The following is a 144,179-nucleotide window of genomic DNA, read 5'->3' as shown; positions in this document are numbered from 1 at the left end:
CATGATTTTTTTTCAGAATACCTGTCTCATGCACTACTGTCAGGATATATTGACCGTTTTTTAATCATATTTGCTCCATTTCTACCTACTGCAGCTTGTCCTTGGTGAATGATGAGTTAAAAACAACATTTTGCACAAATATCCCTGACTGTAATAGTATAAAGTATTTAAGCTGAATATGTAAATATTTATAAGGTAAATATTTGTATCTGTAGCAGTTTTAAACACATCTTAGATGGATCTAAATTTTGTTAAGTGCCTGCTTTTCAAGGGCAAGAGTTCTGAAAACACACGAGGCTGAAAGAATCACATAACTTTAAATAAGTTCTGGAGAAAATGTACCTAATTTCTTTAACCCTTAACTGTCACTCTAGGCTAATTACTTTAGAAACCTATGTGCACCACCAAGGATCAGCAGCCTGAAGGGAAGGGAGGTTTATGATGCAAGAGGACAACTATCCATTGAGGCAGAAGTCTTCTGCGTCGTCTGGAACAAGGACACGGTAAAACTCATCACAAACATTTGGCTACAGACACAACCCTTCCTTGTAAAAATCAGCACTATAGTCCGATAAGATTTCAACAGATCAACTAATAGCTTCCTGCTCGGACTGTGGCTGACGATCGCTCGTGTGGCAGATTCTGGATATTCAGTTCAGTGTATGCAGTAAGCGTAAAGATTGAACAAATAAAGGTTTAACAAAGGAGATGTGATTCATTAGTGATGTGCTGATGGTCTGAAATGAGCGCACGGGGCCTCTTCAGACATGCCGTAGGCTGATGTGAAGAGGCAGCTGGAGGCGAGAAGGGAGCAAAGACGGTAGCAATCAGAAAACAGCCCATGACCCTTGACCCTTGCCATTTCAGTTTTTACAGTATCACATAAGCCAGAAAGATGAGATGTGACACCGTGAACCAAGGTCACGCTGAGGTCACAGAGGGCACAGAACTATGGTCTAGCCAATAGGCATGCATCAACGCTTTTACTCAACAGTAATACTTAGTGCTAATATAACTTCATTATCAGGAGGAGCAGGTCCCTTCGTGCCAAAGATAGATAATAACAATTATAATGTCTTAGTCAAATCCAGTCTATAAGTCCCAATATCACAAATCATATGACACCTTCTGTCCTTAGACCCTATCGATACAGCATATGCATTGTATGGTAGGGCTGTGTATTGCCAAGAATCTGGCAATACGATACATATCATGATACAGGGGTTCAATATATTGCGATACTGTAAGAAGGGCGGTATATTACATTTTTTAAAAATCTAATTTTAGGAAAGCTGTCATGGTATAAAGAACACACGACTATATGCATAAAATATGAGTAAAAACTTTTTTATGCAATCAGAACAGTGGGATCTGCATTCACATTTCTCACAGTCCCTGTAACCAAAAGGGAGCATCTCTTTGCAAATGAAATAAAATATATACTTAGTTAATCTTTGAATGAAAATTATTAATTAAATATCGACAGTATCACAAAAAAATATCGTGATATTTCCGATATTTTCTTACACCCGTATTGTATAGTGTATTAAAATATAAATAAATAAGATTTATAACAACTTGAAAAGCACAGAATTAAAAATTATTTAAGAGAAAGCTATTCTAAAATAATGTGTTTATAAGTGAGGTTTATTAAAAGATAAAGAGCTAGTTTGCCTGATATCCTCCAGCAGATCGTCCTAGAGTCTCGACCTGGGAACTACTAACAAAAACCTAGTAGTCTTCAAAAGTGTGAAGCAGCTGAAGCTTTGGAAGGTTGTGTTGGCAGCATTATAGAGAGCTGCAGGAATCTACATGTAATATAAAAGCATGCCATTACACTTTTGCTTTGTAGATAAAAACGATCAAATTTTTTTGAAATGCCACAAAGGCGAAAGAAACAGGATTGGACAGAAATCACATGAAGGTTGAATTCAGCTTGTCACTGAGATTTTTGCGATGGAGCTTTATGTTGGAAGACAAGGAACCTTAGCGTATGGAAATGCGACTAACTGGAGATTCTGAACCTGTGATAATAACGTCTGATTTATGTGAGTTTATCTAAAAGAAGTTTTAAATTCGGTGAGGGAGACATGTAGTTCGCTCATTTTCATGATATCAATAGAATCAAAAGACAAGTAGAACTTTCAATGAAGTCGGAAGCTGCAGCATATCAGTGATATGGTGATGCTCAGTCTTTTGAAGATTAAGTTTTATGTAAAAATCGTATCAATTCAGTCATCTTGGTGGCCAAGCTGTACAAAGCACACTGAATGTCCTGTCATGCTCCATCGTAGACTGTCAAAGACAAACAAGGACATAAACATGATCATATACTGTAAGTCTACAAATGATGCAGAAATTAGAGCCCCTTCCTCCCCGATTTATTGCCCTTCTGAGCAAATTGTCCCAAAAAAAGAATAGAGTATATCTATTGAATATCATTGTTTAAAAGAATTAGTCAAAGGTGATTTTTGGTTTTGGGTTACTTCCAGAAGTTACATGCAGAATCCAAAAGCAGCCAATCCAGTACAACCCAAACACATCAGATATGCTGTTTCAATCAAAGAATCAAGTTTTATAGTTTATCAAGTAGGACTCAGCTGTGCTCTAGGATCATGGAGGGACCCATTGTCAGTCTGCAGCATTAACAGTAATGTGTAATGATGGGTGTTCTTGTGAGAAGAAGGGGGTGGAGAGAGAAGGATGTTGTGGATAAGGAAGGATGAGGCGGAGAGAGCAGATATGAACTCATTCGGATGTTGAGAATTCATATAAACTGTAACAATTTTGTGGCAAATAGCTTGTCGTTATCCTTTTGAAGAACTTTTTCCCTGTCTCGGTATTCAGAGCATGTCCTCAGCTGCTGTCTCCAGCCTCTTTGGGCCGAAGGAGACATCGGTGGACTGGAAAGCAAAGAGTCAGGAGAGGGCTGACCATGTGATGACTGCTGCCCAGTGGATCAATGGACCTCTGAACAACATGCTGAAGGGACAAAACCCCTGTGACCAATCAGATATTGACCATACACTCAGGTAGAGTTCAAATGTCATTCAAGTTACTGTGGAGGGTTTCATCTCTGGAGGGATATTGAATTGCTCATCTGTTTCCAAATACTCCACACTCCATCTAATTGAGATTTTTGTGCTGTTTTTTGTAATAATAATTACTGTACATTTCATATTCTTCCAAACGTCTTGGGCTGACCACCACAATTGAATGTAAGGAAACTTACATTCAATTGTGGTGGTCAGCCTGCTTTCAAAAGTTACTAGTTTCAGTGGAACATGTTGGTCTGTTTGGTAATAAATGCTGCTGGAGAAGCTTTTATATTATGACAAGAATAAATTCTGGGAGAAAAAATACTTTACTATTTTTCATAAAATAGTCAAATTTCATGTTCATTGGATCTATTCGTGGAGCTGCTTCAATTCCTGAGTAGCCCAGTGTCACATGACTAACAAGTTCATTTGAAACACTTAACCATTATTTATAAATGTGCACTAGAAATGTTGGAATTACAGAATTCATGCACTTAGCAACACTAATTCACATTAATCTGAAATTCCATCATCTTAATCATTAACTACAAGGTTAACACACCAACATAATTATATTATGTATGCATGTACTATTTTATAGTACACAGTAATGAGTATGATATCTGTCTCCTGTAATGAAACGCATTGAAGGCAGACTGTAGACTTGGCTTGAGTTGGAAAAAATAATTGCCTACAATACTGTGTCATCTGCATAGAAATGGATACTATAAGTCTGTACAGGAGCAATAATATTGTTTATGTAGATTGTAAACAATAATGGGCCGAGCACAGAACCTTGTGGCATCTCCTTATTAAGTGAGGTTGGGTACTAAATATTTAGTACAAATAGTTAGTACTTACACACTTATACACATTCATTTGCTGTCTTATTGCATTCGCCCCATGAAGAACCAGTTACAGATGAGATGTAATTTTGTGTTCTGTAATTGTTGCAGCAATTTCTTCATGGCCCGCTACCTGGAGGAGAAGGACATCCGGAACAAGGAGCAGGAGGATTCACCCAGTGAGCCTGACGTGGTGCCGTCTTCTCCTGCACTGACTAAAGACAAGAAGAATGTTGATAAAGGTAGGGTAGCAACTAGTTGTCCAACAGTACTGCTCCTCAGTGTTTGGTATCAATATCACAATTTCTCTATCAGCATCCACAGCATGAACCTAAACAAGCCTGTGTGTTTGCTTGAGTTGAAGTGACGAATAGATTTTCTTCTGGAGATGTAAAGGATGGTGCTGGATTATTTTCAATAAATCCCATAAAAAGACAAAAGACAGCAGTAAATGTGTCCTGCTAACACGTATTTCCAGTATATATCCAAAGCCATATATATGTTATTCTTCTGTGTCTCAGGCCCTGTTCAGACCTGGTACTACCATGCGTCCTCAGTGAACGGATCACAAGTGGACAGCTCTAAGTACAGGTGTGAACACACTCAAGACCCATTGAGTACGCATTGAGATCGGATCTTTCAGACCACATTCAGAGGTGGTCTGGGCCACATATGGCCACATTCTTTTAGCAGTGTGTAGTGAATGTGTCCTGGGCCACATTAAGGACCGCCTACTCAACTGACGTCCTGCTGGGATCCGCCTGTCTGCCTCGCAGCATAGAAACAGCCTCTGTGCTCTACTGAATTCTGTCGGTGCAACTCTATTTTATTAAAATATACCTTATCTATAGGCTACATATCTGCAGACTATCAGACTTGGAACAGGAAGTGCATTATTATCATACTGTTGGAGATGTGTCTGTGTTTTTGTTCCGCTCCTTTGCATGGAGCTGATACCCGACTGCCCGCCCGCCCGCCCTCCCGCTCTCTCTCATCCCCCACTCTCTGAAGCGTTGTACCCTGCTATTGTCTGGCAAAGGCAGCGGTGTCCAATAACTTTATATTTTGATGTTATAAAAATGTTAATAAAATGTACCCGAATTCCCGATATTACTACTGACATTCCTGTAATATTACATCGTCTGCTGTATTAGCCATGTGTTTACTACGTGTTTATTTTGCATCTTAATACCAGGTCTGAACATGGCAGAGCTCCATTATTGAACTAAAAATAACAGATAAATTTGCCATACCATTGCATTGGATGACATGTTCCTTCACTTAGATAAAACTGGATGGTGTAGTTCCTGAGTTAGCTCTGTGGCTAATTGGCAATCTGTCCAGGGTGTAACCCGCTTCTACCCCCATGACAATACTTGTCAACCTTGAGAACTTAAGAAAAGGGAGGATTTTAAAATCAACATGGGGGGTCTTTGTTTCCTGCATTCTGGTGACTTTATAACTGCAATGCAACAGCATTTTTATGTTAAACTTTTGATTTTACCATTAACTCCCAGGAGGGGAAACTGAATAATCCCCCCCTCTGGTGTGAACTTGGCGTGTGAATCTCTGTCATAAACTCATATTCATCTGCTTTTATGTATTTCTGCTCCTGCTTGAGTATTTCTTTCTCTTAGTACTCTCCATTTCGCTGAAGGTCCTTTCAGGCACAGTGCGACAATGGCACCACTGTCCTCTGAAACCCGTTATTTCCAGGCTTGCGTCGCGCCACGACGGCTTTTCGCTGCGTCAAGCAAAGCCCAACTTTGGGCGCAGCTTAAACATGAGCTTAAACATGAGCTCAAACTGCGCTGTGTCGCGATCATAGACTGCTCTCTTCCGCCGGGAAACGACAGTTGGTGTAGCTGTATTGTCGTCCGGGTGGAAACAGTAGGGATTATACACGCTGTTCAGTTCTAGAAACAAGTTGAGATAACGAAAAGGAAAAAAAGTGTGAAAATTTGTCATAAACCGGGAGAAATACAGGAGAATTGTGACCCCGGGAGGACCCTGGACAGGGCGATGAAAAACGTGAGTCTCCCGGGAAAATCGGGAGGGTTGGCAAGTATGCCCATGAGCCTCTAAAGGATAAGCAGTTGTAGCTAATGGATGAATGGATCTATACTACACATCTGTTCTTATACTTTCTTTTGCTGCTGTGACAGTTTCCCTGCGTAGGAGATTTATCTTATTGTCTGTTGCTCATTTAAGTTGCTCTATAAAGGGCATCACCTGGAAGCCCAAAATGTGCATTCACACTCCCTCTGTCACATGAATATCTGTGTCCTAGTGTGTAACTGTCTGTCTTTTTGTTGCTTACATCGCAGGCAAAAAGAGCAGCGCTGCAGAGAAGCCTTTTCCTCCAGCAGAGCCATCGGAACCGGTTTTGCCTGGGAGCTCGGCCATCGGCTCGGTGTCTCTGGCTGTGGCCAAAACTGGGGCAAAAATACTTGGTATCCCTCTCTACAAATACATAACAGCTCTGAAGAACACAGAGGTTAGACCACGCAAGCTGCTGTGCTAGTATTGTGGTTGCTGTGCATCTCTCTTTCTCTCTCTCTCTCAACCCAACCGGTCGAGGCAGATGCCTCCGGGTTCTGCCCAAGGTTTCTACCTGTTAAAGGGGAGTTTTGCCACTGTAGCACCTAGTGCATGCTCATGGGGGAATCTCTTGTTGGGTCTCTAAAATTATAGAGTACGGTCTAGACCTGCTCTACATAAAAAGTGTGTTGAAATAAGTTCTTTTATGATTTGACGCCATATAGAAATAAATAGAATTGAACAAAGCACAAACACACATATTCACACAAACACGACACTGGGAGCTAATGATGTCTTCAACCATTTTATTATTCAGGCTCCGACACAGTTTCACATGCCGGTCTCTCTGGTAACTTTGCTGAGCTGCGGAAAGACTTCTCCTGGAAAGCTGAGTTTACTGGAGGAAGTCATCCTGATCCCCAGAGCTGGACAACGAGTCAAACAAGTACTCACCACTCACGTGTTCTATCCGTTGGTAGTTTGTATAGACCTGTTCGCTATATAAAGTTAGCGTTCTTTGTGCAAGTTCTTTTGCTTCCTTTGTTGTTGCTATGATGTGGTTTATTATTGGTAAGGCACCTCAGTTCTTACCGTATTCAATTCTCACTATAGCGGTTGTTAAACTCACCGAACTGTGAACTTCTTTTAACAGATCATCACAATGACCCTTGAGTTACAGAAGGAGATGACGAGAATAATGAACTCTTCAACAAAAGCCGGGGTGAGGGACATTGCAATTTATTCACTGTAAGAATAGGTTCACACAGGCTTTATGAGAGCACATAATGTAAAAGATGAAGGCCGGATTCAAGGCTTTTTCTGTTACAGAGCTTTCCTAAAAGTTGTATACAAAAAGGGAGATTTGTTTTCCTTTTTCATGGCTAATCTTCAAATTAACTCAGGTATGCAGACCTGGAGGCAGGTCGAAATGCTTGTTAAAGCATTCAATACTTCTACTGTTTACCTTTTCCTTCATGCAGGATTTGTACTGTATACTCTGAGTTATTTCCTGCATTGTTCAATGACCCGTAGCCTTAACATTCATAATGTGAACAGTGAAGAGAGTGGATGTACAAACTCGTCTTCTAATAATCTTGCAAGGGCAACCGTCTCATTCAAACCTATGAATGGATACTTAACAATTGTCATTCACATGTAGCTTCAGCTAAGCACAATCCATGTTGTTGACGAGGTGAACCGTGTCTTTGCTCCAAGGCCGCCCAGGCAATGCTGTGTGACAGCGGAGCGCCGGCTGTGACCTACGAGCGTCCTGAGCAGCCTCTAGATCTGATCACTGAAGCTTGCGCTAACTTTGGACTGGCGTTGGGAACAGAGATCCATTTGGCGCTGAACTGTGCTGCCCCTGAGTTAATGGACTATGTAAGTAGATGAAAGGGAGTAGCTGGCTTTATGTCAGCCAAGGTGTTTGGAGTCCTTGTGTAAATCAATTCGGTTGCACTTTCTATGACGCCCATGTCTATAATGCATTATAAACATACTTCTAATGCATTACGATCTGCTTATTACACGGCTGTGTTGAATACTCGATTCTGATTGGTCAATCACGGCGTTCTGCAGTCTGTAATTTCTTCATAACAGACCGTTGCTATGTATAGCAGACAGTTGCTATGTATAGCATACCGTTGCTGTGTATAACAGACCGTTGCCATGTATAACAGACCGTTGCTATGTATAACAGACCGTTACTATGTATAGCAGACCGTTGCTATGTATAGCAGACCGTAGCTATGTATAACAGACCGTTGCTATGTATAGCATACCGTTGCTATGTATAGCATACCGTCACTATGTATAGCAGACCGTCGCTATGTATAGCAGACCATAGCTATGTATAGCAGACCGTTGCTATGTATAACAGACTGTTGCTATGTATAAGACCGTTGCTATGTATAGCAGACCGTTGCCATGTATAACAGACCGTTGCCATGTATAACAGACCGTTACTATGTATAGCATACCGTTACTATGTATAGCAGACCGTTGCTATGTATAGCAGACCGTAGCTACGTATAGCAGACCGTTGCTATGTATAACAGACCGTTGCTATGGGCGCAGTTCTGATGTCGGACTCTGGAGGACCGTTTATGTGTCAAAATATTGATTTCTTCAGTAAGTAGCAGTGTAATAAGCGGGATAATGTACAGCTAGCCGGTCGTTGTTGTGAAAGAGAGACCCCTCCACTTCGTGTCGGCGGCATCGCCCTGTCGGGCTCGCTGTACATTATCCGTTACATATAGCTCTGTATAGTTATAGGCACTCATAAATATTCATAATGCGTTATAACAATAATCATAAGATATTATAAAACATTTTATAATGACTTATAAAGTCAAGTATCATAATAATTCATAATTGCTGCTTACTCAATGACAATTTTATATTTTATAATGCATTACAATCACTGATAATGTGATTATTATTAAGTTACTCTAAGTGGTCATTGTTTGCTTTAAGTAAAGTGAAACAAATATCATAAATTCTATGCAAGAGCAATACGCAACATGTTGTAAAGTCCGTATTTGTTTTGTATTTGTTTAACAGGTCATTACAGAAACTGAGGACTCTAATTTGACATGTTTTGATGATGATGAACATGAGCATTTCACTAATGATGACAATGCATCATAAAAAGATTATAATGTATTGCAACTATGAGAATTATGATACACTATGGGCCTCATGTAGCAACATTCTCGTAATTTTTTCTTATCTTTTCTATAGATAGATAGATAGCATTATTAAATATTTATTATTATATTGCATTATAAGTATGTTCACAATGTAGTATGGACATCATAGAAAGTGCTACCATCAGTTCTATATGCACACAGCTGACAAGGTCAGTTCACATGCAAATACAGCATAGCAGTAGGCCCACAGCTGATAGAGACAGCGAAGAGAATCTAATCAGTTTGCTTCTCCTCTCCCCCTCAGTCTAAAGGAAAGTATGAAATTGCAACCGGAGTTTTGAAGTCTCCAGATGAATTAGTTGATATGTACCAAACCCTCATCAGCAAATACCCAGCAGTGGTGGCCTTAATCGATCCATTTAGGAGAGAGGTGAGTCAAAATTATTATTATCGTTCTTTCATCAATATGTCCAATATCATGTATATAGAAATATATTGTTTATATATTGTAGACAATATTAGCAAGTTAATTTGGGGGGGTGCATGTAGAAAAGATGGGAATTGGGCTCGAACAAAGTGTTGTACTTGAAAATACAGGAAAAGGTCATGTTTAGATAGGGCACGTTTGTCTGTCAGGCTCTGAAAGCTAGAAAAAAACATCATATTCATAATCTTCTTTCCATCCCGAAAACAGTCTATTCTACTCTGACATATGACAAGTTGTCATAGTTACAGATGTGGACTTCCTTAATTTACAGTAAACAACTTTAGTTTTCGTATATAAACAGTATTCAGCCCTGTGGACCCACCGCCTGCAGGGACAGACATTGGGGTCAGGTTCGATATCAGCTGGGTGGGGACCTAGGCGTGCTGCCCCTGGCATCGCAGACTGGTTGTAGGGTCGTCACTCTCCAGCAGAGAAGTAGCCAGAGCTGTAGTGCTGAAGTTGGGCTCACCTCTACACATGGCACTGGGTCTAGAACCAAACTTCTGGAGAGGGGCTGGACTCTCTCCTTTTCTGGAGTCGCCCAGGGAGACAGGCAATGGGTGGGGGCGTGGGGGTAGTCACAAGCCCCTGACTGAGCGCCGCTGTGTTGGAGTTCTTCCCGGAGAGCAAGAGGGGCACTTTGGAGTATCCAGCCTTCTTGGAGTCTCTGGGTGGAGTCCTTCAAAAGGGGAACTTCAATGTCCACATGGGCAACGATGAAGAAAGCTGGAGGAACGGCCTGCCCTATCTGAACCTGAGTGGTGCTTTGTTATTTGACTTCTGTGCTAGTCATGGATTGGCAATAGCATAAGTGCACTTGGTACCAGAACACCGTATAGGCCAAAGATTTATGATCGACTTGTATCATCACATCTGCAGCTGTATGACTTGGACAGTTGGGTAAAGAGAGGAGCAACTGATCACCACCTGATTTACATTGTTGTTGATCTTATTTGTTATTATCTAAGTTTAACTTGATCATATTACTTGGTCAAAATTATACAATTTAGTTGTTTTTATTGATTTTTATAGTGTGCACAATGGTAGAATGTGATGATGCACAGGGTAAATGTCATGGCCAAAGGCTCCATTGTGTGCACATAGCCTCCTGTAGTGGATATCAGTAGTATTTTAGAGCCAGATTCCCTTTAAAGAGGTAGATTTGGCACACTTTGGGTATCCATCAGGTCGTGGCTGATGATCGAACCGTATGATGTGAACACATTAATCGTGAGATTTGGCTTTACACATCGCAAACAATCTACTTGTACAGTAGGAGCAGGAGTTACACAACAACATTTCTAAAATCGACAGTGTACGCCCAGCTTTATTAGTGTCACCGACAGATGTTTTTCAAGATGTGCAAACTTTTATGACAAGCAGGTGTAGAACCAAGGAAACTCCAATAGTAATATGGTTTGAGCAGTGATTTTTGTGTGTGTGTACGCTTGTTTATGTGTGTTTGGAAGGTATGGGTTTTTATACATATGTCTGATCATTTGTGCAGCATGTTCTATGCTCAAATGTGTATCCTTGTTCTTGTGCCCTGTAAGGACATAGACCAGTGGAAGAAGCTGAGCAACGTGATCGGAGATTCGTGCTCGCTGCTCTCTGACATCACGTACAAGTCAAAGGCCCCGCCCCTTCCAGGAGTCAGCGGTCACATCTTAAAACACTCTGATGAGATGACAGTCAGTGATTTGATCTGCATCACATCTGAGCACCAAGGTAACAGATCCACTGAGGTGGGGGTAGAGGAGAAGAAACTGGGTGGGGATAGATAGCAGTGCTGCTGTAAGGTGGCACAATACTGCTCAACTCAACTTCCAGAAACAGAATTCTTTGACTTTCTGGCTCTACAAGAAGCACATTTGCTTTTCAAGCTTTTCAGTTTGACTCAAATCCTCGTCAGGAGCAGGTGGAGGTAAACACTAATGATGTCTCAGGCTGAAACTGTTTGTAAAACAGAACATCAACACGTCAACACCCAGTGCTCACAGTTCATTGAGGAAATACAGAACAGTTACTAGATAAATTTGTGTAAAATAAGTTTGGAATATACTGACTGTACATCACATTGCTTCCACCACTGCTTACCAGTAATTTAAACCCCCTCCACCTCCCCAACCTCCTCCTACATTCAAAATAAAACTCATGTGCATTCAGTACCTGTTTAAATTCAATATTTGAGCTGTTGTGTACGGTGTGGCAGAGTGAGTTCAATCCAATTTATTTTTGTAAAGCGTCAAATAAGAAGAACAGAAAGTTATCTCGAGACGCTTTTCATATAGAGCAGGCGTAGAACTCAGTAATAACCCAGCCAAACTCACGAGAAGGAGCGTGGGCTGTTTTGTTGTTTTGTTCACATTAGAGTGTTTGCCTTCTACTCCACATAGGTCGGGGACACTTGTGTTAAGGAATTAACCATTTATAGCAAATGGTTGTGCGGTTAGATTCGGAAAAAAAGGCTCTGCTGTTCGAGAAAGCTCTCAGAGAATCTGAGCCGCAACGAGGATTCTGTTTGGAGAACTAATCTCTCTTTAATAAACATGCATGAACAATAAATCTTAGTTGAAGCTGCAGTGAGTAGAAATGGAGGAAATATGATCTCAAGGTGCTCCTAACGGCATCTGCAAGATTTAACAGACTGTAGGAAAACAAGCAGTCAGAGCTGATCTGGAGTCTGCCGTCCAGCTGCCGTCTATGAGAGCCACGAGTCAATCACTCACAAACTCCGACCAAACGGTCAAACTAGGCAGCGCTGATCAAAATATGAATCAATATTCTGTTACTGTAATGCCTATTTCTCTCCTCAAATGTTTTCACAATCATCTTGTAGTGTACTGTTTAGCTGTAAAATGAGAAAGTTTGTGACCCAGCAGCCATGTTGAGATCTCTTCAAGGCCTATGGAAAGGAGGCTGGGTCACGGGCGGACATGGGTTTTGGGGTATGGAGTATAACACATGAGCAGTGTAACTGAAGCTGCGGTGGTGCCTTCAATTTCGGCAAGTGCATTCTAGATTTGAATGCGCATATGTTGTAGCCCCCGGAGATATGATGCGTTGATGACGTGTGACCCAGCCTCCTTTCTATATCTTGAGGAAATACGAAGCACCGCCCACCAGCCGGAGCACAGCCAATAGGAACGCTCTCTCTCTCTGAAATGACCTGTGATTGGCCAAAGTCTTCAGTCACGGGCTGGATTTTTTAAAGCCTGAAAACAGAGCCGTGAGGAGGTGCAGAAGTCTAGTTTTCTAGGGGGCTGCAGCTGCAAACAGTGTTGACATGAAGGTAGCAGCAGAGTAACAGTGAGAAGTGTCAGGTTATGTTTGGGGCGGAGATAGTTCAGTCTGTTGGGACTTGGCTTGGGAACCGGAGGGACGCCGGTTCAAGTCCCCGCATGGGCCATGTATGGACTGTGAACGGTGCCAGTTCTCCTCTTTGAGCAAGACACCGGACCCCCCAAACTGCTCCCCTAGTGCTGTATAGTGGCTGCCCACTGCTCTTAATACTAGGATGGGTTAAATGCAGAGACTGGTGTGCTGTGCAATACAATGTGTGACGATAAAATCTGATTTACATTTACATTCTAATAGCTGAGCTGTATATCTGCATGAATATGATTGGTCATATTAGTCAGCTGGTATAGCCAAACAGCTGACGGTGACACAGAAATGAAGCAGCTGATGCATAGTGAAGCTTTATATAACTATATCAAAATCACTCTTTTATTTCATCTGTGAAATATTGCTTATGGTATTTGCTATCAGTGCTGATTATGTGCGTTTGCGTGTGTCTCCACCAGGTTCAGTGTTAATGGGAACAACGTGCAGTGAGCCCTGCAGTGACGACTGTTTGTCAGATATAGTAAGTCTGATTCCCTCTCTTTCATTTTGTGTTTCCGGCTTCATGTCGTTTTGTCTGATCAGAGAACAGTTCTGCATCTTTTCACCACATTGTGTTTGTTCACAGTTTTTCTCAATCGCTTTGGCTCATTTTTCGAAACAGACTTAACTTTCTCTGTTATTGCTGTTGTCACAACTATTTGATGGGACAACAAATGGGTCAACCCTGGAAATGTTTCAAATACACAAATCTCTGTTTTATTCTACTTTTTGTTGACACTGACAGCTGACTGTACTATACCAGAATGTAAGCTTTGTCCTGCTGAATGCTGTTGTGTATCACACGGAGCTGTTTACGTTCCCATTTCAACAATAGGTCAAATGCTCTACAATACTGTAATAGTTAAATGATATACACATTTGTATGTATACAGTACATTTACAGTATTTGTGTAGCAGTAACAGACAAACAAACAAACCAACGCCGGTGAAAACATAACCTCCTTCTTAGGCCAAATTTTATTTTTTTATTTTAGCCTTCTAGGGGCAAAAACTGGGGACCGACTGACATAGTGAACTATAGAAAGTGATAAAATAATACAAACACGATCCTTTAATTATCCCTCAGGTTAACAACTCGAATCATTGGACATTCCATTCTCCTCTTTTTAAACAACAACAGCTCTTTTCATATTTTTCCCATATTTTTTATTGTAAAGTTTTCCATTTTCTATTTATGTTTTTTTTTTTTACTTTTGCAGTACTTGTTTTATCTTTTTTCCTTTCTGTTCATTATTATGCACCAAAATACCAAGGCTGATTCTGATTGATTTTTTTTTTTTAAATTCAATGATTCCAGCTCCTCAATGTGAGTACTTGATAATGTTCTATGATAGTAAACTGTATACTGATTATAAAGGAATATGAATATGTCAACTTAGGTTCTGGGAAATTGTGATGGGTATTTTTATAGACCAAACCTATAATTGAGAACATGTATGCAGATTCATGGCCAATGACAGTAATCATTAGTTGCAGCCCTAATTACTAGCAGTGTATCCCTGCATGACAACATGGGGAGGAACTTTGTAATCCAACTTAAACCTTTAGCTGCCATGACCGACAAACACACGCCCCTATCACATCCCCTCCACTTCTTAGGTCAGCCTTCTCAACTTGGATCATTCCTCCTACCAGCCTTCACTTTCATTAAGTGTCTAAATACAACAGCAACGTCATCAGTGGAACCCCCAGAGACCTGGAATCTGTCCTGGTTTCTGTCCCCCTCTCCCCTTGCTGGTTTCTGTCTCCCAGTGTTGTTCTTCCTCTCCTCCCTTCAGGCTGTGGGTCTGGGCCTGGACTATGTCAAACTGGGAGGTCTGAGCGGTGCTGAGAGGATGACTAAATACAACCGGCTGATTTCTATAGAGGAAGAACTGGCCCAACAGGGAATCCTGGGTAGGTTTTTTTTATACTCCTCCCGTCGGACAGAGAAAAGGGAGGCCAGACAAAGCCAGAGAGAGAGAGAGAGAGGTAGTAATCCCTAGATGGATGTGAAAGGAAACTGTGTGTGAGGAATCATACAAATGTGTATTTGTGTGTGTGAGGGTGGAAGAATGACCCCCTCCCCCACCCCCCATTTGGATCTGTTAATTGGCCACCTAATTACACACAGGGACAAATACTTTCCCATCCATCATTTCCAAAAAGCAGGCAGGGACACCGGAGGGTTAATGAGGGATGAGTATATCTGTGTGTAATCAATTCCCGTCAAAAAAAAGTTGAATGAACATGTTTATTGGTATTTAATGTTAGCGTTGACACGACACGCTGAAGACCGGAGTGAAAAGGCTCCGTGTGCTTCAGCTGCACAAACATCATTTCAGTCCAGTAACCTGAGGCATCTGTGGTCCAGCTTTTGTCCGCTCACTTCGTTTCATTATGTTGTCTCGTCCACAGTCTCCGAGGAGAGGCGCCCCCCTCCGCTGTTCACTGAGAAACCACAGGAGCAGTCCGCTGCTGCAGAGAGTGTACCGTCTGACACGGCCTGCTCCCAGCTGCCGGTTTTATCCACGAAATAGGAACGATTTTAAAAAAGGTCTCAAATCTGTCTCAAGTCAGTGCTACCGCATGACAGCTCACTTCCATCATTTCATTCTGCTGTTATCCGTCACTTGCATGTCCGCATTTCACTCATAAAACATGCTGAGTTGATTATAAACAAAATGCATTAACTAGTGTTAACATTCAGATTTATTTAAAAACTGGGGTAAAAAAAAAGAAATTATTATGAAGCTATTCAGAGAGGAAGTAAACATAACCTTATGTTTATATATATATATATATATATATATATATATATATATTTTGGCGAGGAAAAACTGGCATGGTCATTTTCAATGGGGTCCCTTGACCTCTGACCTCCAGATATGTGAATGTAAATGGGTTCTATGGGTACCCACGAGTCTCCCCTTTACAGACATGCCCACTTTATGATGATCACATGCAGTTTGGAGCAAGTCATAGTCAGGTCAGCACACTGACACACTGACAGCTGTTGTTGCCTGTTGGGCTGCAGTTTGCCATGTTATGATTTGAGCATATTTTTTTATGCTAAATGCAGTATCTGTGAGGGTTTTTGAACAATATTTGTCATTGTTTTGTGTTGTTAGTTGATTTCCAATAATAAATATATACATACATTTACCACTCCCATGTTGATAAGAGTATTAAATACTTAATTAAATCTCCCTTTAAGGTACATTTTGAACAGATAAAAAATGTGTGATTAATTTGCGATTAACTATGGATAATCATGCGCTTAATCGCGATTAAATATTTGAATCGATTGACAACCCTAATATTTATATATATATATTTATATATATATATATCATTAATCATCTCCACAACAATATCCAAACATTGCAGCACTCGTGAGCCATAACAGCCTTCAGTATTCACTACTATGGAAACAGAAGAGATCCGCTGGTGAAGGTCATTATTTCATGCAACCACTATTTAGAGCATGTTTTTCATGAATAATGTATGTATTGATTAATTACGCAATTTTTTATTGAAAAAAAGAAGACTATTCAGTTTCTATTAGTTTTGAATTTGTATGTTTGTCAAGGTAGAAAAACACGGAATATATATATTCACCCACTTGTATATTTTGAACTTTTAATTTGCATTCGTGTCAACCCTTTGGCCTTCATTAGTGTTACTTAGAAAAGTCCTCTGAAGCAGCATGCAGATCAGTGATGCCACCCTTTAAAATAAAGCTTTGTCTACTTGGATCCCCTTCTCACATTTTGCACATGTGGTTGTGACCAGTTCAACCGTAAGATAATTTTTTATTATTATTATTTTATATGAATAATAGCAGATGTCAAATTCTGCTTTTCAAATCACAAGAAATTTTTAAGTTTAGCAGAAATGCCTCCTCTATTCTGTAAATCATCTCGCGTCCTCAGATGTTCCCGGCCCCCCAGGTTGGGAACTATTAATCTAGAATACCTTTAAAGGTCCCATATCGTGCTCATTTTCAGGTTCTTACTTGTATTTTGTGTTTCTACTAGAACATGTTTACACGCTGTAGTGTTAAAAAAAAACTTTATTTTCCTCATACTGTCTGCCTGAATATACCTGTACTCACCCTCTGTCTCAAATGCTCCATTTTAGTGCATTTAAATGGAATTGCAATGGAATTGCGTTGCTAAGCAACAGCTTGGGTCCATGTTTACTTCCTGTCAGCTGATGTTATTAACATACACATCAACAGGAAACAAACTGGGACACATCTAGAATGTTTACGTTTAAAACCCTGTAATGGTCTAAATAGTGTATATTTGTGACATCACAAATGGACAGAAATCCTAACGGCTTGTTTCAAACGCACAATTTCTGAATACGGACTGTGTGTATTTCTCCGTATATTGAACGTTTTGATAGTTTACCAGTATTTATATAGCACTTAAACCTGCTTTATAATATAAAAGACATGAATATCTCACTTTTTACAATATGGGACCTTTAAAAAAAAAAAAGAAATCACATATTTATAGAGGACAATACTCAAACTATACAATATGTTAACACATTGATTCAAGAGTGACAAACTGGGTCTTGATTCATTGTGTTCATTTGGCCAGTGGAAGCTCCGTGCTATAACAGAACTAGAGAAGAAAAGGCTGTAAGAAGCTGTGGGAGGATAAATGCCAGAGAACACACACACACACACTCACACACACACACACACGCACACAGAGTGGTGTCAGTGTTGTCCAACAAAGCCTGCCTCCTGTCTGTTTGGGACGTGTGGGGTAAAGACCCCTTCGTAAGCGGTCAGAACCCTCGCTGACCCCTCTCATGGCTCCTCAGTTCTGGAGGAAATAAGACAGGAGGGGAGCTGCCCGGAGGAGCATCCGGCCGGCCTGCAGCACAGACAAAATAGGCTGCTTGTATACAGTGGGAAGTGCTTTGTGTACCAGCCACATACAGCTGCATCAATGGGCCTGTCAAGTGAGTTTTCCCTGATTCACGGCTCTTTTCTGTTGAACAGACAGAATCTAGCCGACACTACAACCGTCCTGCTCAACTTGTTAAGGCTGGAAATGAAATATTAGACCGTAGATGTTGATAGTCGGTCCAGTTGAGACAAAACCGACCGGTACACATTTGTTTTATTATTTTGCGCGTCAGTTTCACTGAAGCCATCATGGTCTACAGGAAGCTTTTTTATTTTTATTTCTTTTTTTATTTCTAAGTTATGAAAATGCGTAATTTACTTTAATGTCAGGCAAAGAAATGAAATAACGAATGTGATAATTCTTCCAGTTTCAATCAATGTTGTTTCTTGGTTTGCTGGCAGCGTGCACTCAGTGTTGCTGAAACTGACAACCCCTAATCAATGAAACGTGCAGACACAAACTGAGGCCGGACACAACACAGCAGCAGCGTCTCGAACCGAGGCTCCCCGGCAGGCAATTACAATGTTTGGGAAAATAAATGAAATGACTAACAAAATAGGTCAAATTAAGTGTTTCCCATATACACTAAAAGGACCTCCCTAATTGCCGGTCCCTGAAGGGACAAGAATACAAAAACAACAAAACATTATCGGCCGATGACGGAGGAGAAGACGGAGAGCTGAGAATGGGGCCGCGGGGAGAAGAAAAGGACACAGCGTGGTTTGTGTAATTACATGTTTTGTCTCCATCGGCGGTGTGTGTCCCGTCCGTCAATCAAACATCAGCGAGTTCGGCGGGCTGGAGGCTCGAGGACGGCGGAGGAAGGAATTGAGCCGGTCATTGACTTTTGCAGCCGGCAGTTCAGTGTGCCCGCCCATTTCATCTAAAAAAATGTTGAAATAAAATAAATAAATAAACCTCACGGTGCAGCCCGGCTGTATGCGACCAATTCACATTTAAACTCGCGTCTGCCCTGCCCCGATGGTCGCATGTCCATCCTACAATCTCCCCGCCCCCCTTCTCTACCAGCTCCTCACAAGGGGGTTTCATTCACGACAAAAGCAACAGTACAAAGCGTTTTTTGTCAGATGGATGATTATGACATAATGAGGGAAAACAGCTGTTAAAAACATGTCTAAGATGTGGATTGTGGATAAAATGCAGTTAACATCGCTCCTGCTCTGAACTCAGCTGAACAACGTCATTGTAACTACGACATTCTACATGGATAGATTATCAACTACCCTCATTAGTCTGGTTATTACCAGCGGTACACACAGATGTTCAGAGCCGTCGCTGAGGCTTGATGTTTGAATTTTTAAAATTTTCACGCCCCCCTCATCGTTCCTCCAGTGCGGTCACACCATGGATGTATTGAGAGAACTGGATACAGCGTCTGAGGCTCCCGTTCATTCCTATGAGAGTCTCTCAGTGGAGCATGAAGCCAAAATGGCTCGACTGCCGAGTGATAAAGTACCCGGATCATCCGGTGATCTTCCTTATCCGTTGAGCCCATAGAGCAGGCGCAGTAGCGTTTCCTTTAACTCCTCCTCCCAGCCCTCGCTCCAGCCTCGGTCTGGGTTTCATTCACATGAACGGAGGAAGGGAAATAACTCTGGATTCAGCTATTAGTGCATTTTGCAACTTTTAGGACATAATGATTTAAATAAGGGCTATTAGAGTGTTCATACTGGGAAGTTGATTCACCACCTTCTAACAACTGGATTTAATCAAGTTTCTCCCCAAAACTACATTTTACGAGATTACATTTGAACACATCATGATGACGTTGTAATTTACTTTCAATAGTCAATAGTCAATAGTCATTTTTCCTGAGCCGACTTTGAAAGCCTCATAATAATAACTGAATGGCACCTCCGTTAACGTTCGTATCCGGTATTTAGCCAGTTAGGACTGTGCTGCTCACCGGCTGCTAACAGGTAACGTTACTAACTCTTCTCCTGCTGATTTCAACACAGATTTGTTGTTCACAGTGTCGCTTTATCAAGGAAAAATAGGGTGAACCCCCTCAGGTTTAGTAGCGTCATGCTGTTGAGTGCTTTTTTTTCTCTTCACCGTGGCTCCGGTCCAAAACAAACTGAAACAAGACACAGCGTGCGTATGCATCATTGTGCATGCGTAACTGTGCGAAAGCATCAATACAGAGGAATTAATAGTTATAGATTCCATCGCGTACCACTAGAGAGAGCACGCGTACCACCAGTGGTATGTGTACCATAGTTTGAGAACCACTGCTATAAGGGATCCATAACATTAATGAGGTAATCATTGTGCAGACGACGGAGCAGTCCCAGGTGGAAACCTGTGGCCCCGCAGCAGAAGAACGATCGGAGAGGCCAGACACTCAGCCATCCGATGTTAAAGATCAATGTAATCGCTCTACATATATTGAGCGTCATCTTGTTAAATGTCCAGTGTGATCGGTAACACTGATGTTGTCACAAGTTTATTAATCGGTGGGAAAATGTCCTCACCGTGACATCCCTGGTTGAAGCAGCGGCGGTGTGTGTTTTTCACCAATCAGCAACCCCTACGAACCCCACCCAGAAAGTTCCTGTACTTTCAGAAAGTACTACCCCCCGACCAGGGTTTTTTTGGGGGGTAAGATGTCCCCAGAACTTAATCTAGACCCTGGTCCCTGTGGTTGAAATGCAATGAGTGCCTCAAAAGGTTCCTAGTCCTGAGGGAAAGCTTTAGTCTCTGCTGAGGGAAAGAAGACAGACAACAGATCCACTCCTCCTCCTGACTCCTCAAAGACTATATATCATGTTACTATTGAGTTGTGCCAGGACGGCCTCCACTAGACGAACCTCATTAGATACGGAGGATATGAGGACGTAGGGACATAAATCAATACAGAGGCCTTCTCTTCTTATTTCATTGTACTCCTACTCAAGCAGGTCGACCACTCTGACACTCTATCCTCCGAGATGTTATCCAAGATAATTCGCACATCCTCATGCTACTTGTGTCACGAGAAAACCGAGCAGGAGTAGCCAAATATGCTCTCTGCACAACTGATTAGTTTATAGAATCTGCTCACAGAGCATTTCCTGTTTCTACCAACTCCTCTGTTGTGACTAAATGTGCTGTTAAATAAGATTAGAGTGTGACTTCCTGGAGAGAGGACTGAATGAACGTGTGGAAGATGAGAGTGGAGTCTTTGAAGCCTGCTGCTGATGAATCCGGTTAGAGAAGCGCCACAATGACATTTCCTCCACACTCTGTTCGGGGGGGATTGGGAGCTGGAAATTGCACCTCAGTGCTAAACGAAGTCTAAGCTTTAATTAACAGCAGCACACAATGGGTGACGGACATCGGCCACAGTTCACAGCTCTCGTGTTTCAATCCCTCACTCAAGACTCAAGGAAGTGTCTGGGAAATGTGGGCAGGTGTCGAGAGAAAACAAAACAACACGCGAGCAAACCCACCATTGTGGTTAAATCAGCAGCACGGTCATTGGGATTTTTCAAAGGGCACAGGCTGATCCCCCGCTCCATACCTGACTAACACCCACGTCTGACTGAGGCTTAAAGGGGAAATCCACCCTAAGACACTTTAACACTGTTACAAAACAGCCAGTAGTGAAGTGTTTTGCATTTCTGGGCTCATTGGAATACTTTTCAGTCTTGTTATTTACTGATGTGACTTCGCTGATCATGTCGTTATGATTTTCTCCATGTCATTACAACAGAATCTGATGACTAAAAATAGCAAAAATCATATTTTAGTGTCATTTACTCGTTTCTTACACAAATGTTAATCCTCTGAGACCCACAATAGACCCGTTTTTGTCTTTTTTAGGGGGGCTACAGGTGGTCTTTAGGGGGAGATAGCAGGTCAGCAGTAGATGTCACATAGAAGTGGTGTACATCATCTGAAAGCTGGGAACCTGACGATTAATTTGAGATACTGCTCAGCACTGTGTGCCAATTTCTTCTCATTATAAATCATAAATAGAAATGAATGAATGTATGAATTATTTAAAATTAATTGTAAAAGTGTATAAGGGTTTAGAACATTATGATAGAAGTATATGATGGTCATCCCCATGCTCTATTATCTCTCTCATAAGTTGTTGCAACAATTTCTGGGTTGATACCATTTGTTACACAGATTTTGTGATAAATTTAACCATTTTTTACCATTCGAGAATTGATAAAAATTATCAATAATACCTCCAGAATACCACATTAAGACAACAAGACCATGAGGAACACCATAGAAAAATCCATGCTTTGATTCGGGATCAAAAATTTTTGGACATTTGGAGATTTCTGCAAGAATTGCATTTTTCGGAGATTGAATGGCGAGCACTTCTGTTGTGTAAACTGCTCAGAAACCCCTTTATTGTCAATATAGCTAGGAAAGCCATCCATCCTCTGAACGCTCTAGGTCTCTAGTTTGTGGCTGTAAAGTTTCATGAGGCTCTGATTATCCTAGAGGTCAACACAGGTCATTTTATACAGTGAGGTCAAGTTTCCAAAAATGGTCTCACTACAATGAAATGGCTACAATGGGGACTAACATCATCACACATGAACACAGTTGGGCTCATTGGAAAGGCTGGTTTGCTAGATAGCACCAAGGTTCCAAGAATCCTGCACAGAACCGGTTCAAGAACCAGAGCTAATTTGGTGGAAAAGGGGGGTAGGCAAAACATTGGGTTGGAGGATGTCAAAGCTCCAGCAACACTTGTTGTATAAAGAACATATACTTTATACTCATTCAGTCTTATGAAGGGCTCATTGCATTTGTGGAATATGGTCTCATATTCAACCAACATATGTTGGTCATTTTAAAAAAGTATTGCCATGTAAAATAAAGGCATTTTAATTCTGTTCAAACACTACAGTGTGCCTTGGATTATTTTTGCATTTTGTACTTTTTTGAGACCATATTCCACCCATGCAATGAGCCCTTCACAAGACTGAATGAGCCCAATACACCTGAAGGATCCAAAGAGCACCTGTCTGTGATTACCACAAAGACCCATCAGTGTTTCTACGCCATTGTCGTCATATACTTTATACTTTCCCCCCTCTTTGAGCACCTTGGAAGTAGGTATAGTTGGGCCAGAAATACTCTCCTTAACACACTGTGTCGGCCAATCAAATAAATGCGAGTACACATTCCTCAAAGATGACTCCAGTCTACAGTTTACCTGCCGATCGTTGCGATGGAGGACAAAATTGCTGCTGTGATAACTTTCCAGAAGTGGAAAGTCTGTCCTCATTGTTAGAAAGCGCTGTGGGGTGATTTGATGTCTGGAAATTCTGAAATCCTCGAAACGAATGAATCTATATTCCAACTGGCCTCCTCATCGTTAACTGTACCAACACCACCTACCTACACCAGTCTATGTGGACAGAACAGGTAGTTCAAACTGCAGGGTGGATGCAGCTCAAAGGAGACAGTGCCCTACAGAAAATGGTAGCCTAAGAAGGCTGGGGTGTGTGTGTGGGGGTGTGTATAGTGTGAGCGAGTGAGGGAACAGTGGAAACAAAGTCTGCCACAATGGCCTGTAATTGCTCACTGGGAGACACAAGGTTAACACAGGTCTAGACAGGAACAATTCAGAGACACACTTTGCTTTGGCAAAAGCTCAAGGCTGCAAAACCCTCTCCACTGTTCCTCGCAGTGCAAACACAAAAATTGGGCTTTACCTTCATTATTAGAAAAAGAGCTGAATGAACCCTGAACAGGTGGTGTGGGATACACGTCTTTCATTCCACTGAAATGAAATGGCCTCAATGTAAATCACTGACACACTTGTGCTCTTAGTTCAGGTGTTACATAACCTCTGTCTTTATTCACAACCAGGATGACTGCTCAGATTTTTCCTTTTTTTTCTGATGTGGAAATCCACTTAGGACCCATCTGACTGCATTACTGACTCCTAATAATACAGTCTGAAACGATTATTTTTAAATGCATTGTGTATACACGCAGTAAACTGAAGTGCCAGACATTGATTGTGTGTCGTGTAATCTTCCGTCACCCACATCCTGTCTATATATTGCTCGTGTCAGGGCTGACCTCAGCCTGGTAGCACCCTTCACACAGCGGGGGAGAGGATGGGATGGAGACCTGCACAAAGACACAAACACTCACTGAAACAATCAGATAACAGCAGGTGAGAATGACGATACGCTGACATAAAACAGAATCACACACCCTGTGTTCAAGATCAACTTCTCTTCCATAATTTCTTTAAAATGATGACACTGGTCCTGAACCAGTGACTTTCACCATCTATAAGTCACTGTATCATTCATAACTCATAAATATAATTCATCCACCTGCCATACATTGCAGATTCTATACTGCAGTGGTTCTCAAACTTTTTACACCACGTACCACCTCAGGACATATTTGACTCCACAAGTATCACCATAATGACCAGGGGTGGGCAATTATTTTTCCTGGGGGGCCACATGAGAAACCCAGATTGTTGCCGCGTGCCAAACAAATTCTGTCAGACTCTATTTTACAGTAGATTAATTTATAGATAACATAATGTGCACTTATTTTTCAGCATTTATTATTCTGAAAATCCATTCAAACAGCAAATTATTATTAAGAAAATTACATTATATTCAGGAGTTTTTGAACCGTACAGGACTGACTATTTTGGGTAGTAATGTTTCCTTAAACAAAACTTAACAAAACAGAGAATCCCCCAGCATGCCAACATATAAAAACATGCACTGCAGGTACAAAAAGCTCTATTTTTTCGGGGCAGGGAGGGTACTCTACTGTACACAGTACTGTACTGTACTTTGTTATTGTCATCTGTAGTTGTTGTTTGCATAAAAAAACACAATTCAAATGATTATTTAATATTTGCTTTGATTTAAAAAAATGTTTTTTTGGCAACCTGCTTAGAGCTTGTGTTAGGTTAAGCAGGTCATAATTCTCTCTCTAATATCTATTTTATATTGATGGGAAAACATCCCCTTCAAACAACTGGATTTATTCAAGTTTCTCGCCAAAAACTACATTTTAGGAGATTACATTTGAGCACGTCATGATAACATTGTAATATACCTTCGCCTTTGAACGCCTCATAACAATAACTCAATGGCACCTCCATTGACGTTCGTATCTGCGGTATTCAGCCAGTCAGGACTGTGCTGCCCTCTGGCTGCTAACAGCTAACGTTACTAACTCTCCTCCTGTTGATTACAACACAGATTTGTTGTTCACAGTGTTGCATTATCAGGGAAAAATAGGGTGCACCCCCTCAGGTTTTGTAGCGCCACATTGTTAAGCACTTTTTTTTCTCTCCACCGTGGCTCCGGTCCAAAATAAACTGAAACATGATACAGCGTGCGTATGCGTCATTGTGCATGCGTAACTGTGGGAAAGCGACAGTAATCGATAGTCATAGATTCCTCCGTGTACCACTAGAGAGAGCACGCATACCGCTAGTGGTACGTGTACCATAGTTTGAGAACCACTGCTATACTGTATCCACCAGTTATATTGTTTCAATTCTTCTGAAACCCACGTTTCGTGGGTCATACTGATTCGTTGTTTACTGTTCCATTTTTCTGAAATGTGCTGATATATTATTTGTTTGCTTCTTTGTAAAACATTTTACTTATTTTAAGGTATTTATCCGATTCTATTTATTCTATTTGTTAGTTGCATTGGCACAAAAATTTCACCACACGTTGTACTGTGTATGATTGTGTGTGACACATAAAAATTATTTGATTTGACTTAGTCACTTAGGACACAGGTGTGGTCTGTTTGAAAAAAAGATACAGGGTTTTTTAGATTTGTTGCTAATGCCAGCCGCTAGCCACACAAAACTCCACAAAATCGCGTCACATCATTTTTCAACAAAGGCCAAATATTTGAGAGAAACTATGATACAAATTCTAACTGATGTTTTAAAGTTTGTGGAACTCAAAAGATCAGTTCTTATTATGTTATAGTATCTTTCTTTGGGCTAATGAGGGAGTACTGTGATCTGGATGCAGAAAGCTGTGATGAAATCAACACATAAGACCAGAAACTATTGATTCATCAGGATTAAGAGAGACCTGGTATATGCCTTCTAAAGTGAAGGAGATGAAACTTACTGGCATCGTGTTGGGACTCCACTGCGTCCCGCCGTCTCAGCAGGATCTTCTGCAGCTCCTCATCGCGGTTTGTTGTTGGGGACACTGCCTTTGGTTGGGGGGGAGTTCTACTGAAATTCTCCTTAATAAAAACACATACAGACAGTCTGATCAGTAACAACAGAGCTGTAAAGTAACCATTACAGCTCAAAATGAGTAGATCTCGAAGAAACTCCAGGAGTTTTAACTGGTACTGACTTCAGTGGATGTATCATCAACAGTGCCACAGTAAAGGTCATTTAATTCTTCATAATGTATGTTTAGTATGTAAATATTGACTGTGTCTCTTTAAATGTTGCAGAAGCACTTTCTCTTCGGTAAAATATCTGAGTATACTTTTCCAACCTTTGTTGAATTTGATTATATTGTAACATTACATTCTGGTGTGAACACATCCGTGTACGCTGACGAAAACAAAGCCTGTCCTCCTGCGTAAACACAGTGAAAGTTCAACCAGTAAAATACGGCTTGTGAGGACATTGGATTGTTTTAAAGTCCCATTACCATGATTCCTTTAAGTTCCTGAATGGCAGAATTAGAGGGCAGTCTCTCCATCTGATAAAAGGAAAATAGGAGGAAAAAGATGGGTTTGGTAAATAAACAGCAGTCTGACACATTATACTTATTTTTCCTCATTCAGCACTTAGAGGCTAAACTGCACCTCTTACCACAGAGACGAGACACTGTAGGCAAGCACGCGGACGTATGCTTTCTACAAGAAGTAAATGTGTAAACACACAATCATTTTGAGTCACGTCAATTTTCCCATCCTCATTATTTATAATTACCTCGTAGAGCAGGTCCTAATGCTATCTAATTTGGCAGAGTTGTTGTGGCGGAGGAACATGCAGACTAAAAGATGTCTTGGCCATATGTCATGTTTTATCAAAACAAGCCGTTCTTAGATAATCCCACACACTGATGGATTTAAGAGCACCGAACAATATAAGCTCAACAATGAACAATGTGGTTTCGGTTTGGTGATTTCGATGAAGATGACAACACATTTTCTGTCACATTCACAGCACAAAATCACATCTATGCACTTCCTTTAATGACGCTCCAGTTTCATGTTTTGAGACGTCTCTTCAGTTTGTACTGTGCTTTTCGACTAACTTTCTGCAGGTGTCTGTCTGACTGACAAAGTCTTCTTCTGTTTAGTCCAAACAAGCATGAATGTAATGCTTAAGTTCACACTACTCGACTTCAGCCCTGATTTTCTGCTCATCGTTTTTTTGCGCTCCTGACGAAAGCCCCAGATCAGAGGCAAAACGGTGTTGGCTCGCACTCGAGCGCCAATTAACTGTTCCCAAGAACTTAAGGAGTTCTTTCAGGTCGAGGGTTATACAGCTGGATGCTTTTTGCGGGGGGACAGGAAGGCACAGTTATACCTACTTTGACCAGTTTGTGTGTTGGCATGTTATGTTTAACGCACGGCCCCACTGGTGCGCACTGCTGTTTGTGTGCTTCAGGGATGGTGTGGCCGGTTAAGCCCTATCCAAGAAACGCCTGGCGGGATGTCTTCGTGAGTACATCTCCCAAGCCTACAGGTAGGCGGGAGGAGACCCTCCCACTGTGGTTCACGCACACTCTCCATGCAGCTTGGCAGCGTCCGCGGCCTTGTTTTAGAGGAGTGAGTGGCGAGGACATACTGTATGTACGGTGGTGTCGTGGGGGACGCCCTGTCTGTTCTTACGGTTCTATCTTTTGGACATGTCGGAATCCTGTTCAGGGTCTGTACTTGCTGGAACAACACAGGACTGGTGAAAAAAGGGGAGGTGTTTGTCAGTTGTGTTGCACCTGATCTGACCCCCCTCTGGGCATGAAACACCTACATGTTCCTGTGCTCCTTGATGACCCGGGTAATGTGGTATGCAGGATGTCTACTGCTTGTCTTTTTTATCCCTGCAGGGTTAGGCCATGGCTTTACCAAGTGCAGTCGCATACTACCTGGGTTGGCGGGGGCCCCCTACTTCTTTGCTGTTGAGGTTATAAAGAAGTAGGTGAGCTGTGGCGACTAACCTCTAGCCGGTCAGGATCAGTGTGGTTGGGTCAATGTTGTGTCGCGGCAGGGTTGTACGTACATCGGGCTCCACCCACTGTACCCATAGAGTCCAGTAGAGGGCGGAGCCTGTGTGAGTTAGAACACATATTACAATATTGTAACCCTAGTTCTATAGGCACAGACAGAGCCCTCTACAGAGGGGGCCCTGTCGCTCTTGCGCCGCTCGCTGAAGAGGGTGTAGGTGACGGTGTAGGTGTGCTGCCTTATATATTGTGGGGTTCTGCATGTATTCGGGAAGGAAGAAACGCCGGAGAGATTATATATCTCAGCTAGTCTGGGAATGCCTCGTAATCCTCCAGGAGGAGCTGGAAAATGTTGCTGAGAAGAGGGACGTCTGAAATGCCACCGCAACCCGTCCCAGGATAGGCAGAAAATGGATGGATGGATAGATGGATGGATGGATGGATGGATTGATGGATTGATGGATGGATGGATTAGCCTTCCAGTAACATCAGCTTGTCACTCAAGTGAGGCACCACAAATGAACGTAGTTTAGGACTATTCTACGTGGCTTGCGTTCAAACAAATTCAAAGAAAATTATATATTAGTTGTATCTTTTAGAGTAAGTGGATCATTCATAACACACCCACATCAAGGTCAACACACCCAGCGCACGGAGGTGTGTGCCAGAGCAAACACACGGCGCTGCAGCGTTATCGGCCATTACCGACAGTTTACCGGCACCAAACTAGAGGTTAAAAGCTTCCGTGAACTGGCTTTAAAAACACAGACGATAATGTCAGGGTAATACACCATTTAAGATGATTATTGAAGGTACCTGTCTCCTGGTTCTATTAGGTGACTGGCCGACACGTCGAAGTTGAACGCCTTTCTTGATCCGATGCATCATTTCCTCCACTGCCTGATGCCTGATATCCACCTCTGGGGAGTGACAGACACACAAGCAAGAGGGACAAAGATTTATCTTAGTTGTCTCATTTAACAGACATGCCGTATTTAGCGGCTTCACTGATACTAAACAGGACCCTGCCTCAGTGGGAAACAGTGCCAAAAACTAAAGTGAGCTTAAATGACTTTGAGAGGTATGAGGCACTGTGTAATTCACGGGCATCATTAGCGCTGCACTTGAAATAAAGCTCATTTGGATGTAAAAAACTTGAAAATGACACAAACCCCCAGGACCAATCAATGAAGTTTTTTTGTTCTCCAGTTTTTCCCTCTTAATTAAGCATAAATATTGACTGAACTGTATGACTATGAATCCGGTTTAAGGGTGGATTTGGCTGTAGTTATGGGAACAATTAATAATCATTGCTGTGGCTGCTAATTTTGTAGTATTCAAAGAACACCTGTAGAGTTTAGAGCCTTTTGTCGTGCATGAGGTTACCAGAAATTATTATGGAATTAATTTCCACTCACTGTGTAAAAACACAAACGCTATTCATCAATTTTTCATCCGAAAGTTCTGTGAGGATAAGAGGGTTTTTTCAAGTTCACAAAAGACGGGAACAAAAAATGTAATTTCACAATAATGCAGCCCATTGGCAAAGAATGTGAATATTTAATTTTCTAACGTAGAACATTCAATGGCACACACAATGGAACGATAGTCAGTAAGATTTCTTTAAAATGTCACACAAAAACTATTTTGTGTTAAAGTAATAGTGAAATATTTTTTCTCCAAAGTGCTCAGAAAGAGACTATTATTCAGGTGTCAGAGTAGAAGATCCTTGGGTGGCACCTATTCAGCCCTGTATGTAATTCCAACAAATACCCTGCGCGCAGCGCCCAATTCAGGCCTCATATATTCATTTAAAGAAATGAGGACCTGTTCAGTCAACATGGACATCCTACCTGCTCCAACAAGTCAAGGCTTCCCTTTTGTTTGCGCAAATTGAAGAATTTATCATGTTGACCTAATAGGCCAATGAAGGAGATTTGACTTTGTATTTCTCATGCTCCACTTGCTTCAACATTTGTCCTTCTACACAAAAGTGACTTCTATTTGCAAAGGGAAAGCGCGAAAAGGATAAAATCTGAAAGGCATAAATAGGATTCAAGACCGGTTGTTCCACATTGGCGTGCATGACAAATAGCAGCCCTGAGGAGAATAAAATACAAAATGAACATAGATCGCATACAGAAAGAAAAGATACACAGGATGTTTGAATCCTGAGAGTATGAGTTACAGAATATGGACATTAAAAGAGAACTTACCTCACTGACATCACTTGGAATGAAAAGATTGTTTATTGGAACAAAATTAATATTTGCATAAAAAGCAAGTCATTTATTTTGAACAATAATCAATCTAAAATCCTCCCAAGTACCCCCCACTCATGCACCACTTTTCTATACATGTAGTATATGATTATTATGAACTGTATGGTGGTGGAATACTAAAAGCTGCACATTTATTATATGTTAGGAATTTGTTATCAGGGATGTAAACTACTCGTGTCCACTTTTTCTTAACTGGTCAGGTATATATATATATACAGTATATATAACATAATATACAACATCACACCACGCTTATGACTCGAGCAAACTCTACTGTGGCCTGTGTCTTGGTTGCAGATAAAAAAAACGTTTAAAGTCCTGGTAAAGCAAACATAAATATGTGTTTGTGTTTGTCACGCTGCAGAAAATGTGTTATTAACCACTCAGCAAAAATTTTAATGATTAAGAAATTGCCATGTACATTTGAATTCATTGAAAGGATAGACCCTTGAGATGTAGCATCTCATTTTCGAGGGGGTCCTATAGACACAAATACAAAAACACATCCAGACAAAACAGCATCACATAACAAACATACACAAAATGTATATAAGAACTAGAATGGCACTCGGAGAGCGCGAACCTCCGCCAAGGTGCCTGCCTTTAAAAACAGATCACAGCTCACAGCTGGCGGTACCGTGAGGTGGTGGGCTTGTTATTAACCGTGTTATTTCCGTGTAACATATCGGCGGATGCCTCTCTCGTTCAGCAGCCTTGTTATGTCTGTTTAACGTTACACTACGTCGTCTCTCATCCCGTCATCTACCGCTTTTTCTCTTTCTCTCCGCGGACGGCCAGCAGCTCCCGCACACACATCCACACATGTATCTCTCTGCTCTCAGAAGGAGGCTTGGTCACGCGTCAACGCGTCATCAGTTACATTGCGCATGTGTTATACCCAGTGGTCTTAATGCTCTGGCTGATCGGAATCCTTAAAACAAATTCCTGAATCCGGATCATGATCCGGATCGCCACCAAAATCTAATGGATTGTTCATTGTGCCACACCCAACCCCTCCAAAAATGTCATTCAAATCCATCGCAAACTTTTGGAGTAATCTTGCTAGTAGAAGGACGGACAGACAAACCAACGCCGATGAAAACATAACCTTATGTTATTATAAGGTTTCAAAATCATGAAAAAATATGCAGTGTTCCCTGCTCTGAAACGCTGGGGGCCACTTTTATTTTGCTTCCCTGAGAAAGAAGAAAGGGACAGGTGTGTTTCCCTGTCTAGCTCTCAGAGTATCACACCAAGCCTTTTTCTTCTTTCTCCTTTGACCTCATGTTTTCTTCCATTTCTTGCTTCAAAACGTGAGTATTTGCCGAACAGGTTGAAAAGCATTGATTGTTGTTTATTTGGTTTTTCAGGAGCTTCTTTGTGTTTAGTGCCGTTGTAGAAATAGTGACTGTAACTAGTACAACACAACTCTGAAACTGCTTGTGCTGAAGCCTTAACTGCGTGTATACCGTATTAATGCAGGTGCATTATACTTAAGCACAACAAACAAAGACCGGCATCATATACAGCACATTTTGTGGATGTGTGATGTGTACCTGGTGTCTTGGCTGAGTCCTGGACCACCAGTGGGATGTCAGTATTGATGTCTCTTCTTTTTCGGATCAATGATAACAGCGAACTACAGGGGGAGACACAAATGAAGATCACCTGGTTGTTATTTAGGCGGCTGCTTTCTTAGTTACTGGTATTGATTTGGTCACTGTAATCAACCGACGTTTTGTCATGTTATCACTGCCTGTAGTCTAGGGTTTCCTTTTGTTTCCTATGTTTCCCTGTCCTTTTGTCTCTTGTGTGTTTTCCCCTGGTTTGTCTAGTTTGTCAGTGTGTTGAGGGGTGTGGCCTTCCTCCTCCTCCTCCTCCTCCTCCTCCTCTGGGCGGGCTCGGCTGGAGCAGCTGAGAACAATCTACCAATCATCACACCTGCAGTATATATACCCCGGTTTTCCTGCTACTCATCGCCAGATCGTTCCGTCACCCACAGTGGTATTTACCTAAATCAGGCTTCCTAGTATTTTTGCTCTTGTTTTTGCTGTTGCTCTCGGTTTTTTTTGGATTGTTTGGACTTACCTCGTTTTGCTCTGTGCTCAGGTCTATTCATCTGCCAGCTGTGGCTGCTACCTACCTGCCTGCTCACTCCTGCACTCTACTCCTGGATCAACCTGGAACCTTTTTGTTAAAATCAATATATTTTTGTTCACTCTTTAAAGACTCTCGTGGTGTGCTGCTTTTGAGTCCATGTTTTGGGAACTAGAACATAACACGTTTCTTGTAAAGCTTTCAGGAACCAATTAAGGTTTCAATCATAATCATACAGCAGCTTTTGTTTTTGCATTCACACCAGAAAGTCTCACTCTTACATTATAACAGCAAAAAAAGATACAGTAATAATTAGCCAGACAGACAGTGACTACTCTCAGTGTGAGGATCCCCCTAATGTTACTTAGTGGATTAATAAGGTAAATTCATGTGCTCCCTTGGAAATAGGGAGGATATGGGATCCATGGATTTCTTACAAAGAATCTACTTAACCTAACCTTTCTATGGTATTTATTTAATTACTAATTATTATTTCTATGTGCTGTTTTTTTTTTTTTTTCTTTTACAATTAAGTAATTAAGTAATTTATTATTTTGTTTAAGGTTTCTGTCTTACTACCGTTAATTATATTATTGTAGAACTTATTACCTTTAATTTTAACTAATTAATTAAATTAGTTATAAAATTATTTTTACTTTTTTTTTTTCTGTAACTTAACTTTATCTGTAACTTTACCTCTTGGGGTGGGAGGAAGGCTGGACCTGTTTCTGTGTGGGAGTGAGAAGCGACGTGTATGTGTATATATATGTATGTACATATTAAATGTTAAATGTCAGATATCATTTTTTGTATTATGGCCCCGGTGTTGTGTTTTATTACGTTTGTTATGCTATGTTTGAAAAAAAAAATTAATAAAATGAATTTTCCAATAAAGATCAGAGATGCTACAAAAACAAGAGGCCTACAGTATATTTAAGTGTTTAAAGTCTTATTTCCTACTCACTACTGCGCAAACTATTGAGTGTCTGTCATAAAGGGAGCAGTGAATGAGTCGGAGAGTTACTGGTTTTCACACATTTACTTTATCATAGACATTTCATCATACGAAAGGTGCATCAAAGTAAAAATGCTTTCCCTGACTGGTGACATACAGAGCTTATATTGTGTGTGGTCAAACCTGAGCGGGTTGGAGGCCGTAGCTGGGGGAGGAGGTGGAGGTAGCGGGGGAGGTGGAGGTGGCGGTGGAGGTGCTGGAGCTGGGTGTGGGTTGGTAGCTGCCTGCAATTTCTTCTGGAGCTCCTCAACTGGCCAGTAAAACACACATCCAGTTACAGTAGACACACAGAAAACAGCACCGAGAACAGAAACTCTGAAGGACAATTGTCTTCCATGGTCATACTTTAAATTAAATGGGCTCTGTTGGCATTGTAGGAGCCTACACGCAGCGGTCCCTCTATAGTGTTCTATTCTGCATCGTATAGCGGACAGCATGATGCCTCACAGCGTATTCCTGTCATTATATGTCTTCACCTGTGAACCGCAGATCCTTGACCTCCGTTTCAGCCCTGGAGCATTTGTCACTGTACTCCCTCTTCTCCTCCTCCAGGAGCTCCAGTTCATGCCTCAATGCCGTCAGCTCCCTCTGAGCCTCACAGCTCATCAGTCTGTCCTCCATCTGCTTTATCTGACGAGGTATGAACCACAACACATAGTTTACCACAAAGGGCCTGTAAACGCTTTTGATACTGAACTAGCTTATACTTCAACGTGAACCTATAAGGAGCTACTGACAGTCTATTATGTTGAATAAACATGGACAATCATGCACATTTTTTAATCTGTTCAAAATTTACCTTAAGGGGAGATTTGTCAAGTATTTAGTATGAATCATCAGTAGTGTCAAGTATTTCTTATCAACATGGGAGTGGGCAAATATGCTGTTTTATATAAATGTATATATTTATTATTGGAAATCAATTAACAACACAAAACAATAGCAAATATTGTCCAGAAACCCTCACAGGTACTGCATTTAGCATTAAAAAATATGCTCAAATCATAACATGGCAAACTGCAGCCCAACAGGCAACAACAGCTGTCAGTGCGTCAGTGTGCTGACTTGACTATGACTTGCCCCAAACTGCATGTGATTATCATAAAGTGGGCATGTCTGTAAAGGGGAGAAAATTTAACGTAAGTTTGGAGCCTTATTTAGCCTCTTTCGCGACAAGCTAGTATGACATGGTTGGTACCAATAGATTCGTCAGGTTGTGTAGTTTCATATGATGCCAGTATCTTCACTCTAGCTTTCAAACTGAATGTGCGTTAACGCGTTATTATTGCGTTAACTTTTACAGCCCTAATATATACTCTTATAGTGATCACGTCTGTCTGGGTCACATTGATCATTACAAGCAGATGATTATTATAACCATATTTGTATTATTGTGCATCATTTATTACATGAATACAAAGTAATGAATTCTTCTGCCTTCTCCCTCATCGAGGGCGACGCATTGCCGTTTTTGGACGGCTCTGCAGTGCGAGCGTGCATGCAGTTGAACGGCGCCCCTTTGCCGGGGCTCCTCGCTCGCTCTCCCGGTAGCGGCATGGAGGGAGATGGCCGCCGGTCTGCATGTGTGACGCAGAGCCAGGTTGAGTTGGTTGTTTCCCCGTGCGATTTGATTTTAATTCAGAGAAAATGACTTCTTTTTTTCCCGTCATGATATCAATGTGTACGCAGCATCAGCCTCACGTATCTGGTCCGCAAGGCAGAGTATCAAGGAAGTAAAGTAAAAAACACAAAAACACAAATTCAACTAACGTTAGTCTGACGTAGTTTTAAATTGTTTTTCCGTATGTTGTCATGTATGAAAATACCCCAAATGAACACTGTAAGCAGACTACTTGATTACTAAAAGTGAATTATTTAAACAGCGTTTGTATAGGAATGATTCTGTTCCAAGCTTTTTGATCCGTACAGTATAAGCGGTTGATCACTGTAACCCTGAACACTAGAAGCGGTTTCCGCCCGCAGCTTTGTATCGGCTGTGGAGGCTGCAGCACCTGCGGTGATGATTTTCTGATAAGTAGCATTGGGTAGCTGCCAGTTTACATTCAGTCATCCGCTCCCCAACCCCAGTTCCTTAACCAGTGTTTTAATTGTTCCTCAAATGAAGGGTACGGCTCACCTCCACCCCGACACCAGGAGAGATCAGTGATCCCACTCAGCTCTAATTGTTCTCCATCAGCGCCAGAGGAAGCTGGGAGGAAGCTGGGAGGAAGCTGAAGGCTACGCTGCTGCTTTTAATTATGAATCTGGCAGGTCACGGCCCCTAGGTTTTACTGTCATGGCCTGTGATAATTCACCCCGATGTAATTAACCAATGAAACAATTCTCATTTTGATGCATATGAATGACAGGCACTACATATATTAAGCAGAGGAATGGGTTATATATGTAGTCATTTTCTTCTATTTGACCTATTATTCTGTTTCTAATGAGTTAAGCATGAATGAATAAGTGCACAAATGAGTTTGGTTGCCTGTCACCATAATCTGGTGCTGAAGGTTTTCATGTCACACATCAGATCATGGGTTCTTTAACTAAGATATTCAGGCAACCACAGTAAGACTTTATCTGCTTCCAACTTCTATTATTCTGTTTTTGTTTTTGCAAATGTGTTATTTCCAGTTCAAAAGATGAAAAAGATTATTCTTTCTATGCTGTTGTCAGACATGTTTTGAACTGCTGAATGAATCAGAAATCATCAAGAGGTTGTGTGATCCAGAGTCACAGCGTGTTTTCACTAAAACTGCCTGGTGTATTTTCTCCTTTGTATTGATTCATTTAAGAACAAAAATATCCAAACTGTGTTTGTTTATAGATTTTTCTTTTTTTGAAAACAAGAGATCTACAGAAAAAAAGTATTGCAACAAACAACAACCACATAAAAAACAAACCCCAAAATAAAACATAAAAGAAGAAAGAAGAAAAAGGAAAGCTCTCAAACAAAGAGTCACAACAGCATAAAACAAACATAGTTACTTTTTACAGTGGTCTGATCCACCAGGATAGAACATATTTGGGACATGTTTTAGATGAAACACAGTGCCCACCACCCTCTATGCATACAGAGCATAGTAAACCAGTTACCCAGAGTTCCCCTCATTAGCCAGTATTTCACCCACATTACTTTGCTCAACAAAATCCAAAAATGGCCCCCAGACCTTTTTGAAAGTGTCTTGTTTATCCTTAACCGTACAGTATATCTTATCTTTTCCATGGTATGCTTTTCCAGGCAAAGTGCTATGAAGCACTTGCTTGCAGTAACACAGTAACATACATAGATCAGCCATAACATTATGACCACCTGCCTAATATTGAATAGTTCCCCCTTTTTGCCGCCAAAACAGCCCTGACCCGTCGAGGCATGGACTCCACTAGACCTCTGAAGGTCTGCTGTGGTATCTGGCACCAAGCCGTCAGTTGCAGATCATTTAAGTCCTGTAAGTTGTGAGGTGGGGCCTCCATGGATCGGACTTGTTTGTCCGGCACATCCCACAGATGCTCCATTGGATTGAGATCTGGAGAATTTGGAGGCCGAGTCGAAACCTCAAACTCGCTGCCATCCACATGATGTAAAAGAAAACTGAAAACCACCTTCTTCCATTGCTCCATGGTCCAGTCCTGATGCTCACGTTGCCCATTGTAGGCGCTTTTGGACACGGATCAGCACGGGCACCCTGACCGATCTGCGGCTACGCAGTCCCATACACAACAAACTGCGATGCACTGTGTGTTCTCACACCTTTTTATCGGAACCAGCATTAACTTTTTCACCAATTTGAGCTCCAGTAGCTCTTCTATTGGATCAGACAACACGGGCCAGCCTTCACTCCCGACGTGCATCGATGAGCCTCGGGTCTGACGCTGTCGCCGGTTCACCGGTTTTCCTTCCTTGGACCACGTTTGGTAGATCCTGACCACTGCAGACTGGGAACATCCCGCAAGAGCTGCAGATTTGGAGATGCTCTGACCTATTCGTCTAGCCAGCACTATTTGGCCCTTGTCAAAGTCACTCACATCCTTACGCTGGCCCATTTTTTCTGCTTCCAACACAAAGGTCAAAGATCAAAATGTTCACTTGCTTGGGAACTCCAAGCTATCTAAAAAGCTAGCCCGGGTATCTGTTTCAGGAAGATACTCTGATTAGTATAAATTCTCATAAAAGGATTGCTGATCCCCCTGCATCTTGAATTGGATTAATTGCTGTCTCTGCGTGCTGCTGTTTGATTTGCCAGGCCAACAGCTTCCCAGCTTCTTTCACTCTGGTCACACTATGATTGAATTAATCTCAATAAGCTTGCTGCGGCCCTACCAACAGCGATCTTGTTGTATTGAGCCCTAAGTAAGCTCGTTGTGTACACCTGTGGAATTACTGAGGACATTTTCTCTCTCCGGGGTTTTGATTTTAGTTTCAAGCAATTCCATTTTTTTATGTTTACTTGGAGCCGGTGAAATTTATAGTTCGACCCCTCATGATAGCTTTAAAGGCTTCAAGTATCAAATAGTCATTTTGCTGTCCAATGTGAACTAAACATTTTTTTTTATCTTGCAGCCATTTAGGTTGAAAGTGCCACCTAGGTGGGTCACCTTCTAATTTAGTGTAATGTAGTAATATATAAGAGATGCTGGAACATAGTCAGAGATGACAGTGCTATTGTAATAGTAATCTTCAATTTTAGAGCGTAATTACATCATCTGATTTCATTTCTCTCCAAATCTCTATTAAATTTAAATCTTTCATAAAATGCTGTATGGTTTTCCTAGATTGAGTGTGGTTCCATCTCCAGAGCCTCAGGAAACAAAGGAACGAGCGAACATCGCCTCCCTCAACGCCTTGGGGAAGATGTACCAGCCTCAAGTCGGATCACCTGCTGCGGCCCCTTAAAATCAACTACCTTAGCGGTGAGCAATGTAACGTTTTCTTCAAGAGCTGACAATGTTGTCTTCGGATATGCGTATATATATATATATATATATATAACCCTAACCCTAACCCTAACCCTTTTTTAACATTGTTCACCGCAGACAGTACACTTTAAAATTTGGTAGAGATTTCTGCATTCATGTCCTCGATGGCCTTGACGATATCTTCAGAGCTGATGACACTGCTCATGTTTGTCGCATCTGTTCCACCACGAGCATTAAGCACTTGAAACTGGCACGGCGCCCTTCATTCTCAGACTGTACACTTCCACTTTTTAAATCAGTCTTTTTGGGGTGACTCTTCTCCATCGGCATTGTGGGTTTTGGAAGCCAATAAGCAATAACTGCTTGTCCTGGTATTTTGAGCTCAAAGGTGAATTTATTTCAGAATTTATTTCAAACCTGTTGCAGAGCTAAAAAAGATGCGACTAATCAGCTCTGCGACATACCTGACTTGTTTTTTCACGTGCAGATCTGCACTTTTGACAAGTTTAAAATGAGAGACTGTTTTTACACATACTAAAAGACACTACTATTAATGTCAGCAGTAGTATTTTAGTATGCTGCTCCCAGCTGCTTTTCCATTTCAAGTTATTTGATTGTGTCTTTTAATCAGGGAAATTCATTACTTGTATTTCTTCACATAAGACTATTACAGCCTTGTTTTAGATAATAGGCCCACATTTTGGTAATAAGCAACCACCCCATAACTTCTGCTGGTTGTTATCTTTAATAACAGTATCAGAGATTGTTTCAAAAAGATTGGTTGGTCATTTTACAGTAACTGGTGAAAGAGTCAGAGACATCAAGACATCGTTTTGGCTGCGCCACTGCCTCAAATTTGTGTTTTCTCTTTTAAGAGAAATGCACTTTGAGAATGTAATTCAAACCAACAAGAAAAAAATGACAAGTGCTTATGAGTTTTTTTTATGAGGAGAGATCTCATTGTGAGGCTTGAAGAGCTTGCATCTGCACAGATGTTGTATTCACTATTTCCTCACTCTTCTAAGAACCAAAGAAGCCCGTCTCTATGTGTGATGCTACATCCATAAACTAGTCTAAGTTTGTGCATGAGTTGTGTACACAGACCTGGTTCTGGTACTCCAGCCTCTGTGTCTCCAGATCCTGGGTCAGTCTGGTGACCTGGCCGAGGGCTTCCTGTAGAGCCTGACTGGGCGACGAGCTCTGCATCAGGATCTGACTCTGTCTCTTCAGCTTTTTTTGCTCGACCAACATCTGAAGAAAGGGACCACGAGGAAAATGGATATTCCCCCATATGGAAGATAGTCAGGACACATTGTTGCAAGGAAGAAAACAGCATAATTAAAATCCTCCTACGTAGAATAAGAGAGGAACACAGAGGGCTACTGTAAAAAAAAATACTCACCGCTCTGGCAAAGCTCTCTGCCTCTGTCCTCAGGTCCCTCTCCAGGTTAAAGGTGTCCTGTAAGGCTTCATATTCCCCCACAGCAAACTGAGACACTGGACAAAGATTTCCACGTTGTGTCATTCATGCCTTTACCATAAAGAGCAACATGTAGTCTACACTATATCTATAAACAATACATTTAGCAAATAAGACCATGCCCATGATTAATATCAATGTTTTTAATGTAAGATTATCAGTGATAGTGTTTCAAAAAATGAAGACCACCCCCTACTAACCTCTGTTATATTTCCCCAGGAGCTTCTTTTGGCGCACTGTCTCAGCAATTAAACCTGTGTTATCGTGTTTCTCTTTCAGCAGCTGCGAACGTAAAGAGGGAAAGAGTAAAGAAAAGCAACAGAGGGTGTTATAAGTTCTTTTTTTATAGCAATCACTGGTTTTGTTAACACCATGACAGATGACAGAACGTTTTTGGAGCTCCCTACAGGCAGTTTGTATACCGCAGTGTTAGACTTACCTCATTTCCTGTCTAGACAGGATGTTGTTATTCAGGGAGAGATGAATGGCTGTATGTGTGCATCCCAAAGAGTTGTGGTACGTGTCCACAGGGGCGTTTTTTATCGCGAGGCGACGCAACGCTTCCCAACATTGGACGCTTGGTGGGCTGTCCCTAGAAACAAGGCACTCAGCTCCTGATTGGACGAACGTTTTCCAGCCGTTGGCTGCTGCTCCCAGCTTTCAAACCAGAACCAGTATGGAGGCTCGTTTGGAAACTTTCTTCTCTTATTTCACGTAAATAGTTCACTGAAATGTGTTTCTGAAAACATTTGAGGCGAGAAATAATCCATGCAGTTGCTGAATCTGTCTTTATTTTGGCTCGACAACGTTTAGTTTAAAAGATTATCGGGAGTTTCGAGAGGCGGCGAGTCGCGTCGGACGCCCGTGATTTGCATAAAGTAGCCAGGACCTCAACTTCATGCAAATAAGGAGTGGGCGTCGTGACGCCTAGTCTCTCGAATCGCGACGCCACGCTACCGGAATGCATTGCGCGGCTGCTTGCATAGACAATGAATGTGGAGCGTGGAAAGCACGGAGCCTGTGGACACGTACCGTTGGAGTTGTAATCTTTCTCCATCCTCTTCACATGCTTTGCAAGACGCAATGTCTGTATATTTGTTTATTAGGCATATATTATAAGAGCAGAATATTTGTTAACTATGTCAGAAAATAGTATCTTTGCTGTTTATTTACATTCTTGTTTATATGGTAATGTTAGTGCTACAACTAGTATGCTAATTTCAGCTCATTGTTAACTGGTCACGGTGAGCACCAACCGGGATTTCATCGATTCCTAGTTGAAAACTGGGTGATATTTGGTCTGAACATCTAAGATCTCTTTTCGCCCTCTTTTCAACCCGTTTAAATGTGGTTACAACATTAACGTGTCACAAAACACATTTATTTTCCGGTTGAAAAAGAGACGTCATATTGCACTGGTCGGCAAAATGTGATCTACACCAAGATGAAATTTCAATGCATTTCATGTTTCATATAAAATGTCCTAAATATGGAATTATATAGGCTGTGTGCTGCCAACTATAAGTTTCCATTACATCGTAATGGGAGCAGTTCAATACATTCGTGTAAAATAAAGAGTGTGCTTACTACTGTAACATGCACGCGCCGTACAGCTTCCACTACTTTGAAGGTAGCACCGGTCTCCAGATTCTGCACCGGGACTTGCGGAGCGACGTGAACGAGCTGACGACATAAATGCGATGCTTCACGGTAACTACATTCTTTACTTGTACTACTGTATTTCAATAAAGCAATCATGAAATTAGCACTGTTAGTTTTATTTTAGGCTGCTCACGATGCGGGCTTGGCTGCTAGCTTGTAGCGTACTGCAGTGTGGACCAACAGTACGGTGACCAGACGTCCCAGTTTTTCCAGGACTGTCCTGGTTTTAAGCTGACGTGTCCCGAGTCCCGACAAATATCTGTAAAACACTCAAATGTCCCCGGTTTTCACTACAATTAAAATAATAATACACTTACATAGACATTTATCTTGTTCCACTCATTAATTCATTTGTGTGCATGAGATAAGAGTAGTCTATAGAGTGATGTTGTGTGCTGTCAAGCCACAATTAAATACATTTAATAAATGAATTTTTTAATAAATTAATAATTAATTTAAATAAAATATCCCGTGGCTGTGGTGAGCAACGTGATGTGACGGATATGGTTCAGGATCAGAACTAATGTTGAAAAATAATTTCCATAGGCCCAGACAGCAATACGTTTCCTCTAGGGAAAACTCTCTACAGGACTCCCAAACTGTCAGTGCATCACGAGGTGGACAGCCCTGTGATTAAAGGGGGTGAAAGTAGTGAATGTGATAAGTCATGATTGTCACAGCCTCTAATCCACCCCGCTATAATAATACCTTCTTTCTGATCCCACTCCGTGCTCAAATGCGCCACAGGTGCGCCAAGTTAGCCATCCTGATGAAAACGCCTTCGGTGCGTGCATATTAGCGCGTGCATGTGGGCGCGCATGACCATGTGAGTGCACAAACGTGCGGTACACTTAAGGGTCCCGGTTTTGGGGTTTGAAAGTAACCAACAGTAACTTTAAGCATGCTGCCAGACTATTTTCACTGCATACAGTATGTGTGTGTAATGTTGGCTTGCTAATGCGACTGGCATTATGGATTGTTAATGTATCCTATAAAATGTATTGTTTTTTTAAAGCCATTTCACATCACACATCACAACATACACCACAGAGAGTGAGGGGAGCTAACCACGTTCCATACAGTTTGGATGGGGAGGGAGTGAATACTACAAAGTGTAATGTGCAAACAAGAAGAGGGACAAAAACATTGTTGTTCATCATACAGCGACATACAAAGAATACAGAGTATGATACTGTGTAGTAGAGATAGACACCAGACCAGCCAGCCAACCACGTAGCTTGAGTAAGTCTACGCTGCAAGAAGTGCCAGCGTGGGAGAGGAGTGCACTGGGGTTCAGCTGGCCCACATCCTTTCTTGGTAGTTGGCAACCATTGCCATTCAGCATACTATATGTTGTGGCCTTTTAGTAGCTGGTATAGCTGCAGGGCTTCGTGTTAATTAACTCCCCTATACCTAAGAACAAATAATTTCTCCATTACTACCTTTGCTGTGAGAAATTTAACATAAACAGTGCTAGATTCTGCCGACGAAAGTGAGGAAAACAGCACAAAAAGGGTGATTAATTCACTGTTGATGCAAAAAACCTCCCTGCATCTCAGAAAGAAATGTCACCTTGCCACTACAAACATGCACCCGCACAGAGATATTGTAGTGCCTCTGATGTTGTTACTGATGAGTCACAGTGATGCAAGGTTAAAATCATGCCCAAGTGATAGAAATGTTGCATTTACCAGCATTCATTTCAATCATCTGAATTTTGCTGCTGGCTTATTAAAAAAGGTGGATAGTGTGCATATCCAAGCTAAGTTGGGTACAGGTGCATGACTAAAAACAGCAACAAAGGAAGAGGAGAGGCCTTCTCTTTGTAACACGTTTTCAACAATTGGGTAGCCTTGCCGTTTATATAATTTATTATGAGCAAAAATCTTGTATTGTGTTTGGAATCTAAGTGCCAGAAAGACAAAAAACATCTTAAACTTACTTCTTCCCTGGTTTCCCTCAGTTGTTCTCTCACGGCCTCAAGATCAGGGACTGCTTGATGTTTCTCCAACTTATTTTGTAGCTCTAAAACAAAGGAAATCAAAGCCGTGTTAAACAGCGTTCTTTCTTAATACACATCAATGGTTGATCCTGAGTTGCTCATATTGGGTGTATTTGCATTCTACTGTAGTTCCCTTGGTAGAGGACTCTGACAGCATTCTTTGGCGTTTCACTGTGATTATTTATCTTTTTTATCATTAATTTAATTTGTTTAAGTACCCTGAATTGAAAAGTTATACACCTTTATTGATCCCCAGCGGGTAAATCCGGTTGTTGCAGCAGCACAAAGACATAATAAATACAGATAAGTATAGAACATAACAGAAATAAATAAAAGATGGTACATAAACTAAAATAAAAATAGAATAAAAATAGAAACTATTCAAGAGCATTTGAAGACAAATGACATGCTAAAGTGGTATAGTATAATATATAACAGAATATATCAGTATGGTATTATATGTTATAATATAATATATAACAGAATATATCATTATGGTATTATATGTTATAATATAATATATAACAGAATATATCAGTATGGTATTATATGTTATAATATATAACGGAATATATCAGTATGGTATTATATTTTATAATATAATATATAACAGAATATATCAGTATAGTATTATATGTTATAATAGATAACGGAATATATCAGTATGGTATTATATTTTATAATATAATATATAACAGAATATATCAGTATAGTATTATATGTTATAATATATAACGGAATATATCAGTATGGTATTATATTTTATAATATAATATATAACAGAATATATCAGTATGGTATTATATGTTATAATATATAACAGAATATATCAGTATGGTATTATATGTTATAATATATAACAGAATATATCATTATGGTATTATATGTTATAATATATAACAGAATATATCAGTATGGTATTATATGTTATAATATATAACGGAATATATCAGTATGGTATTATATTTTATAATATAATATATAACAGAATATATCAGTATGGTATTATATGTTATAATATATAACAGAATATATCAGTATGGTATTATATTTTATAATATAATATATAACAGAATATATCAGTATGGTATTATATGTTATAATATATAACAGAATATATCAGTATGGTATTATATGTTATAATATAATATATAACAGAATATATCAGTATGGTATTAAATGTTATAGTATAATATATAACAGAATATATCAGTATGGTATTAAATGTTATAGTATAATATATAACAGAATATATCAGTATGGTATTAAATGTTATAGTGTAATATATAACAGAATATATCAGTATAGTATCATATGTTATATTATAATATATAAGAAGAATATATCAGTATGGTATTATATGTTATAATATAATATATAACAGAATATATCAGTATGGTATTATATAGTACTGTATAGTATCATATATAAGAAGAATATATCAGTCTGGTATCAGATGGTATAGTATAATATATAACCGAATATATCAGTATGATATATATAGTATATATGGTTTTGCATCTTTGTCACCTTTCTGTTTTTCCCCCTGATGAATTCCCCCCCCTGTTTATAAATTAGAATAGAATAAAATAGAATAAATAATACCCTCTGCATTTAACCCCGTTCACAAACACACAACCATAAACTGGAGAGGCCCGAGGGCACTATGGCAGGAGCTTTCACCTGATCTGGACTCTGACAACCCTCTGGTTACCAGCTGTCATTTTGCCTGATTTTTGTGCCCAATGGAACCGGCAGCATTGTTATTGCTTCACGTGTTAACTGCCTCAAAATGATGTAGGAATATCTGTGCAGAGGAAATTTGAGACTTTTTGTTCTGAAATCTTTGAAATTACACAGAGATTAAATCTGTTACTACAAAGCAGCTCACAGCGGGACCAGGCTGAGACATTTATGAGGGTACTTAAGCAGAAAAAGGTCGCTGACACCTCAAATTGTTTTTGGGGAGAGGATGGAATGTCCTTTGCTGAGTAGGACAAGTATTCTGATGGATTAAATTGTCACATTAAATGGAAATGCTAAAAAAAAAAAATGTTTTTACAGTTTTGGCAAAGGCTGGACGGCACCGGTGATGTGCTCAGCTCTGAAATGACAACAGATGTTTTTTGATCAAATTCAGTTGAAACCTTCGTGTGGTAAAAGCGTATAGAGTGAAATCACCCTACATGTATGTGTTCCCCTGGCAGGAAGTGCTTTGACCAGCTGTCCATTAACATGCAATTATGTATGCTCAACAATAATAAGCCCACAATCTTTGAGCGAGTCAACTTCCTTCCGTATTCAATCATCTTCTGCATCAGAGTATATCATTTGCAAATGGAATGATTATCTCCCCCTTATAATGCCAACATGATGGGAAAAGCATCATGGAGTATGAATCCATTAACACCTGACGTATAATTACTGGTTGACCATGACATTTCCCAGAGACAGCTGGATGGGTAGAAGTAGAGTAGTAGACTAGTACTGTACTTTAGACTGTGAAAGGCTCACTGAACGTACTCTGTAGTTAGTTGCTACTTACTTAAAGCATATGCAGTTTAGCAGTTTACAAATGGCTAGTTTACACTTTTTGGCCCCCTATAATATAGATATTCTTTTAATATTTGTACTTTGGTACATTTAGTATATACTTTAATTGAAATTATTATTATTTTTATTATGAATACAGACGATGTGGAAGTATTGCACTTTAATCAACATGACCAAAGAATCCTGCACATTGATGGAGTTATTTAACAATTGTGTTTTTCCTCAGACCTTAATTAGGTCAAATTACTTAATTTCATCAAATGAAGGTCTAATGCATGCAGGACGTCCAAATGTTGTATCCTGTCACAGACCAGAGGCCTGTACTACGAAGCAGGATTTGGGGTTAGGAAGGTATAACTTCAGGTTTAACCCTTCAGGGTTTTCAGTCCTACGACGATGGATCACTTCTTATCGGGGTAGATCGTTACCATGGTAACTTGTGATGAACACATAACCTGCTCCGGAGCAGACTCGACTCGTATAACAGCACCTCCTACTGACCAATCAGAGCTCAAAGACAAAGACAAAGAAGTTTAACTCATAATCCAGGCTATAAACAACAGTTTAAAATGACAAATGCAGGAAGGACAGCTGGCTGTGTGCTGTTGGTGTTTACCGCTTTGAATTATGTTTTTATATTTATTTTTTTACTTGCTCTCGAGTCCGTTTCCCACCGCTGGAATCGGGGACGCAGCTGAAAGAAGGCTGAAATAGTCCTACACGCCACATTGTTGTTAAACAGTATGTGTATTATGTAAGTGTAATCTATTTATCTATTATATTTTGAAAGCTATTTATACATCACTGCCCCATCTAGACAAATATATATGACTTTTATATCTTATATTATAGTTCGCTCTTCCTTTGTAAAATGTGCCGCTCTGCTGACAGTAGATTAGTCCATGTTTCTGATTGGTCAGATGCTGTAAACCCCGCCCCTTTCATGTGAATGCGCTAATAGCCAGATGGAGAAACCCTGGGTTGATTTACAGAGTTGATAAGCAGCGTTGTAGGACCGCTTAGCGGGATCATGTTTGTCAGGGTTAGTTATATAACGAGAAGATACCCTGGGTATGTTGAACTCGCTTCGTAGTACAGGCCTCTGCACTTCACACAGGGTTTCTGTTATGAATGTGTAGTTTCCAAGACAAGTTAAATTCAATGCAGTGACTTTAATAAAGTATACATAGCAGAACACATTATCCAGATGTTTCCATACGATGAGTAGCTCCTGTGACATGTAAAATACCATGTCTAACATCTGTGTAGTAGTGCCTATTTGGTGCTGTACACACTACACTACCTGTTATCAATGACTGGTGACAGGTAGTGATAAACGGTAGGAATTATGCTGTCAAATTCGGACTGTTACCTTCCAAAACCGTTGCCATCAAGCTAGTTACTTGAACAATGCCACAAATATTGTTGCTATTTCTGTGCAGCTCTATCGGCTATGGTGACTTTCTGGAAAATATGTGACATATACATCTCAATTGGAGGAGTTGGAGACATGTTGTACCTGAGAAGGTGGTCTGGCTCTGGGGAGAGAGGCAGACTTTGCTGGCTGCATGTAGCTCTTCGCTCTCCTCTTCCTCCTCCTCCTCCTCCTCTTCATCAACCTCAAGGTTGATCTCAGTGATGGTCTCTGGGCTGAGGTGGGGCAGCAGCATCATGCTCTTCCTCTTCAGCGAGCGGTTCTGACGGTTCAGCTAGAGTGAGGAGGCACAGAGAGAAACATAAAAGGACATACACGTGACTGTCAATGCTCGATGTAATCAAGAATATAGTATCAATCACACTCTATGTCAAACTATTTAAAGGGGACAAATCTTTTTTTTCTCTATTTTTCTCTATTTTTCTCATCCTGTCTGTATGAATATACCTGTACTCACGCTGTGTTTTGTCTCTTTAACACCCAAAAATCTCAAGCCGTAGGCGATACATTCTAATGAGGCTGCATGTGACATAGGAAGGGGAGCCACATCCGATTGGCTTGTTGAATCACATGTTTTGAAAAACTGACTGGGTCGTCTCATTTCACAGTTTGTGGGTTGGTAGGTACTCCAGATACCCAGATGGTTGAGAACAAACCCTGAAAAAGCGACTCTTCCACCTGTCAGTGGATCACAAACTTCCTGACAGACTCCATTCTCTCTCCGGCGGCATCCTGCTGCTGTCGCCCCCCCCCGTCCAAATCCATTCCCGCCGCTAACTTAGTCATTCAGGGCTGCTACAACAAGCTAATTGTTGCGTTAGATAATATGCCACCTCAAAATTATTAATAAATATTACCCCGTCAGTCACTACATACAGAAATAAAAAAAAGACATAAAGACCTTTGCAGATTTGTCATTGATCATATTTTTAAAGACATTATTATGGGAAAATGTGTTGTTGGTTTCTTCTTAAAAAAACAACATATTTTCTTATAATAAATTTGATACGTTTTCTTTTAATCTTTTATATATAAATATCAATTTAACAATAAATATCTTATTTTGTTGAAGGACGCTGAGCAATATTGAAACCACTTTATAATTTGACTAAGAAAAAAGCTATTAAGACACTCAATACATATGTAGGTTTTAATATTTTTGTTTAGTATGATATACCCCTAGCTCTTTTGTTATTGTTATACTGAATGTGAATATTATGTTCTTTTGTTTAATAAAGAAAGAAAGTAGAGATAAGTAGCCAACTAGTGTAAAATAACACGCCGCCGTGGGTTGCTTTTCCTCCCGTCCTCCCCAATGTTTTGAGCCACCAGCCGCCGCCGCTCAGCACGTATTCCCTAAAAGATGACATGAACCCGACAGAAACTAACAGAGCCTGCATCTTTACAGCGCCTTCATTTCTCAAATCTGCATAGAGTGACAAGTGTGCTCCGTATTAAGCTAGTGGGAAAACAGGCAGAGAAATGCGGCTGCGGAGCGACAGACGGGGCAGATGAGATGTTGTTGATTTCCTCTTTTCTTTGGCCCTGCAATCAGCCATAATGGCAGGACGCATGCAAAAGGAATGATAAGGTGTGGAGAGAAGCACAAGCAGTGAATATCTCTCCTTTTAGATGTAATCACATTTTTCTGATGTATTTGCATCTTGCATTTCTCTGAAACATGTTTTTCTGTGTGATTATCACTTCTAACACATATTTTTATTCGCCGTTTGCCTTTGAAATTATTTGCAAATTGATCCAGTCCCACATGACAGATACATACAAAACCGCTACAATGGCCCAATTTCTTCCAAGTTCAATCATCAGCACGGCCATAAGGAGACCACCGCTAAGTTAAAACATGAATGGAGCCTATGGGAAGGAGATGGATGCCAATTATGCATGTTTCTTGATGTCATCTGAAGGAAGAGAAGTGTCTGGAGAGGAGACAAAGGAAGAGAGAGAGATAGAAAAAGGCGAGCCATAAAAGAAACATTTATTAATGGCTTCCCGGTGGGAGCAGATTGCAGCACTTCCATCTTTTGATGATGCCCTTCAGACGGCATCTTTTTCTGAAATGCAATCAACAAAACATAACACGGAATCACATTCTTTTGATAATAATCTACAATTCGCCAGATATATAAACATAAAATGACATATATACTCCAATAAATCAAGGCTGACATAGCATCGGGCTAGCACTTTCCTGAGGTCGACATTACAAAGTTGCCTTTTAATGCAGAATGCCGAGGAGTTAAAGAAAAAGCTCTGAGCTTCTTTCCGAGTGGGCGCAGGAATACTTGGTATGCAGAATTACCATCATTAGGTAGAAAGGAATTAATACAGAGTTCAATTTGTCTGTCCTCCTCTGGGGACACCTCCTTATGTATTTTGGGTTTGATTTAAATGTAAATGAGAAAATAAACTGATGTTAACACCGTCAGAGTGTAGGAATTGTGACTTTACAATATTGCTGAAATGCCATTGAAAGGTCAACACTGTTCAAAAAGGTAATGCCACTTATTCCAACCTTATTTTATTCACAGCACTTGGATTAATGGCGAATAAATGTGTTGCTTTTAACTAAAGTAAGTGAATAGTTGATGTATGGATATATTCTGGGATACGGCTAATCAAGGACTATCAGTCTGCCCCCCCCCCCCCCCACCACCCACAGCGAGTGCTCATCCACCCTGCATGGGGAGACTCTAGTTATGGACACTGTTTTATATCAAGGAAGAAAGAAGCAGAAGATACCAAAAGACATCAAATAAAGCTTGAAAGACAGTAGTCACTTAGACTGCCACGAGGCAAGCTTTTAGCCACTATATTCTTAAGAACAAATAGATTAATTCCTGCTGTCAAGCCCAGGAGTGGAGGGGGGGCTAGTTTATTGCTGCCTCTTAGCGGCCCCGTCCAGTGGACATCATGTCTTTTTCTGAAGTCGGTAGGAAAAAAAAATGTGACACAAAATAATCTCTCAATACATCACATTTGATTCTGTGTCATCAGTTGTTTGAATATGTAAGTCTCCTATTTGTTTGGTTTGAAAAGAAAGTCTGTGTTTGTGTTGATTGTTGGAATATTTATCTCAGAACGGTGGCCAGAAATAGATATACATCTGCTACATCTCGGCACCATTCCCCCTTTCTGTATCCATTTATTTTGATTTATTTATATTTTTTGGGCCCTTTTCTTTGTAGGACAACATTTTCTTTGTTTTCATTCTTTTTCAAATGAATAGCCACTGAAGGAAAATAAAAAGTGATAATACTAATAATAATAATCATAATCTTAGTCAAACCATATTACTTATATAAAAAGAGAAGAAAAGAATGCAAGGGCGAATAAGCTGGCCACCTTAACGACATCTAAAGAAATATACAGACAGCAACAACGACAAAAAAAACGTTTCAATAGTGGACATGGACACATATACAGTATGGAAACAGACAAATATCAACCATGACAGAAAACAACGTGCTGACAAACATAGAACAGAGACAATTTTTTTTTTAGCTGTGTAAAATGAGGTATAGGAAAGGGTTGGGATTGTAATATGAAGATGATAGTAGTGACGGGGGGGCATTTAGCTAAGAGGCAGGATCAGATATGAGACATTTTTATTGAATTCCGTGATTTGGTGCCTCTGTTTGGCAGAGACTTGCTCTAGTGATACATGTTCTGAGAGGAGATTCAACCATTGTTTTATAGAGAGTAGGTGTCTGGATTTCCAATTGAGGAGAGTAGTGGCATTTAGCATTAGTTTAGCAGTAGTTTTCTTGGCGATTGTATTAATTTATATTAAAACCACATTATTGTAGACTACGTAGGTTGGTAGGTAGACAGGTAGGTAGGCAGGTAGGTATGTAGGTAGGTAGACAGGTAGGTAGGTACGTAGGTAGGTAGGTAGGTAGACAGGTAGGTAGACAGGTAGGTAGACAGGTAGGTAGGTAGGTAGGTAGACAGGTAGGTAGACAGGTAGGTAGGTACATAGGTAGGTAGGTAGGTAGGTAGGTAGGTAGACAGGTAGGTAGACAGGTAGGTAGGTAGGTAGGTAGGTTGGTAGGTAGGTAGACAGGTAGGTAGGTAGGTAGACAGGTAGGTAGACCGGTAGGTAGGTAGGTTGATAGGTAGGTAGGTAGACAGGTAGGTAGGTAAGTAGGTAGGTAGGTAGACAGGTAGGTAGACAGGTAGGTAGGTAGGTAGGTAGACAGGTAGGTAGACAGGTAGGTAGGTAGGTAGGTAGACAGTTTGTAGGTAGGTAAGCAGGTAGGTAAACAGGTAGATGGTAAATGATGGTAAATGGACTTGCATTCATATAGCGTTTTTCTTGTCTTCCGACCACTCAAAGCACTTTACACTACACTGCACATTCATACACTGATGGCAGAGGCTGCTAAGGTGCCAACTTTGACCATCAGGATCTAATCTAAATACTCATTCACACACCGATGGGTTAATTCAATTCAATTCAATTCAATTCAATTTATTTTTGTATAGCGTCAAATCACAACAGAAGTTATCTCAAGACGCTTTAAAAAGGTTAAGTGTCTTGCTCAAGGACACATCGACATGTGAGCATGCCATGGATCGAACCACCAACCTTCTGATTGGTGGACGACCTGCTCTACCCGCTGAGCCACAGCCGCCCCAAGATAGGTAGGTAGGTAGACAGTTAGTAGGTAGGTAGACAAGTAGGTAGACAGGTTGCGCTGTAGCCTGTCATTATTAGGCGATGCTAACGGGTCAGATTCACCATCCCATGTGTCATTTACAGACTAGTGTAGCAGAGATTCAGAAACATGTAGAATATCAGCTTGCTGAATATTGAAATTGGTTTAAAAGTTTTTTTAACCTTCATAAAATACAAAATGAATTGCAATGAGCGGTAGATAATGTCAATAGATGAGTGACGGGTATTGGGAATGTCTTGAGGGTCAGTTTTTCAAAGCCAGAAATCTCAGCAGCCAGACGAGTAATCTCGGAGCCGGTAGCATCGATCAACCGAGTCAACTCACTCAGATACCTCGTGGTCATTAGAGGCGGTGAACATCTTACTTACCACCCCAGGAAGATGAGGATGAAAACAACCCAAAAGGAAAGAGGAGAACTGGAGGCCGAGGAGAGGTGAGAAAAAAAGTCGACCTTCACTATAATTCTCCCCCAGCCTCCCACTGCCGAAAATCTGGTCCAACCAGGTGGACCGTGAGGGCTTTTGTCCAGAAATTGAATGAGAAATGATTACAGTGATAAGCTCAACACCAGTGGGCTGCAAAATCACTACGTGCCAGGCTCCCCCACTCTCAATCACAACTCACATTTTAGGAAGGACTCCAAAAAAAGTGTGCTCTGAATCAAAAGAATCCAATGCAGTTTTTAGAAACTACGATATGGGGACAGCAGCAGGACTGGAGGACCACAGAGTGCTTTTGATTGCAACACACGGGTTAAACGTGTCAAAGTGACGGTTACTGGAACACACCGACCAGGGTGTCTGAAATAGCTGATTTGATGCCGTTTTATTTATTTAGTCTAAATCAACAGATCCTATTATTCTGATTACATTATTCCTCTCGTTGTAATTTAATGATAGCGTTTTCTTGATTGTGAGCATGTTTTATAGGACTTTGGCAATGTCAGTAACATAAAAATAATGCAGATGGTTGACAGTATATACGTTTACCTTGGAGGCCAGGGCTTCAGCACTTTCTCTACACGTCCTCTCGATCTCCAGGTTCTCCTGAATGGCGCTGACCTCTTCAATGACCATCTGAGAAACTAAGAGAAAAAAGAGGATTAAAGACAAAGAAAAAGATACCATAACCACATTACCTCTATATTTATAACTTGGTGAGAAGCACTGAATGACTTAAAGCTGCAGAGGGTACAAATGGAGCAAATAGGATTAAAAAAAGTTTTATATAGTTTTATAAAACGGTCACTATATCCTGACAGCAGAGCATGAGACATGTAATCTGAATGTGCCTCTGTGTCCTCCGGTGTTCCTAATGACATCTGCAGGATTTCACAGACGAAAACAAGCAGTCAGAGCTGACCTGGAGTCTGCTGTTCAGCTGTCGTCTACGAGAGCCCGCTGTCAATCACTCGCCAACTCCAATCAAACGGTCAAACTTGGCAGCGCTGATCAAATATGAATCAACATTCTATTACTGTGATGACTATTTCTCTCCTCAAATGTTGAGATCTGCGGAGGAAATACCAAGCCCCGCCCACCAGCCAGAGCATAGCCAATAGGAACGCTCTCTGTCTCTGAAATGATCTGTGATTGGTCAAAGTCTCCCGTCACAGGCTAGATTTATTTAAAGCCTGAAAACAGAGCCATGAGGAGGCGCAGAAGTCTAGTTTCCTCTCAGAACACTTGAATTACAATATGCTGAAAGGTTATTATGGAATTTTTGCCCAATGATGCCAAACATATTCTACCTACTGCCACTTTAAGGCCCCTAGAAACTGTGTGAATTTGGAGGAGATTCCAGAGGACAGTTGGAAATCAAGAGAGGAATGTAGTCCAATCCAATACTTTGGTCCTAGATCTCGCTGTGGAACACGTCCACCGACGGAGACCAGAGACATACACTTTATGTTCATAGATATTTTTCCTAGAAATTACCTTCATATTTTTGCCAAATACATTTAAAAGGAAACATAATTGCCCCTTGCATTATGTTCACTGTCAAACATTTCATTTCAATGAAGTCCTGTCTATGGTTGCAATTCAGTGTTGATGAACATTATGTAACCAAAACCAGGATCCTTTCCCAACCTTAACCCAGAGATGAGAGTTGCCTACACACAGCCTCTAATCCTTTTTATTTTCAATGTTCATAAAACTTAGGTGACATTATATTTCTTTCAAATGATATTTGCTGTTGTAGTTTGTAGTATACAAATGTATTAACAATATTTTTGTAGATTTCGCAAAGTGTGACATGAAATGAACCTCTATGTTATTGCACCGTGTATAGAGAGCAAGTAATGGGAGAAATATTCAGATCATATACTGAAGTCAAAGTATCAATACTTATATGTAAAAAATAAAATAGTATATGAATATTTTCTTGGGATATCCTTAGGCATAAGGACACAAAAGTCCTACATTCAGGTGTTATAAGCAAATAATCGCAAAAATGTATAAGTAGCATTTTACAGTTGGTAGTAGGCTGAGACGGAGCTCATTTTGGCTGCTTTATATACTGTTGCGTAAGTTAATCTATAACCATACATAATTTTAAAAGCTCATCATAAATGTAAATCTAGTTTTAACTAGTAACTATATCCATCAAATAAATGTAGTGTAAAGTAAAAAAGTACAATAATTTCCCTCCGAAATGTAATGTACCTCAAGACTGTACTTAAAGTTACTGTGAGGAACTTTTAACTGGTTACGAAACAGTCTCAATTTACTACTGATGCATCTACAGTATATGACCAACATCACTAAACAACCCCATCAGTGAGAAGATGCCGCTGCTGGAGCTCCAGGCCGTATTGCTGGGCCCGCTGGAGGGAAAGGGGGGCACGGGAGAACCAGAACCAGGACTGGGCATAGGGTATTCTGTCAGACCCTGCTGCAGTAAAATGAGAGGTTTTATAAAGGGACTCTGGTGCTCCGAAACACTACCGCTTTTGTCCACAGGGGCCGCCAAAATCAACACTGTAGCCTTTCTGGCCCAACCAGTAACAAAGAGCCATTACATTAGTTTCACATTTGGCCAATCAAAACACTGTTTACCAAACGACAGAGCAACAAATTAACAGATTGAAATCGATCCACGAGTCAGTATGGCAAAAATACAGACACAAGAAAATGATGCATGTTCATCTTACAATTTGTGGCCCTTAGCAAAGAAGCCCACAAATCAGTATAGCCTTCGTCGATGTGACAACGTTAATGAAACATGCAAAGCTGCATTTACAATTCTACTGAATGGCTGCATTCATGTCAATACAAACTTTAAAAGTCAACTCATGACCATTCAACCTGATCAAAATGCCATCAAGGAGACAAAGAACATGATTAGGATTTTCTAAATGAGTGGGTGCCATACCTGTGACTTCTCTCCTCATTTTGCAGCTAATTGAGATAAGACACTTAACACTGTAACTGTAACACTGTAACACTTGACACAGGAAACATATTACAGCTCGCTATTGTGGCTGTCATCTGAGTAGCCTCAATGGTGAGTGACCTATGTACGTCATTATGATTTGAATTCAAAAGGAAGTGAACTAAATGTTGTTACCAATGTATCTTTTATTCAGATAATTTCTCCTACCTTCTTATTTCCATCAGCCTGCACCGATGCGCATTGAGTATAGACTGAATACACGCAGGAAACAACTTTAGAGCGTAAGACTATGAATAACAGTTTAGAGTGTATGTGGGCACTTTGTTAAGGTTGATGCATGTGATGTTGCACTTAACCCAGGGTGAACGGAAACATTTGCTTTCAAGCCTTAATTCTATGCTAAAATACTGTAGCATGTACAACATCAATAGCGCTGCATATGACGAGATGGACAGTGAATTTCTATTTGATAAAATACTGATGGGCATTAAATCAAATGAATATAGACAATGGATTTATAGCTAAGACTGTTCAATATACAGAAAAAGCAACCTGAAAGTTAATCCTAGCCTAATCTTCTGCAGGTATATTGGATATTCTAGTTCCTTGACACATATCTATATTAAAGCTACATTATTAGATTTTTTTGATGGCAAAAGGACAAGCTGGAAACACAATATCTCACATATTTTTGCAAAGACAACCTCAACTTAAGTTCCACTTAGCTCCAAAACAAGCAAGTAAATGGACTTCTGTCAACGGCTGTTTCCAAGTGCCTTAAACTTGCATTCTTTCTAATAGCCAGCAGGGGGCGACTCCTCTGGTTGCAAAAAGAAGTCTGATTAAATAGAAGTCTATGAGAAAACAAACCTACTTCTCACTTGATTTATTACCTCAGTAAACATTGTAAACATGAGTTTATGGTCTCAACTGTAGTTTCAAGTCTTCTTCAATACAGCATGATGTTCATTTAATAAATTATGGTCCCATTTAGAGTCAAATAGACCATAAAGCAGGGGATGCTTTAGGGCAGGGCTACATTGTGATTGACAGGTCGCTACCACAGCGTTGTCCGGTCTGGGAGTTGTCTGTGTTTTCATCTTACAACTTTAACCCTTTCACAGTGTGTTTTCAGTTCATCAGAGTTAATTATAATCGTTTTGGTCGCCTAAAGATGTCTTATTCAGCGTTCAGTTGCATTTATGCTGCATTCCAGACAACTCGGAACTCGAAAATTTCCAACATCCTACTAGAAAAAGTACAATGGAACGCCACTCAAAGTCGGAGTTCCTACCTGTGAACTCAGAAGGCCAATCCATCTACGACTTCACAAAGAAGCAGTTGCTTGACATCACACAACAATGTAACATTGTAAATGGTAGGGCTGACCCGAATGCTTCGAAGCTTTGACAGTTGCCATGGTATTCAACCTCTAAATCACTATTCGAATGCTTTGTTTTAAAAAAATGTATATATAAGTATGCAATAAGGAATAACCCAACAACATTATTCGAATACCTTTGAATATTTCTCACTGAAGCTTCAAAGCCCAGAAAATGGTATTCGGGACAGCCTTAGTAAATGGCAAACTATCATTTAAAATGCAAAGTTAAGTATGTTTTCCCAATTAAAATAATGCATACTATTATATAGTAAAACCTGTTCTGCATGTAAATTGATGTGAAATATGTCGGCATGTTATTGGGTAGCTGGTTACGGTAAACAATCTGTGAAATTTAACTTCTCCGCACAAAACCAAATTCCAATACGAAATAATTTGTGGAAGCTGCACTGCTGAGAGTTCAAATGTGTGCACACTTGCCAAAAAAACATCCGTTTGACACAGTAAATGGTAAATGTACTTGCATTTATATAGCGCTTTTCTAGTCTTCCGACCGCTCAAAACTCTTTACACTACATGTCAGTATTCACCCATTCACACACACTGATGAAAGAGGCTGCTAAGGTGCCAACTTTGCCCATCAGGATCTAATCTAAATACTCATTCACACATTGATGGCTATGCCTTCAGGAGCAATTTGGGGTTCAGTGTCTTGCACAAGGACACATCGACATGTGACCCGGAGCAGCCGGGGATTGAACCACTGACCTTCCGATTGGTGGACAACCTGCTCTTCCCTCTGAGCCACAGCCGCCCACAGTCAGCCATGTTTTTCGTTTACGTTTGGTGTCGTGCACCTGGAATGCTTGGAGGTTGGAAATTGGAAATTTTAACTGGAAAAATTCAGACCTCCAAGTTGTCAGGAACGCAGCATCAGCTCCACCCTCTTGTATCACTTGTGGTCCAGCCAAAAACCAAGACGATGGCTCACTCTAAAAACCAAGATGGCGACGGCCAAAATGCTTAACTCGAGGCTTCAAAACGGCAGTCAACAAACCAATGTCATGGTGACTACGTCCACTTGTTATATACAGGCTATGAGCTGAGGTGAACTGTAGAGTTGGTGATAATTCTCCGTGGACTCATTATGAGTGACACCTTTCACATTACACGCAGTCATTTGATCCATTGTTGATATGAAACATATTGATTAGTGCGACTTTAATCAGGTAAAAATCCAAATCACAAACTGTAATGTTGTTTAAGCTGCAATAACGCCCCTGAAGAATGCCCTACCACTTAGCTAATTAAATATTGTGGTTGAGCGAGGAAGAAAATTAAGCATTAGTGCCATTGCTGTGGGCAATTCCTTCCCCCAGTGACACCTAATTAAGAACTTGATGAACGCTGGCGCGCCTGGCGATATCCGCGTTCCTGCAGCGCCCCTCCACATCAGTCATTCAATAGCACTTAGCTGCCAGTTTCCATCCTCGGCCTCTTCTCCGTTCTTCTCTGCCTGTCTCCGTAATGCTGCGGCCACACTCAGCAACCTACGAAAGGACGCCTTGAACTAAATGACATGTTAATTATAATTACTGGTAGCCATGGTAAATAAACAGCGGTGGAAGTGTTGAAAGTGTATGAGCACGAGTCGACGGGGGGCTCCGACACGTCGGAATTGGCAGTCTTAATTGTAAGTTTCGGCCTCCCCATCATCATCACTCCATCTTTTTTCTACCCTCTTTTTTGTGCCAGTCTTTTTTCATCCTCCTCTCAGGAAAGACAGTGATTACCACTGTGCCGACGAGCTGCATAATGGTATCAGCGCCGCCAACGGAGCAGTGAATTAAATTGTATCTGCAGCCGCTGTGAAGCCTTGATGAGGGGGGCAGATGCCTTTGTGGTGTTATCATTATAACACAATGGTCATGTTGTCATCAACCTTGCCATCGGCAATTGAAAAGGCATGATTGTGTGTTGGGGGCTTTTTCTCCCGTCCTCCCACTACCCCCCCCCCCCCCACCAACCCTGCTGCCCCACCCCCAGCCGTTTCGTTGTGAATAGGAGCAATTTTCTAAGAGCTATGAAATCACGTAATAGGTCCTAATATGCAGCTGCTTGGCACGGTGAGGCAGCCTCTATTAACGCGGAAGTCAAACACAATATGTGTTTTGGCTGGAGAATCGCTGAATACACAAGCACAGGCCAGATTTATTCAGATGAAAATCCACACAACTGTCACCGTCACAAAGACAAACTATTTGCTCTATCTTTTTGACATGCGGAGCCCTATTTTAAATTCTGTCTTCACTTAAGTGGTCATAGCAAAAGCATTCAAACCTGTAAGGAAAATCATTTTGGAAAATTGAATGGTGGGCCAAAACATTTGAAATTTGCAGTGTTTGGAAACAGGTTTGTGATGAAAGCTGAAGCAGCGGCGTTGCTATTCCAATGCCATTATCGGTGTGCCGGTTCACATATTTGTACGGGCGTGATCATTCTCAAAACAACATACGTTTATTGCAACAGAGCACATGCATGCATATGCTGCCACAAATATAGGATCATGGATCATATACAGACGTAGGCAAAGTTGTTGGTAACGTTCCGTTAAAGAGAGAAAAACCCACAATGGTCACTGAAATAACTTGAAACTGACAAAAGTAATAATAAATAAAAATTTACTGAAAATGAACTAATGAAAATCAGGCCAGGACAAAAATGATGGTACCCCTAGAAAAGATGTAAAATAATGTGACCATAGGGACATATTAAACTAAGGTGTGTCCTGTAATTGGCATCACAGGTATCTTCAAACTTGTAATCAGTCAGTCTGCCTATTTAAAGGGTGAAAAGTAGTCACTGTGCTGTTTGGCATCATGGTGTGTACCACACTGAACATGGACCACAGAAAGCCAAGGAGAGAGTTGTCTCAGGAGATCAGAAAGAACATTATAGACCTTCATGTTAAAGGTAAAGGCTATAAGACCATCTCCAAGCAGCTTGATGTTCCTGTGACTACAGCTGCACATATTATTCAGAAGTTTAAGGTCCATGGGACTGTAGCCAACCTCCCTGGACGTGGCCGCAAGGGGAAAATTGATGACATATTGAAGAGACGGATAATACGAATGGTAACCAAAGAGCCCAGAACAACTTCCAAAGAGATTAGAGGTGAACTCCAAGGTCAAGGTACATCAGTGTCAGATCGCACCATCCGTCACTGTTTGAGCCAAAGTGGACTTAATGGAAGACGACCCAGGAGGACACCAAATCATAAAAAAGCGAGACTGGAATTTTCCAAAATGCATATTGACAAGCCACAAAGCTTCTGGGAGAATGTCCTTTGGACAGATGAGACAAAACTGGAGCTTTTTGGCAAGTCACATCAGCTCTATGTTCACAGACGCAAAAATGAAGCATCCAAAGAAAAGAACACTGTACCTAATGTAAAACATGGAGGAGGCTCGGTTATGTTATGGGGCTGCTTTGTTGCATCTGGCACAGGGTGTCTTGAATCTGTGCAGGGTGCGATAAAATCTCAAGACTATCAAGGCATTCTGGAGCGAAATGTGCTGCCCAGTGTCAGAAAGCTTGGTCTCAGTTGCAGGTCATGGGTCCTCAAACAGGATGATGACCCAAAACACAGCTAAAAACACCCAAGAATGGCTAAGAACAAAACATTGGACTATTCTGAAGTGGCCTTCTATGAGCCCTGATCTAAATCCTATTGAACATCTGTGGAAGGAGCTGAAACATGCAGTCTGGAGAAGGCACCCTTCAAACCTGAGACAGCTGGAGCAATTTGCTCACGAGGAGTGGGCCAACATACCTGTCAACAGGTGCAGAAGTCTCATTGAGAGTTACAGAAATCACTTGATTGCAGTGATTGCCTCAAAAGGTTGTGCAACAAAATATTAAGTTAATGTTACCATCATTTTTGTCTAGGCCAGTTTCATTAGTTTGTTTTTTTAAATGATTCTGCTGAACCATAATTCAAAAACAATATCTGATTTTCATTAGTTAATTTTCAGTGAATTTTTATTTATTATTACTTTTGTCAGTTTCAAGTTATTTCATTGACCATTGTGGGTTTTTCTCTCTTTAACGGAACGTTACCAACCTTTGCCTACGTCTGTAGGTATTGGTCGACAGATGTGTTTTTTTTATTTTATTTTATTTAACCTTTATTTAACCAGGTTAGTCCCATTGAGATTAAGATCCTCTTTTCCAAGGGAGACCTGGCCAAGACAGTCGGCAGCAAGAACACAAAGTTGCAGACACAGACACAAACGGAGACAAAGTACAGTTCACAAACTCTAAAAGCACTAAAATTTTCATTAAAAAAGACAAATGTGGGGGACATGAAGGAACTTTTCTGGGAGTCAGCTGTACAACAAGGGAAGCTAAAAACATTGGCATGCCATAGAGGCTGCTTCTAAAGCCTTCATTTTAGATTTAAAAATGTTTAATGATACCAGATACTTGATTTTCAAGTCATTTTGGAGCAAATTCCAGGCCGAGGGTGCAGAATACGCAAAAGCCCTTTCCCCAATTTTTGTCCGAGCTTTTGGGACAGAGAGCACAAAGAGGTCCTGTGAACGCAGTGAATACTGTCAAGAATTTTTCTGCGTAATAAAAACACTTAAGTGGTGTGGGAGCAGACCCAGAATCACCTTCAAGATGTACCAACGGGTTGCCAGTGCAGGCCATCCCACCCGAGAGTACAACTCACAGCGGTGAGTCAGAGCTTTACAATTTGTACTGAACCATCAAGGACGCATGGTAAGATACATCGACCATATGAAGGCATTGAGCAGAGGCATGCATGTACAAAACATCTCCATAATCTAAAACCAGTAAAAATGTTGTAGAAACAAGACACTTTTTTACATTAAAAGAAAAATGTTTCGAAAATGAAAACCCAGTTTTAGCCTCAGTTTTTTTTTTTTTTTTTTACAAGGTACAGTACATGTGGTTTAAAAGTAAGGGAGTCATCAATCAAGATGAAGGTGTTGAATCTGATGCAGCTTCTTGAGAATGTACTGTGTTCCTCAATACAAGGTCCTAGTGCCATCAAAGGTTGATTCACTTCACATTGAAATGTCTGACGGCTTGAAAACACAGCATCTTGTGATTATGTTACAAGAGGGCGAGCACAAATGAAAAACTTAAAACTTCTGGCAACGTCCCTCACTGAGCTGAATTTATGTCTACCAATATTTTCTTGACATTTGATCCAAATATTCAGATTAAAAATTTAAAATGTTGGGATACAAATGCTGTTAGTGTCATATTGAATGGCAGAACAAAAATAATAATAAAGTAATAAAGTAGCAGTATAACAGACGTGTGTGTGTGTGTGTACAAGTTAGAGTCTTTTCCATACGAATATATGTTCGGGACAGAGCTTCTCTGCTTTATTAGTCAACATTTCAGTCACCGAGGACCTTCATCGGGACATTATCGGTTCTTTTAAACACCACCAAATCAATGTGATTGGATGATTGGAAGTGTCTGCCATCCCTATTGGTTGAGGAAGTGACATCATCACATATCCATTGCACCATGAAAAAACCAAGCAATGTTTTTAATGTGTAATTCTGTATACTTATGATCATGTGCCCTGATCACTTATGGTAAGATTATTATTGTTTTCCTTCAATAGTGATGTATGTTTGATGTTCTTTGTCTGACATGTATTTTTCTAGTTCTTTCTCCTCTTCCTGTTTTGTTTTTTTTATTCAGCAGACAACCTCGCAGCTAAACTAAATGATGCGGGGGAGACTTACTGGGAAAGTGGCTGCATGTGTCCACGACAATACATGCAGCGTCGGGGCAAGTGAACTCGGGACTCAGTTGTTTGTTGCTCATACACTGTAGCTGGCGCACTGCTGCATGTGATGTACTAATCTTGTCGGTTATAACGGTTAATAATCGGTTAACGAAGGTCGGTTATCGGTTTAAAAAAAAAAATACAAAATTAGCATCCGTACTCTAGGTTGATTAATGAAGCTCCATGGTCCTCCATGTATGAAATTAGAGGCTACTGGCATTTTGATTATTACCTCCGCCAAGGCCGAAGGCCTATGAAGGAGGTTATGTTTTCACCGGCGTTGGTTTGTTTGTTGGTTTGTTTGTTTGTCCGTTTGGAGGACTACTCCAAAAGTCCGCAAAGGATTTGAATGACATTTTTTGGAGGGGTGGGGTGTGGCACAATGAAGAATCCATTAGATAGTGGTGGCGATCCGGATCATGATCTCGCTTTGGGAATTTTTCTTAATAACTCCGCTTAGCCTGTGCATTAACACCACAGGCTTTAAGACATGCGCAGTGTAACTGATGACGCGTTCATGACGCATCACCCTGCCTCTTTCCTTCTGCCTGCAGAGAGAGGAACAGAGAGAGAGCGGGGGGTGGAGGGAGGGGAAAACACCTGTATATTCGGCGTTTTTTCACATTAAACTCGGTGAAATTACAGTTTGTACAAAAACACATTTGTTGATGTTGGAAAGAGTAACGACGACAGTTTGGGTGAGTTTTATTTTGTTTCTGTCCAGTTTGAATGAAGTGTTTTACGATGCTACGCTACGTACAGCTGAGCTCAACATAAACAAAAAAATACACGTGGATGATGGCGCAAGCTGCACGGAGAGGGGAGGGCGGAGGTCTGCTCTCTCCGAGTGCCATTCTAGTTACCTCTATCTTGAACTCACTCTTTGCCATTCAAGTCTGACGCTTAAGCGCTGCTCACGCGACCGGTCTGTCCTGGGCTTTAGCAGATTTGCAACAACAAAAAAACAATAGTTGTATGGCTCTTGGTTGAGTGGATGTATTGTGAGAACTGGGTACTGTGTTTCAAGATGTTGCCCAATGAAAGTTTCTCACCCTGAGCATATAACCAAAAAAAGTTTTTTACAGCCTGGTTTCTACGACAAGGTGGACAGATCTCATGTTGTACTGCCAACTGCACAAGAATATTAGTGTCCCTATCCACTGCCTCGCCCATGTTCATCCCATAGACTTTACACTGAGATGATATTTTATAGATATATCTTCTGCAGTTTTGCATAGAAGTCTATGGATCTGATTTGAGAGCTGCAGGAGATTGCAATTCTTGTTGCAGTACTGCGGTTGGCCGTAATGCTGACTCTACCACACTGTATCCATTTATAGGAATACATCCATGATTTAAAGCTTGTTTGTAGAATGAAAACAATTCTGCCTTAATCTCACTTTCTGGACGTGAACGAGAGATAAACTTACCTTGCTGGAACTCATTGAGCTTCTTGATGGCCTCGTCCCTCTCCCCCTCCAGCCTCTTGCACTAATGTAAGAGAGACAGACAGAGATGCTTCATCATAGGACCACTGCTGTTTTAATCAACCTTCAACCACGACTCAAAAAGACTGCCTGGAAAAGCAGTTAAATCAATGTAAAGAAAATGTGTTAAAAGGTATCAAAAAATAATGTCATCTGGCGCCGTGCAGCTTTATTTGGTTGTAGTCACATTCAAAATGAAGCAGGTTGGAGAGCGGTGCACGTCAACCCATTTGTTTGTGTAATCGGCATATCTTTTAATAATATCCTTTAATAGCCACACATGTGTTTTTCTCTCTCCATGTTATCACTCACACACCTCCACGTTGCCATTGTTTGTCTTCTGTTATCATTATCATTAATCATTATTTATGAGGGGCTGTACAAGACATAATTCATTCTTGCACTCGCACACACACATACATTCTTCTTTCACATACATATATTCACACTTGCACAGTGATAGTGTTAGTGCAGTCAGATTCTCTTAACACCATGGTTGTCTTTTCTTAAGTCCTTATGAATTCTCCTTCTCATCTTTCCTTGACCTTATGACGTTTTCCATTTAGGTCAAGGAAAAATGGTTAGGAAAAGATGTTAGGACGTAATTTTTTGACTTTTCGACCGCAGCCTCAGAGTTTTTGGTTCCAGAACAGCTGATCAGGGTCAGTTCAATCAACTCTGAGTAGGTTGAACCTGAACATAAAAAGCCATCATCAATAGAGCTCTGATACTATGATTCACATGGCGACAGGTAAATAAGAGGCAGAGCCTCCATTTGAATCCAGTCGACGTACAGATTGTAGACATGTTCGTACAGTATATTCTGACTGTGCACATTTATCTATAAAAAAGTCAGAGCGTGGAAAATGGTCAATAATATAATAAAGTTTTATTCAGTGTGGTCCATTAATTCATCTTTTACCAGACTCACATTTCCTTAATGATAAAGTGGTGGGATCTGACTGTGTATTCGACTGTAGCCTACATTACATCTACAATATATTTGTTCAGCTCTGATGGGGACAAAACACAGGAGCAGACACTGAAGATGAAAAATATAGTTGAAGATTTAAAAATATATTCAAACATAGAGACATGATTGTTATCTCACAGTCTGATTTAGTAATAATGTGTTTGATGATTTAAAGGTTAAATACAGTAGATGATAATAGACACCTAGGCTATTTGGATCTTGGCTCAGCAGCATTCAGTGACTTTATTTCAGCTACTTCAACAAATGTAGTCAATTTAAACACAGTCAGTGAAATACTGTTGAAACACGTTAAAAAAAAACTTTCTAACTCCATTCTGCAGCTGCACCACCATCCTGCTCACTCACAAATATTAACATATAGTCTGCAATATTATTATGTTCCATCAGTGCGACCAATCACAGCGTGAGTGACAGAGATCATTATTCATTGATCCTGTGTCTGAGATTCATACAGATTTTTACTAGCATATTTAAACTGAGATACACATTATGTGCAATGAACTAGTTAGTGGAACTGCTCCAACAAACTGACCGCTGTTTCAGTAACAGTGTTATAAAAATGACCTTCGCAAACAGAAGAACAAGCTGAGGTTTTATTCTGAGAAGACGCTGACTTGATTCTGTGTGATATTTGAATGTGAGGGCAAAAACAGCTGTTCAGAAAAGACTGACAGCACATAAAAGCGGTAACTTTAGATAGTACTGAGTAACTGATATCTTTAAATTCTGACGTCTACCTCCGCTAATTAATGCGCTTTGATATGGACTGAATGAATGAAGGAAATAAAGCATGAATGTCTGAGCGCCGGTGAGCAAGTGTCAGTGGTCTGTGTGTGTGTGTGTGTGTGGTGCGGAAAAGGGGGACCAGAGGGATCGGGATTGTGTACAGATCCTATCCAACTGTGTCTGCAGTCGGCCTACTGGAGTCTCTCTTCCCCCTTCCATGCTGGCCTGCACATGACCCTCCCTCCTCGAGCTCCTCAGCCAATCCCAGCGCAATAAATGACCTGCCATCGGTTTCAACTATACTCTCTCTCAAACATACATATATTCTTCTCACACATACATATATTCTTCTCACACATACATATATTCTTCTCATAAATACATACATTCTTCTCACACATACATATATTCTTGTGCGAGTGAAAATATATGTACGTGAAAGGAGAATGTATGTGTGTGTGTGAGTGCAAGAATGAATTATGTCTTGTACGGCGCCTCATAATTATTTGGTAAAAGTTTGTCCAGTCCTGCTCCCAATTCTAAAGGTCAGCTCATACAAAATAAATTCAATGGAAGTAGTTTTATGAGATACAGCTAAAAGATGACATACAGTATACAGAGTTCTTTACTCTTTAACAGTGGATGTGGACACCAAGGTTAGTGCTGTGTCATTTGAACATTTTCAATACCAGTGCCAATACTTTAGTTTCAGTATGGATAGACATACAATAGGCCAGGAATTGGTCACTCGACACACCCGTACGTTTCAGTGACCATCGGACACTGCACGCACAAGTTAGACGTAATTTCCTGCGTGGATTGAGCGGCACAGGAAATGACGTATTGCAAATTTTTCCCCACTTCCTGTGTCCACTATGTGGCGCTAGAGAACACACGCTAAACATGCATTATGTTGCTCATTATCAAGTTTAGACCACACAATGTAAATTTTATGTGAATCGGATGATGTTTGTCACATAACGAACATTACAACTTTTCATCACAAAGGTCTTAAGATACTACTGACCAAATCTGAAGTTGATCGGGTTAAATCTTCTTTAAAGTACAGCGCCTGGAAATGGTAAAAACGACCTTAAATTCAAGATGGCCGACTTCCTGTCGGGTTACAGTATACCTCCAACAGACTATTTTTTTTATGTCTCAACATGTTACATATGCCTTCCAAATTTCATACATCTAGGTGAAACCCCACGCCGGGGCTACTCAATAGGGGGCGCTATCGAGCCATTTTGCCACACCCATACACGAAAACCTATAAAAAATATAAAATATATAATATTTCACCACTTCTGATACATGTGCAAAGTGTCGTTCGTTTTTGAGCACGTATAGTCTCTCAAAAATGTGATTCATTTCAAAGAAAAAGAAAAAGGAGAAGAAGAAGAAACATAGCGATTTCAATAGGGCCTCGCTGACCCCTGGTCGGTGCTCGGGCCCTAATTATCACAATTATGATTTCAATGAGCAATTTAATCAAAGAGGAAGTAAAGAAGAGGTATTTTTTATGCCAGCTTGAGGTACTTGAGTTTGTGAAAAAATATCAGTCAGTGCTCAAAAGGTTCTGAGCTTCTACACCAAGCCCTAACTAGGGGGTTACCTAATAGGTTTCTGAAGGCTGATACTAATTAGGGCTTAAAGGACCAGTGTGTAACAATAAGGGGGATCTATTGGCAGAAATGGAATATAATATTAACATTTTCTTTAGTCACCTGAGCAGGTCCTCTCCAGAGATTGCTCAATGTTGCACCGCTATGTTTCTACAGTAGCCCAGAACGGACAAACCCAACCTAACTTTTCCTGCTCGGGCCTGAGTTGATAGCATTACTTGCTCCTGTCGCCGCCACTCTCTCTCTCTTGCTTCACAACTCAGTTCCCACTGGCTTTGCTCCAAATGACCTACGCTGCTCTTTCAACAACTGGCTCTAGAGAGGGCCATCCGCGTTTTCACGTCGGCCACCATATCTCTCCCACGCTCTCGGCACACGGGGGAAGTTGTAATCTGCAACTACACACTATTCCTTTAACGATTTTGAAACAATCTCTAATTGCGATTATTTTGACTGATATTGCAATATGATTTAGAACATTAAAGGAATTCATCACTGTTCTCAGTTTCATTGAAAAACATACACAAATGATGATGGTGTGATTTTTGTGGAGACCTGTATGAAACAAAGATGCTTTCTTAAAAGGTACAATGTGTAGTATTTAGGGGGATCTCTATTAATATAATACAATTTTCTTTAGTCTATAATCACCTGATAATAAGAATCGTTTTGTTTTCATTAGCTTAGAATGAACCGTGTATATCTACATAGGGAGTGGGTCCCCTCGCCGCTATGTTTCTACAGTAGTCCAGAACAAACAAATCAAATGCTGACTCTAGAGAGAGCTGTTGCGTTTTCGCATCGGCCATCGTAGTTCTCCTATATGGAGGACGGAATCTGCCAGAATCAAAATAAATGAATTAATTAATGAATTATTCAATAAATAAATGAATGTGCCATTAAATGTACCACAAATAATATTAAAAATAGGTGCAGCCATTAATTAATTGATAAAATTTGACATAAATTGACATTTCTGTTTAAATTTGCTTTGCTTTATTTATTTACCTTTATATTAATTCCCCTATTTATCTACTCTTCTGTTTGATTTTCATTTATATTTATTTATTTATTTTTGTATTTATTTTTTATTCATTTAAAATAAATATTTTTTATTTATTTATTCATTAGTAAATGTATTTATTTATTAATTATTTTCCATTAGCAATATTCCCTGGATTCCCGTCGATACCTGGGCTTTGGGTATCGGATGATACCGAGTACCGATTGATAGCATTGTTTAATTAATAAGCTGTATGCCTCACTGTGTCGAAGTGACTGGGATCATTCTTTTATGTGAAAGGCAACATCAGGCCTGACTTAAACATCGCTTTCCTAACTTTGTAAAACAAAATGTGACAAATGAATACATAGATATAACTTTGCTGAATTGTTATTTATTATTAATATAATAAATCATACAAAATAAAAAAATCTTCAAAATGAACAGGAATTATAATTCAGGTGTAAACCTTTTTAATGCAGGAATGAATTTAAACTTAAACATTAAATTCCAGTATATATATACATAAACGTAGAATTGAATTGAATAGATCGGCCCCATTGTCACCGATATCCGATCCAGCTATTTGAGTCTGTATCAGCCTGATATCTGATCCGGTATCGGTATCGGTGCATCCCTAATGGAAATATTTCTGAAGTCCTCCAATAGGTCGGCAGACAACATCATTTATTATTGCTTTCCAAAACCATAACAGATAACTGTTACACACATTATTCACTGACGGTTTTCTGGTTAGGTTTATGTTAGGTTAGGTTAGGTTTATGTACAAAAGCAGCTTGGCTAGTTTATGGAAATATCATGGTTAGGTTAAACCTACCCACTATTGGTAGGAGAAGCAAACAGTGGGCTCCCATGTCAAAGTGATTACGTGGAGCCATCCATCCCAACCTCCTCCCCGCAGCGTAGCAACAATGTGACACTACTTCCACCTTTGTTCCAGACTCGGCCGCTAGAGGTCCATGTCAGAGTAATGCAAACAGAGCTTGTTTCTGAACAGTGTTCTTATTTTCTTGTGGACAGTCGCTCTTACCTCATGTAGAGAGTACCAGTAAGCTACCACTACTGTTAAACCATTACTACCTTCATTCAAAAGAGCTTGGCCAACTAGTACTTTAACTGTAACTGTGTACTGATCCTACAGTACTGTTGTGCTGCCACTGTTACTAAACTATATAACATTCATCAGAACCAGGTATCAAGTCTATAATATACAATATCTATCTGTCTAACTCTGACTGATATTAACACTTACCTCCATGGCTGCTGTCTCGTGCTTCCTCTGCAGGCCCTCATACTCCTGCAGGGCTGTGGGGAGCAAAGGACACCAGTAGGCCATGTTCATCAGGAAATCACAGTAAAGCAAGTGTCAGTCAAGAACACAGAACTCACATCAGCCTGTTTAAAATAAGACGACAAGTGGAACTTGTCCGGCATGTGATAACTTCTCATTTGGTGACTACCTCAGCTTGTGTTCTGTGTCAGCTGACTGTTATAGCAGGGAAGCTGAATATAGTAACTGTGCTTGTCTGAATGTTTGCCTTGGGTGTAACTACCAAAGTAAGGGGAACTGCCTTCTATCATAAATGTGTATGACAGCATACTACAGACAATATTACAGATAACTTATATGGTCACTGACAAGATTAGAAAAACAATACTTGTTTTTCTACAATACATGCGATAATTAGCAAGTAACCTATTTGAAATTTCTTTGGAATTACTGCCAAATTACCCCAATATGTACCTCAAAATGTGTCGAAAATTACTTTATTATAAACATTATTTAATAATTATATTCCGCTATTTCCCAATAGCTGGTGATTTCTTTAATACATTTCCAGGAAAACAATACAAAGTTAATTGATATGCTATATTCTATGTACACAGAAGTGTCTTTTATTAGTTTTGGTTTTCCACCTCTGATGAAGAGCAGCGCCTAAGGATCTTATTTGAACCATTATATGCTATTTTAGCATGTAATTATGAAATATTGTTTATAATAAATTAATTTTTCTATACATTTTGAGGTAAATATAGGGGTAATTTGGCAGTAATTCCAAAGAAATTTCAAATAGGTTAATTGCTAATTATCACCTCATTACCATGAAATTTGCAGACCTGTTAAATATACTGTTTTACTTCTAAGACACATGTATCATAGAAAAACAAGTATTGTTTTTCTAATCTTGTCAGTGACCATACAAATGATCTGTAACACTTTATTAGAAACATTATATAATAATTATATTCCGCTATATCCCAATAGCTGGTGATTTATTTAATACATTTCCAGGAAAAGAATACAAAGTTCATTGATATGCTTTATTTCCATTTATTACACAGCTGTGTTGAATACCCGATTCTGATTGGTCAATCACGGCGTTCTGCGGCCTGTAATTTCTCTAAAATAGACCGTTGCTATGTATAACAGACTGTTGCTATGTATAACAGACCGTTGCTATGTATAACAGACCGTTGCTATGTATAACAGACTGTTGCTATGGGCACAGCTCTGATGTCGGACTCTGGCGGACCGTTTTTGTGTCAAATATTGATTTCTTAAGTAAGTAGCCGTGTAATAAGCGGAATAATGTACAGCTAGCGGGTCATTGTTGTGAAAGAATCCCCTTCAGGGCGATGAGAGACCCAGACGCGAAGCATCGCCCTGTCGGGGATTCTTTCACAACAATGACCGGCTTGCTGTACATTATCCCTTACTGTACAGTACGTAGACAATAAGTCACACAAAGAAGGTGAGATTTGTGTCTGATCAGAAGTGTCTTCTATTAGTTTTGGTTTTCCACCTCCGATGAAGAGCAGCTGATTCTCAAGCCTCAGAGCCCTATTTTAACCATTATATGCTATTTTAGCATAATAATTAAATAATGGTTATAATAAAGTAATTTTCAATACATTTTGAGGTAAATATTGGGGTAGTTTCGCAGTAATTATAAAGACATTTTAAATAGGTTACTTGCTAATTATATTTATAATTTGCGGAACTGTAAAATGACGTGTTACCACTTTTTTTTTTTTACAAACTATGACTGTACCTTATACAGGGAAGGATTTGCCCGGTTTCTTCTATAAAAGAGGATCTCCTGTAACAGTCCTCTGTTTGTTCTAGCATATACAGTCTACATACTGTATATATAATATGACCCCTTTAGCTGCTTCATGCTGAATGCCTGAAGAACCCTCCAACACAAACACCCACTACTAAGAGGAGACAAACTGAGAAGGGGTGATGTTAAGCTGTCATGATGCTATACTGTACAATGCAGTTAGAACAGACTTGTGTTAAGAGGTATGTCATTTTCCCCTTATGGAACAACATGTGTTAATCAGTAACCAAATCCTGGAGACATTGAGGAAGCTGACTAAGGGTGACATTTCCTTGCAGTGAGGTAAGCTCTGAATCGAGGGCTTTGTAAAGAAACAGTCTGACATTTTGGGATGTACAGTATGCTTGTTAGAAAGCAAACCTGAGGCAGACGGAAAGATTGGAGTAGAAATAAAACAGGGAGAATCTGAGTAACCTTTCTCTTTTTTTTTTCTCACTCAAAAAGTATTTTGTGCTGATGGCAGAGTAATGACTAGTGGTGTTCAAAGCTACCAACCAATACGAGGAGAGGACAACACATTTAACCAGCATCAACCGTTTCTTTACGGCTAACCTAATGACGTATTGTTCCAGGTGCAACAAGGAGCCTAATGACAACAGTATTTTGTAATGTCTCATTGCTACAGAACAAGCTGTATTACTCGTCTTAAAGACGCGATGGAATTAAGTGGTGAAAAGTGAATTATTACATTAACTCAAATACTGTGAATTCTACTTGTTCTTTACTTCAGTATTCCTTTTATGTTACTTTATCCTTTTACTCCAACTCCACTACATTTTAGAAGGACTCTTTTTTTTGTGTTTTGTTTTTACGTAAGTAAAGAATCTAAATACTATTTCCACCACTGAGTTGACACATTGTCGTTGAATATGGCATGGGGCTTTTTAATACACTCGGTGTGCGCAAGCCTTTTCGTGCGACGGGCTGGGGATACATCCCATAGTCTCAACTCAGGGTAGCAGGACTCAGATTTTACACACGCGGGATGAGAGAGAGTTGTCAAACAAGACGATGGCGGAGGATTTGGTGTCGAAGTGAAAAGCAAAAGCACGTATTTGGCAACATTTCAGATTTAAACCCAATGCTGTAAGGAAACCATAACATTAATGAGGTAATCGCCGTGAGCAGCACCGGGTGGAAACCTGCAGCCCCGCACCGAGAGCTCTACCGGGAAGGCCAGACACACCGCCACCTGACGTTAAAGATTAAAGTAAGCGTGCTACACAAATCAAGTGTCATCTTTTCTTGTAAAATGTCCAGTGAAATTGGATCATAAGTTTATTAACTGGTGGGAAAATTTCCCCACCGTCATGTAATAGCTACTGTTCACCAAGCATTGCTAGGTGAGCCCACCTCCTACTGCACTGTACATTACATGGACTTTGGCCAGGAAAACTCACCCCACCCTTTAAGTTGGTAAACATTAACCCCGAGTTCACTTGAGTATATCTAATGAGTCTCAGTCCAGGTGGAGGAACGTCTCCCTAGCATGCAGTAGGCTACGGTAAGAACATGTACTATATAAGGCTACTCGTTATCCTCCACCAACGTTTTTATCCCAATCCCACCGGACTCCAAGCACCTAACGGTTATCTTTTACTGACAGAGCTGCTCAAAGCAAGCTTACCTTGGTTTGACAACTTAGTAATGACATCCATTGTATCCAGCTCTTCCGCAGCCATAGTGAGACAAACTTTAAACCAAAGTCCAACAGGAAGTTCCTCCTTGCGACACACCTGCAAAGGTACATTCCTTCACGTGCATACTCTAGCACAGCACACATGACATGTGATCATAATACTGCCTATACTACTTACTGTGTAACAGTGCTGCAGCTTTTGGAGTTGTTTCATCTAAAGTGTTTTGGCATGGCAATTAACAAAATATAATAAAAAAAAAAGAAATAAATTAATATTTGTAAAGATAAAATATCATTAGTAGTTAAATGTTAATAAATACTTAAATAAATATCTATTAAGCAGCCTATTATCATTTGTGCGTATGTTTTGTTAAAGGGATGTGCTACATTGATGATGTAGACTACTTTTTTTTGAAACAATCAAATAGGCTACCTCTGATGTAAATGTGTACAATACTAAAGAGTGACTCCCTTGGACTAGAACTATTTCTTGTTTCTGGGAGTGAAAGGTCAGCTTTTATTTTGGAGAGGAGGAAATAAAGAAGGAACATACAAAAATAAGTATAGTGGACCTTTGAGCTTCATTTTTTTGTTAAACAAATGGAGCTTGACAGATAAGACAAGCTGTCGTCAATCATTCTGCCTTTAAGGTGGATCACGTTGTTCCAAAACCTGAACGTGCGAAGAATTAATAAAACCAGATTCTCTGAGATTCTGGCTGTGGCCAGAACAAACGTATTAGGCAAAATACACAAAGTAAGTTATTTGCATATAGTAACAATAGACGACACCTTTACCTAACGTGGTGGAGTTGGTAAAACACAAAAGATTCGCTGAATCTATCAATTTAAGGCTTGATTGAATGTATTCCTATGTTTATGTATATTCAATTCCTATAAAATGACAGTAGACGTGTGACATATGGTTCCATCTGTGGCCAAAGAGGAGCCGTGTTATGTCACAGAGAGACACGGACTGGCTGCTGATGTATTATGCAGGTGTACACAGATAGAGACAGCGGACTCACATCATTTAATTTATTACACATTACCTCACAAAACCAGTATTGTTGCACAACAAAGAATTAGTTTCTGCAGACAGACGGGAATGTTTAATATAATCTTATATACTCGTAATTTCACGACACAAATCAAACAACAAAACACAAATAATGTAAACATCCACTGTATTCTTTCCAGAGTAGCGCGCGGGGAGGGAGGGACTATTAAACAATACATACGGCAAAATAAGAGCAGTACTGGACTTTAAAATCAGCCTCAGGTAAATACCAATATGGTGATGTTTATGATGTCCACTTCGTGAAGCTGTCAGCAGATAGTCAGTCTTACTTACGTTGAATCTCAAGACAATAAAACGCCAACTTCATGACTGCAGGGCGGTGGGTTGGGGACACACACACACACACACACACACACACACACACCCCTCTTCCTTCAGCTGGAAACTTCTTGTTTTTGGTGGGAGATGGAGACTACAAAACATTTATTTAAATAAGAAGAAGAAGAGGGGAATCCAGCAGTAACACGCCCCAATAAATAAGGACTCATCTATCATTTTAAGGATATGTTGACTTGTTTGCAATCAAGGGGGTAGACGTCACAACCACAGACACCTTCCATACAAAACCTCTGGACACATATACAGTACAGTACATCTACAGAGGAGGGGGGGGGGTTATCATCCTGGGTGGGGAAGTAGGGGGTGGTGGTGTTGGGGTGAGCTGATTCATGATGAACTGGTGGTAATAAGAACAGTGGAGAAAACGGGAGGTGAGCTTTGGGATGGCTGACAACATTGGTCTCCCAGCCCCACCCTGGGGGGCGGGGCAGGGCTGTAGGGTGAGATGACAGACAGGGATAAAAGGAGAGAAGGAGGAGGGTGGGTAACCAGGACATCCCTTAGTGTGCCTCAGTGACGGGCGCCAGACTCCCTGGGGTAGAACTCGGCCAGGGTGCTCTGAGGAATCCTCTTGAGCATCTCCTTGGGGAAGATTCGCAGCAGCTGCCAGCCGATGTCCAGGGTTTCATACACCGTCCTGTTGTCGTACGGGCCTGAGGGAAGACGAGAGGGGGTGCTGGTTTATAACATAGTGTCAACTGTGGCTGTCTAATGCACTCACTGTACATCACATCAAGCAAAAAAAAAAAGGTCTTGAAAATGGACCGTGAGGAAAGAGATAAGAAGAAGAAACTTAGTGTTCAAGTCCAGATGAAATGACCTTTTATATCCCCGGGCTTACAGTGTACCTATTCAACAATATATACCAAAAAATATATATATATAAAAACAATTTCTTGGTATTTTTATATCAAAGTCTCTTTTCTTCCTGTAAAACAAAATATGACGTGTAAGCTGGTAGCAACCAATAACATCAAGACATCCATCCGTCTGTAACTGTTACCGTGTGGTTCTTTTGGTGAATCATCAAAAATAGAAAAATGAGATGTATAAGTCATCACACTGCTGCTATTGGTAAAATACTGAGAAATCACGAGGCATGCTGTATAGTCAGCTCCTTTTGCTTTTCAAGGGCAACATACCAAGAGCCCTTATTGTGACGATAGCACTCTCTTGAACTGTTTGTGACATGACGTCTGATCAAGTGCATAGTTTGAGATTTGAAGATTTCATTTTCTTTTCTTTCGTTATGGTCAGGAGGTTACCATCTGGTGAGCCACAACACCTCTGTACTTGTCAAACCTTAGATGGGAGACACCGTACAGACCACTGAATGGATGCTCAGTATACATAGTAGGGCTGGGGGGGGAGGGTCTCTTCATGATACATCTAAATATCAATGACATAATTCCTGTACAAGAACTGGCTTCAAAATACATGAAGAGACATTAAACAGTTCAATTTATCTCATAAAAGACAACAATAAATTAAATATATTAAAGCCACCGTGTGTCCACAGATTCATGAATCCTACTGACTTTGATCCCAGGGCTTCTCCTCTAGCGCCACCGTGAGGTCGACATTTGTGGATTTGAGCGAAATGTCTCAACAACTGTTGGATTTCCTTGAAATGTGATTCAGACATTCAGGTTTCCTCCTCTGGACGAACTGCAATCACTTTGGTGATCCTGTAACTTCTCGTCTAGAACCATCATCTAGTTAAAATGTTCATTTTTACAATACTTTGGTTTATGACTAAATACCTGCAAAAAGTAAATTTGAAAATACCTAAACTATTTCTGGTATTTATGCTACTCCATGCAAATAGCATCCTAAGCTAGCAGTTTCCAGTCTTAAAGGTCCCATATCATGCTCATTTTCAGGTTCATACTTGTATTTTGTGTTTCTACTAGAACATGTTTACATGCTGTAATGTTAAAAAAAAAAAAGTTATTTTCCTCATACTGTCTGTCTGAATATACCTGGATTTACCCTCTGTCTGAAACGCTCCGTTTTAGTGCATTTCAACGGAATTGCAATGGAATTGCGTTGCTAGGCAACAGCTTGGGTCCATGTTTACTTCCTGTCAGGTGATGTTATTTACATACACTGCAACAGGAAATAAACTGGAGACACATTTAGAATGTTTACATTTAAAACCGTGTAATGGTCTAAATATTGTATATTTGTGACATCACAAATGGACAGAAATCCTAACGGCTTGTTTCAAACGCACAATTTCTGAATACGGGCTGTGTGTGTTTCTCCGTATACTGGGCGTTTTGATAGTTTAACAGTATTTATAAAGCACTTAAACCTGATACCAACAACTTTTCTGCCATCAACCATGGGAGAAACGAGCACTGTTGCCGTCGTGTCTGGGTTCATAACATCACCCGGCGGCGAGCTGTATTCACATACAGCGCCATTGCACTGACTGTATCTAGCAAGCCACATGTCGCAACTGCGGTATGAACCCAAAATAAATAGGATCGTGTTGTAATTTAATATCAATAAACGGATCAAAAGGATGCTGAAATAACTGCATAATTATGCCGATGTGTAAAAAGTCTGAATTCATGCTTCATCAAGTCTGTCCGCATGACGACAAGCAAACAACTTTTAAAATGCTAGTTTTTCTGAATGGAGTTTGGATGGATCAGTGCCAGGCTATGCAGCTGCTTCATCAACACTCAACATAAAGTCATGTAGGCATAAATACGGCAGCGACGTCGTTGTTTCTACCGTAGACAGTCTGTGGTTTATACACAGAGTTTGGTCCGGTCTCTGTACAGATATGATGTACTATCGTAGCTCTGGTTGATCACAGACACATACAAGAATTATTTAATTCATTTCTGATTCAACAACATCAGTGACGTCAGTGACGACAGGAGGAAGATCTCAACGCTGGGAGGCTTTCGCAACGCAGCGTCACGCAAATGTCTCGCTGGAGTTGAAATATTTCAAATCCCGCGAATACACGAATTTCGCGTGTTAGCTTTGCACCATTGGCGCCACTCACACCTTTCGCGCCACCCGTTTTAATTCTGCAACTATTCGCCTCTTTTGCATTGACTTTGTGTGATCGCGCCGCACGAAATGTTTGCTTTGCTCTTGGTGTGATCGTTGCGTCGAGTTGGGAGGGAAAAAAGCTAAAGATATTTCTCTCTCCATATCCCATCTCGTCTTGCCATGATGACTATTCTCCTGTGGAATCCATCAGTGTTCAAAAGAGGCAACAGGTACTGTATGTACAGCATCTACAAAGACGAATAAACTGCTGCAAGGCTGAGCTTTGTTTAGTCACTTTCAAGAAACAGGAAGAAATGATCACGTATGCTTCGGCAACAAAAGAAGGAACCTGCACAGATCAATATTTTCCAGTGACGGATGGAAACATGAAATACAATGTGGACGCCACTTCAACCACTAGTTTACAAAGCAATATACTGTAATAGAGGAGCAATGACCTGAAGCACTGTTCCTACTTATATCACACCACCAGTATTCTGATCTGATCTCTTTGCGATGAATAAAGACTTCTGTGGTTTTACTTTCAACTGTAAAAACAACTGCATGTAGCACAACACAGCATGTGGTATCTGCAATTACAGTCAATCACAATGGACGCTATAGTATAGTGAATAATAATAAAATATATATAATAATAATAATGAATACTTGAGAGAAATGTGACAGAAATGTAGTGAAACACATTTCCAGTAAAAGTCGTCTGGACTATACAACAGAACTGAATCACACACAGGAACTCAAAGCCGGCGAGTGTCACCGCTGGAGACACTTTTCCACCGCTTACTAAGTTTTACATCCTCCAGGGAAAATCAGGAAATCACGAGAACCCATTCCCACTTTTGAATTGATTTCATAATCCCTATAAAGTTAAGGTTCCGTATGTGGTTTCATTCATTCATTCCCCCCATGCTGGGCTGTTTGTTCTGGGTATTTGAATGAGCGTTTCACTGCTGTGTGTTAGCAGCAGTGACTAACCACTAAATCAGACTCCTCCTGCTCCCACACTGCCTAAATAAAACAGCATGAAGTTTGACTGCATGTGCACAGAGCACAAGCTCTTTAAAGCTTCAGCAAGCAGAACGTTTTTGGCATCATTTGGCAAAAATTCCATAATAACCTTTCAGCATATTGTAATTCAAGTGTTCTGAGAGAAAACTAGACTTCTGCTCCTCCTCATGGCTCTGTTTTCAGGCTTTAGAAAGTCTAGACCGTGACGGGAGACTTTGACCAATCACAGGTCATTTCAGAGAGAGAGATCGTTCCTATTGGCTGTGCTCCAGCTGGCGGGCGGTGCTTGGTATTTCCTCAACTGATCTCAACATGGCTGCCGGGTCACAAACTTTCCATTTTACAGCTAAACAGTACACTACAAGATGTTTCTGTAAACATTTGAGGAGAGAAATAGGTATTAACGTAAGAGAATATTGATTCACATTTGATCAGCGCTGCCTAGTTTGACCGTTTGATCGGAGTTCGCAAGTGATTGACAGCTAGCTCTCATAGACGGCAGCTGGTTATTATGGAATTTGCGCCCAATAATGCCAAAAAATGTCTGCCTACTGAAGCTTTAATCGTTTAGTCTTTAAAATGATTCAAAAATAGTGAACAGTGTCATGTCTGACTAACAGACAAAAACCCAATAAAGAGAAAAGCAGCAAACTCTCATGCGTGAGAAGCAGCAAGCAGAAAAACTTTGATATTTCTGCTTAATAAATGTCTTTAATGACTTCTCTGTTGTAAAAATGGTTGGCCATTCATTCTCTGTCAATGGACTGAATGGGTTAATATTCGAGATGTGAGTAATGGCTGCCTTTGTGAAGAGGCAGAGGAATCCTATTAACTGTGGTTGCCAGCTGCCGCTTGCACCCTCGCTATTGTGAATGACGAAGACATACTTCTTCTGTATGTGTACTGTACTAATCCGTGGAAACAAGGTTGAAAATGTGTGAATGGCTCTTTTAGCGTGTTCTTACCCTGAGCAATGAAGTTCTTCTCAAACTTTTGCAGGAACTCAAGGTAGAGCAGATCATCAGAGGTGAGGGCCTCCTCTCCCACCACAGCCTTCATAGCCTGGACGTCCTTACCAATGGCATAACACGCATACTGGAGACAAGGACAGACAGACATATTAATAATGATGACGGTTCATCAGATGGTTGACATCAAACGTCTAGATATGGGCCTAATCCCAAAGTCCCCCCTAAGGCCTGAACTCTCACGGACTGTGCGGGAACGCGCCTCAAAGTCTGAGTGAGACTGCGAGTGTGGACGTTGGGATTGGGCCCTTGGCACTTCCCTCCATAGAGTATCCTCAGTCAGTGCTTTCAGTTATTCATCCAACTTCCAAAATTCACCCTCGTGTTCAGGTTACAGGATTATTCTTTACAACAGGTAAGATGTTTGTTACCAGCTGGTTGGAGACATCAGCGTGGTCCTTCCTGGTCATCCCCTCGCCGATGGCGGACTTCATCAGACGGGACAGTGAAGGCAACACGTTGATGGGTGGGTAGATCTGAAAGACAAGATGACATGTGTTGTTAATGCAAAATGTGAAAAAAAAAAAAAAAAAAGAAAAGATTTTATATCAACTATAGAGGTTACTAAAACAATCTAACAATGTAATGACAGAAAGTTGTTTTATTTAGGGACATATTCACTCAGTCAGAAATAGGAGGACTGATGAGATAAGCCTTCCCACAGGATTGCATTCCACTTGTTTTCACTCTCTGTTGATATTTTGGTATTATATTTTTGGAGCACCATTGATTTGACCATTAAATGCTCCATGTATAATGTATGTAAATGCACACAAAAATGAGCAGAACTAAATGTGGCATGCTGGATCCAACACTGGAACTATCTAACCCAGGAATGAGTAGCAGCTCTTTTGCCCCCAAGTTGGATAAATGTTGTTTTAAAGAAATGGCTTTAAAAGGCCTGATGAATACCTGTCTGTTGTGCAGCTGTCTTTCAACGTAGACCTGACCCTCTGTGATGTATCCAGTCAGATCAGGAATTGGATGGGTGATGTCTGTTAGAGGCACAAAAATGCATTCAATCACAACATATTAGGGCTGCCTCCACTAGTCCATCATTCTGGTCTTAGTCGGCTAAGATTTCTTTAGTCCATTTGTCATTTTTCATGCTGAATGACTTATTTCCAGGGAAACTTGTGAGCACATTCCTGGTAAACACCAGATTTAAAGTGGTGATTCTTTGTGGAGAAACTCGATCTGTCAATTAAATCAAATTGATGAGTCGACTAAAAGGTATTTTTTTTGGAGCCCCACAACATATCCCATAAATTAGTGTGTAGTTGTTACATACTGCAGCACAATTAATGTAAACACTAAATATAAGGCCTCAGTTGAGTTCACACACACACAGTGAAGAACACCTACAATTCAAATCACTCAGTGATTTGCAGGCATTAAAATAAAGTCACACATAGGAAACTAGCTTCCCACTTTAAAGACCTTTACTCTAAATCAAGAGCTCTTGGGAACACCAGCAGTGTTTAGTAAAAGCCGACACAATCACCTCCCCGTGATGCTGTAATGGGGGGGACTCCTGTTCAACTAGATAGGAGTAGGCTCTTCATGAGTGTTGCTATGGTAACTGCAGGCATCAAAAATGTCTCCTCGGTCCATTTGAGATGCCTACTCCAGTGATTCAAACAGTAACTTGTCAAGAAGATTTCGGAGACGGCATTTAAGGACAGAAAATACAAAAAGTATAATGTACATGACCACGCTGATATCCAACAGACGCACAAGCAGAAAAAAAAAATGTTAACGTTGCTTTGAAGGCATAAAACACATGTTTATAATTAGTCCCCTACAGGGCTGACAGTTGTGAAGATGTGGTTTTAGTCCGACTTAAAGCATCGAAGGCTGCTGGTCTCACCGTCATTGGGCATGGTGAGGATGGGGATCTGGGTGATGGAGCCATTCCTGCCCTCCACTCGGCCGGCACGTTCGTAGATGGTGGCCAGATCAGTGTACATGTAGCCAGGAAAGCCTCTACGGCCGGGCACCTCCTCTCGGGCAGCAGAGACCTTAAGGTGGGCGACATGAGAGCATAAGCTAAAGGGAGCAAAGTTGGTAACATGCTTTTTTTTTATGTCATCAAGTTTGAGAAAATTTTAAAGCTGCATTAATTAATTTTTGGCTACTTGGGAGCAGAACAAGTTGAAAATGATGATCACCGTTCAACAACAGGGCTGGGACGATACACCTATCTCCCGATTCGATAATATTCAAGTTGAATCATACCACTTCTAGGGACTTTAACTTTGGAAAATCTCTAAATTAATCCAGTTAAAATGTTTGATTTTAGTAGTCAGAGATGTCCTGAAGTCAAATATATCAGTTATTGTCATGTGTTATTTATTAATTATTTTCCAGCAACCCAAAAATCAAAGAATAAAGACATTTCCCTCACAAATTAGTGGTATTTTCTTTTTTAATGTATAAGGGACATGTAATGTTTTATACTTGTGGTGAATATAATCCAATCAATCTTATTTCGATATATGTATTTTGTATATACAGTTCCCTTTGTTAACACCTTATTCTGAAAACCGGACGTGTATACTTCCTCTAACTTCGTCAGCTCCGTTCTCTTTATACATCCATGGTCAGCTCCATCGGGGCAGTTTGAATGCATAAAACATAAATGTATAAATGTCTAGCTCTGCTTTTCCTGTCAATGTGTGAAACCCAAAGTGTTTCCATACTTTACTGGATGTGTAGTGTTTACCACTTTGGACTTAACATGTGAGGGTGCAGGTCGTATCCACGCAGACCTTCCGCCGTTTTCAGCTCGCTGCAGCCGACTGCGGTTTGTTTTGGTTGGCGGATACGGAACGGATATGACGTCACACTACTACGACTACAACAATAAAAGCGGTAACTTCCTTCTACCGCCGCATAGACTCAAATTTATTGAATCTGACCAGTGAAGCCAAAGTGCCTTAAACTTGCATTCATTCATTTTCAGTTCATGACAGTTAATATTAATATTTTGGTCTCCCTAAAAATATCTTATTCAGTGTTCGGTTGTATTTACTGTAGCTCCACCCTCTCTTGTCACGTGTCACAACCAAGATGGCAACGGCCAAAATGCCGAACTCGAGGCTTCAAAACAGCAGTCCACAAACAAATGGGTGACGTCACGGTGATCACGGCCACTTCTGATATGCAGTTTATGATTTTGGCATTAAAAAAAAGATTAGTAGTTTAAAAAAATAATAATAAAAAAAAAAAATCATGATACATAGGTGAATCGTTTTTTTCCCCTTCCCCTACTACACAATGTAATGGCAATTTCCATATCTGCAGTTAACACTGTACCTTTAGATAATCTCAGGGCCTCACATGTTCAACCTTGTCACCATAAGCATTAAGACAGTGACCCGACGGTTTTGCCTTCTGTAACTGTAAACAACAGATTGCTGAAATACTTGTTATGTCTTGTGATGCTCTGTTGTCTGCTGTGCTGACGCATTGATACACTTTCTATCTTTCTCTGCTTTGCACTTATCTATGTTTGGAGTTGTGTTTGTGTCCAACTGATGAATCTAAGTTACGATACTCTCGCTCTTTTAGCTCCATTATGGTCTCCACCACCTCCTGAGAAGAATATCAGTCTCTTCAGCTGCTAAATGCTACTCTATGTTCACCAGCTGTTAGCAAGCTAACTACTCGTCCAATGAACCTAGTTCAAGTTAATTAGCTAACCAATCTATATAGCTAGGGCTAATACAATCAGTCAAGTGACAGTTGTTGATTCAGACATCAAAATTGATTGTTGCTGTTTAAAAATGAGGAGCTTGCTTTCCAACCTGTCTGAAATCAAGGATGCACTATTTAAAAAGCTCCTATAGATCTCTATGCCAGTGCTATTGTTGTGAACTGAATGATGCCATGATAACAACAGCATGTAAGGGTGGGGGGGGCTTATTAAAGGGTCAGTTCTCTGTGGGTTATTCACTACATGTTTGTCTTTTGTTTATAAAAATAAAGATTAGTGCAGCTTTACAGTCCTAATTCATGTCTTGATTTTTTTCCCAACAGACCTCTTGGTAAAGGTTTTTTTTTTAATCTTCAGTAAGACTTAATCTTACTTGGGTTTTCTTTGCTGTACTCTTCCAAATAAACAAAAAAAACAAATATCTGCTGAAACCATTTACAGTTGGAGGGTCAAGTGATGCTAACTCCTTCAGTAGCTTTCACAAGAGGCAAACAGCTGGTTGGAAATGTTGCCATTCTGTTTTCAGGCCCTCTACAAAAATGACCAAAAGCAAATACCTTGTCCCCAAAGTCAAGTGAATTGAGAGCATGAGGGAAAAGAAAATACACCCCATTCATCCTTGAGTCAAAGGTGAATGGGCAGGCTAAACACTTCTGAACTGTATATTCAATGCAAAAACTCAACCTTCAGGTGCCTTGAATGGGAACAGAAGTTAAATGTTAATGTCCTCCTGGCTCTTTGTAGGTGCTGCTGCCTGGGTCTTAGCAGACTATTGGCGCGGCGTACGCGTGCCAAGGTTATGGACGGCGAATGCAAGAAGGGAAACCGCATATGCACATGCACCATTCAAAAAACCTGCATTCTGCTGCCGGCATATTGACACAGCAAACTGTACAACATAAAAGAATTATTACCGAGACACAAAAGTGAGTCGAAGGGGCTTGACTCCTCGCCACAAAGAGAGGAGGACAGTGGGGGTAGGGAGGGTGGGGGTATTTCCTTTTAAAGCCAATCGGACAAGAATGAAGTTAAGGTATGAAGGAAGGACACATTATCGTACATTTCAGCAAGGAGCACACTACTTTAGTGAGTCTATCACCTTTGTGCTAATGCTGCAGAGGATTTACATTAGTGTGTTATGTTGACGGGCTGCCACACGGTGTGGCGCTTTAACTGCTGCTGGACACCCTCCTGAAGATAACACTGAATATAGTGGACAGTAAGGCAGACATAGTTCTAAGTCTGTAACCATAACTGTATATACAAAAAATGAATTAAGAAGTGCTGGATTATTTACACAATATTATCATATGTGTATTATTAACATGATATCAATGTTTCCTTTTTTAAATATCACAGTCAATTCTGGTATATCGTGACACCCATACCATGAGCACTAAAACAGCAACTACAGTGAGTTGCTGTTTTAGGAAACTACAAGTTTTCATCAGATTTGTTGACAGTAAGAGAAAATATATTAAAAATGCCAGACTTCAGAAGCCTTTTAATTCTTTCAGAGGTGGTTACAAGTCGGTAAAGTATTATGTGATAAAATGAGAGGTGTTCCTGTAAACGCCTTAAATGGACAGAAAATAAAGGATATTCTGGTTAATTTGCTGAGCCCGTCACTCGTGCTGAGAACACCTAATAAGCACATCTTCAACGGCGTCTACTTACCAAGTGTCCATTTACTGGGAAGAAAATAGTATCTTCCTGTTTAGTCTACCTTAACCACACTAGATCCAGGAGTAAAACACGTTGCTTTGTTTGCAGATGGTGCACAGTGTGTGAGCAGTGTGTCTGAGACAGTACCTCTCTCAGAGCCTCAGCGTAGGAGCTCATGTCAGTCAGGATGACCAGGACGTGCTTCTCACACTGGTAGGCCAGGTACTCGGCTGACGTCAGCGCCAGGCGAGGGGTGATGATACGCTCGATGCTGATTGGTCACAGAAAAAAAAAAACGTAAGTTATTCTATATTACACATAACAAAATGAGTTCTGAATTTAACTGTAAACAGCATACACAGACTGGGACTGGCTGGTACAGGAACCGTTCTGATTGTTGGAATGAGATCGGACTGAATCTTACGTGGGGTCGTTGGCCAGGTTGAGGAACAGGCAGACGTTGTCCATGGAGCCGTTCTCCTCAAAATCAGACTTGAAGAAGCGGGCAGTTTCCATGTTGACCTGAAATTAAATGAGACGGAGGCACCTTAGCTGAAACTCCCCTTAAACCGTTTTCACAAGAGATCACATTGAATGTGTAACGTGATGATGTTAGTCCTCATAGGAGCCATTTCATTGTAGTGAGACATTTTTTTTTAAACTCGACTTCACTGTATAAAATGACCTGTGGTGACCTCTAGGATAATTACAGCCTCGTGAAACTTTACAGCCACAAACTAGAGACCTAGAGCATTCAGAGGATGGATGGCTTTACTAGCTAGATTGACAATAAGGGGGTTACTGAGCAGTTTACACAACAGAAGTGCTCGCCATCCAAACGCCAAAAAAATGGCAATTCTTGCAGAAATCTCCAAATGTCAAAAGTTTTTGAAACCAAATCACAGCATGGCTTTTTCTATGGCGTTCCTCAGGGTCTTGGTGTCTTAATGTGGTATTTTGGAGGGATTATTGATCATTTTTATCAATTCTCAAGCGGTAAAAAAATTGTTACATTTAGCACCAAATCAAAAACTGCTGCAGCACCTTGAGACCTAATACAGCATGGGGATGGCCATCATTTACTTCAATCATCATGTTCTAAGCTCTTATACACTTTCACAATTTATTTTAATTAATTCACGTCTATTTCTGATTTATGACGAGAAGAGCCTGACACACAGTGCTGAGCTGCATCTCAAATTAATCTTCAGGTTCCCAGCTTTCAGATGATGTACACCACTTCTATGTGACATCTACTGCTGACCTGCTATCTCCCCCTAAAGACCCCTGTACCCCCCTACAAAAAGACAAAACAGGTAGAGAGGGTTGGAATGGAAAAGGTTAAAACTAAAAACCAAAGTTCATGCTCTTCTTTGGTAAGTCTCATCACGGTCAGAGTTCAGTCAAAAACTGACTAAAAATAAGAAACGGGGCTAAAACGCTCATTGATAGCTCAATAGAAGTCTTACACTCTGGGTCAACAGAAAGGTTTTGTGATTTAACCTGTTTTGTTGTTTTTTACCACTAAACAGATGCATTGCTGTTACTGTGTGCACTATGTCCTTCAAATTGTCCTTATAAAAAAATGCATACCAATGTGTTGACTTGTATAAATCTCTGTTCACACTGCTCCTCAACTCTCCCGCTAGACTTACCACGATGGGATGTGAAATGTATGAGAAGAGGAAGAGGGAAGGATTAGTATTTAGCTAGTGAAGCAAATGTGTGTGCATGTGTGTGCGTGTGTGTGTGTGTGTGTGTGTGTGTGTGTTTCTGGTAGGGGTCAACCTGTCACCACCGGGGAGGGGAACAGGAGGAGCAGCTGAGGAGGAGAGAGAACTTGATACCGGGCTGCTGACAGCGTTAAAGGGCCTGTTGAATTAGTAACGTGTCTACACGCTTAGAGGAGCAGAAGGAACAAGAGGGACTTAAAGGTTAAATCACCTGGTGAATAAAAGACCGAGAGCAGGGCGGGAGAGAAGGGACAGGGTGTCACATCAGGGTTAAAAGGGGATTAGAGTCACAGATGGGGGGGGGAGAGGGGCGTCTGCTTACCCCCATGGCTGCGAAGACAATGGCAAAGTTCTCAGAACTGTAGTCCATCACATCCTTGGACTTCTGCACCAGGCCGGCCTGGCGACAGATCTGGGCGGCAATCTGGGAGCCAGAAAAACACACATAGAGGAGGATTTAGAGTTTTCAAAGTCCACACACACACACACACACACACACAGTCTTTGATGACTTAATGAAGCGGCGTGTATTCCTGACAGAAGGTCAATGATAACTTTCTTTTTCTGTCTGAGGTTGGGTGTCAAGTAGGCTTTGGATTCGCCAGCATTTGGTTGATTCTGAATCCAGTATTGAGTCTGCTTATTGAACCCAAATCCTTTTGAAGCCCTTATCCAATCTAATTAGATTTAGCTTCCAACATTTGCAAGTACCTAAGGTTATAAATAACTACTCAAACTCAAAGATGTCATTGAGACGCAGAAACACTTTAGCCTAATTCATGTTCACAAGCTGAAAACTAGATGAGCAACACAAGATATGAAATACTACTAAAAATGTATCCGACACACTGAGAGCCTACTTGGCTTTGCACACCTTATTTTTATTTTAAGGAAATTATTTAAAAAATCAAACTCAAGAGTTCCATCTTCAGTAGAGAGCACAGAGAATACGTATCAGTAGATCAATTCACTTTTCATTGAATCAATAAGAGTATCTATTCCTTAATAAATGTGTCGTACGACTATCCACGACCACTTTCTTTACTGAAGCTGAGAAATCAAGTGGATTCGATGAATTTGTGGAATGAAAGAGGAATTTCACGCTCATCACATGATGTCACGGCCGCGGCGTTGATCGGGCCTGACCTCTGCATGCACCCCGGGTTCAGGCACCTGGCCCATAGAGGAGACCAGCACATGCATGACCTCTGTGACATGCGCTTAATGAAACAATGAGCCGAGTTTTCACACCATCCCAACGGCACGACAAGCGGCTCATCATTAGGGGGACAACACCCGGGGTGGTTGTTTTGGCCGGTTCCACAGCGGGAACCGTTTGATCGTTCATTTTCACACTGCGGACGGGACCGAGGTTGACGGCTCGGTTTACGCTCGTAGAAACACGAGATGTGATTAAAGAAACTGATGCGATGACAGATTTGCTCTGTACATTTCCACTAGAATACTAGTTCAGATCAAGCATTAGGAGCCTCGCTGTTTTTTTGCCAACCACTCTGATATTAAAGCAGACTAGAAGCTAAAGAGCCAGATGTGTTGCTCAATGTGTCTGTCTGATGTCCAGTGGCTTCACTCTGAAAACAGCTGCCTGCTGCTTCTGCTGGAAACCAGGTTGATGAGAGCGCCAAGGCTGAACCAGAGCTTAAGGGGTGTTTTTAAAGCTTCTCTACATTTTAAACCTAAAATTGTCTCAGAAGGTGTTTTCACACTTGGTCCCTTTCAGCCTCACCAAATGACCTCAGAGTAATTAGTCAGCATTTATTTGCGTATAATGTGAACACTCCTGAAGAACTCAGACCCCTCTGAATCGAACCATACTCAGACCTCCTCAATTTATTAAATGTATTTATTATTCATTACTTTTGTATATATTTGTAACTGCTCCTACTTACACAGGAACATTTCTACTTGCAGTTTGTGAAATAACTGATGGTGGCAGATAAACACAGGCTTGTTCCCTGTGTCAAGGTGCTCTATGTTTGGCTGTCATAACAACTTCTAAATAAGGTTTTTAGTGGATATCAGAACATTTGTAGTACAATGCCGTTACTGCCTGACAATTGCAAACCATTGTGAGACAGTAACGCATTACATTTCGTCCCTGAGCATTGATGTGTACAGGACTGTAGGAGTGAAAAGAAGAATACACGTTGGTTTCTTCTTTTTTTTAACTGAAGAGCATCAAGAACAGCCAATGGTCTATCACACAACAAGCCTCAACTGTGTTGTTGTGCTGGAGTGCTTCAGTAGATGAAATCAATCAATCTTGTTTCGCCAAATACAATGGAGTTATCTTTGTGGCTATTGTTTTATTTAATTTTATTTCTTTTTTTTTTTGCCTTTGGACGATTTCCAAAGCAGTCCTACTGTGACAAAAATTCGCTGAAAAATAACACAACGACTCCCCTTCGGTTCTCAATACCATATTCAGAGCAGAGGGGTTGCCTCCACACGGCTCTCAACATGGCGAAGACTGAGGTTAGCGGCTAACGGTGCTAACAGTGTTAACCTGGGGGGGGGGGGGTGCTACGCTTCCACGATGTGATGTTATCAGCGGTATGAGAGCAGTGCAGAGCGGCGGCCGTATTGACGTTACAGAGCTGTCTGTCAACATCTGTTATCAACGTTGTCATCACTACCACATTGCATTGCGGGATATTTATGCCGGCATAGTGTCCAGCGTTTCATACTGTAATATTTCACCAGAGATAGTGTGCAATTCACCTACTACTGGTTTCATGCTAAGCTGTTTTAGTGTATAAATAGCATGTTAGTGTGGAATTTCAGATGCAACCAAAGACTCCAGATTGTTAAACTCTGAGCACAATTCCATCAATTTCACTCAACAAAGAAATTCTAAATCAACCAGGACTAAAATCTTAGGAATTGCTAAATGTCAAATGTTTTACTTCACCTGAACATCTTTTACACAACATGTGATATTCTAGTATGTAACACATTGTCATTTATGCGGGACAACTGAGTCATGCATCTCCATTGTGAGGCATGAAAAACCCTGGAAAAGGAAGTAGAAGTCAAATTGCGTGTCATGCGACACAGAGGACAACAGCTGACACACATGAATGACCTGACTCATCAATGTTAAACATTTCCATTGTGAGACTGCCACAGAAATAAACATGAACGTGTCCCAAAGCGTTTCTCTTTAGATTTTGGCACTCTAAGTGGAAAACATTTTTATTTATAGAAAATATAATGCGATTGGAGCATGGAGGTTCCTTCTTGACCTTAGGAACGCGTATACCCGCTCAGTTTCAGGTAGAGCTAGTAGCTGAGTTTATTGCCAGTTTGCCGTTTGCGTAAAGTTACTACGAGGAACTTTCATTTAGTGTTGATTTTGGCGGTCCCTGTGGATCATCTCTTTCATTCCACAAATTCTTCTTTGGTTAAAATCTTGAGCCCAGACTGCTCACAGCTCAGTTCAGAGATTCGGGTGTGTTATACTCGTAGCGGCTAATGTAGCCTCAAGTAGCTGAGCGGCGGGCTACAGAGGTCTGGTAAGATCCCTTCTTTCTAACACCTGTAGATTTTTTTACTTTTAAACTTGTAGTCTTCAGACCCAACCAGGGTCTGAAATTAGCACCCGCCACCTGCCAAATACAGGTAAATTGTTGTCATTGGTGGGTGAAATCGTCAGGCCATCCGCCACTTTGGCAAACAGGTAAAATACTATGGGAGATGGGAATAGAGAACCTGTTCCCGTTAAGAACGGGTTCCTAGTTGTCCAATTCCTTGGCATCTCATACCTCCTTGACTATCAATTCCTCTGTATAGATGCTTTCCGACAGATACGCACGCACAGTGACGCATACGCACGCCGTATCATGTTTCAGTTTGTTTGGGACCGTAGCCACGGCGGAGAGAAAAAACTGCGCTCAAAAGCATGGCACTACTAAACCTGAGGGGACGCAGCCTATTTTTTCCGTGATAATGCGACACTGTGAACAATAAATCCTTGTTGAAATCAGGAAATCAGGAGGAGAGTTAGTAACGTTAACTTTTAGCAGCCGGTGGGCAGCACAGTCCTGCTTGGTTAAATAACAGAGCTACTAACGTTAACAGAGGTGCCACTGAGTTATTATTATGAGGCGTTCAAACTCTGCTTGGAAAAATGACGATTGGGAGAAAGGTAAATTACAACATTATCATGATGTGTTCAAATGTAGTCTTGTATAACTAAGTTTTTGGCGAGACACTTGAATGAATCCAGTTGTTTGAAGGAGATGTTTTCACAGTAATATAAAATAGATCTTAGAGAGAGAATTATGACCTGTTTACCTTCCTAACACTAGCTCTAAGCAGCTTGCCAAGATTTTTTTTAATCAAAGCAAATATTAAAATAATCATTTGAATTGTGTTTTTATGCAAATAACCACTATAGATGACACTAACAAAGTACAGTACAGTACCCTCCCTCCCCCAAAAAATAGGGCTCCCTGGAAGCCACGGTGTAATTCGAACACTGTAATTTACCATGCATATAATGTTTTTTTTATAAAATATATCGAACATTGAATGACATCAGGTCTAAAATGTTATTCCTTCATTTAGCGCAGAGATTTCAAAAGACAAAAAAAATACTTGCCTGTCACAGTGGCAAGAAGTGAAAAAAGTTAATCTCAGATCCTAGAGCCCAACTGATGCTGAGTGTCTGATACTACTTTACTTTCATTCAGAACATATTCCCAGGATGCTGGTAATCAGGCACCAGAGGAATGTTTTCCTGAAGCTGATGAAATGAACTGGCTTGGTGGTCTCACCTCGTTGTGGGGCAGCCCAGCAGCAGAAAAAATGGGGATCTTCTGTCCTCTGGCGATGCTGTTCATGCCATCGATGGCTGAGATGCCGGTCTGGATCATCTCTTCGGGGTAGATACGGCACTGAGGATTGATAGGCTGACCTGGAAAAACACCAATCACCGTCAGGAATCCGCTTTGGAATTAAGGAATTTCGCTTCAATTAATAAAATCTATATAATTATGTTTGGCAACTCTATGATCAACTTGCTTCCTGCTGTTTGCTAGAAATACTGTTTATAAAACAAAGTGAACAAATTGTACAGCACACATAAAGCCTGCAGCCAAAGGGGCCGAGCCTCTGATCTGGCTGCTGTTTGGAAGTACGCACAGTAAACAAATGCCAAGTCACATTCCATGAAGCACTGATGCAGCTGGCTGCTGCGGCTGGACTGGAACCACAATGCCAGAGATTACAAGGCTTGATAATAACAGATTTAAGTGACATTTTGTTTCACTTCATTCATCAAGCAAGACACCGTGTTCAGGTTAGGCAATGTCTGTTGGGAGGGGTTATATCCTAACCAATCAGTAGAGAGTAACGGATCATCTTTCCTCATCACAGAGGCTGCAGTAGCGCTTGTTAGGAGCACATCATATTTTCAAGATGACTGAACAATATGCTGCATTTAAGACTTCCTTTCATTTCATCCATTCGTTTTAGCGCCTGTCTCTTTAAGACCCCCTTCCTGAAAAAGCCCAGTCTGCTCTGATTGGCTTGGGAGAAAAAATACGGTCCACCTTTACAAAGGTAGTTCTCAAGCTGTGGGCGGTATATTCTAATGAGCCTGCATGTGACATAGGAAGGGGAGCCAGATCTGATTGGCTTGTTGAATTTTCTGATCTAGGCAGCCCACAAAAAACGGACTGGGTCGTCTTATTTCACAGTTTGAGGGTTGGTAGGCGCTCCAGATACCCAGATGGATGAGACAAGAACTAGCACTGAGAAAAGGGAATTTTTCATGATATGTCCCCTTTAATGTGTAAAAATTGCACATTTTTATACCAGCATATTTTATTTCTTATTGATGAAAGTGCTTTGTTAATGTAGCATGGTTGTGAGAGACATAACCTAGAACATAGGAAGGCGACAGGTCATTGAAGTCGTACCCATGATGTCCAGGTAGTCCTCAGCCAGAACGTTGGGCCCGCGGTCGATGGGTTTGCCTGAGCCATTGAACACACGCCCTGAAAGAGAAAGATTTCCTTTGAGCCAGGCAGATGAAGTCTTTCTTTTTGATTAAATAACGGTTTATCTGGAAGTTGAATTCAAAGATAATTGCTAAGAAACACAGATAAAATGAAATTCATTAGATGACGCTTCCAACCACATCTGATCTATTCTGTTTTGTATCAGACTCTAAACAGATAAGAGTGGCTCTGATGGCTCTTGTCGAGTCTACAAGTAACAAGTACAAGTAATTATAAATTCATGGACGTGATTAATGATACTTCAAAAACAAAAGCAGGTTTACTTTCTACTGCTATTGAAATCCATGTAACCTTGGGCTGTACTGAGATAATCACACTGATTGAGAACATTCAGACAAAAAGGGTTTGATTCAGTGTCGTTTTGCTTTTACCATTTACTGAGTAGATTGAAAACGCAAGTAAAATAAGCATATTGAAGGAAAATGCAGTATAACACTTTAAACAGCATTCAACATGCTCTAAAATGATTATCTTTGTGTTCCAAAGACAGAAAGGATGGGGCACTGTGCAGCTGTAAACAAAACCTGAACCTATTCAGAGGATTATTTAATGCTATATAATGCTAAATTTGGATTAAATATGCAAAGTGAAATCAGGTTGATCTTACCGAGCATGTCCTCTGACACCGGGGTACGCAGGATATCGCCAGTGAACTCACAGGCAGTCTTCTTGGCATCGATGCCTGACGTTCCCTCAAACACCTGAACAAACACACATGACAAGCCAGTACATTAAAAAAAAAAAGTTTCTCTGTTAGGTTAGGTACAGGTAAGGGGGAGTCCACATTATTTGAGCCAGATCAGAGATTATATCACAGCACAAGGAAATACTTTGACCCTCTGGTGAAGTTAGAGGGAAATGTCAGAGTATCGCCAAAGTCGTCAGAATGTGTCCTCGAACGATCTTGAATATCTGTTGGAAATTTCATGGCAATCCATCAAATAGTTGGCAAAACATTCACTCTGTTTGCAGCCCTCCCAAAGCCAACTGTAGAGTGACAGCAGGAATTCAGCATTCCAAACTGTTAAAAATTGGGGGGAAAAAAATTCTAAAAATAAATAAACTAAATAATTCTGAACACAATATTAAAGCTTCAGTAGGCAACACGTTTTTGGCATCATTGGGCAAAAATTCCATAATAACCTTTTCAGCATATTGTAATTTAAGTGCTCTGAGAGAAAACTAGACTTCTGCACCACCTCATGGCTCTGTTTTCAGGCTTTAGAAAATCTAGCCTCTAGGTAATTTCAGAGAGAGAGCGTTCCTATTGGCTGTGCTCCGGCTGGTGGGCGGTGCTTGGTATTTCCTCAGCAGATCTCAACATGGCTGCCGGGTCACAAACTTCTTCATTTTACAGCTAAACAGTACACTACAAGATGTTTTTGTAAACATTTGAGGAGAGAAATAGGCATTACAGTAACAGAATATTGATTCATATTTGATCAGCGCTGCCTAGTTTGACCGTTTGGTCAGAGTTCGCGAATGTCGGACTCTCATAGACGGCAGCTGGGCAGCAGACTCCAGATCATCTCTCACTGGTTGTTTTCCTCCGGTTTGTGAAATCTCGCAGATGCCGTTAGGGTCACCGGAGGACACAGAGGAACATGATTTCTTTTCAGATTACCCGTTTCATGTACTACTGTCAGGATTATAAAAATAACTTTTTTCAAATTTTATTTGCTCCAATCTCACCTACTTAAACTTTAAAACTGCTGTAGTGCAATTTCCATCTGGATAAATAAAAAGCATCATGAGATAACTTCTCTTATGACTTGACGCTATATAAAAAATAAATTGAATTGAATAAATAAAGCTTCATCTTATCTTAAAAAATCTTTCATGCGTCTTAAAACATGTTTGGAGAGAATCTTTGAAAACGGCTCACAGATACCTCGTTTGAAATGTTTTTAAAAAGGCCCGGTAATTTCCTAAAACAGCTGGGTACCGTGGTTTTAGTGAACATTACTCACTCAAGGAGTAAGTTGTGAATATGTTGGGAACCATTTTCAGCTGTAGAGGAGGTGCACTTTTTGGATTGTTTCTTACCTGGACCACTGCCTTGCTTCCAATCACCTCCAGTACCTGCCCACTCCTCCTGGTGCCATCCGGCAGCGTCAGGTGGACAATCTCAGCGTACCTGGGGAACTAATTCAAAAGAGAATCAACACAGATTCACTACAGCTACCTGGAAACTAAATAGATCAGAATATTATAATATTTAGTGGTGATGTACATTGGCTTGTGAAGACACTGCTTTTACACTCTCAACCTCTTTAATAAATTCTCAAAATGGATTATTAGTAGTAGTAGCAGTATTAGTAGTAGTAATATGACAACTCATTCAGCCTCACCTTCACATTATCCAGGATCACCAAGGGTCCATTTACACCCGACACAGTAGAGTAGGCTGAAAGAGAGAAGAATTTCATAGTCCATTCATTTCTTTATTCCAACAGGCATCAAGACAAGATAATGCCGCAGGCAATACTGACAATATTCCCATTTCTTTGTACGACTGAAAGCCACCAATCCACGTGAGAATAAGTAGACGCCCTTACAACCAATACTGTTAATAATGACAAGCTGACCTTTCACGGGGAGATTTAAACAGCTTTCATGCACTTCGAGGCCCGAATGTCAAAAGGCAGGAAAATGTCAGGAAAAAATGCATGAAATTCACTTGTATGGTTGCGTACAATTACACAGGCATGTGGTTAGTTCTGTGCCTCACAATAATAGAGCACTAATTGAAGGGTCATCATTGATGAAGGTTAGTGGAAATAGCCTGTGGCCTTCCCCAACATTAAACTATAATAACTGCAGCAAAATGTACTGAAAGAACTTCCTAGAACTCAATGGACACAACACATCAAATATGTCACGGAAAACATTACACATTGCCATTTCCCTGAACTTTAGCTGCTGTGTATTTCTTTAATCCTCAATGAGGTGAAATGGCAATTTGCTTCTCAATTTGTGCTTAAAGCTCCCTCATTTCCATCACACAAAGTAGAGGTAATTTCTTGCCAAATGCATGCCGTTCTGGGATTCGGTCATTGTTAAGAAGATAAGCAGTATTTTTAGGGTTGAGCACCGTTCGCATTTGAACCAATACCAATACTAGTACTTTTTTTGTTTGTTGATAATTTACTCTCTCTGTAATAACAAACATGTAATTTAAGTTTCAATTTCAACATTGTTACGCATTTAGAACGTCAGTCTGTCTCCAGGGCATAGTTTAACACACATCTGATTAGGGATGCTAACTTTGAAAAAAAATTCTTAACCGATAACCGTCCCTCTTTAACCAATTATTAACCGTTAACCGACAAGATTTGTGCCTCGCAGTGTATGAGCACAACAGACAACGGAGTCCCCAGTTCACCGTAGTGAACTGCGCTGACCGTAGTCACATACATACGGTCAGCGCAGTGAAACTTCAGCGAGTTTCTGACAGACCGTGTACGTGTGTGGTGTTATAGCTGTGAACAAAAGTGTAGCAGACAGTGTGTGTACACTTTATTTGTCGGTGAATAAATGCTACGAGGCTACAACTGGCCAGCTTTGCATTTTGCATTACAAATATTGCAGCGAGGGTTGTCAGCGTTGAGTTTTTAACGTTAACCCCGCTTGTGACAGCTTTTGGCTCGCCACTGCGACTGGCTCATACTCTCACTCGGATGCATGCTAAGGTACTGAAATTTGGCACCGCTTGATTTAACATGAATCGGTACACATTTATTCACCACACACACTGCACTGCTACGTTCACAGTTATAACGTTACTGCTAGCTTCATACTCATCATCGTACACACAGCGGGCCGCCGGGCTTGCAACACACCGGCGGAAACCCCGAAAGATTACAACAGGCAGACACGCAGCTGACAAGCTTGCAGCTAAACTAAATGATGCGGCGGAGACTCTTACTGGGAAAGTGGCTGCGACAATGCACGCAGCGTCGTGGCTGCTATAGTAACTCTCATGGACTGGTGAACTGAGGACTCAGTCTGTTTTGCTCATACGCTGCAGCTGGTGATAAATGATCGAATCAACCCGTCTGTGCATCGGCTTATCGTTGCAGCTGGGCGGCTTGTAAGGCACCAGCAGCCCTGAATGCAACGCACTAATCTTGTCGGTTAACGGTTAATGATCGGTTAAAGAGGGTCGGCTATCGGTCAGAAAAGAATTCTAAATCAGCATCCCTACTCTGCTGACGTGGAGGCCGATTTAACGTCGAGTTTGCAACAAATCCATTGACGCCCCCCATAACGGCCCCCGTGCACATCTGCAGACCCGTATTGTTTCCACCGGGTTTTCTATCATGGTCTGGTGTTCCTCTTTATGTGCGAGCCGTCAGTCTCGGGGCCAATATCAAAGGTGCGAGGAAATTAGAGCCGACTGGTACGAACATAAAGCACTAAAGCTTAGCGGGGTGCATCCACTATGCCACTAATTAGGCAGAGGCCAACAAAATAACCTGTCAATGCGCTACAGTATTGCAGCCATTTCCCACACACACACACCTGCATTTCACCCTCTATTAGCCAGGCAGACAGTGTGTATGTGTGTGTGTGTGTGTGTGTTGAGGGTGGAGTGGGAGGTGGTGGTGGGAGGGTGGGGCAGAGACTATTGAGAGAGCAAGAGAAAAGATAGCTCAAGTGTGATGATAAAAACCAAGGGCACCACAAATACATTTTCCTCTCCAAAATAAAATGAGTTTTACTCTAAACAGCCTTCCTTTATCTCAGTTCCTGCCTCAGGGCCCAGATTCTGGTGAATGACTCAAGTTCTCACACACATTTCTCTGTTTGTTCTACAAGACCTTGCTCTGCAGTGAGGGGCAAGTTATTGAATGAGAACATGGTTTAATAATTGTACTAATATTGTGCCATGTTACAACAGCCAACATACAGCTTCACTCAAATGAGCTGTTTGAACACACACATATATTTAATAAATTAAATAAATATAATATTCATATTTTACTAGTTATCGGTCATATATTAATGATTGGGCTCTAGTAAAATATACCAGCCAAAAGTTTTTTTTCTAAATGATCAAATACGTTATTATATTACATTTAATATGATTTTTGCATCGCTGTGATGAAGTATGGTGGTAGATTGGCCAACACAGACATTCTTTCTGGTTCTGTTATTCATAAACAGTTTTTCCAATTTTCCAGAAAATGTACTATATTACGATGTACATTAATATTGCTAAATAACATTAACCACAGTAGAGGATTTCATCGGTATAGCCCACACCTGCTATGTTGAAATAGCAACACATGATACAATATCCTCATCTTCACTGGATGGTATAAATGCAGATCCCCATAACCATGTAGCCAACCAGCCATATGTAACCATGTAAATTCATACACTTGGGGAGCACCATACACTGAGCAAAGTATACTTGTCCTACACAAAATACAAATCCAACCACCGTATGGCTTTCCCCAGTGAAGATCAGTCCATGACTTCACAACCGCTCCAAGAATTATTGTTATTACAACTAGTGCAGTGCCCGGTTCGGAGAGAGCATGCCCGTCCAGAACAGGCCGTTTACTTGGTCCCCGGAAGTGCTGATTGCAGTGTTTTCCAGAACCACATTATGGCTGCTTGTACCCGCCAAGTATGAAGTTGATTGGATGAACAGTTCTCGAGATAAGCTAAGGATAGTCATACATACATATAGTTAAATGATGCTGCTACAGCGTCACCTATTGCCCAAATGGCACCAAATTTGCCATGATCACTCAGATATCATATCTACATACAGTATGTCCACCAAATGTGGTCCTAATAGCACAAAGCGTTCAGGAGATACGACAATTTTTTTAATATAAGCCCTGCCCACAGTATTTGAGCAGCGAACTGTGAGGGCCAGCTTTAACTAAACTGTACGGAACACCAATAATCCAAAAAAAGCACCTTTTTCTGGCTTGGTCCAGAGATGTTCTCTCTACAAAATTTATGGGACGACTGAATAGAATGATTGATAGAATTGTGTTTCTGAGACTTAAAAGTTCAAAAGTTACAGGCCAAAACGTAAAGGTCATTGGTATATAGCGCCACCATGTGGCCAAATTGCACCATTGGGTCCGCAGCAATACACCCACCAAGCGTGAAGTTGATTGCTTTATAGTTAGTTAATTGACATCTTTATACTTAAAGCTCAAGACAGCTCCCCATACGCAAACATGCCTTTCACAAAAAACCTGCTTTAATGGAAATTCCATCACATTTTCACAACGTTATCTTTTTTTCCTTTTTCTTTTTATGGCCAGTCCTTTTTTTCCATTAACAAATGGCAGACTGTCCATGTTGGCAGCTACACTTAGCCTATAAGTAAAATAGATACACATGGCTATTAACTGAAGGGTGATAATAATAATAATAATGATGCAGGGGAAATTGGGCTACATAGTTATACAGGAACATCTTAGAAATTCATCAATGTACTGCATCTTAATGGTAGATATTTGGTAACAGCGAGAGGAGGAGGTAAATGAAATTTTAAAGAAAGTTAAAGTAACATTGCCTTCCCTCATTCATTGGGACAATCAAGCTATATTTCACAACCACAACATCCCATCACAGACATACAATAATACAGAAACTATAAAAAGACCATAAGGAGTTTACTCTTTGGAAAAAGAAAAAAAAAGAAATGGAAATATCTATATAACTATTTTGTGATTGAACCATTTTCCCTTTACCTGCATTAGTGAGGTTGAGTGCAGGCTAGTCAAGTTGTTCCACGCCAAACTGTGAAAACCATTTCTTCATTGTCATGTTGAAACTACAATTAGATCAGCCGTTGGCCAAGTAACAAGAAATTACAGTAGAGAAATGATAAAGACTTAGTTTGCCCACTAGAGAGCACTGACACATTTATTTTGTTCTACTGTAAAATGTCCCTCTCAGTACATACTGTATGTTGGTCATAGACATCTCTATTATCGGCCAATATGTAATTATTGGATCTTTTAAACTTCCAAATATTGACATTGGTATTGGCCTCAAAATTCCTGCAATTGTCAGGCTCTGAGTGGAATTACATCAGTTGCTACTTCCTATAGTTTTTTTTATTTTTATTAAGGTTGATTTCTTTTAGCAAATTGATCAGCCATTTGGTGGCACAAAGTCTGAGGTGCGTATAATATTAGAATGGGTAGTTCCAGAGGGATTAAAGGCCTAACCCTGGCCTATATGGTAGCCCATCATTATATGAAAGAAAAAAAAATGTTCATGGTACCCTCTTACGTATAACTGTGATGTTTAAAAAAAGTGGTTTGCTCTCTCATTTCACAAGATAACGATTGCTCAATGGGCTATACGGCCATGAGGTGTGAAGTAGCAACATTTCCCATTAGGTTTGGAAAACTTTCTCCACCCCTCTTTTGCTACTTCAGCTCAAGTGCAGCAGTCCCCTGGCTTGGCATGCAACAGCAGTGTGGGTCACCCTGCAGCCTGTTCAGCTGCCAGAGCCCTTTGTGTACAAAGATGTTAATTGGTCCTAATCCGCCACTAGAAGCTGTTTTGGTAGCCTGACCTCGCACCCTGAAGGACACCTTGGTGTGAAATACTAAAGAGCCCATTCAAGTGCCAGAGAAAAGAGGCACAGAGCATTCCAACACAATTCAATTTCCCAGCTGAAAGAGGGAGGAACTCAAGGGGAGGCGGGGGGTCAGAGCCGGGATGGAGATGGGGGCGCATCATCATTCTGACAATAAATGAGCGCTACAAAGCAGTGGCTGCTGTGATGTGCAACCTCACAATCACGTCTTCGCCTCTACTTCAAGGGATTCCCACAGCCCCACTGGACATGGGAATGCTAATTGCCTCAAACCTACAACCAGCCCCCCCCACACCCATACACACACACACACGCACACACGCAACATGATAAACTTACTTCTAATCATTCTACAGCCTTTGTTTCCATGTTGTTACTGTCACTTTTCCATTGACAGTTGATGGTTTAAGGTGGCAGTGTGCACTAGTATCAAAGTTGCACTTGGTCAAAGTGGCACGGGACAGTCCACCACAGGGCCCCCCCACATTTGTGTAGTTGTGCTGCAGGTCAGGATCATTTATTTACCCTCCTCTCCACACTTCCAGTGGCTGGTTAAAACACAAACCGTGGTGCCAAAATCTGAGAACGTTGGCTCTGGTAGGTGTGGCAATGGCAGCTAAGATGAGATGAAGAGCATCGTTAATCGTTAAAGGATAGGTTTGAATTGTTTCCCGGAGTCTACCATAAAACAACATTCATATGCCATTTGTATGTTGGGAGAGTTGTTGGTCATTGTAATCATGCTCACACTGGCCAAGGACAAACCCCTCATAGAGCAACTACAATGTAAAAGATGGGGGACAAAATTCACAGCAGGGCTGTCACTTTTTTCCAAAAGTCCAGTTTGAATGGAAGCAAACCAACACGGAATTTGAAGCGTAATGCACCCCATCGGTGGTCAGCGAGTGTGTCTTACCTTTCAATTAGGGATGCTAATTTTAACCGATAGCCAACCCTCGTTCACCAATTATTAACCGACAAGATTAGTGAGTTTCATGCAGCGGTGCCTCCAAGTGGGTTGCGGTGACGTCTCGCCGACCGCGGCCAACCCGCGACGACCCCCACCTTTCCCCCTCAAACAAGCGTGTGCGAGCGAGCCAGACTCAACTTCTGTGCAGGAGACCAGAGACGTTGTGTGTTCAGCTTTCAGTACTTTGGTTATAGCTTCTGGCTGAATCTCACGTGGTTCCCCGTTTGTACTTTCAGATACCTACTTTATTTTATCGTTTCGCTTTCAGCTGTACGGGAGAGATGTTTATTTACTGCTGACCACTGAAAAACATTTCCTGATTTTGCTGCTTCATAATAAAAGCTTTTAAATAAACAAAATAACGGTGGAACTTTTATTGGGAAGAATTTATAGGAAATGTAATGTTTATCTCCAAATTAGCAGAGATTTGTTGGCGGCTATTCTTAAAAACTAGTCTACAGAACTTTTACTGTGAAGAATATAGGAAATGATAAGGTATTTAGCCACCATCTGCAATGGAGACACAAATCCCTGCCGTGCTGGGCTGGCGTGCCGAGTCAAACCGAGTCGAGCCAAGCCGGCACATATGTGTGGAAAAACCCTACTGGAATGGTGTATTGAGTTCTGTCATTATCCTGAAAACATTCTCCAGAAACAATGCCAATGGGCTGCATATCCTTGCATAGAAATCTCGCTGTCTTATCGGTGACAGCGTTTTTACAAGCATCTGGGTCATGAGGATAAGTTTGGTGAAAAGCAGGTAGTCAGAAGAGGTTGTACAGTTGACGTTGCTCCATCTTTCTGGTGCCTCCGCAGCCTCACTTGGATTGCAGCTCACAGGTGAGTCCTCAGATTTGTCGTTGTTCTAGAGTAAGGCAGCTGCTTTTTTACAAAGTCAGCAAACAGCCTCATCTTTGTTGGTAATTTTGCTATCTACAGTGAAGAAACCAAAATACTTCCACACACTGCTTCTCAAGATCCTTCGGCGTTATGATTATCCATTCAGCATGGCTTCGGTCACTTAGTGTCCTCTTTTTTTTTTACTGCTAGGTCAAGCTGAAAGTGAATTATAAGAGCTCCCTCTGCTGGACCACAAGGCCAGCTACCACATGTTGGAACCAAAGAGAATAAAAAGTCCTTGTTCTGTGCAAAAACGCATTCTAATGTGAACTAACATGAGGCTTAAGAGTTAGACAAATCAAATGGAATGACCTCTTTGTGTTGCCAGGGACAGCGTTTCCTTGCTGAGCTGCTACGGAGTTGATACGTGCTGGCAGTCATACTTCGTTCTGTTGCCAAGAGACAACACCGACAATAAACCCATATGATTACCAGGATGAAGATACCCACTGGATTTTAATAACCTGAGCCTTATTTTAGCGTTGGCTCAACTGGAGAATGGAAAATAAATTATGACTGCAGATTTTGTTTGCCATTTTGACAGTGTAGTTGCTCTACGAAAGGATCTCTTCACAGCCAGTCTGAAACAATTACCTAAGTACTCTTTCAATGTACATTTGGCACTTGAGCAGTGTATTAACATATACTTGAAGAAATCTTAACGTATTCCTTAAGGTTCATATTCTTTAACAGGCTCAAGGAACTAATCGTCAAACAATTCGAGCCATGTCAGCACTGAGTGGGAAACAAAAGCACTGAAATGAAAAGAAACATGGGGGCCATGTTCCATAAAGCCTGACTGGAACAGCTACAGCTGGATAATTGAAAAACATGGGATTGAATGCTTTAAGTACCTGACATGTCTGTATTTATCAATGCCACTGCTTACCGGGGAAAATACTACCACATTAACTGACTGGATCAAACATGGATGTATAAAGAGAAGTGGATAGCCCTTTCTTCCGTAACGTGGCGATGTCGCCATGTAACACACTTTGCATAATACCTGCCTATAGCGGCTAGTTTGGCACGCCCTCCAACAAAGTCAGTTAGAGCGGAGCTGAAGCGGAGTCCAAAGAGTTTAGTTTCGTTGACCAATCAGAACAGCGGGCCGGCTGACCAATCAGAGCAGACTGGGCTTTTCGGGTGTGGGGGTGGGGAGGCAGGGGGGTGAAAAGAGGCGCTGCAGCACAGCCGCTTTGAGAGGGCTGGGCGATATGGCTTAAAAATAATATCGCCATATTTTTAGGCAATATCGCGATACACGATATATCGCCATATTTTCAAATATCCTCTAAGCACCTCATAAATGCTCGATTTAACCCTTTGATGCATACAATCACACCAATATGATGATTCTTGTAGTCCCTGCAGCATCTGTCTGCATTAAAACCTTCTTGTTTATATTCATTAGTGGTTTTCTGTTGGAACAATTTTGCGAAAACTGCAGTCTTGTCCACTTATTCAGGCTGACAGCTTTGGTTCTGTTAGCTGGACGTTCATATTTTGGATCAAGTGTCTTAATGAGTCTTTTGAATCAGGGCTTTTCAACTACGCTGACCAGCGTTGCGATGTAGTTTACAGCGGCCGTGATTTCTTTGCATTTTGCAGTTTTTCGTCATATGGGATTGCTTTGGAAAGCGAGGAAGCCAGAGTTATTCGATCATCGACTATATTCGATGTATCGCCCACCCCTAATTAGAGTGTTTGAACTCGTAAGTTGATTTACCTCAAAAAAATGATCCGCTGATTTACAGACATCTCTTCCCCTATGTAAGTCTGTGGGAAAAAGTATTTTTGGTCCCAGTGGCATCACATGACGAATCTGGAGGTTGTAACACTGAATTCACACCAGTCAGCGACAAAGTGTGGCTCGCCGCAATATTTACATTTTCTGCGTCCGGGAGGCATCTATTCGTTGAGGCAGGAAGAAATTCCTTGTAAGAAATTCATGTTTTTTGAATGACATCAGATCTAAAATGTTATTCCTTCATTTAGCGCAGAGATTTCAAAAGTGGCAGACAAAAAAAAGAAACTTGCCTGCCACTGATCGAACTGTGATGATGTGTTCAAAATCAAAATTGATATCGATTCATTAATATTAGGGGGTCTTTCTCCCTGTGGACTCTCGCTGCACGTCTCTCCTCTCTGCCGCGCTGGAGCTGCACGAGTCATCCAAACTGATCAAATCATGTGGGCACAAAATACAGGAGCTATATCCAACATTACGAGTAAAAGGATGTCTGTCATCTTATCAATTGTTGCGATCTTTCGCCAGAAATGAGTGCGTTCTGGATAGACTGTATAAGTAAGTCCGTTCATCGCTCTCTCTCTCTCCCTCGCTCTGCGTATTCTCTCTCTCTCTCTCTCTCTCTCTCTCTCAGGTGCAAGCTGTCGAGCGCCAATATGCAATTACAACCAACCAAACCAATAATTGTTTTGGGATTGCTTGTGACAGCCCTAGTGTCCACCTTCAGTTGCACTCGCAAAATCAATCTGCGCACCGTTGATAGAGCCACCGCAAACCCTTGCGTGAATCGAAGCTTCGATGCAAACAATTTGCGGTTTTCGTAATCAATTTACTTGAGTGCACGAGGAATCGTTTCAGCCCTAAGAGTCACAGATCCAATATTTGCACTGAAAGTTCAACCGAAGTTGAACTCCACAGGAATGTGAAGGTGCCAATTTGCTTCGTCGCCGAAAGCAAAAGTTTTTTCTCCCCTTCGCAGGTACGGAATGGAAGTGAACGGCAGACAAATGTTAATTTCGCACGTGTGACCGGGCCTTAATACAGCATTTCTTGCCGGGAACGTTGCCGCAGACACCCAGTTTGTAATACTGCAAATATATCATCAGTGGGTCACATAAGCTCAATCGCCATTGTGTTACCAAATACGCTGATAAATAGTGACTTAACTGAATTTTGCTTCAATGAAAATCTTCGAGATTGGCACTTTAACATCAAGGTCATAGCAAATAAGATCAAGAAGGTATCCCTGGGATTTGCTAAAATAAACCATTATTTGTTTGAGAGTTTCACACCGGACAAGCTGTTCCATTCCACCTAGTGTAGTGAAAGAAACAATTGCTATGTTTTTGAATACAAAAGCCCATCTAGGATCAAGTTTTCAACAGAAAGTACGTTATAAACAGCAGCCAGGATAGACACGCCTCTTTCCAACCAATTGCCAAGCAATCTGTGTAGTAAGATGAGACAGGCTTTTAACCCTGTAGGTACTGTACGCAGGTACTCCTCATAAAGAGGACTCCCTACCTCACTGCTCTGATTGTGAGGAAATGTAATCAGACTCGAACCAGAAGCAAATTTGCGAGCGGAGTGGGGCCTCTTGTCTGCAGGGCCTTTTTGCTGGCGGGTAGTATAGTAGAGGAACAAAGCTGTCTATACAGAAAGGCAGCTGGTTAACACAACAGTTTCATTACAAAGGTGGTGGAGTGCTATGGTTACAATAGCTAGAAGCATGGGGCTTTGACAGAGCAACAGTTTACAGCCGTTTGCTGTGATTCAGGCACATTTTGGAGCATTTAACCTGCTCACGTCATACATTCATTCATACATAAATACATACAATCGATTGAACCATTTAATTAGGATAAATCGCAAATTAATCACACATTTTCATCACACAACAATGACAAATATTGTCCAGAAACCCTCACAGGTACTGCATTTAGCATAAAAATATGCTCAACTTATGGCCAACAGCTGTCAGTGTGTCAGTGTGCTGACTTGACTATGACTTGCCCCAAACTCCATGCGATTATCATAAAGTGGGCATGTCTGTAAAGGGAGACTCGTGGGTACCCATAGAATCCATATCCATCCCTTTGAAAATGGCCATGAAAGTTTTTCCTCACCAAAACTTAGCGCAAGTTTGGAGCGTTATTTAACCTCCTTTACAACAAGCTAGTATGAAATGGTTGGTACCGATGGATTCCTTAGGTTTTTATAGTTTCATTTGATACCAGTATCTTCGCTCTAGCTTTAAAACTGAGCCCGCTAAAAGCTAAAAATCCAAAGTTGCATTAATGCATTATAGAAATAAGTGGCGTCAAAACAAATTTGCGTCAACGCTGGGTGAGTGAACCCCAGCCAATGACAGCGTGCAGGGTGTGCAGCCCGTTTCAGGTAGTTTTGACACGCCCCTCAGCGTCTGATACACACTGACGACAGTAACGCTGGGAGCCCCATTCCTCCCAACAGGGAGCGCTGGTGCAGCAGGCACAGCAAGCTCATGGCCAGTGCCACACGCCACTTCATTCCGGGCCTTTCCGAGCCGACTTTAGAGGCGGTCGCATCACACCCCCGGGCAGACGTAGAACCCCACCCGTTGAGAAGTGTGAAAATATTTCCACTTCATTATGAAACTGTGGTGGGCCTACCTAGACTGGAGGTAATTAATGGGAAGCACTGGATTAGTCATGGAACATGAGAACCGTGCGAGTTTTCCTTTTGTATCAATCAGCAAAAAAGTTGTAGAATGACGTGTTTGCATTTATTTGCCAACATCGCAAATCCTGCTTTGTGACCATTGCGAATATGTGGGCAATATCGATGCTTGAATAATATATCGCGCATGTGAGCGTGCCCCACCGGCTAGCTAACGGCCGCCGCTCTGTACTGCTCCCATACGGCAGTTACAGCTGATAAGGTTGCGCCAAACGACGATGCCGTTGCCCCGCCCCCCCAGTTATCACAGATGTTGATGGTTAATGTATTGCACTACTACATGAAGATGGAAAACTATAGTCAAGGACGAGGAAAAGTTACAGTGAGTAAGTGAGAAATGTTGAGATGATGAGACTGAGAATAACAGGTTATATTAAAAGTGCATGCTATATACTCAACTATCTGAATATTAGCTATACTAATGGGCCGCAAAACTTGCTCTCGTTTCGAGAGCTTTGGTGGATACAATATTAAAACTAAAACCAGAAACAAGAGACCAAAAGTTAGAGACCCTTCCCAACACTGGGCTCACTGCACAGATTTAATCATCACCGCTGCTATGGAAATTACTCGACTGATACAATGTCATGGGGGATTTTTTTCCTATCGGACAATATGCACTTCTCTAAATAAGCCACCCATTCTAAAGATGAATGTCAGGAAATGAATGATGGAGCGGTCAGCAACACAAGTATGCTGTTCATGTGGATTGGTTTCTGTTCATGCGACAGACAGAAATGGTGTCAAATCCTTAGCCTACATTTTAATGTTCTTTCATGAGAAGAATGGCAAACGCCCACGGGAGTCTTTTTTTCCTACTGACAAGCTAGCTGCTTAAGCCTAATTAGAATGTGGATTATAGAACTGTTATAAAAATAACATTGATTTTATAGAAATTACTTTCAGGGTGACAGATGAGACATTTGTTTATCGTGACTACATTATTACCATTAATTAAATCCTCACAAAGAAGTATAGTGCCTTGCTCTATGTCTTTTCATAGCACTAAATGACAGAATGCACTACTAAAACAAAGACCAGCCATTTCGTGGGCTAATAGCTTTTGTCGCATTTGACATGAGAGAGACAAAGGCCTCTTAAAAGAAAAGGCTTGGTCTGATGAGAAATCTCTTTATTTGTTTATTTTCCTGCTCTGTCTCGGGAGCAGCTTTTCAATAGCTGCCTCTCTTAGAGCTCTGTCAAGTCAATAAGGTAGCGGAAAACCATCTCAACATTGTGATCTTATAGACTGTTTGATGCCTGGAAACTAGCTATACTGAACAAAGTCTTTGGGATTTCCTACTCTACACACACTGAGGTTATAGTAACAGGGACAAGGCTAATTCTGAGAACATTTGTCGTCTGTAGCTGTCAGCTCTTCATTCTGAGACATTCTATTCGTTGTTTGAGCCCATTTACTTTGTTTGACTCTCAATATGGTTTGGCACAAAATGTGATTCATATACCCCACAAAAAGGGGAATTTACAACTAAAAGAGGAACAGGACAACCTCACTCTGCTCAGCAAAAGAAGTTCAGAAGTTACAACACTCCGGAATAATAGACATAATTCACTAATGGACTGTCAACTGAGAACTGAAACCTACTCTAGATGTGTACCGTCTCTCTCTCTCTGCAGCCCCGAGTGGTTGGCTGTCCATCTGAAAGGATCAACGGCCCTGTTCAGACCTGCCGTTAACATGTGTCTTTGGGTGATCCGATCACAAAAGTGTTTGCCATTATTTTACTACCTTTATAAAGTATAGGCATTGTGGATCACCGCTCTTGTAAAACACCCAGTTCTTAATGTGGCCCAGGACACACTGGCGTACACACTGCTAAAAGAATGTGGCCAGATATGGCCCAGACCACCTCCGATTGTGGTCTGAGCGATCGGACCTCAATGCGTCTTGGGTGCGTTCACACCTGTACTTAGAGCTGTCTCACCCAGGACGCATATTAATACCAGGTTTCAACAGGGCCCTATAGCTTCTCAAACCTCCTGCTGTGCAGGACCTAACATGGGCTACAGTATATACTCGGTTCTGGTGAACAGGCGTTTGCATTAGCACTGGCACTCATGTAATATAATGTATGATGGTGTAAATTCTATAGTTTTGCACTTAAGTCAATCAAACTACACCTGCAGACCTGTGCCTCTGTGTATGCCTCTCCCATGTATGTCCACATAAAAGCACCATAAGAGACATTAAATGAAAAAAAAAATCTCCTCTAGACACCAGCAGGGTCTTTAAACATGCTAAACACATTGTAAATGCAGCACCTGCAGTATTTGAGGAGCACATAAAAACTTTCTGAACAGTTACTTGAGATAATCATTTGGCTCTGAATTGCTGCCTCAACATCAGAATGGACCGCTGCTGCTGCTGCTGCTGCTTAGTAATGTGTTTGATGAGAGAAAAAAGGGGGAGCCATTCAGCAAATAAGAGAATTTCAGAAGTAGGATGGTTAGGTGTTTTTAGAATAAGGGTTTTATCACATGTTGCACGCTCTATGCTTACCTCTCAGATGACCCAAGCTCCATTAAGTCATTTCCTTCTAGTTTGCTAAGAGGCTTTTAGTCCATGCTTGCCTCTCTGACACTTACAACACGGAAAAACCATCACCTTGCTGGCTTCATGGCTCGGGCCGTGTTCGACAGCATAATCAAAGTCACGGTGAAGACTCAGCATCAGACCCACAGAGCAAAGTGCCAAAAAGGAACAACATTTGGAACTGTGTTGATTGAAATAATGTAATAAGCATGGCCATAAAATGATCAATAATATACAGAATACTGTGTAACCATTCATTCCCTAAGCAGGACATTCATCTAAAGCTCTGACATCATCAACCAATGTGATTCACTCAACTAATCCATACTTTTAGTATCAGGCTGCTGGTTATAAAGCTGAACTAGCATTCAGACTATCATGAGGTACTAAAATTCACTGTTGAAACCCTACAGGCTAATGAAATTATTTGAAGGCTATCTCTTTGAGACAGGTTACCCCGCTCCATTTCAATTTTGGATTTACTTAGGATTAGGCTTCAGGGTTGCCCGGGGCCACACTGGATGCGTGAGCAGCACGTGGTGGCTGTCTCGCTGAACTGCTGCGTCTCTCACACGCTTATGTCCACACCAACAGCGTTTCTGCTGCAGCGCTGCTACTGAGTTTGCCTTTCATAATGGCCATTTAATATCATTGTAAATGTCATTTATATTTATTTTAGACAGAAAAAGGTTTAGAAGCGTGTGCTCATTTATAAATAATAATCCACAATTAAAAGCCGATACTTTATTAATTTACGGAGCCGTGCTGCAAATATTTCAGAATAAAAGCTGTGTGTTAACAGATAAGGGAATTTTGTCCACTGAAAAACACTACAGGGGATTTTATTTTGAAACGGGAGTTATCAATAAATATTTACTTTTTTCATGTCTGTGACATATTCTACAGATATAGTCATGGAAACTGTAGCAATGTTGCTGGAGTGATGTCCATATACTGTCAAAAGATCGTTTTCACTGTCGAGGGAGGAAAACACGCTGAAAAAATAGGCGAGACCTTGAATCTCTAAAAGAGACACGCAGCTTAAGCGAGCAGTGTGGCTGCTCTTACCTGTTAACATGGGCGCAGAAAATAAAAAACAAGAGGTCCCGCGACGCACTGCCCACACAGGCAGTGTGGCCCGGGTTTATGTATCAGGGATTTTTCTTTTTTTTATGTATTTTTATGATTTTTTTTAAACTAAAATGTGTTATACAAGTAGCAAACTCCTTGAAGGAATAACATAATAATTAGGTTGTAGTGTTGTCAAAAATATAGATTTTTCGAAACATACTGTACCTATACTGAATGTTTATAATATATTATTATGAGGCGTTCAAACTCTGCTTAGGAAAAATGACTATTGGGTGAAGGTTAATTACAACGTTATCATGATGTGTTCAAATGTAACCTCGTAAAAAATTAAGAGTTTGAGAATTTGAGTCGTTTGAGGGAGATGTTTTCACAGTGATATAAAATAGATATTAGAGAGGGAATTATGACCTGTTTAACTTCCTAACACTAGCTCTAAGCAGCTTGCCAAGATTTTTTTTTATCAAAGCAAATATTTAAATAATCATTTGAATTGTGTGTCTTTATGCAAACAACCACTATAGATGAAAATAACAAAGTACAGTACCGTGTACAGTACCATCCCACCATAGAAAAATAGGGCTCCCCCGTAAGCTATGGTGTAATTTGAACACTGGAATTTACCATGTGCATATTGTTTTTTGTGTAAAATACATCGAATATTGAATGACATCAGATCTAAAATGTTATTCCTTCATTTAGCGCAGTGATTTAAAAAGTGGCATATACAATTTCTGAGTGGCAGACTAAAAAAAAATACTTGCCTGCCACAGTGGATGGAAGAGAAAAAAATGAATTTCAAACCCTGCTTACAATATAATAAAAGTAATAACAGCAAATAAATCGGCTGGACTTATCACCATTCATCTCTTTATCCCCCATGATCTAATAAATATAATACCTGAAAAAAATATTTGATCACATATGCTAATAGCATTGCATTATTGTCTTAAAAATATTTAGCCAAAGTTCTGATTTTCTGAACACTCAACACTATAGCACAACAGCCAAACTATAAATGTGACACTTTCCACAAGACCTGGCCTACAATTATAGAATTGTCCGTGTTACAATTATTTAGTTCACCATGAACACATCAGAAAACTTCGAACACTATATGTCTGACTTTGTAATATATTTTGGATTGAAATGGCCATGTAAAGGACAGAAACATGACAACTTTTATGGCAAACAAATCAACAAAAAACATTTCTTAATAACTCTTTTCTTATCAGCACAGATAAACGGATTCCATTTGTCTAACAACTGTGGGTCAAGGTGTCAGTAAACCAACAGGAGAAAGCTGCAGGTTTGCTGTTCTCATCAACACCACTGCAGGCTGCATCACCACTCATCATGTGATCGAGTCACATGAGACATCATCCCATCTGTCACCAGACGCTGAAGCTTCCAACATTTCAACAAGGAGCCCACATTACAGTAACAACACGACAGTAAGGGCACATCTGAAGGCAGTTGAGCTTTGTTGAACATGTTCAGATCTCAACTCAACACATTAAACACAAACACAAACACACTGCACGCTGTCTCCTTCATTGGTGATGCTGCCATCAGTCAGCTGACTGCTGCAGTGTGGGCTAACCCACTGCGCTAGTAGCATCCAGCTAGCTGGCCAGTCATCACAACAGTGACAAGGATGTATTTGTACCTAGATGAACATCCGACTTGTCACGTTATATAGAATAATCTAAGTTAAACCAATGACTACAGTTCCTGTTACGTGTAGCTAAAACGGTTAATGACGCCTCTGCGCCGAGCTAGCCGCAGCTAGCTTAGCTGCTCTGCTATTTGACACGAATGACATTTTGTTTAATAAATACAGCATGAAAAGCATAATTACAGATGTTGGTTATACTACTAAAGTGTAACCTTAACCCACACTTGATTGTCAGATTAAAACAGATAGCTTGTATATAGTCGTGATTCACAGTTTAGCTTCATAGCTTGAGAGGTAGCTAGCTAACATTAGCCCCCGTATGCTACATTCATGGTAACTGGGAATACACACTGTTGTGTGAAAAACCATGACTAAGACTTTCTCATTCAATTTCTACTTCCCTGTATTACTATCCTGGATCCGAGCTGAATTTTTTTTCCAACTGAAGCGTAACAAGAAATGGTATTTTGCCAAATAAAAGCTTGAGATAAGCGGAGTATTCTAACAAGAGCTTCGTATTCCTGACTGTTCCCATGTCCTTGAATGCAGCACGACAACCTTGCTAGCCACTAGCTACAGCTGAAGCTAGAAGCTAGCTACCTCCAGCAGCCTGCTAGCGTTACATACTTAGCCGAGGTTGAGAGATGTAGTTTCGGGTCACAGCCTGGGTGTGTGTCCTCGCCGCTGCTGCCAAGCCGTTCACGTCCATCGCCCTGTTTGCCACCAGTGTTGCCATCTTGGGATAAAGAGCAGGAGACCTGGAGAAAGCTAAGGATGATTCAGAGAGCTGCTCTAGATGCTGCTGAATAACATGAATGACAGCAGAGCGCTGGTCATGTGACACACCGAGGACCCGGATGTCTCCTGCAGAGGGGATGGAGCTGACTGATGGGCGCATGAGCAGAAAATATGGGTAAGTAGGGGATTACCTTTTAATCATAACACGTTACCAAAGCAAGGTGTGTAAGTGGAACATCTGATTAGATAGATAGATAGATAGATAGATAGATAGATAGATAGATAGATAGATAGTAACTTTATTGATCCTGAGGGAAGTTTCCAGTATCACAGTTCCATAGTACTAAACATGTTAGTAAAAAGGCAGTAAAAAGTTAGTAGTACAAAGTACAAAAAAATATACCAGATATAAAAATACAAGGAGATGAAAAAAACTGTTAAAAGTGAATATAGTGCATGGTAACAGCTGTGATACACGACTATTAAAAAAGTGAATATAGTGCATTATTATCTGTTTATAGCCTATAATAAAACATATAAGCACTTGCATATAGGTAGGTGTAGCATGCAGCTATTATATTTAGCTGCCAGTTCTGCTGCATTAAAAATAAAAGCAAGTCTGGGGTCCTTATCAATCAATCGATCAAACTTTATTTATTTAGCACCTTTCAAACAAGTCAAATGCAATTCAAAGTGCTGGACAGACAAAATATAGAGTGTTAAAAATGGATTTAGAGACTATAATGCACACCAAAACAACCAAGATAAAAGTTCATTGAATAAGAAAGCGATAAAAGATTGGTATTTAAGATAATAAAAGATAAATAAAATACAAGGAATACAAATAACAATAACAAATTAAATTAATAAAAATTATGAAACTACACAAAATAAGCAGATTGTATTGAAATAATGAATTAAAATAAAATAAAAGAGATAATAATGATCAGCATTAAAATGTTGATTAAACGAAATAGAGTAAAATAAACACTAAGATGATGATGATGATAAATAAAATAAGTATAAACAATAAAACCATAAAATTATAAAACACTACATAAAAGCCAGACTAAATAGATGGGTTTTTAGTTTACGTTTAAAAATATCTATATTTTCAGCTCCTCTCAGTTCCTCTCCTCGTAATGGCTGAAAGCAGCATCACCAAATGTTTTTGTTCCGCTTTACGGAACAACTAAAAGAGAAGAACCGGAGGATCTGTGGGACCTTCCTGGTTCATAAACCAAAAAGCATTTCTGCAAGGTAGTCTGGTGCGAGGCCATGCGGTGCCTTATAAACTAATAAAATAATTTTAAAATCAATACAAAAACTAACAGGTAACCAGTGTAAAGACTTTAAAATAGGCGTAATGTTTGCTCTCCTTTTGATTTTAGTCAGCACTCGTGCAGCAGATTTTTGAATTAATTGTTGCTGATTTATTGTATTCTTTGGTAGACCAGAAAGGAGAGCGTGGATTTTTGGGGAAATGTGCCAAAGTATTCATATTGTGTTTCTCTCTTAGCTTATTTGAATGTATGCTTGCTGCATTTGAGAGCTACATAGGCCTTCTTCCCTGCAGATATTTTGATTTATCATCAAATCGTTATCATGTTATATCAACATCACAGCTTGTATGCTTTTGTCACAATTAACGACAAGTTGCTAGTTGGTGCCGAATGAAAAATAGATTCAAGAAGATATGAAACTCAAGTACTTTCCTTTATGTAATTCCATCGTTTGGCCACTGTGATGGCAATTTTTTTTTATTTGAACAGATTCCAATGATCCATTATACACAGGTAGATATAGGTATGATCTTATGCACACCCAATTCATCGTCGTTATTTGCAGTTTAGTTTGCTGTTTATTGAAGTAGTTTGAAGAAAGAGATGAATGAACGTATACTGGGATTTCCAATTCTGTAGGTTGTAGCGTTGCGGTAAGGACTGAGCCGTGGTACATGGGGCGCCCGCCCCCTACCAGGTGAGCTATAATAATAAATCATTCTTGAACTTAAACAACATGTTCTCATCCCACCTCGTCACATGCTGACGCTTTGTCAGACCCCTCGGCCTAACTTTTCGGCCACAGTAAACACATGCTTAATGTTGTGACAATGTGACTTGATGTTGTGAACACAGGACATGAACGAATAGCTGATTGTAAAGTGAAAGTGAAAGATAACGCACGGCACACAACACTAAACAAAGGCCCCAGCTAGGCTACTATTTGAGATAATATGATAAGATGTTTAAAATCTGACAGAAATGCTTAGTGATTTGTAGCTCTGGAAACCTCTGCACGCACACACACACACACACACACACACACACACACGCACACACAATCACAGACAATATCCTGTTGAGTGACAGGTAAAATTACATGATAGCACAAATTTCCCCTTAAAACCCTTTAGTTTGCCGTTTTCCTCGTTTTTGAGGCTCCGATCCATTCTCATTTGACGCAGCATGTTCTGCACAATAGCCTGTAAGCGACTTTTTGAAGATGATTTTGAACCATGCCCCCTGCACAACCAACACAGTGGCAGTCACACATCACATACAGACATGCACAGCTCTCTCTCTTTCTCTCTCTCTCTCTGATGGCGGAAAAAGCACTACAGACTGAAGTGGTAAGCACTGCCGTGGTGAGGCTGACGGCAACCCCTAGAGAGCTCATCCAAACGTTTCAGGCCGCATGCAAAAAATAGCAAATTAATGCAAGTGAAGGGCTTCTACCTACAGGCGCAGTGCCCTCATTTTCGAAATACCATTTTTTTTTATGATGAGTTCAAAGGGATATGATTTCCCTCAAACTCCTCAGATCCAGCCATCTAGGCAAATAGGTAACATAATATCCACGCATTCATTTTGTATGTTTACTGCTGTTGATGTTAAAGCAGGAGACTCACAGGGGATCATACCCTGTTGCAGACAGGTCACCTCTTTTAACCTTTCCGTAACTTTGTAGCTGCACAAACCAATATTTTTAATATGAACAATAAGTAAAATTATTATAATAATTAATATAGAGCGCAGACCTCCACCAAGGTGCCCAAGTACGATTGCCCCCCCTCTCTGTGCAGCTTGCGCCATCATCCACGTGTATTTTTGTTTATGTTGAGATCAGCTGTACGTAGCGGAGCATCGTAAAACACTTCATTCAAACTGGACAGAAACAAAGTAAAACTCACCTAAACCATCGTCGTTACTCTTTCCAACAATCACCAAGTGTGCTTTGGTCAAACTCAACTGTAATTTCACCAAGTTTATTGTGAAAAAACGCTGAATCTAGGTGTTCTGCTGGCAGACGGAAAAAGGCAGGGTGACGCATCATGAACGCGTCATCAGTTACACTGTGCATGTCTTAAAGCCTGTGGTGTTAATGCACAAGTGGAGCGGAGTTATTAAAAAAAAAGTCCCGAAGCCGGATCATGATGTGGATCGCCACCAAAATCTAATGGATTGTTTATTGTGCCACACTCCACTCCTCCAAAAGATTTCATTCAAATCCATTGCAGACTTTTGGAGTAATCCTGCTAACAGACAAACAAACCAACAAACCTACGCCGGTGAAAACATAACCTCCTTCCTAGGTCTTCGGCCTTGGCGGAGATAATCATGTGAAAATGGTTCCCTTTAGGGTTGAATTATCATCCAACTCTGCAGTTCTATGGAGCTGAAATAATGACAGTAAGTTTTGGCATCGAGAATAAAATTTGACATTGAAAAATGAAACATTGCACTGAAAAAAGTTCTTCTGATTTCATCTTTTTTCAGTCTCTTTTTTTCACGCAGACAGTTTTTTTTTCAATCTGAAGACGATCCTGAAGATTGTCATTGAAAAACACCAGAATGCATAAAAATATTAAAAGAACTTTTAATGCCTTTTTATTTTTTCAGTGTCAATGTTTCCTTTTTCAATGGCAAATTTTATTTTTCAATGCCAAAACTTACTGTCACTGTTCAGGCTCCATACAGTTCCCCTCAGCTCTACAGAGCTTAAAGCAGGAGCAGGCAGCTGTTTTCAGTGAAAGAGCTCTGATAAGCACCCGTGTTCATTTTGGCACCTGGTTTTTGTTAGTTTTAGTCATAACAGTCAGGCATTTTAGTCTAGTTTTCCTCAGTGAAATTTTATTCTCATTTTTGTCATTTATTTAATATTTTTATGTCATATGCATTTTGAGTTACAGGTGTCATTCTTGTATATCGGGAGCATGGCCGATAATGTTGCTGGGACAATCTAACGGGGGTCTGGTGGTCCTCCCAAAGCCCCCAAGAAGAGCGCCCGGTCACTGATCCCAATTTTCGTAGTGGCCAAACGGTGGTACTGCAACTTCTGTGTCCGTCACGTGATGCCATTTGGCACAAAAATACTTTTTCCCATAGACTTACATTGGGAAAGAGACGTCTGTAACTCAGCAGATAATTTTTTTTTGAGGTGAATCAACTTCCCAGTATGAACACTCTAACAGTCCTTATTTAAATCATTAGGTCCTAAAAGTTGTAAAACGCACTAATAGCCAAATCCATAGTTATTCCCGTCCTCCGTTCATGTGAATGAGACCAAGACTGTGACGACAGCGCAAGCCGTGACGTTGGGACCTCGTGACCGAGTCATGTGACCGAGTGGACGCTACTGCGCCTGTTCCATGTGCCCAATGGATGCGGAAGATCGCCGGAAGAATGATCCACTTGGTTAGGATTAGGCAACGAAACTAATTAGGTATAGGAAAAGATTGCGGTTTGGGTTAAAATAACTCGGGAGGTGGTGTAACTTAAGTAAAGGACATTACGTGACAAATAAATCAACGTTGACTTGTGGTTTCACATCGGACACGAACAGTGGTCTCCCCACGGCGAAAGTCCGTTGTTTTTAGACCCACCCATCAACGAGATATTAGGATCTATAGCCTCATGCAATTTAAGATCGTTCACAGACTACATTACTCCAAGGTGAAACTGCACACGATATTCCCCTCCGTTTCACCTTTGTGTGAAGAATGTGACCTCAGCAAGGCCACTCCGTTTCACAGCTAAATGCTGTCTCAAGAATTACTAGCTTTATGGTTTTAACACTATATATATATATATGAAATATTTGTGTGCCATGTAAAACCAGACTCCCAAACTATCATTTTAATTCTTTTAGTTATTTTAGTCTCTCATCCGCTCACCAATGCTTTCTTAATTTTTGTCTCATGTAATACTATGGAAGGGGAAATGTGTACCTATACTTAAAATGTGGCTATAGTGGACCTTGTAAACACAGTGGAGGTGGAGAGGATTAGATATTTTAGGATGGACCAGGCAGATTTTGATTTAAATATGGCAACATTTCATTCAACCTCTGGGGGAAACTTCTATCAGAGACCTCAAAGATCTCTGGGTTTTTGTTTTGTTGGAGTTGGAGGGTGGTATTTATGAAACTAGTGCAGTGCATGTTCAAACAGCCCAGTTGCACAGCAGTTCGTGAAATAGCCGAGAAATTTAATGTATTGATTTCACAGGAATTTCAATTTTTTTTGTGATGGTCAGCACGAAATCAATTCATATGTGATCCACTTAGTTGTGAACCGTATAAAGAGCGGCGAACGTCGCATAGGGAGGCGGTCAGGCTGGATGGGTGGGTCAAAAAACACAGGACTTACGCCCAGTAGACCGGCGTTCGTGTTGGTTCGTGTCCCATGTGAAACCAGAAGTCAACGTTGATTTATTTGTCACGTGACTTCCTTTACTTAAGTTACAGCACTTCCAGAGTTATTTGAACCAAAAGTGCTATCTTTTCCTAAACCTAACTAAGTTATTTTATTTTGAAAAGACTGGAGCGGAAATTGACATGTGTGTCACGTGTTGCTGGATATTCAAAAGAAAACTGTTGATATGGTGCTGAAAGTCATGCTGAGCATTCATGAAAAATTCATGTGAATGTACACAAATCAAACAGATTACATTTTGTGACTATTTGACGAACTGCCGTGAGACTGTGTTGGTTCATAACATGCCTGTTCAGAACAGGCTGGATGTTTGGCCTGTGGTGTTGCTGCTTGCAGTTTCCTCGAGAACCGCTCATACAAACAACTTCACACTCGACACTGCGCATCCTTGGGTCCGGAGCAAATACACCTACCATGACATAGTTGCTTCACACACACATGTCGGGGTTACTCTCGATCACAAACGTCGGTGAAATACACTTAGCGGAGGTCATTTCCAAATAGGTGTGTTGGTCGCTTGCTTTGACGTAACAACTGCAGTTATAAAGTAGAGCATGGATTTGATTTGTGGAGGTATTTTGCTGGCCGTAACATTATTAGTGTTATAAGTTAGTAATAAGTCTTACAGCGGGGAAATACAGTCTTACTCGAAAAAACACACCCAAGTCACGCAAGTAATACTGACTGCAACATCGGCAAAATACACTTAGTAGTAAGGTAGTAATTTCAGAACAAGCATATTAGTTGCTATAAAGTAGAGCATGGATTTAATGAGTGGAGGTATTTTGCCGGCGGGGACGTTATAAGTCAATGTGGCAAAAACATACACAATTTGGGTTGCAATGGCAGAGTGTTTGGTTGTAACGTTATCCAGCTTTAGCAGGCTATATCCAGGATCCAGCAGCAAAAGTGAACTGCAGAGCTGCAATCTGCCTGCTGCAGACCACATGCTGGATGTCTGCAGAGCCCTGAAGCTCTGACCCCGCTGCTGTCGCCTGTTTATTCAAAGTTTATTAATATTGAATGAGTTGCATGTCCAAATTGCACCAAAAAAGCACTCCCTCGGGTCCCTGGCAATACACCCTCCAAGTGTGAAGTTCATCGGATGAGCGCTTCTAGAGAATGAAGGATATACAGACAGACATACAGACAGAGATTCCTTGCTTTATAGTTGGATACAATCATTTTTGACAATCTTGCCAGGTTTTAGATATTTTGCTGAGGTTCTTTTTCCATTTTTCTTAATTTTCCTTCTGTGTTTCTTTTTGTTTTTTTTATCTGTATGTGTGTGTTTGTGTCTGTTGTGGGCTCCGAACCGCAAAGATAGACAAAATGAATGAGGGTTTGTGTATGTATGTCCGTATGGTCTAATGTTTTAATGCTGGCTGTCTCTGAGAGAGAGTATGGCTGACCCTCCACTTCAGAGTAATCTGTAAGGGTTAAATGTTTGGGTTTCTTGGGGGGGGCGGGGAGGGGGCGCTACGAACCTACTGTATTTGTTTCAAGTACCCTGTATCTTGTTGTTAGGAAGTATCCCTTGTCATTTCTGTTATTATTTTCTATTTCATTATTAATGATTGCAGTCTTATCTTGTCCTTTGTTTCTGTTGCCTGTTCTTACAAAAAATAATGGTATCTTATTTATAATTGTCAACAACCGTTCCAAACACCTCAATAAAATATCTAAAAGTTAAAAATATTTGGATGTGTATAGCTGCTAAATGCTCCACCATGCTCACCATCTAGTCTCTAACTCGGTGTCGAGAGCCGTGAGAATGAACCAAAACAATCAGCTCCAAAGAGCTGCAGCCGGGTGATAATTCATCTTTTCCATTATCCATTTAGACCAGGGGTCTCAAACTCGCGGCCCGCGGGCCAATTGCGGCCTGCAAGACGATATTTTGTGGCCCCCACCTTGATATGGAAGTTTAATGTTAGTGCGGCCCGCAAATTTTTTTTTTTTTTTTTTTTTTATAAAGTTTTTTTTTTTTGGGGGCATTTTTTCATTTTTATTGACAGGACAGTGGATAGAGTCTTGGAAAGGGGGGAGAGAGAGAGTGGATGCGGAAAGGGCCACAGGCCGGATTCGAACCCGGGCCGCCACGGTCAGGACCAAGTCTTGTTACATGGGCGCCCGCTCTACCAACTGAGCTAACCAGGCGCCCCGCGAGTTTTATGTGAATGGCAGTTTGCCGTGGAAGGTCCCTTTGTTGCGCGAGCCCGGGCTGAACGAACCTACCATTCACAGCGGGGTATATGGCTCCCGGGGGCGGGCAATCGGCCGGGCTTGATGCAAGCAGAGAAACATTTCACAACAACTGTGGCGGCGCCCGTGTAACATCGCATAAGCTTGATTAAAGCTTGATTTATACTTCTGCGTTGAATCGACGCCGTAGCCTGACGTGCACCTCTCCAGAAATGTAACTACACGTCGCGGCGACGCAGACCGCAACAGCTGTGATTGGTCCAGTCTCTCAGCGATGCTGAGCGGCCAGGACCAAGTTCTACTTCTCTCTGCCTCCATCTTTTCAATGTTTGTTCACACAAATCCACTCAGATATATTTTCTCTTTTCGGCGTTGCAGTAATGTCAGTAAAAGTTCTGTGGTTCAACAGTTATTAGCTCCAACTCCGCTCAGTTTCTGTTTGTAGTACAAGAAGAAGAAGAAGAAGGAAACTCATAGAGACGCCGCCGCCAACTAGCGGTTTGGTGGTGTAATTGCAGAGCAACACAAACACAGCAGGCACAACTTTATTGCGGAGTGACACCAAGTGGAATGAATATATATCTTGTCACACAGTCCCAATCATGTCTTTTTCAAAGCCTGCAGTGAAGAGAAAGGTTGGTGACGAGCACAGACAATTTCAGGAAAAGTGGGAGACGCAATAGAGGCCATGTTCAGAAGAACCGTTCATGTTCTTCAATGTTCCATTCATGTTCAGGACAGTTCATGTTCAGAAGAACCGTTCATGTTCAGAAGAACCCATTCAAGTTAAAGAACTGTTAATAATGACGTTTGAGAAGATTGTTTTTTTTTTAACAAAGCTTTTTTTGTGGAATACCTGATGCGGCCCAGCCTCACCCAGACTCTGCCTCCAGCGGCCCCCAGGTAAATTGAGTTTGAGACCACTGATTTAGACCATGTAATCCATTATTGCTAGTGCAGGTTTAAATAAAAAAATCAGTAAATAAGTAATCAATTAACAGAATAGAGACCAGGCTAAATGACAATTGCTTTGCTCATTTTACTTTAATACTTCCACTGCAAATAATATTGTAGCTTAGTTACTTATGTACTAGGATTGTGTGCTCCTCCTGTGTAGCCATTGATAGCATTGGTGGCACTGTAAAAGCGACACGGAAATTTCTTGGTATTTCTAAACTGACGATACAATACAGTAGCAAGGGTGCTGCAGATGTAATTAAACATTGTAGTATTTCAACACATTTGGTAATTACGGTTATTTCATGGCTTTATGCTAAGTGTTTTACAGAATACACAAGTGGAACCCTTGCTTTCGAGGGGTTTCCGCTCCCCTCATTCTTTGATTACTTAATGGGATTAATTATTCTGTGAGGAAGCAGAGAGACTAAACTGTGCAGGGGTTTTTTTTCACAACCTGTAGATCCGTACAGCGCTGCAACAGGGTCGCTTCTTCAGTAAAGACTTGTTAGCATGTTAATCCCCGGCACAAAAAGGACAAGGCCAAAAAAACAGATACTAAAAACAAGACAGGATGTAGCCTTTCTTTCACCTCCTAAGACCTGAGCTTAAAGACCGGACCATGTGACGGAGGGGGGTGGGGTGGGGGAATATGTTGGTGGTCTGCAGCTATGACAGCCCTGCGCGTGCATACACACACACACACAGACATACACACACTTTCCCCCCCGAAACCCCCCACTTACAAAAACCTCCCCGACCTTCCTTCTAATTGGACTTGGGGTGAAGGGAGAGAATGGGTGGGGTGGGCTGTGGGGGGGTGGAGAGGGGTTTGGAGGCGTAAATGTGACCTTTTTTTTTCCCTCGGGAGATTCCCAAGACACAGTGGGGAGGATTGGTTTCTGTGGGTCTGCTCACTAAAGAGCCTCAGTTTGTCTCTGTTAGGACAGTCCCTGAATTTTACTCTGATTATTCTGCCAGAAGAAGTACAAAATAACCACGATGGAAGTCCTTATTTTCTATTTACAGCAACAGCCAAAGTACTTAGATCCGTAAAAAGCTCAGTAAAAGTTGCAGTGCCACACTGTACAAGTGGAAAGCCCTTTTACAACTTTTATATAGTATTACCAGCAAAATATAGTATACTACTGTAGGGTAGTTTAATCTTTAACAATACATCATGTTAGATAAACTGATCACATGTTTTAAAGGGGACATAATATGATGCTCATCTTCAGGTTCATGCTTGTATTTTGGGTTTCTACTAGAACAAGTTTACATGCTGTAAAGTTCAAAAAACACATTATTTTTCTCACCCTGTCTGTCTGAATATACCTGTATCCATGCTCTGTCTGAAACGCTCCGTTTTAGCGCATTTCAACGGAGCTGCGTTGCTAGGAAACAGCTTGGGTCCATGTTTACTTCCTGTCAGCTGATGTCATTCACATACATTGCAACAGGAAATAAACTTGGGAGACATTTTTGTATGTTTACGTTTAAAACTGTGAAATGGTCTAAATATTGTAGATTTGTGACATCACAAATGGACAGAAATCCTGACGGCTTGTTTCGAATGCACAGTTTCTGAATACAGACTGTGTGTATTTCTGAGTGTTTTGAGACTTTCACAGTATTTATATACAACTTAAAGCTGCTTTATAATATAAAAGACATGAAAATCTCACTTTTTACAAAATGGGACCTTTAAATCTTAATCTGCAAATGAAGTATAATTGTTGGAGTATACATTAATAAATTAATATTTGCCTCTGAAATGTTGTGGAATTAAAGTAAAGTAGCATAAATTGAATGTGAAGTACCTTAAAATGATGCTTAACTACAGTGCAGACACCACTAGCAGAGACACCACAACTACAACCGGTGCTTCTGGTCCACATCCTCAACTACTGCTGAGGACTACTGTTGCTCTTAAATTATCCCTTTAAATTATTAAATTACTCTAGATGCTCTATTTTTAGCCAGTTGCTTTCAGACACAGTGTCTTTTATGTGTGTTTAGAAAAAGGTCTCCAGTCCAGGCGAGGTGTTGTTGTGTTCTTAATGGTGGAACCAGTAAAGCTGTTCCGCTGCAGCACACCTCGGCCACGGCCCACCGGTGCTCACTTCCATATGTCCCGTTACACTCTCTCAGCTCAGTCCAAGTCCATGATGATGTGTGCATTGTAACTAAATGCTTACTCCAGAGCTTTCAACCACATCTCACGGTCTTCACCAGGGGATTGGAACTAATGATTGAGCTCTGGAGAAGCCAGTAAGTGGACCTTGAGTTATGATTTATTTATGCTGTTACTAATTGATATCAATCTCATAAATTACACATTATGATGAAATTGCTTCAATGATTGTCGAGCAACAAAAAATAAAATAAATAAAATCTATGTAAAAGGCTGTATTATTAATGCATTTCTTAAAAATGTAAAATCACATTTAGTTTCATTGACAGAAACCTGATAGAAGAACACCTCCTTATCTTTGATTGATGCTCAATTCTGGTGGGGGGGTTTTCTGGAGAATATTAACTCTAAATGAAAATATGGATTTTTTTTTTCACCCTAAAAACATGCAAGATCAAGGTGCTTTGCAGCCCTGAATGGTGTCTGCAGGTCCTTCATCAAGCTAGAACAACCTCTGAGCAGCAAAACCCAGAGTGAAAAGAGGTCACTGATCCCCCCCCCCCCCCCACGCTGCTGCTCATAAAGCTTGTCGTTATGAGCTTGCGGTAATTATCGAAGCCAGAGGAGCATATATCCTCATTTTGGTCAACTCTTCTGTCATCGGTGATAAAAAAACAGAGATTTTCGGCAGGTAAATCAAACTGAAACTCTTATGTAAGTGTCGGGAGGACAAAAATAGTAATTATTTGAAAGTGAATGGGGGATGTCACTATTCCCATTTTTATATTACATCTCGCCTGCTGTGTCACAGATTTATTCCCCACTTGTGGCTACACCATTTCAGGCAAATATGAAACCTAGAAGTGATACAGATAATCAGTTAATTCATTAGTCGATCAACAAAAATAGATTTTGGTAATTCTGATTCAAACTTGTGAAGACTTGCTGCTGTTTTCTCTGTTATAGATTTTTGTAATTTTAATATATTTGAGTTTTGGACTGTTGGTCAGAAAAAAAACAAGACATTTGAAGATGTTACCTTGGAAATTGGGAAAAATTTCACAATTTTCTGACATTTTATAAACCGCACGATTAATTGATATTGAAAATAATCAATAATAATTCAAACTTACCCATTGATCACAATATCATGATTGCTAGTGCTCCTTTGAAACCTCTCATTCTAAACAGTAATGCTGCTGTTTGACTTTCAACCAGGAGTTCCACATCGCGTCCACTCAGTCAGAGATTAGTGGTGATAAAATCGTAAGTCACATGACCAAAAATAGCGAGCATACACATCAAGCCGTGGCGTTATGAGGTATAACAGTCATGAAATTTATCATAACTTGATTCACAGCAACATGTATGAAAGAAAAATGAAAAAACACACTTGTCTTTGTCTGTAGCCATACATAATATATATGCACATTTGTACCACACGTTTCACAAAATTTCAAGATATTTCACAACAACAGCACCAAAGAGCTTTAAGATTGATTCCTCAACCCGCTAATACATTCATTCATCCATTATTTCCCCCAGATATACTAATAATCTATTAGATACAGAAGTGAATAATTTACAATAAAATAACAATTTTAAGGTACATTTCCCATTTCCAGTACTTTTATACTACAATAATTCCACCCAGTCTCCACATGCATCAGTTCTGCCTGAAGTCTTTGTGAAGGATGTGGATTTTTGAAATGTTCACACAGGAAGGAAAGGTTATTGTATTATCTTAATGATTGAAAAAACATGTTACCTTGTGGTGTTCGACAAAGCAAGCAGCTTACTAATGCTGAAAAGCTTTTCTTCAGAACTCCCCCCCCCCCCATCCCCTCCCCCCCCCTTCACCAACTCATTCCTTTGCTTAGCTCGTGCATGGAATAAAAACTGTACACCAATACTCTGAGAACTCACAGTGGTATTAAAATCACAGACAAAAAAAAATAAAAGTCAGGTACTGCATCTTGGAGACGAAAAATGCCACAAAGTGAAGACTTTTTGTTGTAAAATGTTAAAGTCCTCATCAAACAATAGAGAAAACAACACTGAACAATAGAACCTTCGTACTGTATGACGACACCTTCTCTGGATTATGTTTCGGTTTGGTCCAAACTTTAATACGAACGGATATACAAAAGATCTTTTTGTAAGCTGATTTTTTTTTGCCTTGCAGTGACCTTCAAACAGAGGCACTTTTTTTTTCTCCCCCCAATTGTGAGTTGAGAAATTGGCCTTGCTTGTTCATTCATAATGCTGCATTTTAAATTTACTTTTTTTTTTTTTTTTTTGATTTGCTGGTTGGATCTCACAAAACCGCTGCTCAGGTGGCCATTGACAACTCGCTTTCTTTCTTTCTCTACATCTACTCATTTCAGTGACACGCATCTACCCAACACGGTCAAATAATAAAACACAATTCAGAAAGGTACCATCACTTTACACTTTCTGTCACCGATCCTGTACTTCCTGCTATACATTATGTCGCCACTGCTCTTGCAGCCATAGAGCTTTTTGTGGTGTGAAGCAGCCATATTCCCTGGGCCCATGTGTATATTGTTATTTTGGATTGATAGACAGGACTAAACATTTGTTTAACAGAAACCTGAAAGATCCCTCAGTAGTCTTTAGTCTCTCTAAATCTCTGTAACAAAGTCCTATATGAACATTTTGTGCAAATTCTTCCCACCACCACCACCCTGTCTTTGTTAGATGAGCTTGTGTAGGTCTTTGTTTTCTTCCTTGTACAAGGCGCCAGATGTGCAACTGGATTACATGAACTGCTACAGAACATGACACAGACAGATAAAAGAGAATGAGCAAAACCAAACAAAGACGGTAAAAGCCAAGAAAACCAACCAAAACGCGTCCAGACTAAACAGGAATATCATCTATGTAAAAACACAGCATCATTCCAGGATTTTCTTGTCCATGGATTCTTTGCCATTGGTCCGCGAGTAAGGCTCAAAAGCAGAGGAGCTCAGGTAGCGGGCGGAAAGTTCCTGTAGGTTGCCAGCCAGCGAGCTGGCCATGGACAGGGGGTTGGAGGAAATGCGGGTGGCGACGCCACTGAGTAAGGAGGGCATGGTGAAGCCGAAGAGGCCGTGAGCCGCCGACGAGCTCTGCAGGCCCGCCACTGTCCCTGAACTGGTGACGGCGGGTAGAGGGGGGCTGCCCCCCGCCGCCGTGCCGCTGCTGGCGCCGCTGCTGCTGCTACTGCTGCCGTTGCTGACCATGGCCATGGAGGGAGGGCGCAGAGCGGAGCCCAGCGCGCCGCTGCCACAGTGGGGCAGGAGGCCCGTCATGCCCGGAGGCGTCAGCAGCCGACCCTGCTCCAGTAGTCTGAGGACGCTGCAGGTCGCTGCTGTTTCTGACACCACCGACCGCAGCTCAGAGTCCTTCCCCTGGTCCTTCTTCTGCTTAGTGCGCCGGTTCTGGAACCAGACCTTCACCTGGAGAGGCACACACATAAGAGACAGAGCCTTTAATGTGTAACATATAGTTAGTAATGGTGTAGATCATGTAATATTATATAATGCCTTCATGGGATACAAAAAACATGTGAATTTAAATATCTAAATACAACATTAGTTTGAAAAACATTTTTTTCGGTGCGCATTGGTAGCCGAATGGTTACCGTGCATTCCACACAATCTTTGGTGCATGTCATTACCCCCCTCCCCCTGTTTCCTGTCTGCCTCCTCACTGTTAACTGACCAATAAAGGCAAAAAACTATCTTTAAAGACAGGCCTGTGATCACAGTGTCGCAATAATCTGATTACTTGGCGATAATTGCACCATTGAATTGTGTGTCTTCACAGATTAACCCTCATCAGACCCCAGAGGTTTTACTTTCTGTCACATCTCACAGCTGCTTCATTCTACCGTTCCAATTTTTCATGACTTTGTCAAATCAATTCGTTCCTAATGACTTCACATCATTGTTTTCTCTTTCTGTTTCAATTAGGGGACCCCAGTTGCAGCTTAAATAGATCAAATAGATGAGATGGATAAAATTTTTGGTTCCTAATTTAAAGTATCACACTATCAGGTGGGGGGGGCGGGGAGGGGGCACTCTGTCAGTCATGAGCTCTGTCTATTTTTTTGTCTATTGTCCATTCCTACTCAATCACCACATGCACTGTCAGATACTCACTAATACATTGGAGCTATACATGCAGCGATGCTCACACACACACACACACACACACACGCACACACACACACAAGCGGTCCACCAGGTAATGATCGCAGACTGTGATTGGTGATTTAATCCCGTCATGGAGGAGGAGAGGGCTCACTGTGACACACTAGCAGGCAGCAGGAGGTTAATTCAGTCAGACTTGACTCACAGATAGCCTTTCATATGTAAAACAATGCTAAACTTTCTCAGCCTCCTACGCTACCAAAAGGTTCAAGCATGAACTCCAAATAGTCCACTCCCCATGTGAAACCTACACAGATACACTGCCAATATATATATATATATATATATATATATATGAACAGATCATTGTTTTATTGTTCATTGATTGTTGTGATCTTGTTGCAAAGTTGTGGTATGATGTTATTTATTTAAACTGGAATAATCAATCGGCAATCATTTTAATAATTGTTTAAGTCAGTTATTAAGCAAAAAATTAAAAAGCATTGGCTGGAGTCAGCTTCTCAAACGTGAGGACTTTTCCCTGTTTTGGATTATTGTAAATTAAATATCTCAGTTAGACTTTGGATTGGAGAAAACAACAGTATAAAGTATATTTTCTGACATGTTATAGACTAAGCCAGGGGTCAGTAACCTGCAGCCCTTTAGCCTCTCTCCAGTGGCTCCCTGTGGCTTCGACAAAAAATTATATAGAAATGAATAATGGTTATTATTTAACATTTTAACTTTAATGAATCATTGTTGTAGGCTTAGAGTGATTCTTACATTCTCCAATTGGAAAAATGTGTAGCCTATAGTAGGGATGCACCGATACCAGTTGGACGATACCCAAAGCCCAGGTATCGGTATCGGGACCGAAAAAGTGAGACTGGTGCATCCCTAGCCTATACACTGAATAATAAAATAAGTTTTAACATTTCAGTAAACTAAACTGTGTGTCTACGGCCTGTCACTTATCCTCTAATTTTGCCAATCCTCAATAGCGTTGGCTAGTCTTGAGTAAAAGTAAATTAAAGACATTTCCAAAACAAACACACTGGAAGCTCCTGCTGAAAAGAGCTTCCAGACAAATCTCCTCAAGACGATTCTTCAATGTCCCGCCTCTCGTTTGCACTCGGGTCCTCACTGCATTAGATTTATAGGCGGTGTTACCTTCATTATGGGGCTCAAATACGTTTTGCGGCTTTTTTTAATTTATTTTTTGGCCAAAAATGGCTCTTTGGATAGTAAAAGGTTGCTGACCCCTGGACTAAGAGATCAATTGGTTAATTGGAAATCTACATGACATGTGAAAATAATTGTAAATTGAGGCCCTATAATGTTGTTACTCGACAGTAGATGTTCCAAGATAAACATTTTTTAAGGCATGAAACCCCTGAATGACACATTCACCTAAAGTTCATCATCCTCTCCTATACCTCCAAGTTCAAAATGACCACAATGACTTCAATGACCTGTACCTTCTTTTAATTAGCACCATGGGATTTCCTGGCGCTGAAAATGTATTTAGGTTTAGCCTCCAAAATTATATAGAATCTTGTACAGAAATGAAGAAACCCTAAATTTCTTCTTTGGAAATCTAAGAAGGCCGCCTAGGTTACATTTCGGGATAATGACGACATCTGATTCTTGTAATTTCTGATGGCAAAGATCATCCGCTCCATTTGTTTCAGAAATGTTTCTCAAAGTTTTGAGATTTTGTGGGAAGTATGTCGAGTATATATCCAGCTGTTATTGGAATATCAAGATAAAGAACGAATAGAAACCTTTCTCTATATTCCCACACCTGAGGAGGAGGAAAAGAACGCCCTCTTAGTGATAATTTAACAACTAGGTCAAGTCACTCATCTGACTGCACAGATCCATTTAGTTATTCTGGCGTATCCATCGTTCACTTTCACATTATCTTAATTGAATTAATGTCAAATTGACACAAATACAAGGTGATTTGTTCCTGTAAGTCTGCCGTAATCACACTAGACTATTTTTCATATGGAACTTAATGTATATGTACCAATCAGCAGCAGCGAGCCACCATCTCAATCCTACTGCTCCACCAATCACATTGATTTTTTATTTTTTTCCTTTCCTTTTTCAGTGGGCGGTTTAACTCTTCACCAGCTGTTAACAACCATTTCACATCAATAAGCCCTGCTGCTCCGTCCCAATAGTTTGTGTTTGCCACGTAAAGACTGCTCAGAAGGAACATCTTGTTCATTTTAGAGGTTTCCGTTCTCAGTGCAAAGAAAACAAGGTGAAGCTGGTGTAGCTCAAACAAAGATGATGAGGTGTGCACACAGCCGATGGCTGTCACTCCTTAATGAAACAACCCCGCGAGTACCAGGGAACAAAATGTTAATTCCACCATGTTGTCATTAAAAGGCATTTCATCAGGACAAGAAGGGAGACACTGTGAAGAAAAATCCTGAAGCCTTTGTCCTGCCTAAGTAGGGAGCAAAGGTTATTTTCTAGATTACCTTTATGTGAGCGAAATAACATCTTCAGACACTTAATTAACTGCTATTGAATTTACGTGGAAAAAAAGAAAACGTGTTAGTAGAATGAAAAAAGAATGTTTCAAATGTAAAAACTCCGTAAGTAAAATGTGCATAGCTGTTGATAAAAGGAACGGTGAGTTTGTTTGTTGTACGTCAACAATCGGATTCAAGTTGTCGGTTTTTGGAGTCATTTTGTGAGGAAAAAGGTTGACCTCTCGCTCTCGCAGACCTCCGCTCGAGGTCAACCTCCTTCCGCCCGCATGAAAGCCACAAACACATTAGCACCAAAGACCTGCCCGATGGCGCCGTTAGCCGCTTTGCACATTTAGAGAAATAAACAAATAGATGAATGAAACCGGAGCAAAGCAGACAGTCCACATCATACAGGCTGACCTGAAACTGGTGTCAAACACATGGTGTCGGACACTGTTGACCCCACACGCATGACATGAGGAGCGAGTCTGCACTTTTTTCTAATGGCAGCTTTCATTTCAGCAGCTTCAGGTAATAATGGCAAACACTCCATAAGCTACACAGACACTACATTCGATTTATTAAGAAGGCCAATGCATTTACTTTAAAGGGATACATAGCCTATTATTAGAAATATCTCTGTGGAGGAAATCCTTAAAGGTACAATAGATTCCAGATGCAAACCAAAAGGTTCAGCCCCGGCGCTCTTCTTCAAAACACTGAACTGGAACCTGCGAAGTCTGTGAATACTATAACACTCGCCAATAGCTCCAGGTTTTTAATGATTACCGGTGCCATTAAAGATTTGTTTACAGTAGTGTAAGTGCTTGTAAAACAGGCCTATTCCCATCTCGACTCAAACTGTAATTATGCATGGGAGTATTCCTCTTGGTATAAGGATGAAAAATGATTGCACCTTTAAAATAAAACTGCTTTGTCTAAAATGGACATTTATTTGCATCAAGGCTTACAAATCGAATTGGGTTATGTGGGTAAATTCACTTTCCTCTGTGGCAAAGCAAGTGGTCCTAAAAGATTGTAACATGACTGTCTAAAGTCAACATAGATGGTAGTATAAAACTAAAGACAGGAACAAAAGGGAAATTAAATGAAATTTACACTATTCATATACATATATTTCAGTTAACATACCTGAGTTTCAGACAGATTGAGCTGACGGGCCAGTTCTGTCCGTTCCCTCCCAACCACATACTGGCACCTCTGAAACTCCATCTCTAACCGGTAGAGCTGCTCTGCAGTGAAGGAGGTGCGGGTTCGCTTGGGCCGGTCCAAATCCAAACCCTTAGGCAGGATAATCTCTCGGATAGAGCCTTTAGCATCTGTAATGACGAATTAATAACAACGCTGAGGCACAGAGAAGAACTAAGGAACAGGTAGAACAGATAAATGCAATATATTCCTCGGTGGAGACTGATTTACATATATATTATTATTATAATATTATTAATATTATTATATTACTATTACTATTACTATTATTAGTATTATTATTATTATCATTAATGTTAATGATAATAATAATAATAATAATAATAATAATAATAATAAAGATATTATAGAACAGTGGTGGAGGTACTGACAATTCATAGTAATGAGACAAATTCAAATTTTTTCCAAATTTAACTGTGAATTTAACTTTAAGTGCATGCATGATGTACTTAGAGAAAAATACTGCTTGTTTGAATTATGCATTACATCTCGGAGTTTTATTATATTATATTATTTTTTATCAGTAATTATTAAAGGGGGGTATCAGTCTGGATTAAATCTTATGAAAGGAAAACACCTAAATTCTGTAATTTGGAATGAATTCAATTGAGATGTCTTCGAAAATATGTGTTTACTAATGTGTACACATAATAAGTAAAGATTACATAAAAAATGTATTAAATAAGATTTTCACTCATGTATACAGTGGTATATATTTTACTACAAAAGAGAAATTACAACAATGGTGTAGGTCAAAATTATAGTAGAATTAACCTCCATTACGTATATGCAATTTGTTTTAGATATTACATTGACTATAGTTTATAATTATATAAAAATCATGCTAAATAAATGTGCTTGCAATGCTGCAATAAATTAATTCACAATTATGTTATTATTAACATAAAAACTAATATTATATAGGTTATGTCCAATACAATATTTCTCTATATTTTAGGTAGTGAGGCTACTCCGTCTCATTAATATCTTGCGTGACTAATCCACCGTTTTATGGTGAAGTTATATTTATAGTTATAGTTGTTTGGCCAACACTGCATGAAGGAAATTACATAAATCACTCGCTGGGCAACTGACACTCATACACACAATTCCACGGAATGATTTGTTGACATTAAATATCTGTAAAACAAACTCCTAACTCCTTTTTTCTGTTTAAATATTTATAATCTTAATATTTATCACCATGAAAGTGTAAAGCAGTACATACTGTACAGTATAAACCCTGTAGGCCTTTTCCCCCTAAATGCATTTTACCTTGCACACATCTAAATGTACACAAGGAATTATGACTGAATTGTTCATTTTAATAATTAACTTTAAACATTTTTGAATAATTTCACATAAGGTATTAAATCTAAAGAAACATCTTGCTCGTCATAGTATTTACAAAAAGTCTTATGACAAAAATGAAAATCAAAAAATCCCTACTGACTACATGTAGTAATTATGGCCTAGAATTTAAGCTACATATCTTAAATAACAATTAGCTCTTTTTCATGACAAATAATTTATCTCTCTTATATTTTTATGTTTCTGTAATTGTACTTTAAAAAAAAGGCTCCATCCTAAAAAATGAATTTTTTGTTTAAAGGGGGTATTTTGCAATTAACTCTAAAGTTAAGTGAAATCCTCCTAATTATCAACTTTCTGTGTATCAACAACAACTGTCTAATATTACTGAGGCTACATTTTTCAACTTAATTCTTGAAGGTTTCCTGATTTTAAAATGCACGTAACAGCAGTTTAGACAATGTTTCCTCACATTATGTACAAGGACTGTGTGATCTCTGAAGTACGACACAGCAAGTTCCAAAAAAAGAAAAGCCTTACCTCGGACTAGTATTCTCCGACAGTAGTCCGGGTCCCCCGTGCTCCCCCTGTTCTTCTCACAGTTGTCCACGGTCCCAGAGGGGGAAAAGGAGTCCTGCTGCTCCTTGAGGAAGCTTTTGGACAAGCTGCCCTGGGAGTCCTTGTCATCTTTCCCCTTCTTTAGTCCATTCTTCAGCCCCATCCCTTCCGTCTCTTGGTTGTACCTGACCTCCATGCTCAGTTTATCCTCTTGGACCTGTGGCTCGTCCGCCTCTTTTTTCCTTTGTCAGGTGAAAAAAAAGGGAGATTACAGAGAACACGGTGCACCAGATCGTCTGGACAGTGTGGGGTTTAGTTTCAAAACAGCACCTTTCAGCAGGGCAGAGTCAGCTATCTAATGTTTGGTGAAATACTTCCGTCGGCCGACCAAGGAGCCCTATTATCACTGACCAAACTCCCTTGCCCAATGATCATGGACTTCTCAGTGGAACTCAACAGTAATTCAATGCCCCCCTTTCCTTGTTACATAGACATCAGGCTGATAGATGATCTCCAAATAATCAGAGCCATGGATGCGCATTCGCTGTTTCAATTGATTACGGTAATTTTGCTGCCTCCACATTTGTGTAACCTCATGAATACACTAAATTGTTTGGGGAAATAGATCAGGTCTTGATAGAGGGGTTTGCTCGTCCCGTCCCCCTCAGTTTGCCTGCTCTCAGCCCAGAGAATCAAGACAAATGATTGGTCTTGCCTCGCAACCAAGCCTCCGTGAACCCCACATGAACGCACGCAATCACAGAGGTACGACTCTTCCAGACCTGAAAAAAGTTCCCGGGTGCTTCATTCTTCCGTCTGCAGAACACGGCCAGATATTTTTTTCCACCGACTTTTCACAGCGCATCTGATTGCCGCAGCATGTCAGCGAACTTTGATCCCGTTTTTCCCTTTGACTCTCTCACGATCAACAGAATTCTGCAATGTGCGTATCTCGCCACTATGCTATCGCAGGCAAGAGACACTGGGAGAGAGCCGGAGAGAGAGAGAGAGACAGGTGAAAAGGATAACGAACAAATCCACGTCGATCAAAATTTATCATGGCAATGACGACTCCGCCGGTTTGAGCACGGTAGCGATGCCGGGCTCTGCTTTAACGGGGATTGTGTTAAAGTTTCCTGTGTTCATTCAGAGAGCTACGCAGAGCAGCCCAGCGAGGTCCTGGCCGCTAACGCCACATCCTTCAGTATTCAAATGATTGCACCCCAGAAGCCATCTTCAGCTCTCATAATCTTAACCTGCACATTTGAAAAAGACAAAAAAGGGGAACAAAGCTTGTCATTAGTGTTTAGGCTGCCTACACTCTCTCTCTCACACACACGCATACCTCTGGAATAGCCCCTACCTCTCTCCACCACTCGCCTTCCAGCCCACTAACCACCCACCCACCCACCCAACCACCAACTCTTAGCTATTTTCATTGTCAGTGCAACAATATCTCTGAACACAGCAGTGGCCAGTAATCCAATAAGACCATTGATTAGGCCACAATGATTCAATTCAAACCAGTGGTCTAGTGCAAGGAGCATTCTCTGGCCCTTCTTGTCACCTTAGCTGGCCAGAAGCCCTCTTCAATCTGCCCCCCTCCCTGAGTGCCATTCATGCCTTTATGGGAAACAGAGAGGAAAAGGAGTGAAAGATGGCAATTATCTAATTGGACTATTAACAAACAATTCTGTGAGTGTGGCTGCCCGGCAGCAGTCTCGGGGTGGGTTTAAGGGCCGCATGTTGGACTAACTTTATTCACCGAGTGTTTGGGGGGCTGCTGCTTGGAGAGGGGCAGGATCCATTGTTTGAGAAAGGTAAAAAGGAGGCTAAAAAGGGAACGACTAAAGGGGAACCTGGGCTTCTCAAGCTGCGGTGCAGAGCCCCAGCCTGGGAAATAGATTGAGGACGCGGCGTCTTGGCCTCTCAGCTACACACAATGGCCGAGGAGGAGAAAAGACTGATGTGTTCAGTTTCCACATCCCCAAAAATATCACACACTCGGGGCTGCAATGTGCGAAGAATACCGCATGTGTACTGTATAGCGACATGTAATCTCTCTTTTACAACACACACACATGTTCCAATGGTAGATTACTTTATGGAATTTCAATTGATAGATGGATAAAAATGTAAGAGCACTTTCCTAATTATATTGTAAATGATGCACACCGACATCGCAGTGCAATTCCCGTAGAAAATGTGAACAGTACATTAAACACCAGAAACAAACACCAAATTTCTCTTACAGGCTTCACTAATATGATACTGTACATCCAGAGGAGAGAGATATCTGAGTTTTCACTTGTAGATAGATAAAAGACCCAGCTCTTTCATGAACACCTCCGCACCTACCATGACATTGATGATGTTGATAATGATGATATTGACAATGTTGCTGATGTTGATTAGGATATTCATGATGATGATTATATTGATGGCGTTGTTGATAATGTTAATGAATCCTTGCTTGTGTTGTACAAACTCGTCTGCTAAATGAAATTGTAGATACAGGTTTCCTGGTTTAATCCTGCTTGAAATTAGTTGTATGAAAAGGGGGAAATCCTGACATTATATTTGCTGGCTAAAACCATAAGCAGCCATTATGCTGAACAGTCTTGAGGAAGGTGGGCTGTTAAGTGTTTGCCAGTGATGCCTTTAGCTGGTGTCAAGTTTCAAGTTATTTATTATCCAATGCACAACAATTACAGAAACAGTTGTTTTCAATGAAAAAATCTTGGGTCTCAAGCTCCCTCCAACAATGCTAATTATATCACACAATTAAAAAAAAACAGTGAGAATCGAAGATATAAAATAGTGAAAGTTAGAATGTGGGGATATAATATATAACAAATAAAGTAATACACATTTGTGGTAGACAGTAATTGTAAACAGGAATGTGGTAAATGTATACGCATAATGAAGAGTATAAATATACATAGGCTATATACAGAGATGCTACACGGTGGTGCAGTGGTTAGCACTGTCACCTCAAAGCAAGAGGGTCGCAGGTTCAAACCCGGCTTGGGGCCCCTCCTGTGGAGTTTGCATGTTCTCCCCGTGTTGGCGTGGATTTTCTCCGGGTTCTCAGGTTTCCTCCCACAGTCCAAAGACATGCAGGTTAGGTTCATTGTTTGCTCTTAATGTCCCGTAGGTGTGAATGTGAGCGTGAATGGTAGTCTGTCTCTATGTGTCAGCCCTGTGATAGTCTGGCGACCTGTCCATGGTGTACCCCGCCTTCACCCAATGTCAGCTGGGATCGGCTCCAGCCCCCCCGTAACCCTGAATAGGATAAGTGGTTACAGATAATGGATGGATATATACAGAGATGTAAACAGATTGTAAAACAGTAACTATATGTATAAAGTTAAAGTGCCAGTATATTGGTAAAGCCAACAGTGGTTGGGGTGATTGGGGTGATTGGGGTCTCTGATGATCCTGTTGGCCTTCTTCCTGTACTGCTGGGTGTAGAGGTCCTCCATGGATAGCAGCTCCATCCTGGTGATGTGCTGAGCAGTTTTCACCACCCTCTGTAGAGCCTTACATTTGAGGGTGGTGCAACTGCCATACCAGGCGGTGATGCAACCGGTCAGGAAACTCTCAGTGGTTGGCGTGGTGAGTCCAGGTCAGGTCCTCACCGATGTGAACCCCCAGGAACCTGAAGCTGCTGACTCTCTCCACCGTGTTCCCGTTGATGGAGATGGGAGTCGTGTCCTTCTCCCTGACACTTCCTGTAATCCACAATCGGCTCCTTAGTTTTGCTGGTGTTGATATGGAGTTTTCTGGTCTGGCACCAAGATGTCAGGACTCTGACCTCCTCTCTGTAGGCCACCTCGTCCCTGTTCAGGTCGATGACGGTCCTGTCATCAGCAAACTTGATGACAGACAGAAACACAACTGAGACGTGATCTGATTTGCTGAGAGGGAGGGAAAGGGAGGGCCTTATATTGTTACCGGAGAGGAGTGTACAAATGGTCAAGTGTGTTACCTGCACGCATAGCACAGCTGATGTTTTGATGATATCTCAGCAGGACTTTCCTTAGTTTGGCGTTGTTAAAATCCCCGGCCCATGACCCTCATTTCCTTTGTCTCTTATATTTTTCAGGTAAAGCAAAAAGTAATCCCAGCCATGGATATACCCTGTTATTTGTTGATTGCAATGAAAAAGTACTGTTTTGCATCTCTCTGGATGCAAACAAGTCGGCCACTGCCCTGCCGAAGTGACGCCAAATTTCCTCAACTACCTCTGAGTGCAGTCTCCATTCCCCTGGGCCCAAGCCCCCGGTCCCCGGTTCACCCGCCCGGGAACATGCAAGGCTCTGAGTGACAGAAATCGTGCACATGTCTGTGGGCCATCCTGCAAAGGCGTGGGGAGCCCAAGCCCCCTTGCCTGTTGACATATGCCACTGCCGCCGTGCTGTCCATTCTCACAAGCATGTGACGGCCCAGCACACTCAGTAGGTGAATGGCCCACAGCTCTAGGACGTTGATATGCTGGCTCTTCCAGGGGACACTCCATCCCCCGCTGGTGCCCTTGCTGTCATGGTTTGTCCCCCATCCCACCAGGGATGCATCTGCAGTACTGGACCAAGCATTCTCCCCTTTGAGATGTTGGCCGGGGTCTTCCACCACTTGAGGTCCACACACAGCCTCCCGGTGAACAGCACCATGGTCTGCATGTGTCTCTGAGGGCATAGCCCCAGGTAAAAGAGGCACCTCTGCACCGGCCGCATGTGCAGCAGAGCCAATGGCACCACTTGCACTGATGCTGCCATAAGGCCCAAGAGGCATAGACAAAGTCTCCATGTTACCTTGGTTCCCAGCCCAAAAAGAAAGAGGCAGATTTTGAGGGACTTTTGCCACCAAGAATGAAGTCAACCTTGTCACAGAGGGGCACTCATGAATTGTAATCGATACCCCTGGGTCATTGTTAAAACAACCCAGGGGTCTGCCTCCAGGGCTTCCCATGGTGCACGAAACCTCTGAGGGCAGGGGTAGGCTTGGGATGGCGCTGTGTCAGGACTGAGACGGGGGCTAGGGCGGACCCTGGCCATGGCCTCCACCGCCTCCTCTCTCCCGCTTAAGTCTGCCTCTCTGTGATGCGTCCAGCTGGCCCCTCAGATCCCCCTGACTGTGTGGCATTCCTGGCACCGCCTTAACGCACCTTACCCCTCACGAGCACAGCGACAAGCTTCCTGAGCCTGCTGAAGCATCCTAGTAGCATCAGAACTAAACATGGCAGACGGTTCCACAGGTAACCTTGCAGACACACTCTGTCCAGCATGGACTGTGACAGCCACAGGTGGTGCCTAACACCCCATGGTCCTGCCATGGCCTTGCCAGCTGCCTCTGCCTGCTCCCTCATGAGTTTAGGGAGAAGTCTTGCAACTGCGTGATCAGGTCGGCACCACACGCCCGTCCTTCAGCTGGTGAGTCAGATGGCTTTGGTAAAGTGCTAATATGGCCCCCGTGTTAGCCAACTGGGTCTGGACTGTCATAATGCCATGCATCTTAATCAGCTTAATCCATCACTCTGCAGTTCTTGCTCGAGCAACTATTCTTCCCAAGAACTGATTTAGATGGAGACACCAAAGCTGTCAAAGCGTGGTCCATCGCAGGTAATGGCCCAATCCTCTCCCGATTGTCAACTAACGGCAAGCGTTAACAAAGCCAAGACCAGCGACCACAACTTGACGGTGTCTGAAACTGCTTCCGGACCACCTCCTCCTGCGGATAAAAGCCTTGTGTTTGTTGGAGTTGAATTTGAGCTAACTGGTAACTGCTAACTGGGGGTATGTCTCTTGGAGCAACAGGGAGAACAAGGCAAGGGTGCGAGTGGTTTTCTTGTTTCTGCCACTTTGGATTTAATCCAATAAACAAACTGTGAAACACACACGGACCCTGGAAGTATTATTGACAAGCCCTCGAGGCAGCTCTACTTCTTTGTTCTCTGGACTGAGGGCAGACGGGACACTACACACTGGACTCACTATCGCTCCTTGAGGAACAAGTGGTAATACAAGAAGGTACGGGCCGGACTTTGCTGATTGTCAGTAGATATCTCTGCAGCACAATATACTTTGACGTATTTACATAACGTCAAAACTGTTACTTCTTCACACTCTTTTTATAATGTTAGTTCATTTTTTGAATGATTTAAACTAAAATACTGGCCAGAATTTACACATTGCAACTTTAACCCTTCTAATGCTATATATTTCTAGATTCTCTAGTAGTAAACCTTAGTCAGTGAAATGTTTTTTTTTAATCAAGACATATCACCCCCACTGTATATTCATTATTTTCTGTTGAAATTGATATTTCCCCCACCAATTGCCAGTAAAGTAATCCTGTAAACTAAAACGACCTTTGATTTTCTCCTGTTGGAGGCTGGAATCCAAAGTATTGCCACTTCAGCATTATTTCATATTATTTTAGAGCATTGGCATTACAAAGAACCCTCCATAATATGCTTACAAAATTATACTTTGCAGTGTTTGACTAAACCATAGCCTTAGTGAATTATGGCTGATGTGGAATGCATTTCATCCAATCCAATTTAACACAAGGGGCGACACAGGCACAAAGTCGGACATAAAGGAAATGCAAAAGTTGAATAGGTGAATTCATCATTTTAACACAATGCTTCCGTGACATCCTTTACAACGCTGAACAATGCGCTGTGCTGTCATGTGACCCTGCTCGGACCAGTTTTCATTCATTTCAACACCGGAAATTAGAGTTGTTCTCTGAACACATTTAATGTCTGGTTAGAAATAAATGTGTCCTAGAAAATCAATCAAACCCTAAACTGCTCAAGCCGTCCGAATAGAATGAGGGTGTGAAATTTCAAGTTATTTCATGGGAGGAAATGGTTACTTTTGTTACAGGACCTGCTGAGATGTCAGCATGTTTATTTATAATGCCTTCTCCGCTATGACTGTGGCATTCAGTTAACACAGTCAAAGCAAACTGGAGAAACAACTGTGTACCTAACATGCTATTAATGCCTACCATAAGTTGGCTCTTTGTGGTCCTGTTATCAGGACCCAGAGCTACTTGGCACTTTGTGGCAAAGCCTTTTAGGTTCTCTTATACAAGGTGCGTTGCTGTGTTGAGCGCAGGCCTTGGAGAGCCTTGATGTCTGAACGACAACATGGTAACTCAAGATGAATGGTTATATTCAAAGCCCTGCTTTACGTTTACAAATGTGGTGATTATGTTCCACAGTAAGAGAGCAAGCTGTTCTTGAACCCTCCAGATAAAGAGCTTGTTTCCATCTATGGCGGAGGGTAAACTGGCAGCTGAGCTAAAAAGCGCTGATGGTTTCAACTGCGAGCGTGGAATTTGTATCCTGCTTTTTTTCCCTTTAGTTCAAAATCCTTGGTGCCTTATAAACATGGAGTGCTTGTAGTTACTGGTGGTGTTGTGAAAACAGCAATTAAAGGAACAGTGCGTAGCATTTAGGGAGATCTATTGGCAGAAATATTATATCTACATGGAGCCGGCCGCCATGTTTCTACAGTATATAGCCCAGAACGGACAAACCAAACTCTGGCTCTGGAGAGGGCTTTGACATTTTTACATCAGTCACCATAGTCCTCCTACCTGCTTGTCACACGGGAGAGTTTCAGTTGATTGCAATCTGCGACCTCACCACTAGATGCCGCCAAATGCTACACACTGCTCCTTAAGCTTTGAAGTTTACACATTATTAACTCGGAGCAGTTTTGACAACTGAGCTAATAATTGGGATGAATTGCTGTGTGTGTTGGTTTGTGTTGTTAAGAACCCAATGTTCTCAGGCTAGTGACAACTCTATTGTTGATGGGCACTGAGGGCTTCCAGATAATCTGCCTAGCTAATATGTTGTAGAAAAGGAGCAGCCGTACTGGAATGACTGCAGGAGAGAAGAGAACAAAAAAGTGCAGGCCTTAAAGGTTAAAGCTGGTGTTTTTCATTCATTTTTGTATTGAATTGTCAATAAATCCAATGAAAAGACTAAAAACCAACAATGAATGCATCCTCCGAACATGACTAGTGCTCTGATACAATCCCCTGAATTGTTAAGCTTTTCCAGAATTTCCTTGACATGACCCTCTAAAGTCATCGGTCATCTCATCATCGAGCGTTCTAATAGGCCGTGCTTTCAGCAGCTGGATGTTTTAGAGTTTTAGATTTTGACTGCCTATGCAAGATTTCTGTAATTCATCAACGCGTAAGCAAATTGTCTTCTCCTATTACATTATGAAATGATGTGGAGTAAAGACACGTTATGAATGTAGATTGAAAATTGACTAGCTCAGAGGTAATTTGTATTTACGGTAGTATATGTAATTTTACATTTTAAAGACAGAAAATACATCAGTAATGATGTACTAATCTGCTGTTGGCAATACAATATTTCAAGTGTGACATACCAGACAGCCTAAAACATGCAACAAAGCCTTCGCAGTAATTGATTTTTTCTGTACATTCTCCGTGAGTAGTTTTAGATAACACTCTTTTGTCCCGCAGACAGCGCCTTGCTGTAGTAATTGTCACAGGTGTAATTTGAGCAGTTCCTTTGTGTCTCTGCAACAGTTACATCCCCATTGGCAGTCATAGCGTGCATCGAGACTAAAACGTGAGGGGAACAATGGAAAGCATCATAAAAGCTTTGAAAATAAATCATGTTTTTTTTTTTTCTTCCCCTCTCTCTCTCTCCACTCAGCCCACCATTTGTCAGAATACAGATGGATTTTTTTTTTCTTTATCAGGGCAAATCTTTTGGGAGTGTTTGGAAACACGGCAGGCTTGACTGTGAAGCTGCGCTGCTCTCTGTTTAACCTCATCTTAACTGGATTGGGTGATAAAGAATTACAGCAGATTATTCCTGCTGGGAGCTGTAGTGATGAAGTTGCAAACAGCTGTTGAACAGTAACCTCTGTTGGGAGCGAGGACCTACTGTGCGTATGGCCTAGGGGCCCTACTCTATCTATTCCTCTCTCTGTCTCTGCCATAAACTCACAGAAGAAGAGCACAGAATGGTACAGTATAGTATTATTTGTACTTATACCTGTTTAATGACTTAGAGTACGGAGACCCTTAGAAAAGAAACATGCATAAGCAATTAAAGGATAGATAGTTATTTATTTTGTATTGCTAACAACTCTCATGAAAAGACCAAAACCAACAATGCGTTCGTCCGTCTCTCAATAATTTCTAACTTCCCTATCCAGTCTGGCGCTCTCAGCGCCAAGCCCATTGGTTCCTACTGACATCAATTTTTAAAAATGTGTCATACTGTCATTTTTAAAAAAATTTAGTTTTTAACTTAAACAGTAGGAACTAGTACATTTGTTGGGACATATTTTCAGCAGAGGATTAATCCCCATTTGGTGCTGTAATGAGTCAAAGTAGTGTGTGTGTGTTCATAGTAATGAAGGAACATGTCACCCTTACCCTGAACCCAAATAATTGTGTTGTTATTTGATACATTTGTAATATTTTAATGTAGTAATGTTAGAAATGTGACTGTCAAGACTAACAGTCATGCTAAATGTGTGAAAAGAGGACACACTGATGTAGTGAAACCAATTTTGTTACTGTTGACATAAAACTACCAGCCACTACTAACTTTTAGCAATTGTATCAACAATTGCACAAATTAAATATGTTTACAACAGGACATATTAGCGGTAAAATTATGAGCTCTCGCTGAAGGATTAACACCAAAATCAATCATATCCGTTAACATCTTTTGAAAAGTCAAAGGTTTAACAGCGACTGTTGCCTAAGAGCTCCTCCTATGGTTGCGTGAGGCAAAGTTTGTCAAGTCAAAGCAGTTTTATTTATACAGCCACAAATCATAAATTGTCCTCAAAGGGTCAAATTTACAATCTGTACAATATACAGTACAACCCCCACCCCCATCCTCCACCCTGTAACGGGGAAAAAAAGGAAGAGATGTCAGGAAGAGCAACCGAGGAGGGATCCCTCTCGCAGGATGGACAGACGTGCGATAGATAGTCGTGTGTAGACAGAAATAACAGTAGCGTACATTATGCTATGGAGGAAAAGAGTGACAATATTAAGTACTTAATATGCAAACACTAGTTTGTAGGTAGTATCTTCCAGGTGCCACCAAGCAAGAAAGACCTGGACCCTAAAAACCTCTTCTCTACGACGAAGACCTGGATAGGAGGACAGACACACACACACACACACACACACACACACACACACAAAAGAGGAAAGGCACAAAGGACATCATTCATAGGAGACAAGAGAGGCTGGAAACAGGATAAAGCAGTTAATTGCAGACAACACATGACGAGAGAACAGTTCTAAGCAAAGACAGAGCAAAACGCTGGTGGACAAGGACCTGAGACGTC

At 40.9% G+C, this 144,179-nt stretch overlaps 4 protein-coding genes and 1 long non-coding RNA gene across 9 annotated transcripts in view; 2 read left to right on the top strand and 3 right to left on the bottom strand.

Moving 5' to 3' along the window:
* eno4 (enolase 4) overlaps nt 1-15,505 on the top strand; it is an 18,922-nt gene extending 3,417 nt beyond the window's left edge. The window contains exons 2-13 of one of the 4 annotated variants that reach the window (XM_037783370.1): nt 375-503; nt 2,848-3,032; nt 3,995-4,125; nt 6,211-6,380; nt 6,741-6,899; nt 7,077-7,145; nt 7,640-7,804; nt 9,380-9,505; nt 11,116-11,290; nt 13,369-13,430; nt 14,749-14,866; nt 15,368-15,505. In XM_037783370.1, the coding sequence (XP_037639298.1) occupies nt 375-503; nt 2,848-3,032; nt 3,995-4,125; nt 6,211-6,380; nt 6,741-6,899; nt 7,077-7,145; nt 7,640-7,804; nt 9,380-9,505; nt 11,116-11,290; nt 13,369-13,430; nt 14,749-14,866; nt 15,368-15,489 (1,611 nt within the window). In that variant the 3' untranslated portion in view covers nt 15,490-15,505. The remainder of the gene's footprint in view (nt 1-374; nt 504-2,847; nt 3,033-3,994; nt 4,126-6,210; nt 6,381-6,740; nt 6,900-7,076; nt 7,146-7,639; nt 7,805-9,379; nt 9,506-11,115; nt 11,291-13,368; nt 13,431-14,748; nt 14,867-15,367) is intronic. The other 3 variants (XM_037783371.1, XM_037783372.1, XM_037783374.1) reach the window with 3 other exon arrangements.
* Nucleotides 15,506-23,679: 8,174 nt separating this feature from the next.
* Nucleotides 23,680-73,484, bottom strand: shtn1 (shootin 1). 2 transcript variants are annotated; one of them, XM_037783385.1, is made up of 16 exons: nt 73,396-73,484; nt 69,896-69,948; nt 64,215-64,275; nt 53,200-53,294; nt 47,595-47,784; nt 43,463-43,545; nt 40,059-40,140; nt 39,781-39,875; nt 39,483-39,629; nt 33,932-34,085; nt 33,579-33,705; nt 31,900-31,982; nt 28,878-28,981; nt 26,538-26,588; nt 25,956-26,115; nt 23,680-23,991 (listed from the first exon to the last, which is right to left on the bottom strand). In XM_037783385.1, the coding sequence occupies exons 1-16, from the start codon at nt 73,448-73,450 to the stop codon at nt 23,960-23,962; spliced, it is 1,572 nt and encodes a 523-aa protein (XP_037639313.1). In that variant the 5' UTR covers nt 73,451-73,484; the 3' UTR covers nt 23,680-23,959. The 2 variants fall into 2 exon arrangements, with proteins under 2 accessions (XP_037639313.1, XP_037639314.1); XM_037783386.1 differs by having other exon boundaries at nt 25,995-26,115; nt 73,396-73,450.
* Nucleotides 73,485-74,430: 946 nt separating this feature from the next.
* On the bottom strand, nt 74,431-113,214 carry atp6v1ba (ATPase, H+ transporting, lysosomal, V1 subunit B, member a). The gene is made up of 14 exons (XM_037783384.1): nt 112,933-113,214; nt 95,413-95,468; nt 95,108-95,206; nt 93,669-93,762; nt 92,960-93,037; nt 91,814-91,953; nt 87,337-87,438; nt 85,706-85,803; nt 85,429-85,552; nt 81,769-81,919; nt 80,811-80,893; nt 80,270-80,374; nt 79,836-79,965; nt 74,431-75,479 (listed from the first exon to the last, which is right to left on the bottom strand). Exons 1-14 carry the CDS (start codon nt 113,201-113,203, stop codon nt 75,337-75,339), a joined length of 1,674 nt encoding a protein of 557 aa, XP_037639312.1. The 5' UTR covers nt 113,204-113,214; the 3' UTR covers nt 74,431-75,336.
* Nucleotides 84,851-106,203, top strand: LOC119496234. The gene is made up of 3 exons (XR_005208672.1): nt 84,851-84,860; nt 85,156-85,161; nt 103,721-106,203. It is a non-coding gene; the product is annotated as an uncharacterized LOC119496234 (long non-coding RNA).
* Nucleotides 113,215-126,337: 13,123 nt separating the features above from the next.
* On the bottom strand, nt 126,338-133,996 carry vax1 (ventral anterior homeobox 1). Its single transcript, XM_037783402.1, has 3 exons — nt 133,783-133,996; nt 131,854-132,041; nt 126,338-127,516 (listed from the first exon to the last, which is right to left on the bottom strand). The coding sequence occupies exons 1-3, from the start codon at nt 133,994-133,996 to the stop codon at nt 126,974-126,976; spliced, it is 945 nt and encodes a 314-aa protein (XP_037639330.1). The 3' UTR covers nt 126,338-126,973.
* Nucleotides 133,997-144,179: the final 10,183 nt, after the last annotated feature.

This window comes from Sebastes umbrosus, chromosome 10 (genome assembly GCF_015220745.1).
Source record: "Sebastes umbrosus isolate fSebUmb1 chromosome 10, fSebUmb1.pri, whole genome shotgun sequence".
Classification (NCBI taxonomy): Eukaryota; Metazoa; Chordata; class Actinopteri; order Perciformes; family Sebastidae; genus Sebastes; species Sebastes umbrosus.
The sequence above is the reverse complement of the archived record's forward strand: the minus strand, read 5'-3'. Positions and strand labels throughout refer to the sequence as shown.

Excerpts from the sequence above, each read along its gene's own strand:
- atp6v1ba (XM_037783384.1), bottom strand. The coding sequence starts at position 113,203 with ATGCGCCCATCAGTCAGCTCCATCCCCTCTGCAGGAGACATCCGGGTC. Across the intron at positions 95,207-95,412 it reads TGATCCTGGATAATGTGAAG|TTCCCCAGGTACGCTGAGAT; the intron begins GTGAGGCTGAAT and ends CTTTTGAATTAG. Across the intron at positions 79,966-80,269 it reads CTGATGTCTCCAACCAGCTG|TATGCGTGTTATGCCATTGG; the intron begins GTAACAAACATC and ends CCTTGTCTCCAG.
- shtn1 (XM_037783385.1), bottom strand. The coding sequence starts at position 73,450 with ATGGCTGCGGAAGAGCTGGATACAATGGATGTCATTACTAAGTTGTCA. Across the intron at positions 69,949-73,395 it reads TACTAAGTTGTCAAACCAAG|CCCTGCAGGAGTATGAGGGC; the intron begins GTAAGCTTGCTT and ends TGCTCCCCACAG. Across the intron at positions 64,276-69,895 it reads ACGAGACAGCAGCCATGGAG|TGCAAGAGGCTGGAGGGGGA; the intron begins GTAAGTGTTAAT and ends CTCTTACATTAG.
- vax1 (XM_037783402.1), bottom strand. The coding sequence starts at position 133,996 with ATGGAGGTCAGGTACAACCAAGAGACGGAAGGGATGGGGCTGAAGAAT. Across the intron at positions 132,042-133,782 it reads TCGGAGAATACTAGTCCGAG|ATGCTAAAGGCTCTATCCGA; the intron begins GTAAGGCTTTTC and ends TCGTCATTACAG. Across the intron at positions 127,517-131,853 it reads TCAATCTGTCTGAAACTCAG|GTGAAGGTCTGGTTCCAGAA; the intron begins GTATGTTAACTG and ends GTGCCTCTCCAG.